Source organism: Calypte anna, chromosome W (assembly GCF_003957555.1).
Source record: "Calypte anna isolate BGI_N300 chromosome W, bCalAnn1_v1.p, whole genome shotgun sequence".
Lineage (NCBI taxonomy): Eukaryota > Metazoa > Chordata > Aves > Apodiformes > Trochilidae > Calypte > Calypte anna.
In genome coordinates, this window is record NC_044276.1 from 20,463,635 (window position 1) to 20,607,813 (window position 144,179).

Consider the following 144,179-nt stretch of genomic DNA (forward strand, 5'->3'; position numbering starts at 1 on the left):
TCCCCTGAAGAAGTCAACATGAATGTAAATCCGAAAGATGACTTGGGAAAATAGCAAATTAAATATGTCCTACATGTATGGCATTCCTTGACAATCATTTCAAGGTAAAAGGACTGGCAAATTACATTGCTTCTCATCGTGTACAGTACTTTATCAAGGAAACAAAATTCTATTTGGCATTTGTGTTAAGTGCTGGGGGAACAGAGTAATAACAATTAAAAATATTGATATTTGTGATAGTAATACTGCAGTAGTTACGCATCCAAAATAACCTGTATGCTGTAAACCCAGGGGAAGACTAGGTTCCTCTGCATGTTTAATAAAGGCAATTTATGACTATCTATTTTTCCAAGGGGCAATAAGAAAATTAAAATGGGCAAGACTGGCAGTGTAAACAGTTTGTTTTATTTTAATAATTTAAATTTAAATTATATTTGACAGAAATTATTTATATCTGAAGCAACAAAATAAATACTTCCATTTTTACTTTTATGATTCAAATGAAAGTCTGGCTAAAAAGAATTAGTGTCACAAAAACCCCTGAAAAACTATGATTCAGAATTAATTCATTATATGCCATCACTTATACATATACGTGTTAATAAATGTGCAGCATAATTTCATCTGTTTTCCTTAAAAATAGTCTGATTATTGGAAAAAAACGCTTCATTTTAAGCGTGCCATTAATTACATGTGTGAAAACCAGAAGAGTGCTCGACTCAAGCAAAACACAAACTGAACAGGAAAATTTCACCTTTTATTAAAAAAATTACAATGCAACATCTATATTTAAACATCTTTATTAACATAGTTAAGCAGTGATTAACATTCACATCTGTCACATCATACAAATATAAATACAAAATTACTACAGTACATTATATATTCTTTGCATGATCCAAAATAGTGGCCCCCAAAACTCTTTAAAATTCATCAGCTTATAAAAAATTAAAACTATATTCTATTTAAAATGAAGTTCTGATAGCAAATAGGAAGACTTCAAGAAATATCACTCAATTTAGTACCATTTGAGAGGTTGCAGGATATTGTTTGAAAGAAACATTTCAACATTGTGGCAAATACAGAAACATCAGTTTTAAAGTTTTCAAGCAAAACTCATACAACGTAAGTTGTCACCAGAAAGATCAGTCATCTTTAATTTAAACTATTTTATATACTGCATCCAATTAAAAATTTTAGAAGAGCTTAGTAAGTCAAGCATACATAGCTACCTATTTCTTCCCATGAAAAAAATATTTCAACAGCCAAACAAACCTGCTTATACCCATCTTTTTTTTTTTTAATCACCATCCATGCAAAAGTCACCCAGGCCTTTTCAGTTTAGTTGGTCACCTTAAGTAAGGAGTTAGATACCTAAGGTAAAAGTAGCACAATAGAATCAGCTCATCGAAAATTGATACTATACTATAAGTGCTGAATTCTTTGAGATGTGTATTTGTCTTATTTAAAAAGTATACTGAAACATTCATCTTATATAGAGTAATTTCAACTTCCCTCAAATAAATACATTCAAGTAAGTATCCTTACTATTTTAGTTCAATATGCTCTACAAAGCAGGCAACAAGAGTACTCCTATTTAAAACAATTATCTAAAATTGGACTGTTCCAGCCATGAAGTTCAAAGAACACACATTAGTGGCAGAGAAAAAAAATGTTTATATTGGAGAAGAATACTTGGTACTCTGATGAATGCCAGTTATTCTGGCAAATGCATAGGTAAGTGAAATACACAGCTACTGATCAAGCTTTATTTACTCCAGATGAGGTTACTGGAAATATGCATAATATATCACAAATATGTATACAAACTACATCAGCATCTAACTGAAATAACTGCAGGATGTTTTGCAGTTTACAGCAGTAACTTCACTGTAGAGCTTAACCTATATCTAAGATAAAAAGTTACTCTTTAGACCCTATATAGAAGCTTTATGCGATTATCCTCAAGAAAGAGAGCAATTAATTTTGAGTTGCAACTTCTTTCCTTGACAAAATGTGAAACAAATGATTTCCAATGTTACACAAAACATTTTTTCAAGAAATATTTCAGTTGTTTGAATATGGATGCATTCTCCTCAAAGGAAGAACGTTTTTACACCTTTATCTGTTAATACATTCAATATGAATAAAATAGGTGAGGCAAAAGTTATTATTGTCCAACAGTAGAAGATTAATTTAGTGTAAGTTTAAGACAGAGGAGCTGCCTAACATGAAATACATAAACTGATATAATTATAAGCATGTGTTCTGAAAAAAAGGGTACAAGAGTATTCACCTGAGAAAAAGCTAGTATTAATATTTCTAAGTAGCAATGAGTTTTGCTTGAGGAAAGCCACTTGAATCTTTAAAATATACATTTTACTATTATACAATATATGTGGTTTAAGTAATTAAAACTGACGCTAACATAAAAGTCCTAAAAAAATGTGTATAGATATTGTTAGTTACAAAATTGATGCTACTTCATAACTTTAAAAAATTATAATGATTATAAATGTTAAATCCATTCTTCTACAACTGATCTTTTGATTACAAGGTTTAAGAAGCAATAAACTAAAGCATAGGAATTAGTTTATTACAATTTAAATATATACATATTAACCAATTCAGAAAATTATCAAGTTTTGGAAAAAAATTATAAAATTTATTATTTTTGCTTGCATTGCTTAAAAGAAAATGAACTATTCTAATCCTTTTTACTAAATAAAAAGACACATTTTCTTAATATGCAATGAAAAAAATTTAGTACTGAACTTATAATTTAACAGCAATTGAGGACTTCCAAAAAGATGCATGTTATAAGAATTTAAACACCCTTTCTGTTACTAACTTAGGTTGATCATCAGCTATTCTTCACTCCCTGAAATCTTCAAAAAGAGAAACTCAAAACAGGAAAAAGGCATATATAAAACCAGTAAACATTGATCTCCTGAGGTTCCTACAACAAAAATATTCAAGTAAAAAATCCACATCATTACTTAGCAGCAGCAATTTCTGTAGTTTAGCAGACTAATAGTACTTTATTCCGTGTGTAAGGAGCAAACAAAGTCGTGCTTTTACCATGTCTAGAGGCAGAAACACTGGAATGCGATGAACTCACAATTCTACCATTACAAACATTCAGCCAACAGCCAAGAACTGTCAAGACTACACCACAAGAATTAAAATATTTTTATATATCCCTTGATGCAATAATTGAATTACCACTGTTAATGCCAATTCAGATCTTGTCTTACCTCAGATTAAACCCTAAATTGCTTCTGCGAATCTTTGCACTATATTATGCATTAGGAATATGGTATATTAGATTTAAAATATACCTCGAGAGAACTTACTAATACAAAAGACTATTTTATCAGTACTATTTATTTATGCCTTAATTATTTTCCTTGCTGCTATACCAGATCAGTTCACATCTGTACAAATACCTATTAAAATACTATGTACAAAAGTGGCATCCTAAGATAACCTGAGGTGGAGTGGTTTTATTTGGTTAGAGGGGCTTTCTGAAATTTAAAAATTTCAGTTAAACTCAGATTCTACCTGTAATGCTACAGTATTATTGGTGCAGGTTTGCTATTCTAGAATTTTTTTTCAATGTAATTTTTCTGATACTCTTCCCTAACATTCAAATACACTCAAAATTACAGCAAGTTTGCATCTAACATAATATCCTACCTTGATATATTTTCAAGTTTTTTTTCCTTCTTCTTCCAGAATTTGGTTTTAAAGTGGTTTTAGTGAAAAAACCTATTACTAATTTACTTCAGCGAATTTTATATTTGCTACCAAAGTAATGTAATTTGAAAGCAATTTATCAATGCAATTTTGACCAATTTGAATAATTACTACATACTAGTGTTACTGAACGTACTTCATAGAGTATATGTCCAAACTCTTCTTCAGGCATCATTCATTCAAATTTGCAAAGCAAAAAAAAAAAAAAAAAAAAAAAAAAAAAGGGGGTGGGTGGGGTGGGGGGAGGAGGGAAAGAAGGAAAGAATAAAGAATGGGACACATTTAAAATGTGCATGCTATCATGCATAAAAAACCCCCAGAACTCTTGAAACAGAATTTATAAGTCTACACACATACAGCTCAAACTTCAGTGCAATGGCTAAATCATTTAACACTCAAAGAACAGAAACATGCAAAGAGTAGCAACTTCTTAAAAAAAAAGAAAAAAAGAAATTCCCCCCAAACTTATCCAGTATCCAATTCTGTAATGCAAAGGTGAGAAACTAAATCTATAAAAAGGCTTTTATTTCTTAGTTTTATTTTGTAGGTTAATTATGCAGTGTTGAAAAATGGAAAGGTGTGGCTTCAACTCTGACTAGCAGAGTTAAAAATCTCTCCATTTTCCTTTATCATCATGGGATACTCTTTAGGCAATCTAAATTAATTAAGACTTGCCACTTTCAGATGTATATAAGATCAAGCGTACCAGTTAGGATTTCACATTCACAGTACATAAGAAAATACACATGGAAAGAAAAGTAAAGAGTTAAATTAACAAGGATTTATTCACAGAAATACATGAAAGTAGAAAAAAAACCCCACAAAACCAAAAAAACCAAACAAAATCCAAAACATCAACAGAAAAGCTAAATAAGTGAAATGGAGAGGATTCAAACCAACTTTCACTCCCTAGCTTTCAACTAGCACCCTTGTGCATTTAACATTACAAAGGGCCACTTACATGCACTGATACATTGTAGATACACTGCATTACATCCATTACCTTAAACATCTCTAAGATCATGCTGTGAACACAAAGAAAGCATAAAAGGTAATACGTTGAGTGGGAATAAACACAAAAATAGCAACTGTCATTAACTTCTACAATTGTTTTTACATGTCAGCTAACAGTTATGCAGCCTTTAATGGGTCTTACCATGTAACAAATTTTTAGAGATTCTGCTAAAAATCAATAGTATATTACCATGCAGAAAGCACATCACACTTATAACACAGGAGCAAATATTTTGCACAGTTATATCATCTTTCCACATTGTGCAGATTACACAAAATACAATATCAATCTTAATCTTAACAGAACCTAAAAAGGTATTTCAAGGCCCAATTGTTAACTACAGTTCTCTATATTGATATCCTTAATAAAAATAAGATCCACAGAATCTTAGAAAATGAATTTTAAATGCAGGGCTATATTGCATTGGTAAACTGCAACACAAGATTGATGCAACATTAGTAAATGTATGCCAATTTCACTTTATGTAGTGCAAGCATGCTACTTTCCCACTAGCTAGAATGCACGCCTGAATCTTAAACTGCACATTAAGAATAATGCCTTACTCTAGAAATTAAATCTAATGATGTACAATAACCAAATCATAGCTGCTACTTTAATTTTTTTAAAATATAAAAATTAAGACGTTGGTCTTTGAAGTATCCCTCCCTTTACCCCAAAAATGAAAGGAGTGACTCATTTGTCAGCTTGCAGGTTTGTTTAATTTTGTCCAAGTTAACCTTTATTAATTTACAATGGGACTCTGTATCGTACACCGCAAGTGCCTACTCCTAATAAAGACAAGCTGCATTTTAGTTGTACTAACTTAATGTCTTTAGTTATTTACTAACATGAAAATTAACAAGGAATCCAATCAGGCAGGATGAAATAATGTAGAAAACCCTTACTTAAAAAAAAAACCCAAAACATAAAAGAAAGCCTTTTACTGTTTGTGACTCCCATTCTCAGGTTTTCTTTATTGTACACAAAATAGTTTTTCTCTTTACGAATCCCTACAGTTCAATTATATGGTTCTTATTTTTGTACAGTTCTCCAGAACAGTCCAGAATGTGTTGTTTCGTTAATAATTTTTTTTTCTTCTTTACATTCATTGCAGAGTTGTAATAAGAGACTGATTTCCATCCACAAAGGATCCAGATGTTAAAACATTTCCCAACATTGACTTAATGCAGTAATGGCAACACCTCCCTCCCACCCTTCCCAATAGGGTTGGGTTTGTACTGTATTCCCTATTGGTTTACCCTTCCCCACAGTAAAGGGTAACATTTTCCCTGGGTGCAGAGGCTTCCTCATAATTTCCCAGACTGAAGGACCTGTAAAATGAAAGACAGAGGTATAGTTAAATCTTACCTTGAACTTTGTTTATGCACTGATATGTCAATTAAAGAGCTGTATTGCCTTTTTTAAGAGGTAGGTGACAATCTTTAATTTGAAAACAAATTTATGCCTAGATTTCCCTTTTAAGTTTGTTTAAGAAAAGAACTCATTTATATCAGATATATTATTATTCATGAAACAACACTGTATACTTTAAAGCTACACTGACAGTTCCACTATTGTAGCTAAGCTTAGATTGTATATAAAAGCATTTCTATATATTCTAACAAGTCTTTGACTTTTTAGTACAAGATTATGAGGTAGTTATGACACTGAGAAAGAATATTAAACATGTCTTCTACAGACCTAACAATTTCACTTAAACAAGATAGTCACAGTGTTTCCTCAGTACAAACTGAGAATAATTGACAGTGTTACCACTTTGGATTCCTCTTCATTAGTATGAAAAACTCTACTTATTTCAGAACTATAATGCCCTCATTGATAAATATGTAAATACTTGAAATGCATTTAATCCATATAGTTCAAAAAATTTCTTATGTCACTGACTGAAAAATCTTAGGTTGGCTTTTAAATAGCTGTCCATTCAACAATTAAAAAAGTATTACAAGATTCACTCCCATAATTTCGGTACAAAAAAAATCTAGAGCATGTATCAAATTTATATAAAGATTGAATGAATAAATGTAATTTGTACTGGTTTTTATGTAGTATAATAATCTCTTCACAGTATCACATTACACGTGGGAACTTTGCTTTATCCAGTGTGCACAAACAGCATACAAAGCAAGGTGGTATAATACAATTATTCTAGAATGCACAATAACTGTTCTTTGCTGAAATGGAGTAATTCCTCAGACAGAACTGTATCAACTCTGAATTGTGGAATTGTGGAACATGGCAATAATAAACACATAGGCATCTCCAAAACATCAAGTTCTACAATCAGCAGAGTTACAGATTAGCTTAACATCCTTTATTCAATGCAAAGATCATCTAGTATGTGGTTAAGAATATTTTGGACTTCTCATACCAAAAGTGTCTTAAACTTGCTTTCCTATCCTAGGGAAATATTCCTGATTAGACCACATCTGCTACCTACTACTTCATAAGACATAAAGGAGCCTGTGACTTTAGTAGGATAGATTGAAGATTTTAATCATTGTTTTGTTTATTAAACCTGAACAGACACTTTGATACATCTACACTTCCAACCTTAGCTTGATACACTACTGTGCATCTAGTACAGTCACTCTCTTTCTGTAAAAATAAGTCAGACAACTGCTTTTGCTACAGCTACCACCACTAGGTACACTATCATATTTTTTGTCTTCTTATACAAAGGAAGGATATCTGTTCCAGTATAACTGAAAATTTTAGTCTAGTGAATTACTTATGTTGCATATAATGTAAACAGGGAGGAAGTCTTTTATACAGCTGTTTATCAAGGAAGATTTATGTGCTTACCTCTAATTATGGGACTGCAGCTACAGTGCATTAGGTTAAACTCCGTAGTAAGCTGCAAGGCGCTCTTTTAAGGGAAGAGGAAACTGGTCAGAGAAACGCCTCCAATTCTCATCACCAACTTGATTTTTAAATCCATGAAGAATCTACAAATTGGGAATTCAAGGTAATAATTAAACAGCTGATATTTACTAGCAACATATGCAGTAAGCCACAAACTACTGGATTCTGCATCTGTCCATTTGAATTCCCCAGTTGGATATTTAAATGTTACTAAAAAACAAAGGAAGTCTAGTAATGTCTTTCTTAAAAGAAAAAAACACTTTTCAGTCAAAGGTAGAATATAGAATATAGCTACCCACACAAATATATAAATATTTATATACTATATAAATATACATATGTGTGTAAGCATTTTTAATTATTATGGAGACTTACAACCTTGAGTTAGACCATTTCAGAATGCTAAACGTTTTGTCAATTGACACAGTTTATATGGTAAGATTACTGTATTCACATTTATTTTTTTAAATGTGCAATATGTTCTGGGAGGAAACCTGAGCCAGAACCACTGCCAGTATTTGACAGAATCATAGAATGGGTTGGGTTGGAAAGGACCTTAAAGATCATCTAGTTCCAAGCCCCTTGACATGGGCACGGACAGCTCCCACTGGGCCAGGTTGGTCAAAGCCCAATAAAACTTTGCCCTAAACACTTCCAAGGAGAGATCACCCACAACTTCTCTGGGCAAACTGTTGCACAATTAAGAATTTCTTCCTAACATCCCAATATAAATCTACTTGTAAACCCTTTCCAGATACTAGAAGGCTGCTCTAAGGTCTCCCTGGAGAGACCTCTCTCCTCTTCTCCAGGCTGAATATCCCAAACTCTCTCAGTCTGCTGTCAAAGGGCTTCAGCCATCTGATCATCTTCATGGCCCTCCTCTGGACTTGCTCCAACAGCTCCATGTCCTTCCTGTGTTGGGGGCTCCAGAACTGTACACAGTACTCCAGATGGGATCTCATGAGAACAGAGTAAAGGGGGAGAATTACCTCCCTCGACCTGATGGACATGCTTCTTTTGATGCAGCCCAAATATGGTTGGCTTTCTGGGCTGCAAGTGCATATTGACAACTCATGTTGAGCTTCTCCTCACCCAACAGCCCCAAAGTCCTTCTCCTCAGGGCTGCTCTCAATCCATTCTCCAGCCAGCCTGTATCTGTGCTTGGAATTGCCCTGACCCATGCGAAGGACCTTGCACTTGGCCTTGTTGAACTTCATGAAGGTGGCACATGCCCACATCTCAAACCTGTCAAGGTCCCTCTGGATAGCATTCCTTCCCTCCAGTGAGTCAACCGAACCACACAGCTTGGTGTCACTGACAACTTGCTGAGAGTACACTCAATTCCACTGTCCATGCTGCCACAAAGATGTTAAACAGCGTCAGTCCCAATACTGACATCTGAGCAACACCACTCATCACTGATCTCCAACTGGACATCAATACATGTGGAGATGGCAACTTTGAGTGCCACCACCCAGACAATTCCTTATTCACCAAATAGTCTATTCGTCATGCCCATGTCTAATTTAGGGATGTTCTGCAGAACAGTATCAAATGCTTTGCACAAGTCCAGGTAGATGACATGAGTTGCTCTTCCCTTAGCCACTAACACTGTAACCCCATTATAGAAGTGTAGAATCGTGAAAAGAATAATTGTCTCAAAACAGCTGCTCTGACAATGTGGACATTGCGCTCAACTGGAGACCTCATTCGATAGCCATCTGAACTCTCTTCTCTCAAGGAGAGGCCCTCATTTGGGTAACCACCCTGATAAATGGGGCCTTATTCTCGCAGGAGCAGCCCCTCCTTTAGTGGCTATCCCGATAAGCTGAACACTGTCTTTGCAAGGGGAGCTCTGTTTGATGGACAGCCTGACAGGTAGGACAGTGTCCTTACTTGATAAGGGACAGGGGCAGGCAAGCTGTACCCTGCGGAGGCAGAGTGACATCTTGTGTGTGCCTGTGTAAAGCCATTGAAGAATGGGCATGCTCAGAAATAAGGGTTATTGTTGTGTCATCCCATCTGGAGGGGTCCAAGTGACCACCTGGCTTTGCAAGATATGCCAAAGCCCCCCCCCCCACCAAAGGTTTAGGTTAGATATTAGGAAAAAATTCTTTACAGAGAGGGTGATCAGGCATTGGAATGGGCTGCCAAGGGAGGTGGTGGATTCTCTGTCCCTGGATGTTTTTAAAAAGAGACTGGATGGTGGCACTCAGTGCCATGGTATGGTAAGCACAGTGGTAGCGGATCAAGAGTTGGACTTGATGATCTCAGAGGTCCTTTCCAACCCGGCTGATTCTGTGAAGTAAACACCTGGCTTCACAAGATATGCTAAAGGCCCCCCACAAAAAAAAAAGGGGGGGTCAGGTGGCATAAAGGAGGCACACTCAAAATGCTGGATGTGCACCCACCATCCAAGGACCCAAGCTTCCTACCGAGATCACTGCTGGATCCAAGGGTACTTATATCTTTCCTATCTCTATCTTTATCTTTGTCTCTATTTCTAATCTTATCTCAGCACATGAGGGTAACATAGTTTCTAACTTTGTTAAGTTTTACTTCCCATTGCTTTGTTTTGTTAGTTGTAACCTGCTGTTTTAACAACTTCCTTTAAGTTTTCCTAAATTGTAATCCATTGCTTTGAAAGTACCATAATTTATATTTCTGCTTCCTGTAATCTGACATGCTTTATAATCTTACTTTTAAGTAAAGTTGTGTTTTTATACAAACCTCCTAGGTAATAACCTTGCTCCTGAGTACCATGCAGAGAATTCCTGAACTTAATCTCACTGAATGGGTCGTTAAAAGAGATTAATTAGAGGAGGAGAAGGATTGGGCCCAGCTGCACCTAGGCTCCTCTCTGAGGGAGTTTAGAAAGCAAGGGGGTCCAGTCCGAATCCCCCTGGACTGACCCCAACTCTGGGGAACCCTACCCGTGCCCACTCTGTGGGATGTGATATTTTTTTTGGCCCCCACACCTGGGGAGCTGTGCTTTGTGAGACGTGACACTTTGTCAGATGTGATAGTGCCACACCCACCTTGTAGGTGGACAAGAAGGCCACCAAATTTGTCAGGCATGATTTGCCCACAGAGAAGCCATGATGACTGTCACCAATCACCTCCTTATTATCCATGTGCCTTCGCATAGTTTCTAGGAGGATCAGCTGCATGATTGTGCCAGGTACAGAGGTGAGACTGACTGGCCTGTAGTTCCCTGGGTGTTCCTTTTCTCTCTTTTTGAAAATGGGGGTTATGTTTCTCCTTTTCCACTCAGTGGGAACGTACCCTTATCATGGGTGGTTCTTCCTTCTTCCAGTCTCTACCTTTGCTTTCTGCAACTTGGGTGGTGTAGCTTGAGCACTTGATGGTGAAGACTGAGGCAAAAAGAATCATTGAGTACCTCAATCTTCTCCATATCCTGGGTAACTAGGTCTCCCATTTCCTTTCAGAGAGGGCCCACGTTTTTGTCTAATTTTCCTTTTATCACTGGCATACCTATGGAAGCTCTTCTTGTTGCCTTTAATGTCCCTGCCCAGATTTTATTCTATCGAGGCTAGCTTTCCTAAACTAATCCCTGGTTGCTTGGACAGTATCTCTGCATTCCTCCCACTACCTATCTTTGCTTCCAAACTCCGCAGGCTTCCTTTTTGTCCGAGTTCGTCCAGGAGAACCTTGTTCATCTGTGCAGGCCTTCTGGTGGTTTTGCCTGACTTCCTCTTGGTTGGGATGCAGTGCTCCTGAGCTTGGAGGAGGTGATCCTTGATTATTCACCAGCTTTCTTGGACCCCTCTTCCCTCCAGGGCTTTACCTCATGGTATTCTACCAAGCAGGCCTCTGAAGAGGCTGAAGCCTACCCTCTTAAAATTCTGACCCATAAGTTCTTGGTTCACTCCTCATCCATCCCCAGACAGAGGTCAGTGAACCCCAGCTGTTCATTGATACAGAGGGCAACACCCCCTCTTCATCTCCCCTGCCTGTCCTTCTTAAAGAGCCTGTAATCTTCCATTCCAACACTGCCTGTCAGAGGAGTCACCCAACCACATCTGGGTGATGCCAATAAGATCATAGCCCTTCAGGCATGTGCACGTCTACAATGTGTTTTTTCCCCGTACTGTGTGTGTTTGCATAGAGGCATTTAAGTTTGGCCCCCTATGAAGCTGACTTACTGGCTGGAGTTACTGGCTGTAGCTACTTTGAGGTATTCCACTGGTCCTTTCCTGTTGGCTCCTATTACCTCAAGAGGCTTATCTTCATAAGACTTCAAGTGTGCTGCATTGTTTCCAGCATATGTCTGAGCAACAAGCTGAGAGCCCTTGCTAGCACCCTGCCTCTCAAACCTTGGTGTGCCATTCCACATTCCTACATGACCAAAATGAATTCTTCTGTTTGTTACAAACTGACAGACAGAATGAATGCCTGTCAATTTGTAGCACAAATACAAAAGCATCCTGTGAGACCTGTGTTTTTTCCATGGAACCTGTAGACAACTATTACTAAAAAGGAAGTTCTTAAAGTCTTTTGTGTTTTGAAAGAACAGGGATCCACATCAGTTAAAATCCAGCATAAGAGGGGAAGATGAAAAAAAATAATCTACAGTTTTCAGTCTGGACCCTCAAATGTAATAAATTAACTGAAAACTATGCAAATTGAATGATACTCTTAAAAAAGGTCAGTATTTTAGTTTGAAAACAGATGGTTAAAAGGCAAACCTATGAAAAAATAAAAGCAGATGAAATAGCTCCTCTGAATAGAAAATTATGAAGAATCTGTAAAGTTTTGTTTTGTTTTTCTTTTTAAACGCAAGGACACTTAACTTTGGAACTGTCAGTCATGAAAACATCCTTACAAAAAAGGCAATGTCAAAGTTAAACTTGATGGTACTGAGTTCACCCTTAACACAACTTTCTCAAACAGAGCTTTTCTTAAACAGCATGTGGCGATAATAACATTATAGTGTCACCAGTTAATTTACTGATTTTCTTCCTGAAAGAGACCTTCCATAAGCAGATCCACCTCTCTTTCCTAAAAGAGCCTGATTAGCCAGATGTCAAGAAACTACTGAAAAAACTAAGAATGTTCAGGTACAATAAAAGGAACACTTTTTAAAAAAACATCTTCCAGTACAGCAAGTGAGCTTCAGATACAGTATTCAGATATCTTGCTTTTATAAAATGTGATACAATTCTTAGGATATGCATGACATTTCAACACTGTCAGCTCATCTATATGTGTTCTTGAAAGGGATATTTTCTCTCTTGGCTCTAGTGCTCCAAAAGCACAAACTAAACAACCAAGCCACCCCAAAAAACAAACAATCCACTACCAAGAGAAAGATCTATTTGGACTTTGAAACTGCTTTGGAAAATAATCACAGACAACATCCCCGACTTTCTTTTAAGCTTATATTTTCTGTTTCCTTCTGCTGATGCTAGAATACTCACATCCATGTTTTTCCTGTCTCTTATGTTGCTTCGAAGCCTCTCCTAACTGGTCTCCTAATTAGGACAGCGAAATTTTTGTCTTTGCTCTTCAAGATGAGATTCAGAAGTTCTAGATTCCATTCTGATGTTCACATTTGGCATTACGTGAAGAGAAAGTGCCAATACTTATCCATGATCCAAGTATATATTTAGAAATATGCTCTATTTTAGCTTTAAGAGGATCGTTAACTTTCATAAACCTTTGTAAAACCAGAGATTTCACTTTACAACATACAAGGGGAGCCATGGTACTGAAAAGTAATAGCTTCTGTTCATGAAACTGAAACAATTTTGTTTTGTCCTGTTTTTTAACCTAAGACACTAGTGCTAGCACTGTACGTTAGTTGCTTGATGACTTGTTTATCCAAAAGGAATTCTGAGGAGGATTAAGGAATCCCAATTGCAATTTTCTATATAGTTCTCAAAAAAAAAAAAAAAAAAAAAAAAAAAAAGCAAGCATCTTGGGGTGTGGGGGAGGAAGTCTTGAACCACATAGATCTCATTTTCTAGAAAAGACAAAAAAGAACCAAAACAAAACCCAAACAGAAAAAAGTCTTATATGTGTTATAAAAAAACCCTGTTCTTCCAAATGCCATAAAAACGTAGTGGGCTAGACATTATGAAAAGTTCTTTGAGGATAATTTTCCTTCCAAATAAGATCTCAAGTGAGGTTTTCAATACTGTTACAAAGACTTTTGGAACAACTTGAGAGCACGTAAGAAAATATAGGTAAAAAGACTTCGATTTTTATGATAGCTTCTCCAAAAGTTTATGACTTTGCAAGAAAGCCTTCATGACTTCAAATACAGTAAGTGATTTTGCAAGAAAGAAACAGAGGATCCAAAACAACCACAGTTCAGATATACTGTAATACTAGAAACATTACCTTACAGAACATGTCTCGGAGATCATCTTTTGGGCTAATCCACGATGCAACAGCATCACAAAAAAAAATAAAGTCCTATAAGATTAAACAATCACATAGGTTAGAAGTTTCAATTTACAAGACTGAAAACAATGCTTGATGTTTGTTCTATAAATTATGCAGGGTATTGAATCCTAATTCCCCACTGCTTTTGGTTTTACACATTTATTTTCCAGGTAATTCTGATAATAATAGTAAGTTTTGGTATGCTTAAGTGTATGGAAATAGAAATAGCTGAATGTAAGAATAGCTCTGTTTAATCAGGTTTTTGATTAAATAAAACCACACTTAAAAAAACCCCAAAATCATCAAACACATCCTTCCCTCCCACACCACACTTTTCTAACTAATTCTTTCAGTACACATACTTTGAGAACCAATCATCTTTATAACAATCAACAAACTCAAGACCACACTCACAACTTACTGTCATGTATTTCCAGTTGGGAAAAAAAGCTGTTGAATTTCTTTAAGCAGAGCCAGAAGTTGTCACTGGGATACACAGAATTTTTATCATACAGATTGAAAACTAAAGCTAGCCCAAAATACCTATGTTTAGTTTACCTGTTATCATCACTACCTTCTACTGTATGATTAAAACATCAGTCTTAATGATTAAGTTGATAATACTTAAGTTTTGATAGGAACTGAGGATAAAAACTACATAGGAAGAGAGCTGGGATAATGAAGAGAGTCCTTCATTTGTCCCTCCATTTAATCTGTGTGAAAGAACAAATGGACAGCAGAAGAGGAAAATGCTAAGTACAGAATAAGGGATAAATGGCATGAACTGAAAAATTCAAAACAAGAGGCTCAATTCTTATGTTTCAGAAAGAATGATTCCAGGCAGAGGAGAGGGAAATTCACCTTCATTTTCCTCTTAGAAATTATTACATCAGTACAGCTTTACTTTGGAGCTGCGGAGACGAATGAGCAAGTCATATTCTGTTATTGAGATGTACCATTTACTTTATGTACACATCTTCCTTGTCATATTGACTATTTAAGCAATATATTCAAAGTTGAAACAGAATCTTCCCTACACAAGTTTTAAGAATGAAGGGGTGGTTATTGTTTTTGTTCTGCTTCTTTTTTTAAAAAAGACTAGATTTCATCTGAAACATAGATTTTAGTATGTCAACTTTTGCCTTGTATTTTTATAAATATCCTCAACATAAAAGACTGACAGAAGTATCAAAATAAAGTTGATCAAAGTTCATTATTTGCATAGTCTTTGTAAGCAAAACACAAAAAATGAATTTAACAACATTGTCCTTTCCTTTCCGTAAGTGATAATTACTGAGGCAGAAATCTTGAAGTACTAAAACATAAACCTTTTGGACTCCTTGACATCAAAAAAGTAGCTACAACACGTACTACAGGGAATCAACAAGCTAAACTTTTTCATATTCTATATATAGCTCTCACTAAATTTCATGATTAAAGAAAAGAAGTTAATATTTATTTATGTATATTACTTGGACTACTCCACTGGGGTTGACTGAGATCATGGTACATATCCCACGAAATGCTGAATCCTTTTCCTCATTGTCTCTTATGTTTCGCAGAGAGGTGCACCTAGTAAGTTGGAGAGCAAAACTTAGCAAATTCTATTACTTTTTCATTCAGTCAAGTCAGAACTAGATGACAGTATTTGATGGAATAAGTCACATCAATAAGATAATCTGAAACACTAGAACACTTAGAAAGATACTTGTTGAACAGCCTACTAGTATATTCCCATTAGGCATCATGTCCAGAATCTTGCTTTCCAGATGCACTATGTACAGTTAGAAAGTGTCACCTGTATTCCATTAAATACAAAAGAAACATGTATATGAAATATTTATAAAAACTATCATTATTAGAAGTGGAACATATAATACTATTGCAGTATGAATTATGTCAGATACCACTTCGAGAACAGTTATTTAACTTTTACAGCATAAACCAAGAGTTATTTTATACATAACAAGTCTAGACACATATTCCTTACAGCAATTCAAGCCTCAGACTGAATTTTAAGTAATGCACAGTTTAAATTTTACAGTATTTGCATGCATTGTATTATCATTTTGGTGGATTTTAAATTGCTCTTTAGTAATCAAGCTTTCACACACAAGCATGTGACAATCTTATCCCATGCATAAATTATTTGTTAGCCACAGCATGACAGTGCTATAAAGCTCACAAACCTGATAGGACAAGATTAGTCACATGGTTGGCAATGATTAAGACTGAGATTTTATAACCAACTGAAAATATATCTAAAAGTGAGATAGAAGGATGAAAGAAAGAGTGAAGAAAAAATGAATAAAATAAAAAAAAAGATTGAATAATACACACCAGGGTCTTATAAACTGCTGTAGCATGGGGGCCACCTCTTGAGGACAAACGTAACCAAGACGACCAATTGTTATTGCTAAGGTAATGCAATCACGGTTATACACCACCAAACGCCAACCAAGACATGAGTAAATGAGAGGGGGAAGAGAAAAAATAAAAAAAACAACAAATAACTCAGAAACAGAAGCCAACAGAATCTGTGCATGATAGTAAACATAAGATTTCACCAGTGCTGTTTATTACTACTCCCTAAATAAGAGGCAGCAACATATACGGTATACTCTCCAGGATAAAAGAAAAATTAAAGGAGAAAATGAGAGAACACCATAAAACACAATTTAAAATCCAAAGGCTTTCTGATGTAAGCAGTCATTCTGCCCTTTGCAGAATCAAGTCTTACAGTAAATTTACCTACCATACACTTTGAAGTTTTTAATAAAAAGTACTACTATGGATACTGTAGACAGAACGGAATTAACCATTTTCAGTTTTAATATCAAGTAGTATTAAAGATTTTATTTTTTCACTATTCTGTATTCGAGATTTTAATAGCTCTACTATCTGTCAGTAAAAATACATTCATAGATAATTTCACATTGAATATATTATGGTCTATCTAATAAACACTAAATAGATTAAACACTTCTCAAAGAGTACCAAATATTTGTTTTCTTCATAATCTTATAGAGAATTTAAAGTGGTTGCTAACTCACAGCAACTGACTGCAGAAAATTAATTATTTAATCCCAGTATTTCTCCAGTTCAGAAAAGGCTTCCTTATAAAAGTTGTATAAGAACTTGACTTCTGATACAAAAGCATAAGGACACATGAAAAGCAAAACTGATTCTTTGGATGATTAGGAAGTATGGTCCTTTGTTCTTTGGGACAGACCAAAGAAAATATCATAATGCAGATGTGTTTTAATGGTGTTTGCTCAACTCGTTAAAGATTAATCTTTAGAAAAAGTAGAAGGTGCGGAACAATGTATCAGGATTACTTGAAGCAGAATGCGTGAATAATACTAAACCCCATGAAATTTATATGAAGGAGAGAAAGGAAACCTAAAGTGACATACTATGTATTACTTATTAACAGGCATTTGTAAACAGTTTCATTAAACATGCAATAAAGCAGATGATACTTTTTCCCTCTAAATTTTTATTAGTTTAGTATAGGATATACAAGCAGTTTGAAACATACTAATTCCATAAAAACTGTGGCTCACTGTTAATGTACTATTTTGCCTAGACATTACTCAATTTAATATGCAGTGTCTCAAATTTTCAGATCTAACTTATAAAACTGGATTTGAAGTGCTACTTCGAAATTAAAATACACTTTATGTATCTTGGGTTTATCTGTAAATTCTCATAGCTGCAGTCTGTAGAAGGAATAGTAATTTCTGTCAAAGCTTAACTTTTTGTCATTAACTCATTATTTTCTATGCAACTACTTAAGGTATTTTTGTATGTTTCCACAGAAGTGCTTTCATAGCTCATTAGATAACCTAAAGTAGGAAACAGTAATATTCTTGCATGTACCAAACTCAACATTTATTTTAAATTATGTATCCACATTTAAAATAGCTATTTAGGTACTAAAAAAAAAAAAAAAAAAAAGAAAAAAAATAAAGTCTCCCTACCACTGAGAAATACTGGGTGCTTCTCGGTTACAGGTATTATACTTCCATCAGTGCAGACAAAGGGGGGTGGGGCAGGGGGAAAGAAAATTTATATTGCTATATATCGGGAAAAGCGCAGTGGACAACACACAGATTAATATAATCAAAGTATTGTTGTTTATTGAGAGTAGCCGTAGCCCTTTTATACACAGTCAGCCTGATAACATAATATAAGCATATTGCTGATTGGTACAACACATTCTTCATATGCCACAGGGTGCTATCTAACTAGTTAAATAGAACTGTTTATGTGTTGTCTATGTGATGCTTTCCCATCCTGTTATTCTTCTTTTCTGCTGCCAACTCCCTTATCTTTTGCCCATAGCTGATCTTTTAATAACCTCGCAGCTGGACCTCAAGGCCCTTAGCTCACTCCAGCTAAAGCTAAATAGGATTGCTCACATGTCCATTTTCTTCCAAAGATTTTCCAACATCTATACTATTCCATGATGTATTTCATAATAAGTAGTTATTTGATCCAAAATTATCTTTTGAAAAAGCAACATCTATAATATTTTAGACAACTAAGCAATTTTTGCTTCAAGTTCACCTTCCATATTAAATGAGGGGATGGGATGTAGAGAACAATGTAGGAAAAATATGCACTGACAAAAATCTCTCTGTGATTTATCTCACACTTATCTCAAGAAAAATTTAACTATAGCACCGAATTTGCATAATTTTCAATTATGTCAAGTATAATGACTAAGCTATCATTTTTCTTACAAGACAGTTTTCAAACAAAGAAGTCAAAAGATTATCAATTATTTAAAACAGTAAACCAGAACCCTGTTAATTTATTAAAGTTTTGCTGAAGTATGGAAGGTTCTCTTCATACTCAAACATGCCCTCTATAAATGCAAAAGAAACAAGCCTCAGAAATTTAAATTCAATGAGTCATTTTGGGACTGCTCACAATTTGGAAGGCAGAGCTGCTAGCCTGAACATAGATATGTGCATGCCATTGTTAGACTTCTTTTCAGAAATTTGTTATTAAGTGAACAGGTAAAAGAAGTTATATGCAATTTCAGTTATATTGTGGCAAAACTGCAATCACAGATCTAGATTTTTGAACATATTACTACAAATTAATCTTAAAAAGGTGCATTTTTTATTCAAAGGGCTCTTTATTTGTTTTATATATGCCAATTGCATTTGTTTCAAACACTCTACATATATATATATCACACATATGTAAGGACATGCATATATTAAAACCAGACATTAAATCTTTAAGTGTTACTGCCCACATTTGTCATAAATAAAATTGGAAGAATACTCAAATAGATGATAGATAAATATAAAATGCTGAAAACGTGAGAAAAAAATGTTAGTAATCTAGATAGGTGATAGATGTTTTGCTGCAACACCAATATTTTTAAGAGCTTTGACAAAACAGAGTTGGTTTTGCTTGCAAAAGCCAAATACGTAGCAATAAAATAAGTTCTATACAATTTTTAAAATAATTATTAAAAAATAATCTCTAATTCCCTTTACTATGAATGGTTCAGTTTTTGGGTACCTGTGTTCTCTAACAATGTCTTCGGTGTGTTGGGCCTGTTAATTATATCTACAAGCTGGTGCAACACCATTGGAATATAAGGCTGCATCTCTATACCTGAAAAAGCCAAAAAGAAACACTCAGAAGAAAAAGACCATTACTATATGTAATATATTTCAATCCAGTACATTGAAAGTATGAGGCCCTGAACCCAGAGAATTAGATAGAGGACAGTCAAGAGGAAGATCTTTCTGGAGGGTCTCCTGGTTTCACCCCATCTACCAGATGGATTATGACCACAGCTATAAACAAAAAGAAGGGTAATTGTAGTTGGTGACTCCTTTCTGAGGGGAACAGAAAGCCCTATATGCCAACCTGACCCATCCCACAGGGAGGTCTGCTGCCTTCCTGGGACACTTCCTGGTCTGCTGACTTCCTGGTAAGGGATATTAGTAGGAGACTCCCTGAGCTAATTCAGCCCTCAGATTATCATCCACTGTTGGTAGAACAGCCTGGCAGTGATGACATTAATGGAAAAAGTACTAGGGCGATGCAATTAAAAGGATTTCAAGGTGCTGGATCATTAACAGGATAGGAGCACAGGGGTGTTTGCCTCAGTTCCTGCAGTAGAAGGGATGAAAGAGGAAAGGACTGGGAAAACCCATCTTATCAATAGGTAGCTAAAGGATTGGTGCCACCTGCAGAATTTTGGGGTTTTATGACCATAGCAAATTCATGGTACCTAGTGTCCTCAAATCAGATGGGCTTCGTCTGTCTAGCAGGGGCAAAAGGACTCTAGCCTATAAGTTGGCGGGGCTGATAAGGAGGGCTTTAAACTAGGTTTGTAGGGGGAGGGGATTGAAACCAGGCTCTCCAAAGATGAGCCCAAGGATGGAAAGCCTGAGTTAAGAGTCAAATCAACAGCCCAGCTGAAGTGCGTGTACACCAATGCACGCAGTACGGGAAACAAACAAGAGGAGATGGAAACCATTGTGCATCAGGAAAGCTGTGATGTAGTCGCCATCACAGAAACGTGGTGGGATGACTCGTATGACTGGAGTGCTACCATGGATGGCTACAAGCTCTTCAGAAGGGACAGACAAGGTAGGAGAGGTGGAGGAGTGACTCTATATGTTAGAGAGTCTCTTGACTCTCTAGAACTTGAGGTCAGTAACAATAAGGTTGAGTGCCTGTGAGTCAATCAGGGGGAAGGCCAATAAGGCTGATATCCTCGTGGGAGTCTGTTACAGCCCACCCAACCAGGATGATGAGAGCGATGAACTATTCTACAAGCAGTTGGCAGATGTCTCAAAATCACCAGCCCTTGTTCTCATGGGTGACTTTAACCTGCCGGATGTCTGCTGGGAATTCCACACAGCAGAGAAGAGGCAGTCTAGGAGATTCTTAGAATGTATAGAGGATAATTTCCTACTCCAGCTGGTAAATGAGCCCACCAGGGATGGGTCCCCGCTAGACATTCTGTTTGCAAACAGAGAGGAGCTGGTGGGAGATGTAGTGGTCGGAGGCTGTCTGGGGCACAGTGACCATGAAATAATAGAGTTTTCAATACTCAGGGATGCAAGGAGGGACAACAATAAAACCTCTACACTGGACTCCCGGAGGGCAGATTTTGGCCTTTTCAAAAGACTGGTACAGAGTGTACCCTGTGAAACAGCCCTTGAAAACAAAGGGGTCCAGGAGGGATGGGCATACTTCAAGGAGCAAGTCCTGAATGCACAGGAGCAGGCTGTCCCTGTGTGATAAAAGGCAAGCCGGCGGGGAAGACGACCGGTCTGGTGAACAGGGAGATACTGAAGGAAATTTGGGTTAAAAAGAGAGCTTGCAGTCTATGGAAAAAAGGGCCGGCTACTCAGGAAGAGTTTAAGAATACAGTTAGGTCACGTAGAAAGAAAATTAGAGAGACGAAGGCATGATTTGAACTCAATCTTGCCACTGCCATTAAGGATAACAAAAAGTCTTTCTACAGATACATCAACGGCAAAAGGAGGGGCAGGGAAAACCTCCATTCTTTGTTGGACACGGGGGGAAACATAGTTACCAAAGATGAGGAAAAGGCTGAGGTATTTAACACTTTCTTTACCTCAGTTTTCAACAGTAAGACAGGTTGTCCTGAAGACAGCTGGCTTCTGGGGCTTGTAGAGAGAAATGGGAAGCTGAGTAGCTCCCTTGTAATCCTGGAGGGAACAGTTTGTGACCTGCTGAGCCACTTGGATACTCACAAGTCTATGGGACCAGACGGGATCCACCCCAGGGTGATGACAGAGCTGGAAGAAGAGCTCACCAAGCTGCTCTCCATCATTTACCAACGGTCCTGGCTCATTGGGGAGGTCCCAGATGATTGGAAGTTGGCAAATGTCACACAAATGTACACAAAAAGGGATGGAAGGAGGACACAGGAAACTACAGGCCTGTCAGGCTGACCTCAGTGCCTGGCAAGGTTATGGAGCAGATCATCCTGGGGACAATCATACAGCACATACAGGATGAACAAGGGATCAGACCCAGCCAGCACGGGTTTAGGAAGGGCAGGTCCTGTCTGACCAACCTGGTCTCCTTTCATGATTGGGTGACCCGCTTGGTGGACGAGGGGAAGGCTGTGGATGTGGTCTACCTGGACTTCAGCAAAGCCTTTGACACCATCTCCCATAGCATTCTCCTGAAAAAGCTGTCAGCCCACGGCTTAGACAGGAGCACTCTGTGCTGGGTTAGGAACTGGCTGGAGGGCCGGGCCCAGAGAGTGGTGGTTTCAATGGTGCTGCATCCAATTGGCGGCCGGTCACTAGCGGTGTCCCCCAGGGATCAGTGTTGGGCCCAGTTCTGTTTAATATCTTAATCGATGATTTAGATGAGGGGATTGAGTCCACCATTAGTAAATTCGCAGATGACACTAAATTGGGGGGGAGTGTCGATCAGCTGGAAGGCAGGAGGGCTCTGCAGAGGCACCTGGACAGACTGGAGAGTTGGACCGATTCCAATGGGATGAGGTTCAACACGGCCAAGTGCCGGGTCCTGCACTTTGGCCACAACAACCCCATGGGGAACTCCAGGCTGGGCACAGAGTGGCTGGAGATCAGCCAGGCAGAAAGGGACCCGGGAGTCTCGATTGACAGGAAGCTGAAAATGAGCCAGCAGTGTGCTCAGGTGGCCAAGAAGGCCAATGGCATCCTGGTCTGGATCATGAACAGTGTGGCCAACAGGTCCATGAAAGTGATTCTTCCCCTGTACTCAGCGCTGGTGAGGCCACACCTTGAGTAGTGTGTCCAGTTCTGGGCCCCTCAGTTCAGGAAGGAGATTGAGGTGCTGGAGCAGGTCCAGAGAAGAGTAACAAGGCTGGTGAAGGGACTCAAGTGCAAGTCTTATGAGGAACGGCTGAGGGAGCTGGAGTTGTTTAGTCTGGAGAAGAGGTGGCTCAGGGGAGACCTTCTTGCTCTCTACAACTGCCTGAAAGGAGGTTTTAGCCAGGTGGGAGTTGGTCTCTTCTCCCAAGTAGCTACCAGTAAGACTAGAGAACATGGTCTTAAGCTCTGCCAGGGGAGGTTTAGGTTAGATATTAGGAAGAAATTATTTACAGAGAGGGTGATCAGACATTGGAATGGGCTGTCCAGGGAGGTGGTGGATTCTCCGTCCCTGGAGGTTTTTAAGAAGAGACTGGATGTGGCACTTGGTGCCATGATCTAGTAACCACACGTTTTGGATCAAGGGTTGGACTTGATGATCTCAGAGGTCCTTTCCAACCCAGATGATTCTGTGGTTCTGTGAGTCCAGGAAGGCCGGAAACTCTTCAAGAAGGAAACCTTAAAAGCACAGGAGTGGGCCGTCCTCATGCGCCATAGGACAAAATGGCAGGGAAGACGACAGGCCTGGCTGAACAGGGAGCTTTTGCTGGGACTTAGGAAGAAAAGGAGAGTTTACCTCCTTTGGAAGAAGGGGCAGGCATCTTGGGACGAGTACAGGGATCTGGCTAGATCATGTAGAGGAAAAAATTAGAAAGCAAAAGCCCAGCTGGAGCTCAATCTGGCCACTGTCATAAGGGACAACAAAAAAAGTTTTTACAAATACATTAACAATAAAAAGAGAGCCAGGGAGAATCTCCATCCTTTACTGGATGTGGGAGGAAACATTGCAACCAAGAATGAGGAAAAGGCTGAGATACTTAATGCCTTCTTTGCCTCCATCTACATTTGTCAGACCAGCCACCCCAAGGTTATTCAGCCCCCTGATCTGAAAGATAAGGATGGAGACCAGCACAACCCTCCCCATAATCCAGGAAGAAGCAGTTAACGACCTGCTATGGCACCTGGACACTCCCAAGTCTATGGGGCTGGATGGGATCCACCCAAGAGTATTGAGGGAGCTGGCAGAAGAGCTCACCAAGCCTCTCTCCATCATTTACCAACAGTCTTGGTTAACAAGGGAGGTCTCAGATGACCGGAGGCTTGCCAACATGACACCCATCTACAAGAAGGGTCGGAAGGAGGATCCAGGGAACTACAGGCCTGTCAGCCTGACCTTGGTTCCCAAAGAAATTACGGAGAGGTTCATCTTGAGTGCACTCACATGGCAGGTGCAGGACACCAGCAGATCAGGCCCAGCCAGCATGGGTTCAGGAAAGGCAGGTCCTGCCTGACCAACCTGGTCTTGTTCTATGACCAGGTGACCCGTCTAGTGGACAAGGGGAAGGCTGTGGGCGTTGTCTACCAGGACTTTAGTGTAGTGTAACAAGGCAACCAGGTGCCCCTAATTGCCAGGGAGTGAGCATGAGCTTGTGTCAAGCCCACCTGTGCCCAATTAGGGTGGGCCCCCACTGCACATGAGCAGGACCAGGGGGCCAATAAAAGGTGAGGCCTGAGACACAGGTGGGGCTCACTCCTGAGCTAGCTAGCAGAGAGATCAGTTGCTCTCAGAGCAACAGCACTGATCCAGGCTAGTCAACCCTGTGGGCTATAGGCTCGGAGCACTGTTTGTGAGTCTCTGTGGGAACACCTGGTTGGACCTTGAAGTGCCGTACCCTAAAAGAGGTTCGTCTTGCTACATCTGGTGGAGAATGCGGGCAAAGACCTTGGTCTAGCTCGTGCTCAGACGAATCAGAAAAAAGGGATCCAGTCTGGCACCAACTAGCATTAACAGAAAACCCAAAGAGTCGGGTAAGAAGATCCACTACCGCTCCTTCCCTACCACTGATTGACCAAGAAAAAGGAAAAGATGGGATTGTCAGCAAGTACCCCTGTCAATGAGAAACTGGTGACACTGGCGAAGGAGCAAGAGCTCTCCTCCTCCCCATCCTCTGCGGCTGCGTGGGAGCTCTGGCAGGAGGTCAGTAACCTATTGGGAGACCTCCATACTCAAGAAATTAACAAAAATATAACTGGAATAGATGATACCTGGGGACTTTAGCAAAGCCTTTAACACTGTCTACAACAGTGTTCTCCTAGAGAAGCTGTTGGCTCATGGTATAGATATGAGTGTATTCTTTGTTGGATTAAAAAATGGCTACATGGCTGGGCCCAGAGAGTTGTAGTCAACAGAGTCAAATCCATTTGGCAGCCAGTCACCATTGGTGTTCCCCAGGGCTCAGTTTTGGGGCTGGTATTGTTCAATATCTTCATCAGTGGTCTAGATGAGGGGATTAACTGCTTCCTCAGGAAGTTTGCAGATGACACCAAGTTGGGTGGGATTATTGATCTGCTCAGGGGTAGGAAGGCTCTGCAGAGGGACCCGGACATATTGGATCAGTGGGCCAAGGCCAGCAATATGAGGTATAACAAGGTTAAGGGCCGGGTCCTGCACTTTGGTCAAAACCACTCCATGGAACACTACAGGCTTGGGGAGGAGTGGCGGTAAAGCTGCCAGGCAGAGAAGGACCTGGGGGTGTTGGTTGACAGCCATCTGAATATGAGCCAGCAGTGTGCCCAGGAGGCCGAGAAGGCCAACAGCATCCTGGAGTGTATTGGGAATAGTGTGGCCAGCAGGAGAAGGGAAGTGATCGTCCAGGGAGGTGGTGGATTCTCCGTCCCTGGAGGTTTTTAAGAAAAGACTGGATGTGGCACACAGTGCCATGGTCTAGTAACCATGGTAATTGTGGATGAAGGGTTGGACTTGATAGACTTGAAAGGACAGTGGTCCTTTCCAAGGCGGATGATTTTATGATTCTATGATTAAATTTCTGTCAAAGACAAGAATATCAAATTTGATTTCAATTTTAACATGTAAGTATCACTAGAAATAAATACCCTCCCTCCTGAAAAAACATTCAAAATGTGCTAAGATTCAAATTAATAAAAAAAAAATCTTACCCATCTGGATGGAGATTTCTCCAATTGCCCAGGTGGCATTGTTACACACAGAAATGAATTCAGGGTTTAGGTTGGTTCCCAAAATGGGCATGAAATCAGCTAGAAAGAACATTTTAAAATCTCATCACATAATACAACCATGTTGTCCCATTACTGCAAGATCACAGGGTGTAAAAAAAAAGTTTTTAAAAAATTGTGTAACCATATTTGAATTATTTTAAAACATTATACCTGAATTAACAAGTGCTTTATTTCTGCTATATATCAGATCAACCTGGATTTTACAACCTACGCAGCTTAATAGAAATCCTTTCAAAGTGTAATTTAAAAATATTTCAAATGGGTATTATTGAACTTTTATGCAACTCTAGAAACCTTTTTTTTTCTCCCCTTTCCGGGGATGGGGAAAGAAAAAACACACCGATCGCCATGTATTCCCCTGAGCTAACATTAATATTAAAAATAACCAAAAATCTTTCCCCCTAAAAAACCAAACCCCATATATTATATTCCAAGATGTATTATAACATCTGTTAAACAAATTTTAAATTCTAAGCCTATCCATGCATTGATGTCAAGATAAGTGTATCTCAAGAGTATCTGAGGGAAGAAACAGTGAGTATTGTGGAAGTGTATAACTGATGTTAGCTCCCTACTGAAATTTAAAAAAAAAACAACCCCCCCCCCCCAAACCTAACCTTTTGCCAAGTTTTTGAATGTCAATATATATAAACTATATGTAACAAAAAAGCTACAAATTCAAGAATTTATCAAAGAAAGCAACTTTTCTAATTGGAGTCTAAGTACTGTTTTGCTGTATTACAGCACAACAGAAATCATGTTACATTATAAAAAATAAGCAGCACATGTCTCTGTGTACAAAAAGAACGTGTCAAACACACAGTTCAAAGGAGAAAAGACTACAGACCCTTGCTGATAAAGGAAAATGAATTTACAACACCACAACAGGGCAAACCACAGAAAAGGGAATTTAACCATGGCTAAAACAGTCTCCAATCCTTTTTTAAAACATGTTAATTATTTAATATGTAAAAGAAACATACCGATGCAAGGCTTAACATGCTGAAAACACGCCTTTGTCAGATCACCTAACAGTGCAAAAGAACTCTGCCGTACCTCAGGCATTTTATCCTAGAGAGAGGAAGAAAAAAACCTGACAATTTTAGAAGTGTTTTCCATTCTCTTGTGAAAGATGATCCTTGAATTTGTGGTGGGTTGACCTTGGCTGGCTGCCAGGTTCCCACCAAACTGCTCTAGCATCTCCCATCTCAGCAGGATTGGGGGAGAAAATAAGGTGAAAAAACTCATGGGTTGACATAGTTTACTAAATAAAAGCAAAGGCCATGCGCCATGCATGGAAGCAAAGGAAACAAAAAAGGTTTATTCTCTACTTCACATCAGCAGGTGATGTCCAGCCACTTCCTGAGAAGTAGGACCTTGGTACATGTAGTGGTTGCTCCAGAAAACAAACACCTTAATAACTAATGTCCCCCCCTCCTCCCTTGTCTTAGCTTTTATTGCTGAGCACAATGTCATATGGTGTGGAATATCTCTTTGGTCAGTTTGAAAACTGGCCTGTCTCTGTCCCTTCCCAACCTCTTGCTCACCTCCAGTCACTCCAGGCCTTTGGAGTGGTGGTGTTGGAGAGACAGTCTTGGTGCAGTGGGAGCACTGCTCATCAGTAGCCAAAACACTGATGTGTTATCAACACCCTTCTAGCTACCAATACAAAGCACAGTACTATTTGGGCTGCTACAGGGAAGGTTAACTCCAGCCAAGTCAGACCCAATAGAGGATTAAACAAGTTACTCATCTCACCTGCATGCATTGGTACATTAGTGTCAGGATATTGCTGCGAGCCACTAGCTGTTCAATGTTTCCTCCAAGTCCTTCAGCTAAACCACTGAGTAAATCAAGAGCCACGATCATGAAGTCTTTATCTGGAGCCTCATATTGGTCTGGCTGAGCATTGTGCACCTGTGACAAATAAGCATGCCTTTTCAAAATGAGTATTAGATTTTCTCAGGAGTGTGAACAAAAGTAAAACCAAAACAAACAAGCAAACAAACAAACAGTTTCTGAAGTACAGCTTCATTTAAATATTTGTAGTTAATACTACACATCTCCCTAGAAACCCATAACTTTACATAGTTTATACATTGGTTTAAGGAGGTATTCTGAAAACATTGGACTAGCAATAGAAAAATACCATGGCTTGTGCAAGAGTCTTCTGCACCAGATTTACACAGCGCTGATACACAGGTTCACAGTATGGAAGAAAGCCAGATTGCAAGGCAGTAGCAACTGATGACAGGCACTGGAATGAAATTAAAAAAAAAATAAGAACAAGAGAGACACACTAACTTTCCTTATCACCCTGAAGTACCTTTTACTTGGGAGAGGTAAATTAAAAGCATTTTAATTATACACACAAGTAAATGATTGAGTAAAAACAACCTAGAAAGGCAATTAGCTAAACCAAGGCAACTGTCAGTTAATAGTTAATCTCTCCTATGCATGTCAGTTATGAAACATGTCTCAGAAGCAGCATCTTCTGAGAGGCCAAGAAAGTTCATATGAAGACAGTTACTATAATTCAGTTAGCACTTACACTAAACTTCAGTATCTTGACCATGTACAAGCCCTAACATTACCCAAGATTTAAGAAACTAATTTCTCTAGAAGTGCTATCCTGATTCACACTTGGATGGTACAGAGAATAGACTGCATGGTCTGATTCATACCTTCAGCCTGTCTGGTAAGTTTTAATGGAGGGATGAAGAGAGAGCAAGGAGAGAGAGGACAAGAACAACAGGGGTATAGAAGATTTTTTTTTTTTAAATAGAATCTCAAAGAAAACATTCAAGCATGGCAGAAAAAATACCTAGAAGATTTCTGCTAAACCTAATGACATTTCTTCAGTCACAAGATTTTCCCAGTACAGTCATAATATTTTCTCCATAATGGGAAATACCTAACACTGTCAGTTTTTATAGTCACACTTCCTATTTGGAGCATCTTTAGTAAAAGTGGTAATTCCTAAAATAAGTTCATAAAACATATTTAGTTGTTTTTTTTTTTCATTTACCTCTAATAAAGGGAAAAGATCTTTATCTTCATCCTTCAACATGTTCCACTTCTGGATTAATGGAGGCATTAGCATCTGAATGTACTCCTGTTTAGGATAAAAATACATCAGCTACTTAAACATTTCTTTGTGTAATAGTTTATTTCAAAGCTAGAAAATTGATATATTAAGAATAAATATATTCTACTTTTTCAGAAAAAGAAAATTGTTATACTGTAATTCAGTCATTGTTGCAATATGTAGAAGTAGTTTAATATTAGAATTTACAATTTATGTCTTAAAATATTTTGCTGAGGCACATAAATACTTTTTCAGAACCAGTCTTTTCCTCCAGGTTTGGCTTCAGTCTAGCAACGTTTAATAGCTGTCAAGGTTGTTACAAATCTATAGGATTGACTCAAGGCCTATAAAAATGTTTTTACCAGCAATGCAATCTGGCTGTGCATCTGCCATGTGTTTTTCTCAACCATCTCCCATTGCCCTGATGCTGCAACCCTATCTCCCCCCAAGTTCTTGAAACCTCTTCCTCTAGCAACTACCCATCCATGAAGAAAGTAATTTCCTGTTCCTCCAAAAGGGCACACTTACCAGTTCTATATAAAGATGTTGCATATTCCCTGCCACTGCTGTCACAGTCACAAGGACACTAAGCAAGGCATCCCTGTAGTACTGTTGCTCCCAGAAAGTATCCAAAGAGACAATAGATGCTGTCTGCTAATGCTATGTCCAAAGATAAAATATTCTAAGTGACTGAAGGAAGTCCCACCATCACCAGGAGTTCCCATTTATCTTCCTACTGGTGCTGTCAAATGTCAAGCTGGCCAGATTGAAAAATGTATCTTTTGATAGTGTGGAGTCTTGGACAGCAAGTAAAATGCCATGGAAACAACCCATTTTTGTTTTTTATTCTAGTGTGTCTATGTCATGTGAAGCACTAAAGAGAAATAAAGCAAATTTTAATAGCCATTATAAAATGCACGTGATGCATGCATATCCTATTAATGAACATATGTACGCTACAAAAAGCTCAGTATATTTTCCTGTGTGTTATCTGTGCTTTGTCCAAAGGATTCTGTATTTTTTATATATAAAATTCATGTCTGTCCCACTCTGCTAAAGCAATTTCTAATGATGATGTGCTCCAATATATTGGAAAGACACAAAGAACAGCTTAGCTGAAAGTGGTGAACAAAAAAAAGGTAATTAGAAATTAGCACACACATTCCACCGATTTCTTTAAAGTCACATTTCATATCTATATTAATATATGTATCTCCTCTGAGCTGAAGAATTCTGAGAATGTGAGAAAAAAAGATCTCGATAAAGAGAAGCACATTTCACAAGCCACTATACACACAATTGTTTATTCAAATGGGGAATATTTGGGTAGTGGGAAAATTACATGAGGTCTATGTATTTTACATGTAAATATTTATTATTATTGAAGCCTACACAGAAAGGTCAGCATTTTTGTTTTAGTACATGTCAAGCACACTACAAAAACCAGGGAACCGTTTTTTCAATATATGACAAGTACTTCTACAGAACATAAGGTATACTCACTGGTTTATTCAGATGATGTCCTACAGAATCTGCTAGCGTTCCTATAGCATCATAAAGAATGAGCAGGTTTTTATGCTGGTATTTGCTAAATGCGAAGACCAAAGTGTCAAGTATATATGCAAGATAAGGAACAAGCTCTGTACAAGCCTCCTCTTCTAGAGTAGCAAAGGCACTGAATGACAGAAAAACCCACCACAAACAGGTCAGTCAAAATCTTGGAAAAAGCAAAACAAGACCACCCCAAAATACCTCATACTACCCATTTCTGTTTAAACACAAAACTGCATTAGTCCCCAAATTCAAAATGGTACTACTGAGATAAACTTAATGTATTTTGATTAAACACAAAGACTCTCAGCTTTTACAATGTGATGAGTAAAACTGTAAAAAATTCCTGCAAAGCCTGTTATGTATACATGTTACAGAACTAATTCTGCTTTATGAAGAAACTTCCTTGGCAGTCTGATGTGTTTGTTCCTCTTCCACATAAACTGACACATAAAAGCTTTATTAGCTGAGCTTCCTGCACAACAGTTGTACCCATTCCATTAAGGGTGCATCCATTTTTTTAATTACTACTTTTATTTAATATCTGCAGAGAAAGGAGAGGCCTGAGTCACAGGCTCAGCTCAGTCCTGAGCTAGCCAGCAGAGAGGTCAGTCACTTCTCTCAGCACTGCACTACCTTCATTGCGCCACTAGAGCTCATCGCCCTTAGGGTGAGGCTCTGAGGAGTCTCAAACCCACGGCCTCAGTATTGCTCAGGTTGTCTATACTGCATGCTAGCCAGCTGCACCACTCAAGCCTCACCCTAAGGACTGAGCTGAGTCTGTGACTCAGGCCTCACCTTTTATAGGCCCCCTAATCCTGCTCATGCGCAGTGGGGGCCCACCCTAATTAGGCACAGGTGGGCTTAACACAAACTCATGCCACTCCCTGGCAATTAGTGACACCTAGTTGCCTCATTTCACTACAGATAATTTCTTTTACTGCAATAGTTTGATGATTCATATACTCTGAAAACAAAGTAGACATGACAAATAGAAATACATTTTTTTTCATTTTATTACAACTCAGAATAATTTGTGACTACTTCTGAACCTAATTCAATTTAAAAGAAAAAAACCAAAATACAATAAAAGCTAGAAATGGAGTCATGCATTCATCAATAAAGGTAGTAAAATAGTTTCCCATGAAAATGCAGTGTCATGGACAGTGCTTTTTGTTTAAGCTTTGACTCACCTGCAGGCAGCTTCTTGTACTCTCTTGTTGCTATCCAGAATACGCTTTAGTAACTCAGTCATTAATGGCTTCAAGTATATGTCTGGAGGCTGACTAACTACCCAGTGTGCATAGCGACTAAGAGTCCAGCATGTAATGGAGCGAACGAGAGCCTTTTTGTTAGAGAGGCACTGAATAAGGTGAGGGATAAGCTCAGGAAGATACGGAATCATACCCTGCATACAGCCTAGAAGGAAAAATATAGCTATTACAGTTACAAGAATTACAAAATGTAATAAAATTTTTTGTTAATTCTTACAAGACACATATTTTCATCCTCTATCATGCAGTAATACATTTTAAAAACATTCAAAGCAAGTCTATATAATTTATGTTCTGAAAAGAAACCTCTCCATAAACAATAATGAAAATTCCCACTTCAAATTAATTCAGTTAATTTCAACTACATTTCTTCTTCAGTGCTTCCCCAATCCCCAGAAAATCTGTTTTATTAAATGAAGTAGAGCAAGTACATCCAAATAAAATTAGTTCATAAAGCTGAGAAGTTTTATGCCAGTCTACTCAGTGACCAAGACAATATGTGGAGAAAGATTAGGTCTTGATAGCAAATCATATCATGCAATTTTCTTCTTGTTTTTTCCTAATATCACATAAATACTGATCAGCAGTAAAAGCTACACACTTCAAGTCAGCAAGAGCAGTAATAAACTGAGATTTTCCAGAAGTATTAACTTTTACCTTGCTTGACTTGAAATCAAAGCCAACAAAAAATGTTTTCTAGCTACAAACAAAAAGTATGTTCACTAGGCACTGTAGGAAAAGATAGATAATCCAGGCATATTCAGACCCAAACATATTCTTTCAGTTTGCAAAATGGACAAAGATGCTAAAAATACAGGCAAAAAGCCAAGCCTATGAGTAAATACAAAGAAATGGAAGTTATTACATTTAAATCAGAGAACCCTCAACAAAAAGCAGATCAGGGAACTGAATTCACAGTACTGATCTTCTCCATTTCTGAAAACACCAAATGAAATGTAAGACTCAAATTTATTAAATAATTCCTCTTGTATCAAATCAAAGTAGTACTTCATGAGAGAGTACTTCATATATGCTGCAGAGTTAAGAAAAGGAGGAATAAAAGAAATTATCTAAGTTATTTAGTCTCTGGAATATGTATAGATCTGAAAAAGAAAAATTAAACAATTAACTGCAGTCACCAACTAGTAGATGTATAGATTAATCACTAAAACCAAATCAGCTAAGAACATATACTTGTTTGCACAAGTAAATTCACCTAGAAGGAATCACAGAGATGTTTTAGAACCAATTAAAAATTCAGCAATCAGATATGCATTGTTGCCTTACCTTCAGCAATTGCTCCAAGAACAAGGATACCAGATTCTTTAACTACCCATTTGGGATGGAAGAGCAATTCCTTCAAAAGTGGCAAGATATGTGGCAGAAATTCATCACGAAATACATTGGCCAGGACATCTAGAGCAGCAGCAGAACATTTCCCTGAGGAGATTTAACAGTGTTATTCTCTGCTTACTACACAAGCAGTTGTAATTAATATAGTATAATCCTCATTTTGAGTTGCCAGGGTATTATGAGGAAAGATACTTTCATTTGATTAAAATACACAGGGATCCACTGTGCTCTGGTACAAAGTCACAACTCTTAAAAAGCCAATTTTGTGGAATTTTTATAGCCACTAAAGGACTCATACAGTGGGGATATTAAAACACTCAGTGACACGAACCACACCATTCTATTCTATTCTATTATATATATTTTGTTACTATTATATTATATTGCTATGCTATATACACTACATAATTTCAGGACAGTGTTACACTACAGATGAGGGAAGGTCTGTGACATAAATGTAGCATACTGGAGAGAATCAGGAGAAACAGCCTAAAAATATTAGCAATTGATTACAAAGCAAATCTTCAAACATGATCCATGCCTCAAAGCAAAAAAAAAGGCAAAATGATCAATCTCTAGAGTCTGAAAGAAATTCACTGGCCTCTGTTCTGAGCTTTAATATCTTACTCCTAATTATGTGATGCACCAATACAAAGAAAACCACCTGGAAATTTGTTTGAAAGTTTTTTATCTCGTATTTTTAGCACACAAAAGTTCATAGAAGAACAACTTAAAAACATGAATCAGATACCGTTACTCTGGTTTTCTGCTGTGGTGTTATCATGTTACCATGGTTTAACATTTGTCTGGCAATTAAACAAATGAGAGTTGCTCTATATTAACCCCTCTCCTTTCCCAGAAAGGGAAAGACTTATGGGTTGGAAACTAAATTACAGACCTTTAATGAAACAATAGTGATGAAAAAGAAAATAATGAAATATATACAAAAATAATATCACACTCCCCCCCAATAACGCTCATGTCACCACTCAGGCTGCAGGGACAATTATCTATTCCAGTAGTTTCTACCACCCAGATGAAAATTTGGGCCCACTAGCAGTTTAGGTCAAGTTTAAGATATTTGTGTGTTTGCTACATATATTTTGTCTGATTACCTGTTCAAATTGCAAGTCAAACATAGAACACTGGACAAGAAATAGGGCACTCAGTTCTGATTTTCAGATAATTCAAATTCTCTCAAGTCTAAATAATATAAATCAAAATATATTTCTTAACAGTTGTGTTCTCTTTGCTAGTCAGCTTTAGCTTCCTTACCATCTTAACCAAAACTGTGGACCACAGGCTACCCTCTGTCATTTCAGCTGTTTTATGAAACTATGTATTCTGCAATCTCTACACTCAACCATAAGAACAGCATTATGATTTTAAAACTACATAAAAAATTATACTTTACAAAAACAAACATATTTTTGCTTATTTTGTTCCAAAGTAATAGTTTAAGTTTGGATTTACTGTTTGATCCATAAGCTCCAAGGTACATTCATCTGTATTACATCTGAACTACAGGTAATGGCTGGCATGTTCAAATGGAAGAAAAATAAATCCAATACACAAACCAGATTTAGAGGGAAGAGTGAAGTAAAAAAGCATTATTAAGCTTTCTCAAGCTAAGAACAATGTGTAAGACCTTTTTTTAAAAAAATTTTAAAGAGGTGATCAATGATTTGTATTATCTTGCAGAATTTAAATTCAGAATCCAAAGCTTCTGTTGAATGGCATCCAGTAGGTGTTTGGAGCTCTACCAGCAATATATGAAGTAAGAAATAAGCTTACACATGGGTAGCTTTTGTCAATATAGTTATATAGCCAAAATGTCAGCTGAAAGATTCCCCCTCTCTGCCCCAACCACCAATTATATCAGCAGATAATTCATTTTCTATTCAACAGCCAAGCCTCAGTATTTGTATATACAAACTCCTCTTTTTACTGTGGTTCTTATATTATGAAAGTAGTCATATTTTAAAACATTTTATGCATTACTTTGACATACTTAAATTCCAGTCAGAAATAGTATCGTCATCATCGACATCATCACCATCGTCATCTTCAATACCATCTTCTTCATGTTGCTGAGCTACCGTCCGTGAACGATGAAAACGAGGTCTTATGTCCTGTTCACTATCTGGAATAGCTTCATCTTCTTCAATATCACCCTGTCAAAATGTTTTATCAGATAAATTAGCGCAACTATATTGCTAAAGGAAGTTAAGAATGTAGTGTAAATTTTAGTTCAAGATTTCATAAGCATATTAAAGATTCACATCCCATTTTGTGCTGCCCGGCTAACTGAAAATGCTATTGTTCCTGCAATCTGATGCAGTGTTTACCAGAAAAAAGTGACAAGAAAACAGAAGCAAGAGAGGTAAGCTCACATAAAAGCACAAAGTATCCTTCTTGTTAAGACATTATTCTTGAAGGAATGAATTAGAAGGAAAAAGAGAGAAATTCTAGTACATATACACATTCTAAAATGTTGTGATGGAAAAATATGTGTAGTTCAAGCTAGAAGGGCATTAGAATTAATCTTCTTTTGTTTGTTTTTAGAATGCATTGCTGCAGTAATTCATGGGTAAAGCTATCCCAGATCTGCCAAAGTTGGGTGGCAGGGGACAGGAGCAAATCAGGAAAGCCCACAGATTATTTTCCAACAAATATGGCAGCACATTTAGTTTTTGGAACAGCACATCTTGCCCCAGAAAGCTAAATTTCTATTGAACAGATGGCAGACCAGATGTAGCCTACCAGTTTGAAGCATTCTGATTTACAAGTCAGAAACTAACCAGATATTCTGAGTATAAAAGAAAACAAAATCCATGCTTACCTTCAACAGAATAATATCAATCTCTGAATATTTCATACCATTTACGAGCACAGGTATCAATCTACAAAGAAATATTGATATATGTCAAGAAGGAAGACCCTAGTAATTACAGGCCTGTCAGTCTCACTTCAGTGCCTGGTAAAATTATGGAGAACATTATTCTTGGAAGTATTGAAAAACACTTGGGAGACAATGCAGTCATTGGTCATAGCCAGCACGGGTTCACGAGGGGAAAGTCCTGCTTAATCAAGTTCATTTCCTTTTATGACAAGGTCATCCATCTAGTTGACCAAGGGAAGTCAGCAGATGTTTTTGGATTTCAGCAAAGCTTTTGATACTGTCTCTCACAGTATCTTTATGGACAAAGCATCCAGCATACAGATAGACAAGTCCATAATACAATGGGTGAGCAACTGGCTGACAAGTCTGGCTCAGAGATTTATAGTAAATGGGGTTACATCAGGCTGGCAGCCAGTCACTAGCGGGGTTCCCCAGGGCTCAATTTTAGGGCCAGTGCTCTTCAATGCTTTTATAAATGTTCTCAACACAGGAATCCAATGTATATTAAGTAAGCTTGCCAATGATACTAAACTAGAAGGAGCTGTGTACTCCCTTGAGGGTAGAGAGAATTTATAGAGATCTGGATAGTCTAAAGAGCTGGACAATCACCAACCATGTGCAATTTAACCCACCTGAGATGGGGTGATCTTGTGTATAATGTACAAATTGGGGGATGAGAGGCTGGAGAGCAGCCCCACAGGAAAGAGCTCTGGGGGTTTGGGTTGAATATGAGCCAAGTGTGCCCTGGCAGCTAAAAGGGCCTGAGTTGCATCAAGCACTGTTGGAGGGCATGAAGCACAAACTCTGCTTATGCTTAATCAAAATACTTTTTTAATACTTTTTGAATTCGAATTTATTCAAATATTTTTGAATACTTTTGGAATTCAAATTTAAAAAAGACTAAGGTGACTAAGCCAACAAAGCGACTAAGCCCTGATTGTGTTTTGCTACACATTTATAGACACCCGATATCTACTGAATGATTTATAGATTTGTTTGTTACATACTTAAAAATACTTTGTTGCAACATTCTAATCTTAACTAAACCATTCCCACAGTTTGCAGCTGTCACAAGATTGTAACATTCTCAAGAAGCCAAACTCCTCCAACAATTCCCAGCCTCTGTATTGCTTGCACCACTTCATGACTTGCACCTTTATCTCATGTAGTTCTATTTGTTCTCATGATGGTTTTCCACAAAGCACAGTGTTGCTAGCTGGTCAAGGGAAGCGATTGTCCCACTTGGCACTGCACTGGTACAGCCCCACCTCAAGCACTGTGCAGTTTTGGACATGTCAATATAATAAGGACATCAAATATTAGTGTGCCCAGAGGAGGGCAACCAAGATGGTGAAAGGTGTGGAAGGCAAGACTTATGAGGAGCAGCTGAGGTCACTGAGGTTTTTTGTACAGCTTGGAGAAGAGAATATTGATGGATGACTTCATGGCAATCTACAACTTCCTCAAGGGGTGCAGCAGAGGGGGAGGTGCTGATCTCCTCTCTATAGTGACCAGCAATAGGACACAAGAAAATTAAATGAAACTACATCAGGGGAAGTTCAGATTGGACATTAGGAAAAGGTTCTTCACTGAGAGTGTGGTTGGCCACTGGAACAGGCTCTCTGGGGAAGTGGTTATGGCACTATCAGCCTATCAGAGTTCAAGAAGCATCTGGAGAATGCTCTTAGTCATATGGTTTAGTTTTAGGTAGTCCTGCAAGGAGCAGAGAGTTGGACTTGATGAACCTTATGGGTCCCTGCCAACTTGAGACATTCTATGATTCTATAACACATAAAAAAGCAAGCTGGTTTTCAGTTACCTGGGCCATAATTTTGGTTGTAAACACACCCACCCACCACCAAGAAACAAGAAACAAAACAAGAAAACCAGCACAAAAAAAAAAAACTGATAAGGCCTGATAAGCCTGATAACAAAATCTCATACCTTAACCATACTTCATTTAATGACATTTATCAAAACTTTTTAACCTGAAAAAAGTGTTAATTTCTAACTAGAGGTAGCCAGATGGCACAACCAAGATTTATACTTTAAAAACAGGCTATTCTTCTACGTGTTGAAATTTATTATGAAGCACCTTTCAGAAATTAAGTCTAGAGCTTTTCAGTATGATTTCCAGCTCCCAAAATATGCTTGTTAATTATTAAGTTTGCTCTCACAAATAGTATTTGTCACTTTATTTACCCTGAGGCTAAAGCTTCTACCTCACTACTCTTAAGGATGGAAGTCTAAGTACATTGAGCCCTCTTATCATTGAAGAGATCTTTAGTTAAGTCATTAGTCTACATTAGACTTTTACTTAGCTATTAAACTGGTTATGGCTATGGGACTCCAATAGTATTGATATATGGGGAAAAAAAGTAAAAAACTTTGCATAAAAGGACATTCAGTACAAAGGTAAATTCATTAAAATAAAAGTATGTATTACAAGCCAAATCAAGCTAATACTGAAATCACCATGGACTGATCCAGTCAGATCGCTGATCCAACAATAGAAAGAAAGAATAGAAAGAAAGAAAGCCTACAAGAACCAAATAGAACAAGATATTAAACAGTCTTTTAGAGGATCTTGTCCCACTTAATCCAATTTTTTTAAAAATTAAGATTATCATCAAGTATTGGCAAATTTATATAGCTCCCTAGTAAAAAAGGACTCACCAGCCAACATGTTGTTTTCAAAAAATATGACATTGAAAGTTGAGAGATATGTAATGTTATTATTCTGTTTTTCTAGCAATTTAAAAGCTTCTTAAAACAACACAACTGAGGATGAAACTGTTGCAATGTCAGTGTTCATGTAGGTCAGAAAAGGTTTAAGTTTATACTAAAAAGTTGAATAATATTAACATATGTTGGGAAGAGAGTAGGTAGATTCAATAACTGTTCTATCATTCTTTTTTGTCTTTTGAGCTATAAGAGTAGAAGTAAAAACATTTTAAAACTTAAAAATAATTTCTCATAACATTGTTTCTCCTGTTTTCAACTCCTATTCTTATACTACTATAGTAGGTGTTTTTATCTGAATTATCTGCTTTCTAATTGCTTATGGAAACTCGACACTTTTTAAATTTTAATTGCTTTACATCTAAAATGGTCATATTTGCTGACAAGAACACGTCTTCTCTCAACATATTGACTGGAAGAACAGAATCGCAGACAGAACTGCTCAAGTATTTTTCAAAAACCTTTCATGCATATGACAAAATTACAGTCTCTATTTACTGGGAACAATGAAGAATTAATTTTCTATTGCAAAAGTCTTTAGATCAGTCTAGAAAAAAGTTACAAACACTGTTGCAGGCATGCAAATGTTTAAATCTCAAACACAGATATTAAGTATCCATGTTTTAAAGTTTAGGATAACTTTTTGAAACTTAAAAAAAGTTTGAAAATTGAAAAAGTACAGTCATTCTGAAGAAGTATGAAGAAACACATTATACATGCTTTCTTCAAGTTTAAATTGCAGTGGCAATTGATATTGATTCCTAAATCTAAATGATCTTGTCATTTTGTGATGTTATTCATAAATACAAGGAACCATTGGCATGACTATGCACATAGAAGCATTGCACAGACATGCTCACAATAGCAAATGTCAAGACAAATGGTACCCCAAATAATGCAGGTAACATCACATGGAGATGTTTGTTTAAGCTTAAGTTCATGTTAGTATGCCTTTGCATCCATCTGATGCTGAACAGGTTGTTAAGATCAAGGTAAAGTACAAGCGACACAGCGTAGGTTGCTTCTGGAGCTGAATCTGGAATCCTCACTACAGCCCTTTTTAACATGCACAGGAACTAGCTACAGGAAAATCCTTCTAAGCATACAACAAGCTAGATAATATCTGTAAGATTAATCAGAAACATGGCAACTGAAGTTTAAAGATGACTATTTCAAAATAACTAGGAGTCGTAATTCTTAATACTTACTTAGTAAGATGCCGACATAATACATCTTTACAAATGGGCTGTTCAGCCAAAGTCAGCCAAAACTCACAAGCCTCCAAAGCCACATTTTCATCTTGGTCCTGGGTCCTTTGAAGCATATACTACATAATACAAAAAAAAACCCACAAAAAACAAAAACACAAAAAAACCCCCACAAAAACCCCAAAACAAAATAAAAAAACAAAACAAAATGAAAGAAAACTTGGATAAGACATAAGTTTTAAATGCCCAGAAAGAAGCAGCTATCAACATTGCAAAGCGTATTTGCATAAACAGGCTATGCTACAAAGATTTATTTTGTTAGCTTCACTTTCAGCTAAGTCTCTCGTAAGTAGCTGTACTTGATGAAATTAACAGCAAGTTTCTCAGTCAGTCTCTGCTTCTAGGACTGATAACACTCAATGTTCATAGTTACGGCTAGAGAGTGATAGGTAGAACCAAGGACACTGCTAGGTCCTGAGGAACATCTTGTGCTCCGGAAAGAGAAAAGGAGTAAAGAGGTCACACCTGCAACCCTCCTTTAGGGAGGAGCAAAGATAAATTACCAAAATTGACCAGAGTATTCCATTCCATACGTGTCATACTCAGTAGAAATTTGAGAGATCAGAATGGTCAAGTCTTTTCCTCTTCGTCTTCCTTTTCACCTTCTCCCTTCTTCACCTGTCCCTATTTGCTTCAGCATCCTGGGAGGATTCCGTCCATTTGTCTGCCTGCGGTCCTGATCCATGTCTGCCTATATCTGTGTGTTCCTGCCTCCAGCTCCCGACTGTTGCCAACTCCAGGAGTCCAGCCTGGACTTTCCCTGCAGCCTCGGTGGTGACATGAGAGTTATTTGGGGAAAGGGGGGAGGAACATGATATAATTTTCCTGTATATTTGTATATATTTAGTAATTTTTTATTTTTTATCATTACTGCTTCATTAAAGTTGTGTAGTTTAGTTTCCAATCCATAAGTCTCTCTCCCTTATTCTCTCTTCTTTCTTTATCCGGGAGGAGGATTAATAAAGAGCATCTGTTATTTGATTTAATTGCTGGCCCAGTGTTAAACCTTGACACTGTCCTTGTCTGCTTATCATAAAATGCAGGTGCCAAATGGCTACGTGGCCGCAGTGTGAATGACTTGTGAAGCAAAGGCTCAGTGGTCAGAGGTCATGCAATAAAGGCCTGGATCAAAGCCTGTATGACTTTATCCAGCAATTCACATATGAAGACCTGAGCACTAACAAAGCTTGAATTTATATGTGAAGCCAACACTGGGCCATCATCTCCCCTACCTTTCTCCTAATTAATAAACATTATTAGTCTGCTAAGAACCAATCAATACACTAGTTATGACCTAAGTTCCACCTTGTCAATAGGTGTCTTTGAATCCTTTGTTTGGTGTGAGAAGAGCACCTCCCCTGGAACCTGTCGATGGGCCTGATCCACTGTTCTTCCCTCCCCCTAAAGGCAGGGATGCATCCTTGGGTAAGATGTGACCTTTCACCTTTTGGGTAGGTGTGAAAGCATCCCTGGGTGCATTGTATACTTTGTATTATCATTGCTAGCAATATTAACATCTAATAGTAGCACTAATAGTAGTGCTATTGCAGTCGATGTATTTAGAACAGCTATCTTGAATTTCTTATATCTGTTGTCTTAAGAAACTACCTCACATTTCCAACTATGTATTTGCCACTTTGTGAATCTGTCTCACAGAAGGCCTCACTAGAGGATAGTGGGACAGTCAAATGTTAAGTGGTCATACACATTAACACAAATAAACCTTTAGTCATAAACTTTTAATCAATAACTAGGACATAAGACTGCAGTCCAGCTGCCCACAGCGCCCCTGTATAAGAGATTTGTTGGATAGCAAGGGGGCTGTAGTCTGAAATCCTGTGGCTTCAACAGGAGGGTTACCCTCAACCACACATCCATGTCACACCAGTCTGTTCAGCTACATATCCCTTTCATGCACACTCATACCCCCCACCTTTCTGCTTTCACGTGACAGATATGAGGCTACTTAAAGCTATGGTGAGAATAAGCCAATAGACTTATTTCTTAATGCTAGATGATTCAGACTCTAAGTTTCTTCACTGCTTAAATGAGAACATTACTACCAAGAAACTACAAATACTCTAGATAATCAACAGCAGTTTCCTGATAACAGATTTTTAAATTATTTTACCACATGCCCCCCTTTACCCTTTTGAATCACTATACAACTATATACTTTGTAAGATGGAAGTACTTTTTAGATCCAATACCATAAAAAAAAAAAGCTTCCCTTTCAAATCTTGATTACCTGACTGAATGTAATTAAGTAGAACTCATAACAGGGAAAACAAGTCTTACTTTTTTTCTATCATGAATGGCAATTCAGATATTCAGTATCAAATATTTAGGACACAGAAAAATGTCCTACCCATTGCAAGCAAGGCTTCATTAATGCACCTGAAGTGACAGGGCATTTTTCCCCAGAGGGCTTGAAAATCCACTATTTTGCTGTATCAAATTATTTGTCACAAAGTCAAAAAGAGAATGACAAAAAGTATTATTTGAAGGTGCTCCTTACACTGTCATTTCCTCTTCAAGTATGTATAACAGAATATGCTCCATGAAGCTGCAAAAACGGGGGAAAAAAAGCCTAAACTTTGTAACAGAACAAAAATTTGCTACTACTGTCTTTTGTAGAGAAGTAGTCTAGTAATAGTTTTCCTAAGAACAAAATACCAAATACAAAAATACCATCTTGGATTTTCTGGTTGGTGACATTATTTCTACCCACAAAGTCCAGAAGTTCCTTATTGATCTTAGGAAGTTGAAGAGCAAGAGAAGTTATAGCTTGTTGACAATATAATCTCCAAAGCTTTATTCTCTTTCTCAAAAAAAACCCCAACCCAAGCCCAAACAAAAGAGAAAAACCAACTCAAGTACCAACCATCCCTGTGTTAAATGAAAACGTTTGCCAGGGTTGGTGTAATGGAATTCCAAACACCACATAGGTAGACTAGACAGCAGGCCAAGGCTGTCACAGTTCAACTCCATTTTATGTTGTTTAATGCCTTTGTCTAATGCCTTATAATCTTTGTGTTGCCCGGACCTAGCCCTTATAGAATTTGACACTGGGTTATGACTCACTTGTTTACATAAAATTTGCATAAGAAACATACTGATCTTAGCTATATTTCCAGTCTAGCAAGTAGAGTATGTAAAAGCTACCAAGAAACTGCCAGTATTTCCCAGGAACATGCCACATATGTTGTGTGTCAAATAGTGTCAAGCTGGCAATTAGCTGAAAAGAAACTTTTGCAACCTCAATCTTGACAGAAAATGAAGAGTAGGCAAGCACAAGTGTAACATACCTGTTCTGATGAATGCTTTTAATTTGTTATTATTTCTGCAACCCCAAACATGCTTCACCTTGCAATCTGGGAAATGAGACTCACCTCAACTATACTAATCATGTGAGGAAGCAGGCGATCCATTTGAACTTCCAGTAACATTACTAGAGCACGGCAAACATTTTTGCGTACTTCAGGCTCCTCATCACCAGCCAGTGCAAAGAGATTCTGTTGGAATGTAATAACAGTTGAAAAGCCTCAATTCATCTAGTTCAACTTGTATTTGAATTGACATTACTGGCAAACTACAGTATGCAAACTTCTATACCCTTCTGCCCCAGCCCAGAATACCATATTATTTTAAAGGACATACAGTTTAGCAAATGAACTCTTCAGACTCTCACTGTGTATTGATACCCAGTATTTTGGTCATGTGTACATTAGATCCAAGAACATTATTTCTTGAATTATTATTTTTTCCCTTAATTAATGAATTTTTTAGCTAAAAAACTCCTTCAATGTATAACAGCAGCAAATAAAATACTCTAGATAACAGAAAATATCACCCTTCTAATCCACATTCAGTAGTAATATTCTGAGATCCATCATCCAGACTCAGTGACCTGATGATTCCTGTACTGAACTCTCTCCATCACAGGTAAGTGACAGGCTGCTTCCAGTACCTTTATGCAACAAATGTTTCCTCTATTTATGAAAAGTAAGCATCTTTCATAAGACTATTTTTGGGTTGGGAGAGAGCTTATTCTAATCTGATCATAAGTATACAGAATGAAATTCAATCCATAGGGACTGAAGCTAAGAATGGGAAGCCAGAAAAGTAGCGTTTTGGGGTACTGGTGGTTGTAAAACATTATTTAAAGTTCTTGATAAATCAGATATGTAATTTGACTTAACCTCAACCAAGAATGCACACTCACCTCAATGAAAGAATCTATGTGCAACATAAGAGCTTGAGTTCTGCTGATGATAAATTGATTGACACATGCAACAGCATGAGACCTACAAATGGAACAGTTAAAATATACATTTTTCATGACTTAAACATTTTCTAAACTGTACGTAGGCATCAAAAACAAACATTAGGGAAAAAAATACATTGTCCATGCATCTTCTAGAGGCAAGAAGGAACAAATCTGCATATCTATATTGTTACCAAGAAAAATTACTATACCAAAAATTTTAAGTACCACCTTATACTCAGATATATCTAAACTAGATGTGAAGGGGAAGGGGATAATATCAGTAGACTTTCACATAACAAGCCATGGGACAGCACAGCTATCTCAAAGTGGGGAAAAGATCCTGGCTCAGGAACTAGGAAAACTCATAGGAAGGCTTTTAAACTCAACTCCAAGGGGGGTGAGGATAAAGCTGAGCTTACTGGATGCGGTCCTGGGAGCAGTACATCAGTACCAACTGGCCAGCTTGTTGAGGCGTACTTTAAACTGAAGGACCCGGAGGGAGGGATCCAAAATGGCAATAATCACACCACCATCACCACTACAACTGATTTGGGACTATATCAGGCCAACCAGAGTAGAGTAAAATGTGCCTCAGATGTCTCGTTAAATGAGAAGCAACAGGTCAGCCTCCTGAAGAGTATGTATACAAACGTTTGCAGTCTGGGAAATAAACAGGAGAAACTGGAGCTCTGTGCCCAGTCAGTTAGTTTTGATATCATAGGAATAACTGAAACATGGTGGGATGAGTCACACAACTGGAGAATCATGATAGACCACTGTAGGCTGTTCCATAAAGACAGGCAGGGGAGAAGAGGTGGAGGAGTTGCACTCTATGTTAAGGAAAAACTTGAATGTATAGAAGCCAACTATGGTAATTGTGGTAGCCCTATTGAATGCCTCTGGGTCAAAATCAGAGGGGCTGTCTCCAAGGCAGACCTTACAGTAGGCTTCTGTTACTGACCCCCAAACCAAGATAATGTGACCAATGAAGTGATACTTGGGTCAATCAGGCAAGCTTCAGGTCAACAAAGCCTGGTCCTTATGGGAGACTTCAACTACCCAGACATTTGTTGGAAGAACAACACTGCAGCTCACCTGACATCAATCAAGTTCCTGGAATGTGTAGAAGACTGCTTCCTCACACAAATGTTGGATTTGCCAACCAGGAATGGGGCACAGCTGGACTTACTACTCACTAACCAAGAAAACCTGCTCTATGATGTCTTGGTTAGTGACAGACTTGGCTGCAGTGATAACAATATTGTACAATTTGGAATACTGATGAGCACAATGAAGGTTAATTCAAGAACAAAGGGTTTAGATTTTAGAAGAGCAAACTTAGCTCACTCAGGGCTCAGTTGGAAGGGATCCCATGGGAAGCTACCATGGAGGGTAAAGGAGATAGTGAGTGCTGGGAGCTTTTCAAGAATACTCTCCTAGTTAACCAAAACCAGTTCATCTCCTCTAAAGGCAAGGGAAGTAGGCAGAGCAAGAGATCCCCCATGGCTTAACTGCAGTCTTCTGGGTCTGCTCAAAACCCAAAGGGAAATGTACCAGAGGTTGAAAGGTGGAACATTACTGGTTGAAAATTTAAAGAGCATTACCAGGGTATGCAGAGAAGCAGTTAGGAAAGCAAAAGCTCAGCTTGAGCTAAATTTGGCCAGAAATACCAAAAACGTCAAGAAAGGGTTCTTCAAATATATTAACAGTAAACAAAATCAGAGGAATAATATTGGCCATTAAAAATATTGGCTATTAAACAGAAGTCAACTAGTCACCAACAATGCTGAAAAGGCAGAGGTTCTCAATATTATCAGTAAATGATTTGTTACTCTCCCATTGCTGCATTACAAAATGAATGCAAGATAGTACTTTTTAATCAGAATATGAAATTCTAACCGCAGCATCAACAATTTCATAATATGCAAAATCTTACAAGAAACAGTTTGATTTTCAAAGTCAGACGTATTCTAGATTTGGAAGATGCATAAAGAGATGAGGCTGATCTATTAAATAAGCAGATAAGCATGGAAATTACTCATACATGAAATCTCTGTAGCTTCTTTTCTCACATTTGCATATGTAGGATAATTTTAAAAAGAGTGTTTTAAACTGATCTATGAAATATAAACCTCACTACTCATGTAAATAAATTTAACAGCTAACTTTAGTACAAAACCTAAAACTACCTTATTTTTGGACTGCTGTGCTTGAAGAACTGCAAGAATTTAGGTATCATGATATTCAGCGGTCGGTCCAATACATCACTATCTAAAATTTCAGCAGAATCTTCACATATCTTCTGAAGAGCACCAAATGCACCCTATTAAAAAAAAATTTAAAATATGGTTTACATTTTGAAGAAAGCAACATTTCAGGTTTTGTAGAGAACAGGTAATTTTAACATAACACCACAGTAAATGAGTAAATGCAGCTAATTAACAAAGTAAATGTAGCTAAGGAAATATGGATTTAAAACATCATTAAAGGCTTTTTATTTAAGCACTTTATACTGTCATCTGTAAGCTCTCAAGCTGGATGAGTTTATTATAGATAAGTGGTAATTTTAATTTTAGCATTCAATGCTTGCTTATTCAATCATATTTTAAAATCACTTAAAAGTAAGATGTTATTTGAAAAATAAATTACAAGTTGCAAAAGCATCCAATTTAATTTCATATGTGATTTTATTTCCTTTTTTTTTTTATAGGGAAAAACAGAACTCTGGACATAATGGTCAATTTGAGTTGCATTTTCAAGTGTTTCTTAAGAAAGCAGCACTAAAGCACTACATAACAGCACGGTATCTTGGACCTCTGTCATATCTCTAAGGACTATTTTATAGAAAATGCTTCACAAACTTATGGAATCAGCATGAAGTAATTAAAATTGTGTGATCATAAATTTTTATTTTTTAAAAATCAGACAAGACATTTTTCTTCTCATAGCTTAACACAGTTGAGCTGGTATTTATTTATTTTCCTTCATAAACACTGAACAAAAGAGTTCATTTCACACTAGCCTGATATAGCAGTCACAGATCACATTTTCAGATTATAAGAAAAATTAACAACACTACTTTTAAGCAAGAGAAAATTGAAGGTCAACTTGATGAGACTTAAAAGATTTAGCATCACAAAGTCATAACTTTAGGACACTTCTCAGCTGAGTTGCAATAAGTATCTATATCCAGTCTTATTCTGCTTTTATGCAAAGAAAAATTAATTTGAATGAACACTAAGAACATGGAATACAGGTAGAAGAAAAAGTATCAAATTTGAGCCACTGTTCTCTGAAGAGATTACATATGTATACACACACAGAGAGTATGATATATATAGTCTTTATGAAGAAAAGCAAAAAATTCATAGAATCATAGAATGGTTTGGAATGGAAGAGACCTTAAAGGTCATCTAGTTCCAAACCCCCTGCATGGACAGGTGCTTTCATTAGGTCTGGGATTCAGCGAGAAATAAAAAAATAAAAGGTCTTTATAAACATATCAGAGACAGTTTATTATACCATTCCACTACAGACATACAAACAGCTTACCTAATTAAACTTGTCAGCAGGACCCACAAAGCAAGCTTCCCCTGAAGTTGTATTCAGAACAGTTGACAGGCCTGAGCTTAACAGGAGTCCTCCCATGGAGACCACTGATCCCCCGAAAGTCATTCTCCCTACCTCCTTCTGGTTTTCTCCCCCTTTTATGCCTGGGACATACTGTCACACAGGACCAGTATGCCCAGGAGGCCAGCCAGGGGGTGAGTAAATCCTGCCTTATCTATTAACCTTTGGTGTCTGCTTACACAAACACCGGGGGGTGGGGGTGTGTGTGTCTCAAGCCTGATATCAAGTTCTTAATTTCACATAAAGACATCTGTCCTCTACAGATCAGAATTATTTACTCCATCACAACAGGGACACCTCCCACCAGACCAGGTTGCTCCAAGTCCCATCAAACCTGTCCTTGAACACTTCCAGGAATGGGGGCATCCACAACTCTACTAGACAACTTGTTCCAGTGTCTCAAATTTAGATGATAATGCAGTGAAAAATAAGCCTCCTTACCTCACAGGTATTATAATCTTCAGAATCCAACAGGCTGCAAAGCTTTGGTAAGAGTTCAGGCCAATTTTGTAATTCCCCTTTCGAAGCAATGGTTGTTACTAGAATGCCTAAGTGAATCAGACGAATAAAAGATCTCATACATCTTCACAAGTTTCACACCAATATTTATCATTTTAATCTCAAAGATCTAAAGAGTTCAGAAATTTCTTGGTTTATTAAGATTTGGCAAGCATAAAAAGTAGTACTTTTCATTACAAATGGTATTTGAAGGGCTTTGAAATGCAAGGGCAGGTCGTTCCTTCCTGCTACCATGAAGGGCTCGGATGTGAGAAGTCAAGCAGGAAGTATTTCTAGTTAAAAGAATAATCATGCACAAACACTGCAGGACAGGTTTTGCTCTAGGTTTACTAAAAATTCTACAAATCTTGACCGCTGGTAAACATAAAGTATCTACCTCACATCACCTCCACTTTATTATGATACAAAAGCTTAAACATAGGAAGCTGTCATTCAATTAACTTATCACCCAATTGTAACATATGTGTTCACAAATTTACTATGTTTACAGAAAACATTAAGGAAACATTCTAAGACTGAAATACCTACTAAAATCTTACACAATGTGACAGTTGTCTTCGTTTAGCCCACATCCAGGGCTAAAATGAAGCCATTTGCTCTCCCATTCAATGATGCCTTGTCTGGTTTTAGCCAGGATAGAACTAAAGTTCCTCCTTGTAATTTTACTTTCATTTAGTAAGTTTTACTTGCAGTTACTTAAGTAGCTGCACTTGATGAAATTAACAGCAGGTTTCTCAGTCAGTGTCTGCTTCTAAAACTGATAAGGTTCGATATTACTGTCACAACTAGAGAGCAGTATGTAAAACCAAGGCCACGCCTTGCTTCTGACAAACATCTTATGCTCAAGAAAGAGAAAGGAAATAAATGGGGCACACATGCAACCCTCCTTTAGGGAGGAGAGGAGCACACACGTGACCAAAATTAACCAAATGGAGTATTCCATGCCATATGAGAGATACTCTATATAAAGCTAAGGGATGAGGAAGATCAAATTTTTCTTCATACATGGGCAGCTTACTGAGAGGATTCAATCTGCCTTTGATCGTGATCCATGCACTCCTAAAGCCATGTGTTCCTGCTTCCAAGGAGCAGAGCCTGGGACTTTTCACAAGCTGCCCTGCAGGCTCAGTGGTGACATGAGTTTTATTGGGGAAAAGGGGGGAGGAATGACATATTGCTTTTGTAAATACTTGTGTATATTGAATCATTTTTATTTTTCATCATTATTGTTTCTATAAAGCTGTGCATTTTAGTTTCCAACCCACAAGTATCACTTATTCTCTCCTTCCTCTATCAGGGAGGGGGATCTGCCATTCATTTAATTGCTGGCATATCATTAAACCATGACACCTCTCCCCAGCAAAGGAGAATCAGGGAGAGGAGAGATGCCCTGTAGGTTGAAATATAAACACATTTCATGAAATCACACAACTAATGCAACCACCACCATAGAGTATGCTATTAAACTCAGCCTGATCTTCACAAGCAGAGGGAGCAGCAGGCCAAAAAGAAAGAGCCCCAGGAAACAAAACTCTCCACCCTCAGCATACCTCCCCCTTTTATAATGCATATGACATAAGTGGATATGACAGGATACACCTGTCAGTCAGTTTGGGTCAGTTGCCCTGAATTATGCTCCCAGCTGACTTGGGGCTTCTAATGGCCTGCCCTCGATGGCTGGCCTATGATTCTGTCCCAGTGAAACCAGGACAGCAGGACATCCAGTGATCAGCTGTGGGGTTGGCTGATGCAGATCCAGCAGATAGGATGGCCCAAAGAGCCACCAGTTCAATTTCCAGCACATACAGAAATCCCAGGAAAAAAAATTAGGTGACAGGAATGCGGAAGGTTGCTTATAAACTAGGACTGACTACAAGTCCATTTTGCCTCAACAAGTATTCTCCCAAGTGACAAGTGATGAAAAAAAAAGCTTTTCTAAGCTTCTTCATTGAGCTTATCACTAAATACCCTTTTTCTTTAGAATAAAATGTTAAAATTCTTATTAAATATACAAGAATACAGAACAACAGAGCAAAGGACATTCTGGGAAAGACACAAAGATATTTTGCATTGTGTTTCCTTTGATGCAATAAGGCTGGAGAACCCAAGAAGTCTAAGGGCAAAAGTAAAGACCAAGGTAAAACACAATTTTACAGCTCCAGAAGTAGTTTCTATCCAGTTGTCTCTGTAACTGCAACTGAACAGAATCCCAAAAGTCTATAGAGATTTTTAAAGTCTTAAAGATTATTTCTCCTGAATATTATGGTCCTGCAAAGAATATCAGATGCATTAATAGAAAATACATATTTTATTGTTGCTGTATCTTAATGATCTGCATTTAAAAAACAAAAACTGAACTTCAAAAATAGAACAAAATAAATTAATGTTCTTGTCTCCAAGACAAAGCACTAAAATTGCAAAATTGTCTCCCTGACTTAGATCTGTCACGGGTCTGTAGAATTAACACAAGTTGAGAAACAAACTTAAGAATGAAATTCCTGGAACTCCTTGTCCTGGTTTGGGCCAGGATAAAGGTGGTTTTCTGTTTCTGTACTTTTGCTTTTAGCTAAGTCCCTTGTAAGTAGTCTCTCTGAAATTAACAGCAAGTTTCTCAGACAGTGTGTGCTTCTATGATTGATAACACTTGATGTTTATAGTTCCAGCCAGAGACTGGTATGCAGAGCCAAGGACACTGCTTTCCTCAGCTCTGAGGAAAACGTTTTACTGTCCAGGAGGATAAAGAGGTCCCACCTGAACCCTCCTTTAGGGAGGAACGGACAAGATAGATGCCAGAATTGACCAAACAGAGTATTCCATCCCATATACGTCACACTCAGTATAAATTTGAGGCATCACGTGGGCCGAGCCAGATCTTTTCCTGCTTCCCTTCCTCCCCGGCATCCTGGAAGGATCCTGTCTGTTCATCTGCCTGTGGTCCTAATCCGTGCCAGCCCATATCTGTGTGTTCCTGCCTCCAGTTCCCGACTGCTGCCGACTCCAGGAGTCCAGCCTGGACTTTCCCAGGGCTGCCCTACAGCCTCGGTGGTGACGTGAGAGTTATTGGGGGAAAGGAGGGAGGAATGTGGTTTCCATTTTCCTGTATATTTGTATATATTTAGTAATTTTTCCCTATTTACCATTACTGTTTCATTAAAGTTGTGTAGTTTAGTTTCCAACTCATAAGTCTCTCTCCCTTATTCTCTCTCCTTTCTTCATCGAGGGGAGAGAGAGATTAATAGAGAGCGTCTGTTATTCGGTTTAATCGCCGGGCCAGTGTTAAACCGTGACACTCCTCTAGACCACCACGTGAGATAATCATAAATCTTAAAGGCAGTGGTAGTTTTGGAAAAGAGTTGGCTTAAAATCTTTTCAAGATCCTGAAGTTTTCAGAAGATGACAAAGGGTCTCTCTGTACTTGTAATATGAGCAAGCTTCCACAGCTAAAAGAAAGACTATTTGAAAACTATGTGTTCTTAAAAAAGGCTTATCCTAGACAGCAACAGGATAACCTAGGACCTTGCAACAGACACACGTGCAGTTAAGACGCATATCATTTCAAGCTTTCTGTAAAGGTTGGCAAAGCAGCCATTTAATGTTGTGCTAATTTGGGTGGGGTTTTTTAATTATGAAGAGACACTTAAGTAGGGGGGAAAAAAACCAAACTAATTTCAGGTTATCAAAAGCATTTGAAGCTTTGCAAAAGGTTTTAAGAACAATGAGGAAGCAATCACATAAAATAAAGATACTTATTTTCACATTAAAAGAAATCTATGTGGGCTTCTAATGAGCTTCATCTCCTTTCACAGAATTGTCACAGTTGGAACAGACCTCCAACATCACCGAATCCAACCGTCAACAACCCCCGCAAATAAAATAAAATAAAATACATTTATCAATATAGGTATCACCATGCCCACTAGAGCATGTCCTGAAGTGCCTCATCTACATGGCTTTTAAATACCTCCAGGGACGGTGATTCCACCACCTCCCTGGTCAGCCCATTCCAGAGCCTGACTACTCTCTCAGTAAAGACACTCTTCCTAATATCTAGTCTAAACCTCCCTTGGTGAAGCTTCAGGCCACTTCCTCCCATCCTATCATTATTCACTTGAGAGAAGCCAGCACCCGCCTCCCTACAACTTTCTTTCAGGTAGTTGTAGAGAGCAAGGAGGTCTCTTCTCCTTAGCCTCCTCTTCTCCAAACTAAACAATCCCAATTCCCTCAGCCTCTCCTCATAGGACTTGTCCTCCAGACCCTTCACCAGCTTGGTTGCCCTTCTCTGAACTCTCTCCAGCAACTCCCATGTCTTTCTTGTAGTGAGGGGCCCAGAACTGAACACAGTACACGAGGTGCAGCCTCACCAATGCCAAGTACAGGGGCACGATCACTTCGCTTCTCCTGATGGCCACACTATTCCCAATACACTCCAGGATGCTATTGGCCTTCTCGGCCTCCTGGGCACACTGCTGGCTCATATTCAGATGGCTGTCAACCAACACCCCCAGGTCCTTCTCTCCCTGGCAGCTTTACCGCCACTCCTCCCCAAGCCTGTAGTGTTCCATGGGGTGGTTTTGACCAAAGTGCAGGACCCGGCCCTTAACCTTGTTATACCTTATATTGCTGGCCTTGGCCCACTGATCCAACATGTCCAGGTCCCTCTGCAGAGCCTTCCCACCCCTGAGCAGATCAATAATCCCACCCAACTTGGTGTCATCTGCAAACTTCCTGAGGAAGCAGTTAATCCCCTCATCTAGACCAATGATGAAGATATTGAACAATACCAGCCCCAAAACTGAGCCCCGGGGAATACCAATGGTGACTAGCTGCCAAATGGATTTGACTCTGTTGACTACAACTCTCTGCGCCCAGCCATGTAGCCATTTTTTAATCCAACGAAGAGTACACTCATATCTATACCATTAGCCGACAGCTTCTCTAGAACACTGTTGTAGACAGTGTTAAAGGCTTTGCTAAAGTGTAACAAGACGAACCTCTTTTAGGGTACGGCGCTTCAAGGTCCAACCAGGTGTTCCAGCAGAGACTCACGAACAGTGCTCCGAGCCTATAGCCCACAGGGTTGACTAGCCTGGATCAGTGCTGTTGCTCTGAGAGCAACTGATCTCTCTGCTAGCTAGCTCAGGAGTGAGCCCCACCTGTGTCTCAGGACTCACTTGTTATTGGCCCCCGGTCCTGCTCATGTGCAGTGGGGGCTCACCCTAATTGGGCACAGGTGGGCTTGACACAAGCTCATGCTCACTCCCTGGCAATTAGGGGCACCTGGTTGCCTTGTTACACTACATTTCCCCGCCTTTTTTTTTTTTTTTTTTGTGAAGAACTACCGCGACAACTGTAATAAGTACATAATAAACACAAATACAACAGAAATGACAATTCCTCTCTCTTTTTTTTTTTTGTTTTTTTTAAACTTGTTGTTTGTTTGTTTTTGGGTTTTTTGGGGTTTTTTTGGTTTTTTGTTTTTTTTAAAGTTGTTGTTTATTTGTTTTTGGGTTTTTTGGTTTTTTTTTTTGTTTGTTTGTTTTGTTTGGTTTTTTGGTTTGTTTTTTTTTGTTAGAAAAACACAAGCAACAAGTAAGAAAAATTATACGATGTCCAAATGTGCAAGTTTGGCAAGGTCCTTCAATTTGACGTGCTGGATGACGCATCCTTGTCCCTTAGAGATCTGGTGGCGGCAGGGCGTGTCCATTTACTGGGTACCCAAAGAGGTCCGGAGTCTGTGGAGACACAGCTATAACCTCTTCTGGTAAACAGTAGCAGCATGGGCCCTACCCACTGACCTGTAGATGGATCCTTGTAGTTGATTTGGGCTTCTGGCATGCGGTTGATTTTCTGGGACGAGTAGTGGAGTAACACAGGGGGTCGTCGGGAATCGCGGCTTAGACTGAGAAAATTTAGTGTAAAAAGCACTTTGCTAAGCCGCATCTGTGGGTCCATGTCTTTGCTGTCCTTTTGTTTTTGTAGATATGTCTTCAGGGTGCAATTAGCTCTTTCCACTATCGCCTGGCCTGTAGACGAATGAGGGATTCCTGTAATGTGTTTTACTCCCCAAGTAGCAAGAAACTGCTTGACTTTTCCGCCTGTATAAGCAGGCGCATTGTCGGTTTTTACTACTTGAGGGACCTCCATAACAGCAAAGCAATTGGTCAGGTGATGGACCACATATAAAGCCTTCTCCCCTGTCTGAGCTGTCGCCCAAACCATGCCTGAAAAGGCGTCTATCGTTACGTGGACGTATTTGAGTCGTCCAAATTCTGGAATGTGGGTGACATCCATCTACCAGATCTCTCCTGCTTGTAGCCTGCGTGGATTGACTCCCACTCCTAGGGCAGGGCCAAATTGTGCGCACTGAGGGCATGCTTTAACAATCCCTTTTGCATCTTCCCATGGAATTGCAAACATCTGCTTCAATGCCCTGGCATTTTGGTGGAATAAGGAATGGCTGTTTTGAGCCTTCACGAACTGACTTACCGGACCCTGTAATCCTAGGCTGACCAGAGAGTCAGCCCTTGCATTTCCTTCTCCTAGGCCTAAAGACGTTTTACGGCTGCGGATGTGCAAGATGCAGCACGGTTGTGTGCGAATTTTCAGCACACGCTGTAATGTAAGAAAGAGCTCCAATAGCCGCTGGTTTTGTACTGGCTTGACAAGAACATCCTCGATACGGTTCGCCACTCCTACCGCATATTGCGAGTCGGAGACGATGTTAAGGGGGACGTGTCACCATTGTGTTAAGGCCCAAATGATAGCCAGTAGTTCCAGAGTCTGCAGGTTGTCCTTGTCGGTGCCCGGAATCAAATGTTGCTTCCACTGTCCCTTATCCTGCCATACGCAGGCAGCCGTTTTCGACCTTTTTCCGGCATCAGTGAACACTGTGATACCAGGCACTGGGCGCTCTGAAACAATCGGTCGCTCTATCCAATGGAACTGGCTAATGGCCTGTAGGCGCCTGTGTTTTGGGCCTCCATGACGGATTTCCCCAGAGTATTCGAACAAGGCAAGTTGTAGAGGTGTAGAGCGTTGCAGCAACCAATCAAAATCAATTATTTTGATAGGGATGCTGATCCATCCTGGCTCTTGACCATCTACTTCAAGGCAACGCTGTCGTCCCTTTCATATCAGGAATGCCGTTACCTCAGTTTGTTGCCAGATACCTTTCTGGGCCGTGTGTGGTGGAAATAGCCATTCCAAGATGGCTATCGAATCTGATTTCTGAGAGCTCTGATTGTTGTCAGGGTGGTGTTCCCCATTTTCCTTTTGCCAATTAAAATCCTGTAGCAGCAGTGCGAATGGGAATGAAGGGTGATTACATACCCAGACTCCGATGGCTTGGGTGGCATCTCGACGATCTGCAAAGCCGGTTGCCAGTTTATGGATGACCCGTTTTAACGCATTGGTATGGTTTTCGGTCCAGTCCACTAACGCATCTGGTTGCGTGCCCCGCAATAGAGACAAAAAGGGGTGGATGCCCGCATTGGTGAGACCTATAATGGGTCGAACCCATTGAAGCTTGCCCACTAGCTTTTGGGCATCGTTCAATGTTTTAATCGAGCTTATCACTTCTAGTTTTTGTGGTCTCACCATGGCATGAGTGACTTGCCACCCGAAGTAGCTCCAGGGCGATTGTGTTTGCACTTTCTCAGGAGCTACTATTAGTCCTTTTGTCTTCAGTTGGTCGGTCGGTATTTGACTAAAGTTGTCGGGGAACGGGGCTTCCTGGCAAAGCAGTATGTCATTCATATAGTGGTATATTAGCGTTTCCGGCATTTCTTTTCGGAGCGGCAAGAGTGCCCATGCCACATACATTTGGCATATCATTGGGGAATTTCTCATCCCTTGGGGCAACATAACCCATTCGTATCGCTTCGCAGGTTCACTTCTGTTGATCAATGGGATGGTGAATGCAAAGCAAGCTGTGTCTTCAGGATGTAGGGGAACGGTGAAAAAACAATCCTTGAGATCGATTACCAGAAGGTGCCAGCCTCTCGGTAACATTGTGAGGAGGGGCAGCCCGGGTTGGAGGGCGCCCATTGGCCACATCTGGTTGTTAACCTTGCACAAATTGTGTAGTAGTCGCCATTTTCCTGTCTTTTTTGGAACTACGAAGATGGGCGTGTTCCAAGGACTGACAGACGGCTGGATATGTCCTGCATCCAGCTGCTCCTTTACCAGACAGCTGGCGATTTCTAGCCGCTCTTTGGGTAGGGGCCACTGCTCCACCCAGACAGGGGTGTCTGTCTTCCACTGCAGTCTGGGAGTTGGCGGCACTTCTGCAGTGGCCCTTATTGAAAACGTTGAGGGGGTTGGACGGGTTCGGGGATGGAGAGAACGGCCCCTAGTTGGCTCATCACTTCCCTGCCAACCAACCCTCCAAGTTGGCCTGGTAGCGGCAACACATAGGGACATACGGTTACCGCTTGTCCTTCGGGAAACTGTAATTGCACGGGTTTAAGGGCCTGAAGGGGCGTGGAACCACCACCTATTCCCTGGACGGCATCATGGGCAGTGATAAGTTTCCAATGATGAGGCCACACATTAAGGTTGATTATTGTAACATCAGCCCCAGTGTCCATCATCATGGAAAGGGTCTTGACCTCTTTTCCAGCGGTCAGCTTTACAATAACGATGGGCCTTGTCTTCATCTGTTGCACTAAGGTTACCAGAGTGCTTCCAGAAGATCCAAAGCCCTGACTGCCCCATGCCACAGGGGCGCTCTTTCCCAGATTCATTTTTGGGAGGAGGACCAGTTGTGCTAGCCGGGTTCCTGCTTTGATTATCGGGGGGGTGTTAATGTAAAGCAAGTAATCATTATCTCCCCTGTATAATCCGCATCTATAACTCCTGGGAGCACAGTAAGTCCTGCAACTCCAATGGAAGAACGGCCCATTAGTAAGGCTCCAACCGTGCTATTTTCTTGGTAGATCGGTCCATGAATTCCCGTCGGTATCCAGTAAACCTGTGTTGGCGTCAGCGTGACATCTATTGCTGAGGGCACATCGATGCCCAGGCTTCCCCTTGTGGCTGGGGCAGGGAGCTGGTGTAGAGCGCTGGCCCGGCTACTTGTGTCATGGCGCGGGGGCCTGGCGCGCTGCGCCTTCTGTTTTTTGTAGACCTGCATGCCAGGTTGTTGTGGTTGTCTCTCTGGCATCGGTCGCACCACACTGGGGCTGAGCAGGCTCTTGCTGAGTGGCCTGTGGCTCCACAGCGGAAACAGACAGGGGTGGATTTTCTTGATCGATTTCTCCTTCTGTATCGATTTTCCCTTCTGTCTAGTTTTTGCGCCACTGCCGCGAAGAGCTTCTGGGTGGGTTCCAGGGCGGCGGCAAAGGCACTGGCCATGCCTTGGTTTTGCTGTGTTTGAGTGGCCCTGGAAGCCACCTCTAGCATCTCCGAGACATCAGCCATTTTTGGTAAAGTAGAGAACAGCGACTTCATTGTCGGATTTGCATTTTCAAATGCCAGCAGCTTAAACATGGACTCCTTCTGCTCTGCTCCCAGCTCGGATTGAGCCATGATAGACTGCCAGAGTCTATCAACAAAATGTTGAAAAGGCTCATTCATTCCTTGCTTAACATCAGTAAATGAAGGGACTGGAGTAGGCTCTGGAACCAGGTAAAAGGCTCGGCAGGCTAGGTGCGCAGCAATGTGGTGGAGCACAGTCGGGAACTGCAGCTGGACTTGGACATCTGCGTAGCGCCCCGAGCCCGTGAGCATCTCGGCGGTTATCCCTGATAGTGGATCCCCAGGTGCTCGAGGGTGGTTTGCCTCTGCTTGGGCCAGGGGTTCCCGTTCTTTGGCCCAGACAATCTGCTGGGAGGGGGTAAGCAGGTACCTGGCCAGATTGCGGCAGTCGTGGGGGCAATTGGTGTCAGCAGCGAAGAGCCAATCCAGGACGGCCTGACCACTCTCTGATTTTAATCCTCCCTCTCTCAGGGTCTTCTTGGCTTGCTGTAAGGTTTTCCAACTGTGCTGTTCAAATTGAGGTGGCCCATTGCTATCGTGCAGAACAGGGCAAGCAACAGTGCTGGCCTCCCAATCCCCTTCGAGAATGGCATCACGGATGAAGCCAGACCATCTTCCAGGTCGGGGTTTGTCAGCACCTCTGATGCCTTGGTTGTTCTGTCTTGATAACAGCGGGGTTGGAATATCCTCATCATCATCAGGGAGGGTGGGTGGGTGGGTCTCAATATTTATGGAAAGACGAGCGTTGTTCTATGTCTGTCATCCTCTTTTCTAAGGATTTCACGGCCTGTTTTGTTTGTTCCAGGAGGGCTTTTATTTTGTCCTCTAGGCCGATGGGTGCAGCTGGTGGGGTGGCTGCTTCTTTTCCATGCTCTTTTTCTGAGCTGGGAGGGGGCAGTAGGGATGGTTTCAAGCATCAGCTGGGGCCACCCATCTCGGGGGCATGGACTGTTGGCATCTTCACGTTATTTTGTTTGTTTCTTTCGGTGCTGGGAACAGGTGCTTCTTTTTCTTCCTCCGGCCTGATATCCGATAGAAACTCGGCTATGGAATGGTACAGCTTCCCTCTCATGCCCTTGATGGCAAGGCTGTTGTCCCTTAGTCCTAGGAACGCCTTCCAGGTTTTTCCATCCTCAGGAGGAGGGGTGGGTAGCGGAGGTGCTGTGGGGACAACACCGGATCCTGCTTCTGGTGGTGGTGCTCTACTGTCAACGCTAGCTATCAGCAGGAATGCTGCAATGGCGGTGATGGCAGCTTCCGCCTCGGCTTTTATTTCTTTCAGGGCATTAATCACCACTCCCCAGGTATCATCTATTCCAGTTATATTTTTGTTAATTTCTTGAGTATGGAGGTCTCCCAATAGGTTACTGACCTCCTGCCAGAGCTCCCACACAGCCGCAGAGGATGGGGAGGAGGAGAGCTCTTGCTCCTTCGCCAGTGTCACCAGTTTCTCATTGACAGGGGTACTTGCTGACAATCCCATCTTTTCCTTTTTCTTGGTCAATCAGTGGTAGGGAAGGAGCGGTAGTGGATCTTCTTACCCGACTCTTTGGGTTTTCTGTTAATGCTAGTTGGTGCCAGACTGGATCCCTTTTTTCTGATTCGTCTGAGCACGAGCTAGACCAAGGTCTTTGCCCGCATTCTCCACCAGATGTAGCAAGACGAACCTCTTTTAGGGTACGGCACTTCAAGGTCCAACCAGGTGTTCCCACAGAGACTCACAAACAGTGCTCCGAGCCTATAGCCCACAGGGTTGACTAGCCTGGATCAGTGCTGTTGCTCTGAGAGCAACTGATCTCTCTGCTAGCTAGCTCAGGAGTGAGCCCCACCTGTGTCTCAGGCCTCACCTTTTATTGGCCCCCTGGTCCTGCTCATGTGCAGTGGGGGCCCACCCTAATTGGGCACAGGTGGGCTTGACACAAGCTCATGCTCACTCCCTGGCAATTAGGGGCACCTGGTTGCCTTGTTACACTACACTAAAGTCCTGGTAGACAACGCCCACAGCCTTCCCCTTGTCCACTAGACGGGTCACCTGGTCATAGAACAAGACCAGGTTGGTCAGGCAGGACCTGCCTTTCCTGAACCCATGCTGGCTGGGCCTGATCTGCTGGCTGTCCTGCACTTGCCATGTGAGTGCACTCAAGATGAACCTCTCCGTAATTTCTTTGGGAACCAAGGTCAGGCTGACAGGCCTGTAGTTCCCTGGATCCTCCTTCCGACCCTTCTTGTAGATGGGTGTCATGTTGGCAAGCCTCCGGTCATCTGAGACCTCCCTTGTTAACCAAGACTGTTGGTAAATGATGGAGAGAGGCTTGGTGAGCTCTTCTGCCAGCTCCCTCAATACTCTTGGGTGGATCCCATCCAGCCCCATAGACTTGGGAGTGTCCAGGTGCCATAGCAGGTCGTTAACTGCTTCTTCCTGGATTATGGGGAGGGTTGTGCTGGTCTCCATCCTTATCTTTCAGATCAGGGGGCTGAATAACCTTGGGGTGGCTGGTCTGACAAATGTAGATGGAGGCAAAGAAGGCATTAAGTATCTCAGCCTTTTCCTCATTCTTGGTTGCAATGTTTCCTCCCACATCCAGTAAAGGATGGAGATTCTCCCTGGCTCTCTTTTTATTGTTAATGTATTTGTAAAAACTTTTTTTGTTGTCCCTTATGACAGTGGCCAGATTGAGCTCCAGCTGGGCTTTTGCTTTCTAATTTTTTCCTCTACATGATCTAGCCAGATCCCTGTACTCGTCCCAAGATGCCTGCCCCTTCTTCCAAAGGAGGTAAGCTCTTCTTCCAGCTCCGTCATCACCCTGGGGTGGATCCCGTCTGGTCCCATAGACTTGTGAGTATCCAAGTGGCTCAGCAGGTCACAAACTGTTCCCTCCAGGATTACAAGGGAGCTACTCAGCTTCCCATTTCTCTCTACAAGCCCCAGAAGCCAGCTGTCTTCAGGACAACCTGTCTTACTGTTGAAAACTGAGGTAAAGAAAGTGTTAAATACCTCAGCCTTTTCCTCATCTTTGGTAACTATGTTTCCCCCCATGTCCAACAAAGAATGGAGGTTTTCCCTGCCCCTCCTTTTGCCGTTGATGTATCTGTAGAAAGACTTTTTGTTATCCTTAATGGCAGTGGCAAGATTGAGTTCAAATCATGCCTTCGTCTCTCTAATTTTCTTTCTACGTGACCTAACTGTATTCTTAAACTCTTCCTGAGTAGCCGGCCCTTTTTTCCATAGACTGCAAGCTCTCTTTTTAACCCAAATTTCCTTCAGTATCTCCCTGTTCACCAGACCGGTCGTCTTCCCCGCCAGCTTGCCTTTTATCACACAGGGACAGCCTGCTCCTGTGCTTTCAGGACTTGCTCCTTGAAGTATGCCCATCCCTCCTGGACCCCTTTGTTTTCAAGGGCTGTTTCACAGGGTACACTCTGTACCAGTCTTTTGAAAAGGCCAAAATCTGCCCTCCGGGAGTCCAGCGTAGAGGTTTTATTGTTGTCCCTCCTTGCATCCCTGAGTATTGAAAACTCTATTATTTCATGGTCACTGTGCCCCAGACAGCCTCCGACCACTACATCTCCCACCAGCTCCTCTCTGTTTGCAAACAGAATGTCTAGCGGGGACCCATCCCTGGTGGGCTCATTTACCAGCTGGAGTAGGAAATTATCCTCTATACATTCTAAGAATCTCCTAGACTGCCTCTTCTCTGCTGTGTGGAATTCCCAGCAGACATCCGGCAGGTTAAAGTCACCCATGAGAACAAGGGCTGGTGATTTTGAGACATCTGCCAACTGCTTGTAGAATAGTTCATCGCTCTCATCATCCTGGTTGGGTGGGCTGTAACAGACTCCCACGAGGATATCAGCCTTATTGGCCTTCCCCCTGATTGACTCACAGGCACTCAACCTTATTGTTACTGACCTCAAGTTCTAGAGAGTCAAGAGACTCTCTAACATATAGAGTCACTCCTCCACCTCTCCTACCTTGTCTGTCCCTTCTGAAGAGCTTGTAGCCATCCATGGTAGCACTCCAGTCATACGAGTCATCCCACCACGTTTCTGTGATGGCGACTACATCACAGCTTTCCTGATGCACAATGGTTTCCATCTCCTCTTGTTTGTTTCCCATACTGCGTGCATTGGTGTACACGCACTTCAGCTGGGCTGTTGATTTGACTCTTAACTCAGGCTTTCCATCCTTGGGCTCATCTTTGGAGAGCCTGGTTTCAATCCCCTCCCCCTACAAACCTAGTTTAAAGCCCTCCTTATCAGCCCCGCCAACTTATAGGCTAGAGTCCTTTTGCCCCTGCTAGACAGACGAAGCCCATCTGATTTGAGGACACTAGGTACCATGGAATTTGCCCCATGGTCAAAGAACCCGAAACCCTGCCATTGACACCAGTCCCTAAGCCATGAGTTAACTTGCTGGATCTTCCTGCTAGTTCCCTCATCCATTGCTGTCGTTAAAGGGATGTAGGAGAACAAAACTTGGGCTCCTGATCCCTTCACCAGTTGCCCCAAGCCCTTGAAGTCTCTCTTGATCGAATGCGTGCTTCTTGTTATTACATCATTACTACCCAGCTGAAAGACCAGAGGCGGGTAATAATCTGAAGTACCCACAAGGTTGGAAAGCTTACTTGCAACATCCTTAACCCAGGCACCAGGAAGGCAGCAGACCTCCCTGTGAAGCGGGTTTGGTCTGCATATGGGGCCCTCCGCTCCCCTCAGCAGGGAGTTGCCTACAACAATGACCTGTCAAGTTTTCATTTCGGGATCAGTTTTGATGCCCATCCTGAGGTGAGTCAGCCTTTGTGAACCCTTGACTTTGCTTGTAACCAAATCCTCCTGCAGAGCCTCGCACCTGTTCTGCAAGGGCACTACAGGTAGTGTACTTCTTAGGGGAACACGCTTGCTCCGTTTTCTTTTCTGTCAAGCACTGACCTGTTCCCATTGACCCTCCTCCTGTGGGTTACTGTGGGAGGGCTGGGGGGCTTGCATATGAGAGGATATGGGATCCTTGTAGTGAAATGAGGCAACCAGGTGCCACTAATTGCCAGGGAGTGAGCATGAGCTTGTGTCAAGCCCACCTGTGCCTGATTAGGGTGGGCCCCAACTGTGCATGAGCAGGACCAGGGGGCCAATAAAAGGTGAGGCCTAAGAGAGAGGTGGGGTTCAGTCTTGGGCTAGCCAGCAGAGAGGCCAGTTCTTCTTGGAGTAACAGCACCTATCTGAGCTAGTCAACTCTGAGAGCCATAGGCTTAGAGCATTGCTCGTGAGTCTCTGCTGGAACACCTGGTTGGACCTTGAAGTGCCTTTCCCTAAGAGAGGTTCATCTTGCTACAGATCCTCCGCTTCTCCTGAGAGTTATTTCCTGGTCTAATTTAGGGGAGATCATTTGAAGAAGGTAATTGATTTCCTTCTCGCTCTCCCTGATGTTTCTTAGCCTGCTCACCTCTTCCCTGAGCTCCATCACCTCATCTTGGAGCTGTGCTACCATGCTGAGCAGGTCATTAACCTGTTCACACCACACACAGCCATAGCCGGAGATGCCTCCTGCTGCCAGTGCAAGGCTGTGGCATTCCTCACAGCCTATGGCCTGGATACCGATATCCATTTTTGTGGGTGTAGGGAGTAAAGTCTTCTTTCTCCAAGTACTAACCATCACTCTAGGAGTAAGTTTCAGCTCCCCACTGCTCTCACTGTCTGTGCGAACTGCCCCATGCAAACTTCCTTGAAGACTTCCCTCGTGTTTTTCTCTCTCCCACCTCCTCCAAACCAACTGCCAATGTAATGGTTTTCTCCGTGTTTAAATCCCCCTGCAGCTTGCTTGGGGGCACCCCCTGACGCGCCTGGTTGGCTGAGCAAGCGAGCTTTCGGGTTTCTTCCTGCAATTCTGGGCAGCTGTACAGTGTCCTGATCTCAGGAACCCCCCTGTACCACTTGATCTCAGTTAGCCCCTGGGCTTACCTTGTGTTTTTCTCTCTTCCACCACCTCTGATGGTCACCGAACCACTCCTTTGTCCTTTAGGACTGTCTCCCAAGGCACTCTCTCAACCAGTGTCCTGAACAGGCCAAAGTCTGCCTTCCGGAAGTCCGTGGTGGAGGTTTTGCTAACCCCCCTCCTTACTTGATCAAGGATTGAGAACTTCACCATTTTGTGGTCACTAAGTCCAGGATGGCCCCTGAGCATTACATCCTCCACCAGCCCTTCCCTGTTTGTGAACAGGAGATCTAGCAAGGCACCTCCTCTGGTAAGCTCACTCACCAGCTGTGTCAGGAAGTTTTCTTCCAAACACTTGAGGAGCCTCCTAGCCTGTCTCCTCTCTGCTACCTTATACTTCCAGAAGATGTCTGGTAGGTTGAAGTCCTCCACAAGAACAAGGGCTAGCTTTTGTCTGGTTAGCATTAGATGCCAGAGACCACCACAAAGTCTGCATTGCTTCTTCCCTCATGCTATTTTGATGTACATGCTCATCTCCCTCTCAGAATTCCAGATATCTTATTTGCAGTTGGATCATTAAATTGTTAGTGCTTGAACAGCAAAAACACACACACATGTCAAAGAGCAGCTATGACAAGCACATGCCAACTCATATGCTATCAAAGCAGCCTAGGCAGGTAGCAATATCTTTATACCTAGCTAGTATCAAGAGACCGGCGAGTACTAGACCAACCTCACTATTAAGACAGAAGCCTACAAGGATCCAATGTGCAATTACTTCACACAGAAGGGTGCAAAACACAGTATAAGGAAAAAGCAAAGAGATGGACATTTTTGTCTAGTCCAAAGTCCTTAACCCAGATGTCTGGAGAAGGAATCCTATACAAAAAGCAAAGGATTCTAAATGACCAATAACTGGCATATTATTTTATAACAGAAATCAGCTGATACAAGTTGAATTCCTTTCCGAACTTGCCCCCGCCCCTGGTTTTTTCTACTGCACTTAAATATACATTTATTTTACTTTTTTTGTTATTGGACTGTAGGAGGAAAATTAATATGATTGTAGTAACTGGGGGAAATCATATTCTCAAAGACCAGACAAAAAAGCAACATTACCTAGAAATAAGTAAAAATGACACAAATATGCATGCTATGGAAGAGGTGAACAAGACCACAGTATTTAGGAAATCAGAAATCCACGCAACAAAAATACTTATAGCTGATGCTTTGATCACCACATTTTTTTTCCTAATGTTTTTCTGACAGAAGGTATTTAAAAAACAGAAACTCGTTATGTTAATGTGTGTCATGCAAGTACAGTGCTGAAATAGTTCTAAAGTCAGACCATTACCTTGTTCCTGGTTTTAGGTGCAAAAATTGGCAGCAAGCTGAATTTCAGTAGATTCGAGTAAACTTACGTTCAGTCACATTTCAAGAGATACAAACTGAATTGCCAAGTTAGTTTTAAGAGAACAGGAAGCAAAACCAAGTGTGACTTTCATCTATTCACACTGAAGATGAATATCAGCATCAAAACATGGTGTAGTTGTGACAGTTATAAAAAGCAAACAGTTTTAGGAGTTCAATAACTCTCTCTAGTGCAGGACTTGCTTATATCAGTAACGTTTTTAGTGTGCAGAAGACAGCAATAAGAGTAAACTTACCTACAGTAGCTCTAATTAAGGGAGAGGAATCACCAATGTTGTTCAGACATTCACTTTTAATGAATTCAGTTACCCCATTTGGAAAGCTGTGAAAATGTGCTTTTACATTATTCTTCAAGATGAGACCACTCAAGGAACGTGTTGGTTCATCTGCAACAGAAAATAATTACATTCAAAATTCGATCAGCTCATAGGATAAAGCAGATTTCCAGAACAATGCAACAAGATCAAAGCTTATAGTGAGAGATATTAATCTTTCCTTATCTCTCCTCCCAAATACACCCATCAATTCACATAGCAATTTTTTTTTCTAGTTTCAGAGTTCACTGTTTCTATTTATTCAAAATTAGATTATCAGTAAGTATTGCAAAGTCTACATTTTAATAAAGTTTTGCATAGATATAAGCAAGGAATAGATCTGAACTCATGGAATATAGGAGACTCACGAAAGAGAATAGTCGGCCAAAGACATTCAGACATTGTTATTATACGGACAGGCTTGCTGTAGAGTTATTAATGCATAAAATAGATGTTAACCCATCTTTCAGTATTGCAAGGACTAGAAATGAGATAGGAACTAGGCAATAAGTCCATTGCCCCCTACTACCACAAAAAATACAGTGTTCAATTTTTCTACAAAATATTGCACTTCCTTTCAGATATTAGCTATTCTATTAATCTATTAAATTAATAATGAGGGAGAAGAAAAAAGACTTTAAAAATGTTAACAGGTAAGTGTTATATAGTGTGAACCATAAGAAAAAAGCTACCAGAATTCACCTAAACAGAGTAATGGTTATAATTTAGGCAATAGTTTAAGTTCTCTTCACTGAGCTATTTTTGCCTACAAATTCCTCTAAATTACTGGGATCAGGGAAGGAGCGGAAGAAGAAAAGTGTAGATTTTTCAGTTATAGCGGAGCCAACTCATGTTTAGTTCTCCAGCCAAGGGCACAAGTAACATAGCATTACTTATGAAACATGCTGAAAGTGAGATCTGGATGTTCTACATAGATAAGATTAGTCTATACAGTAGGAAAATTCAAATTTACAATTTACAGCAATCCTTATCAGCACATGGAGCTAATTATAATAAGCATTTTAAGCTACTTGTTTGAAGGTATTTAACAGATGCATGGGTGTGGCACTTAGGAGCATAGTTTAGTGGTGGACATGGCAGGGCTGAGCAAAAGTTAAAACGTTGTTATGGGCATTGTCTAAATGCCGATGTCCTGGTTTGGGCCAGGATAAAGGTAATTTTCTGTCTTGTACTTTTGCTTTCAGCTAAGTCTCTTGTAAGTAGATGCACTTGATGAAATTAACAGCAAGTTTCTCAGACAGTGTCTGCTTCTGGGACTGATAATGCTCGATGTTTATAGTTACTGCTAGAGACTGATATGCAGAACCAAGGACACTGCTCAGTTCTGAGGAACATTTTGCCCTCCAGAAGGAAGAAAGAGGTCCCACCTGCAGCCCTCCTTTGGGGAGGAATGGACAAGATAGATGGCCAAAATTGACCAGAGTATTCCATCCCATACACATCATACTATAAATTTGAGGGATCATGAGGGTCAAACCCCTTCCTGCTTCTCCTTCTTCACCTGTCCCTGTTTGCTTCGGCATCCTGGGAGAATTCCGTCTGCTCATCTGCCTGTGGTCCTGATCTGTGCCAGCCTAAATCTGTGTGTTCCTGCCTCCAGCTCCCGACTGCTGCCGACTCCAGGAGTCCAGCCTGGACTTTCCCAGGGCTGCCCTGCAGCCTTGGTGGTGACGTGAGAGTTATTAGGGGAAAGGGGGGAGGAACGTGGGATCAATGTTCCTGTATATTTGTATATATTTATTAATTTTTTTTCCTTTTTTATCATGATTGTTTCATTAAAGCTGTGTAGTTTAGTTTCCAACCCATAAGTCTCTCTCCTTTATTCTCTCTCCTTTCTTTATCAGGGAGGAGAGGTGGATTAATAGAGAGCATCTGTCATTCAGTTTAATTGCCGGGCCAGTGTTAAACTGTGACAGCCTCTTAAACACTGACAGGTTTTGGGTATCGACCACCTCTCTAGGAAGCTGTTTCCAGTGTTTGACCACCCTCTCAGTAAAGAAATGCTTCCTAATGTCCAGTCTAAACCTTGTCCCTGGATCCCAGGGAGGAGAGATAAGCACCTCCCTCTCTGCTTCCCCTCCTTCAGGAAGCTGTAGAGAGCAATGAGGTCGCCCCTCATCCTCCTTTTCTCCAAACTAGACAAACCTAGAGCCCTCAGCCGTTCCTCATAGGTTATGCCTTCCAGCCCCTTCACCAGCTTTGTTGCCCTCCTCTGGACTCATTCAAGGGCCTTCACATCCTTCTTAAATTGTGGGTCCCAGAACTGCACACAACACTCAAGGTGAGGCTGCACCAATGCTGAATAGAGCAGAATCATCACCTCTTTTGATCGACTGGTTATGCTGTGTTTCATAGCCCACAGGATGTGGTTGCCCTCTTGGCTGTCACGGCACACTGCTGGCTCTTATTGAGCCTGCTGTGGACCAGCACCCCCAGGTCCCTTTTTGCAAGGCTGCTCTCCAGCCACTCCTCTCCCAACCTATATTTGTGCCCAGCATTACACCATACCAGGTACAGGATCTGGAATTCATTCTTGTTACATTTCATGCCATTAATTATTACCAAGTGCTCTTATATATATAAATATATATGCATTATATACATATTATATATATATTTCTATTTTATATATATTATACACGTTATTTTCAAATCCTTTTTAGTACCTGTTTCCCTCAAGCAAGAATCTAATCTGCTTGTGTAAAAAGGAATTAGGTAGGAATCAATGTTAAACTTAATACCAGGCAGAAGCAGGAAAGCTGCTCATCGAAATACATGATGGCCTAATTCATCCCACTCAATCAGCACAATATACCAGAAATAAATTTGAAATACTGCACCTACATATGCTAAGAAGACAAATGTTCATTGAAGACAGGAGTCTTGCACAAATTCTGAGGCTAATCTTTGATTTCTCTATTATCCAAGCTTCATATGTCACACACTACCCAAAATCCACTGGTATCACAACACTGTGCAATATTGAAAGATTATTTTAAAAAACAAAACAAAACCAGCAAACAAAGTAATCTTTATCTTTATTTCTCTCTCCATAAACCTTTCCTTGTTCCACCCAAGTATCCACAAAGAGCCCACAAGTAAACTTTGAATCTTTGTTTTCATTGCTAATACTCTCTTCCCTTTCTCTCTCAGAAAGTCCCATTAGATCAGGCTGAAATTATGCATTTCTGGCATTTTTCATACAAGGAAACAAAAGGAATGACTAAAATATATAGCATTGCTATCTCATTCAAAACCCAGCAGTTAAAATAGTAGCTCTGAATGCGCAAGGCAGGCTTCAGTTCTTCCTAGGGTGATGAATCCAATTTTTTTCTGGAAAGTATCCTTATCATCACATTACAGTGTAGTTGTTGCTAGATCTTTTAATATCTCCTGTTAAGTTTTCCATTATATTAGAAACAAATATTAGCAGGAACTTGGATTAGAAACTGTTTCCTAATCAGCATCCCGTATAATAATTTACAGTTAATACTTAAAATACAAGTGTAGACAGCACAAATAGTTGGGAGACTTATAATAGAATATCCTTCCCACCCCTCCAGTAGTCTCAGGGCACTGAAAAGAGTGCCAACACTCAGCCAGAAAAGAGATTTGAACTAGTAGGAAGATGTCCCATTCCTCAAATACCATAGCCTCCAAGCTGTACCTTTGGGAAGTACAACTTCTTGCTGCTAGCAGTTTTGAAACTAGTTTAAAATAATTATTCTCTAATCAAATTTTTGTTTGTTTAAGAAAGAATTCTAATCAGCTACCTTCCCTCTTGTCAGAAAGTTTAGGCATTGCTGTCGGTAATGTTGGTATTTTATAATGGGAATCAATCATCCAATCCATTGCAATGATCCAGGCTTCCAAGTTTCCATGCAGACTGCTTATATTGTCTCTCTGTATCTCTATGTATAGAGGGTTTGCACGCACAGAATAAATAACTGATATTCCATAATAGCTCCCTGTGTAAACCCTCTTATTTCACACAGGACACAAAAAACATTTTTAAGAGTTCTTCGATGTCAGAGGATAACAGAAGGCTGAGACAGTACCAACAGGAAATACACCTAATGGAATGTAAGACAAATCCAACATGATCCAATGTACAATGGTAAGCCTTGGGCTCAAATAAAACGTTTTGTGGAATGTACCAAACTAAGAATCTGCTTCATTGGCGTGGTTAAGATTATCTTTAAAAATAACTTTGCTTTATAGAAGAATTTCTTCTATCTGTAAGGAGCAATTTGTTAGCAATGTTCAAAGCAGTAAACATATGGACTTTCAGATAATATAATTTCAGATTTGGGTAGTTAATTGACCCTCATTTCCCCTTCTCATTCATTCCCTACAGCTGGTAGATATACAAATAGAATAAGAAGCTGAAGGAACTAAGAGAAGTTATGTTAACTTTCTCGATAATTGGTTTTGACTTATGTTGATGTCCTGGTTTTGCTGGGACAGAATTCTAAAATTATTTTTCTGTTCAGAGAAACTGAACAGTTTTGAGAGGCTGCAGAGTCCAATTCTATGAGAACAAAAGTGATAAGATGTCTTGTTTTCATTTATACCCAGCTCTGGTATGCAGGTTTCTGTAGTGACCAAGGTCAAGGGTAGTTTTGAACCATGCAGGTCCACTGGGCTAGGAGGGACAAAGCCCAGGGCAGCTGACCTAAGATGGCCAACCAAAGTATTCCATACCATAAACATCACCCTCACTATAAATTGGGAAGTTTGCAAGGATGTTTGGGGGCTTCTACCACGGTTCCGTTCCCGAGAGGGTCCCATCTGTCTTAATGGCCATTCCATGCCTGAGGACTGCTCCTCCGCTTGCTGGACCATTGCATTCTTGCTGGAACTGTCATGCTCACAGTGTTTGGCATTCAGCCTTCACTGCTCAAAGCACACAGATTGCAACTACTATCTAGAGCAGAGTATAACTTTTAATCTTATGTTAGTATTGGGGTTAATTCTACTGTTTTAACTTCAACCCGTGGGTGTCCTTTCCTTTTCCCAATTCTCCCTCCCAGGTGAGGTCGAGTGATAGAGCAACTGTCCAAAACGTGACAGTTGAGTATCATACTAGAAATTGTGTCCCATAGTACAACTTCTTGTAATGAAACTGAACTCAAATTTCCTGAAACACTGGACATTTCAATATTAGAGGCAAATAAATCTGTAATATGATTTGCTCTTCATGGAATATCAACTTGATGATAGACATTTTCTGAGAGTACCTACAGTTATGATAACGTATGTGCTCAGGACATCTGCTAGACTATTGCTTGTGAAAAACAGAGAGCTGTTCTGGCCCATCATCGTTGTGGCATCACTGTCCACAATTTCATGGTTTCTCTTCTCAAAGGTGAAGACCGGTATTTATTTTTGCAGATAATGTCCATAAAAGCCTGCCCTGTGAAATCCCACTGAGCAGATGGATAACACATGATAACCTGACAGCTTCTAATTCCACTCTTCAGACAGACGTATGTTCTTTCTTTATTTAATGAATAGCTCTGCTCCTCATGTATCCAACAAGCATAGAGGGAAGAAGCATCACAGAATCATTATAGAATAATCATAGAACAGTTTGGGTTGGAAAGGACCTCCAAAGGTCATCTAGTTCAACCCTCCTGTCTTGGGTAGGGACATCTTCAACTAGACCAGGTTGCTCAGAGCCACATCCAACCTGAACTTGAATGTTTCCAGGGATGGGGCAACTGTATCACCAGTTCCCTCAAGACTCTGGAATGCATCTCCTCAGGTCACATAGACTTATGTATGTTCAGGTTCCTCAGGTGGTCTCAAATGTGATCTTCTCTCACAGTGGGAGGGAATTTTCTCCCCCAGTCCCCACCTTGATGTTCATCCAGTTGAGAGGTACGGGAAGAGAGATTGCCAGAGAAGACTGAGGCAATAATTTTTGAGAACCTCAGCCTTCTCCTTGTCCATCATTACCAGTTTGACATTATTGCTCATCGGAGGAAGGACACTTTCTTTAACCTTCCTTTTCTGGCTGACATACCTATAGAAGCCCTTATTATTATTCTTTGTATCCTTTGCGAAGTTTAGCTCCATTTGTGCCTTGGCCTTCCTGACCCCATCCCTCCACAAACAGACAGCGTCCCTATACTCTTCCCAGGATACCTGTCCCTGCTTCCACTGCCTGTGCATTTCCTTCTTGCCCTTTAGTTTCACCAGTAGCTCTCAACTCATCCATGCCAGTCTCTTGCCTTCCTTGCCTGATTTCTTACATCTGGTGATCGAGAGCTCTTGTGCTCTGTGGAAAGCCTCCCTAAAGATCAGCCAGCTCTGTTCTACTGAGGGTAGATTCCCAGGGGGTCCTATTGACTAACTCCTTGAACAGCTGAAAGTTTGTTTTCTTAAAATTCAGTCCTGATTTTACACTTGGCTTGTCCCATATCCCTCAGGGCTGCCAACTCCACCAGTGCATGGTCAATGAACTCCTCCAGGCTGCCTCCAATCCTGACATAGAGCAATACAGTTTCCATACGTACACTAAGGTGAGAAACCACCACACTATTGCAGATAAAATGGATGATGGGCCACAGCATGCACAAACATTTGGTGTTCTGTAGGATAATTAATTAAGACTTAATGCAAATTAGGTTTATAAACATCAGCACATAGCACAGGCTTACATACAAGTCAGAACTGAAAACCAAGTCTATTGCAGTTGTTGGGTTCAATTACATAGATGATATTGTCAGATGCAGAGACAGAAACCTGTTAAACTTTCACCAATTTGGAAACTATCAGGAATGCTTTTAATTCTATTTTGATAGGATAAAACACTATTCTTATAATTCATTTAAAAGTTCAGATGACTGAACAAGTGGTAGGCATAATGCAAACATGCAAAGATCACAGAATCACAAAACCATCATGGTTGGAAAAGACCTCCAAGATCACTGCATCATAACATCACCCCTTCCCCCCCTGCATAAAATAAATGCCTCCAGGGATGGTGATTCCACCACCTCCCTGGTCAGCCCATTCCAGAGCTTGACTACTCTCTCAGTAAAGATGTTCTTCCTAATATCTGGTCTAAATCTCCCCTGGTGCAGCTTCAGGCCACTTCCTCCCATCCTATCATTATTCACTTGAGAGGAGAAGCCAGCACCCGCCTCCCTACAACCTCCTTTCAGGTGGTTGTAGAGAGCAAGAAAGTCTCCTCTCCTTAGCCTCCTCTTCTCCAAACTAAATATTCCCAATTCCCTCAGCCTCTCCTCATAGGACTTGTCCTCCAGACCCTTCACCAGCTTGGTTGCCCTTCTCTGAACTCGCTCCAGCAACTCCCATGTCTTTCTTGTGGTGAGGGGCCCAGAACTGAACACAGTACACGAGATGCAGCCTCACCAGTGCAGAGTACAAAGGCACGATCACTTCCCTTCTCCTGCTGGCCACACTGAGATATCTTGATTTAAAATGCCTTTGATCAACTAATCTTCTGGACAAGGATACATTTGAATGCATTATCTCTTCAAATGTGTTGTTATTACATTTCTGCATATGGATAACAAATGGAAAGTTCTTGTGCTTTGTCTTCTAGTGCTTTGCCCCACTGTAATCATACATGCTAGCTATTAAAATGTTAGCATGTATTCTTAATGCTGACGGTCATAAAACGCTCTGAAAATGAGTGGAGGGCTGTTTGAGAAAATCACCTCCTGGATTTTTGACAGAAGATACCTGATCTAGCAGCTGAAGTCCAAAACAGCAAAATCTTCCCTTCACTCCCCCCCAGGACACAAGCTTCTTTCTCCAAATTCTAGAGTATTTTACTTAGATCTCCTACAGGAAGCATATGAACCTCTATAAATCCCTAACACAAGAGGGATTTTGGAAGACATGGAAAACAAAGGATAACTATGGATTGGGAGGTAAAAGTGGAATGCACTGCCTTGGCTAACAAGCCCCGCTCATTGTAACAGGCCAAATCTATTCCACAGGGGTATATGGGTATTTAAAGGCAGGAGTCATTCTTGAGTCACTGTAGTTCAGTGTATCCTTTTTGCCAGCTTAAAAGTTTTTCAAGCATAAAAAGACTTGTGTCAGGTGCACATGAACTGTATTTAACTCCCTATTTGCTCCCTAGGGGTCAATACTGGTGCCAGTTCTGTTTAATATCCTTATCAATGATCTCGACGAGGGGATCAAGTACACCCTCAGGAAGTTTGCAGATGACACCAACTTGGGCAGGAGTGTTGATCTCCTTGAGGGTAGGAAGGCTCTATGGAGGGATCTGGACAGGCTGGATCAGTGGGCCAAGGCCAATTGTATGAGGTTCAACCAGACCAAGTGCCGGGTCCTGCACTTCGGTCACGACAACCCCATGAAATGCTACAGACTTGGGGAGGAGTGGCTGGAAAGCTGCCAGGCAGAGAAGGACCTGGGGGTGTTGGTTGACACTCTGCTGAATCTGAGCCAGCAGTGTGACTCAGTGTCCAATAAGGCCAACAGCATCCTGGCTTGCATCAGAAATAGTGTGGCCAGCGGGACTAGGGAACTGATTGTCCCCTGGTACTCAGCACTGGTGAGGCTGCACCTTGAATACTGTGGTCAGTTTTGGGCCCCTCACTACAAGACATTGAGGTGCTGGAGCATGTCCAAAGAAGGGCAAGGAAGCTGGTGAAGGGTCTAGAGAAAAAGTTTTATGAGGAGCAGCTGAGGGAACTGGGGTTGTTTAGTTTGGAGAAGAGGAGGCTGAGTGGAGACCTTATAGCTCTCTACAACTACCTGAAAGGAGGTTGTAGTGAGGTGGATATTGGTCTCTTCTTCCAAGTAACAAGTGATAGGACAAGAGGAAACAGCCTCAAGTTGTACAAGGGCAGGTTTACTTTGCATATTAGGAAGAATTTCTTCATCAAAAGAGTTGTCAGGGACTGGAACAGGCTGCCCAAGGAAGTGACTGAGTCACTGCCCCTGAAGGTATTTAAAAGATGTGTAGATATGGCACTTGGGGACATGGTTTGGTGGTGGACTTGGCAGTTTTAGGTTGGACTCAAGGATATTAAAGGTCTTTTCCAACCTAAATGAGTCCATGATAATTTCTTTTAGCTGTAGGAGGAAAAGCAGCTGTTGTCTACAAGATTTTGGTTGAACTTAAGATTCTGTAACTGATTATTCAGGCTGTCCCAAGACAGAAATAAAACAAAAAATCTTTTGAACCTCTCCCTCATTAATAAATTAGAACTGAGGCTTTTGAAAACACTTCTGAAAAATAGCAGAAATAATTTTAAAATTAAATTATGACTGAAAAAAAGACACATCCATGGATGAGAATGATAGAAGACTGAGATGTGGCCCATGAAATTACTTTTGTTCAGTTATGTGTCTGTTAACTATAAGGGATTATTAAAAAAAAAATTGTTTATTTAAAATTAAGTTATTCAGAATTATTAAAAAACCTCAATGATCTGTTTTTAAGCTAACTTTGAAAGATTTGCACTATGAACCAAAATGCCTAATCAGTTCTCTAACTTTAAGTAATACTTCAATAAACCAATCAATTTTAATGCAAAATATGTATAAATCACATATCCACCATAAGACAGTTTAAACAAAATATTTGAAATGTTTGGGGTTTTTTGTTTGGTTGTTTTTTTTCTAAAACATCACCTTAACAATCATAAATAAATATTATCCAGTAGAAACATCTTTGGTATTTTTCATTTTAAAAATGTAAAAAATAAGAATATAATAAAATACTGAACAGAAAAAAACAAAAATGCAGAGGTCCTTTCACCAGTAGAAAGAAGTAATAAATACAAGACAAATGGTGTGCTTATTATATGCAAGTATGTTCTGATGCATAAATAAGAATGATTTACTAAGAAAAGGCTACAAATATAAAGCAAGATTAACCCCAAATATACAAAATTAAGCTTTTTTTAGCTTTCTGATTTAAATTACTAAAATTACTTATTTTACACTGTTTAAATCAGACTACTCTCTTCTAACAGTATACACTGAGGTAAAGGAATGAATACAAAGACGGTCTCCAGAAACAGAGGAGTCTCTTCAGGTCAAAATTCATCCAGCATTATTAGGAATTCAGTATAGAGGTCAAGGCAAAAACAGTACTGGGGACACAAAGACGTGATTAGTCAGGATTTAATTTTATTTTTACTTCTTGACAAAATATCATGCGTTCAAGATGTAGAGAATCCATAATTCTACACTCACCTACCCCCCCCTCCTTGGGTTTATTCTGGAATGGAATATTCAAGATGTATTAAAACAGTCACACACAGAACATGCATTAAGACACACAACTGTAAGCAGTACTACCACCATTGTCTGTCAGATCTGTCATGAATTGCAACACTGGTGTTTTGGTGATACATGCAATACTGTAGGCTAAAGCAATATCAGTGGTCAGGCTAGTGTATTAGGTTTCTGTGGCAAGGTTTTGGTAGCAGGGGGGGCTGCAGGGGGGGCTTCTGTGAGAAGCGGCTAGAAGCTTCCCTTATATCAAACAGAGCCAGTGCCAGCTGGCTCCAAGATGAACCCACCACTAGCCAAAGCTGAGCTGATCAGTGACAGTGGTAGCACCTCTGTGATGATATCGAATTGGCTGGATGGTTGCACTCAAAGAGTTGCAGTCAATGGCTCAATGTCCAAGTGGATAACAGTGACGAGTGGCATTCCTCACGGGTCAATATTGAGACTGCTGCAGTTTAACATCTTTGTCAGTGGCACGGACCATGGGATTGAGTGCATCCTCAGCAAATTTTCCAATCACACCAAGCTGTGTGGTGCAGTCGACACGCTGGAGGGAAGGGATATCATCCAGAGGGACCTTGACACGCTTGAGATGTGGGCCCTGTGCAAACTTCATGAAGTTCAACAAGCCCAAGTGCAAGGTCCTGCACCTGGGTCAGAGCAATCTGAAGCACAAATACAGGCTGGGCAGAGAATGGATTGAGAGCAGCCCTGTGGAAAAGGACTTGGGGACTTCCAACCTGTCCAGGTCTTCCTGGTGAGTGGCTTTCCCTTCCAAAATGTCTACTTCCCCCCTCAACTCGGCGTCATCTGCAAACTTCTTCAGGGTGCACTTGATTCCAACATCCAGATCACTTATGAAGATATTAAACGGCATTAGGCCCGATATCAATCCCTGGGGCACCCCGCTTGTGACCGGTTGCCAGTTTGAAAAAGAACTATTTACCATCACCCTCTGAGCGCAGCCTGTCAGCCAGCTTCCCACCCACCATACAGACCACTTGTCTAAACCGTAACGTATCCGTTTCTGTAGGAGGAGGCTGTGGAGAACCATATTGAAAGCCTTGTAGAAGTCCAGGTAGACAATGTCCACCGCTTGCCCTGCATCAACCAAGAAGGTTACTTTGTTGTAGAAGGTGATCAGGTTTGTCAAGCACAATTTGCACCTGGTGGATCCGTGTTGGCTTTTCCCAATCACGTGCTTCATTTGACTTGTGACAGTCCCCAGGAGGATTCGTTCCATAACTTTCCCAGGGACTGAAGTAAGGCTGATGGGCCTGTAATTACCTGGGTCCTCCTTTGAACCCTTCTTGTAGATGGGGGTTAGCCTTCTTCCAGTCTTCTGGGATGTCCACTGATCTCCACGACTTCTGGAAAATTACAGAGAGCAGTCTCTCAACGACATCAGCCAGCTCTCTTAACACCCTCAGTTGGATGACGGGTCAAGCTCCTGTGATAATTCACAAACCAGCTCTTCCTTCAGTGATGACGGGTCAGTGTTTGCAAACAACCTGGATTTTTGTTCCTACGTCCTGAGGTCCAACAGTGCTGGTAAAGACAGAGGTGAAGAAAGCATTGGGAACCTCTGCCTATCAGCATTGTTGGCGACTAGTTCACCTCTTCTGTTCAACAGTGGGCCAATAGTCTTCTGTTTCTGCTTATTGAAGAACCCTTTCTTGTGGTTTTTGACAATCCTAGCCAACTTCAACTCAAGCTGAGCTTTTGCTTTTCTAGCTGCATCTCTGCACGTCCTGGTGATGACCTTGTAATTCTCAACAGGCAATATTCCACTTTTCTATCTCTGGTACACTTCTCTTTCAGCTTTGAGCAGACCCGGAAGCTCACGGTTAAGCCAAGGGGGTCTTTTGTGCTGCCTGCTTTCTTTGCCTTTAAAGGGGATGAACTGTTTTTGTGTTTCTAGGAGAAACACGAGGAGTTTTCCTTGAAAAACTCATCTAGCACTCACTAGCTCCTTTGTCCTCCATGGAAGCTTCCCACAGAATCCCTCCCAATTGAGCTCTGAGCAAGCTGAAGTTTGCTCTTCTAAAATCTAAAACCTTTGTTTCAGTACTAACCTTCAGCATGCTCAGCAGTATCCCAAACTCCACAATATTGTGATCACTGCAGCCAAGGCTATCACTGAGATACTACAAAACAGGTTTTCTTGGTTTGCGAGTAGCAAGCCCAGCAGTGCCTCATTCCTGGTTGGCACATCTAACATTTGTATGAGGAAGCAGTCCTCTACGCATTCCAGGAACTTGGTGGATGACATGTGAATTGCTGTACTGTTCTTCCAGGAAATGTCTGGGTAGCTGAAGTCACCCATAAGAACCTGGTTTTGAAGACCTGAAGCTTGCTTAAGTGACCCAAGTATTGCTTTGTTAGTCTTTTTGTCTTGGTTTGGGTGTCAGCAGCATATGCTTACTGTAAGATCCCCCTTGGCGATGACCCCTCTGATTTTGACCCAGAGGTATTTGATAGGGCTTCTACAATCACCATAGTTGACTTCTATGCATTCAAGGTTCTCCTTATTATAGAGCATGACTCCCCCCACCTCTTCTTCTCTGCCTATCTTTACAAAACATTCCATTACAACACAAATGGAAAAAGACCTCAAAGGCATCAGACAGAAACTGGAATTCAGTCTTTTGTCCTATGAGCCTGAGTACAGTTGTTTGGACTTCTCTAATCTCAGATCATTATTCTGAGCCTCCACCACTGTGGAAGAGTAAGCAAATAATTACTGATCTGTAACGGAGTTCTCTCTAAAAGAGACAAAGCTGTGCATGTAATCATCAGTGAAAGGAAGTACTCCAGTCATACACATAAACAAAAGGGATGATGCCTTAACCAGCTTAATGAAAAAAGCAAAACTCTTAAGGTAAGTAAGCAAATAGAACTTCCTTGATCTTACCAAGAGAGCTAAAGAATGACTACAGACATTCCTTGTCTTGTAAGCATCAGATGAAGAAGAGGGAAAAAAGAGCGCAAGGTAAAAGTGTAAGTATAGATACCCATAGATAGATACCCATATAGACTCCCTCCACAACTGTTCAAAAAAATGTTTTTGCCTCCTCTAACTACTAGTATTTTAAGATGAGAAAAGTATGAGTTGAATTTATTACTGTTTAAAATAAAAAACAGTATTAGTCAAGTGCTTCGATATTAACTCAGCAGGAATAAAGAAATAGCTTTTGAAATTAAAATAATGGATTTGGTTTATGTGGCAAGGTTGGGGGAGGGGCAGGGCTGGAGGGGTGACTTCTGTGAGAAGATGCCAGAACCTGTCCCTGCATCCAAGAGAGCCAGTAGCAGCCAGCTCAAAGATGGACTCACCGCTGGCCAAAGCTGAGCCAATCATCAACACTGGTGTTGCAGGTTGTCCCTCTGAAGACCATGGAGGTCAATGGTGGAGCAGATATCCACCCTGCAGCCTGTGGAGGACACCACTCCAGAGCAGGTGGATGTGCCCTGAAGGAAACTGAAAGCAGGCTGGAGCAGGCTCCTGGCAGGACCTGTGACCCTGTGGAGAGCAGCCCATGCATGAGCAGGTTTTCTGGCAGGACCTGTGGCACCGTGGGGGATCCACATTGGATCAAGTCCATTACTGAAGGACTGCACCCCATGGAAAGGATCCATGTTGGAACCTGTGGGAAGGACTCACAGAGAAGTTTGTGAAGGACTGTCTCCCATTAATGGGACCCCATGCCGGAGCAGGGGAAGAGCATAAGGAGGAAGGAGGGACAAAGTGCTAGGAACTGAACACTCAACTTAAGTCATGACTTCTCTAGCTCGTCTTCACCACAGGTTGCAGGGGAATCTCTGCTCCAGTGCCTGAAGCACCTCCTTCCTCTCCTTCTTCACTGACCTTGCTTTCTACAGAAAGCACTTCTCTCTCTTCCAGCTGCTTTTGCGCAACAATTTTTATTCATTCTTAAACATGTTATCACAAAGGTTCTTGCCACCGTCACTGATGGACTCGGCTTTAGCCAGCAGTGCGTCTGTCTTGGAGATGGCTTGGCGTTGGCTCTATTGGACGCGGGAGAAGCTTCTGGCATCTTTTCACATCTGCAGCCCAGTGTTAAAAACTCCTTTAGAAAATGCACAGTTTTCATCTAACCAGAACAATAGAACTCACTGGATAATGACTGATAAGGACAACAGAATAATCTTAGTTGTGAAAACTATTTCAATTAATAGATGCACACTGAATAACTAATACAAATGGAGATTACAACAGAAAAATGCTTCAGCTTTTTCCATTCAAGCATATTCAGTTGTATTCTAAATGTGTGTCCTGCATTGAGCCAGGACAGAAGCAATTTTCTTTCTAGTGATTTTACTCTTCAGTTAAGTCTCTTCTAAGTAGCTGCACTTGCTGAAATTAAAGGCATGTTTTTCAGTCAGTGTCTGCTTCTAAGACTGACAATGGTCCATGTTTATAGTTACTGCCACAGAATGGTATGCAGAACCAAGGCCACTGCTTGGTTCTTGAAAAACATCTTATGCTCTGGAAAGAAAAAGGGAGTAAAGGGGTCACACCTGCAACCCTCCTGTGGGGAGGAGCAAACCAGGCAGGTGACCCAAATTGACCAAAGGAAGTATTCCATCCCGTACACATCATACTCGGTATAAATTTGAGGGAACATGAGGGTCACAAGCTCTCTTCATCCATGGCCGGTGTCCTGAGACGATTCCGTCCATTTGTCTGCTTTGATCCCAATCCATGCTAGCCTGATTCTTTGTGTTCCTGCATCCAGCTCCTGTCTTCTGCTGACTCCAGGAATCTAGTCCAGGACTTTCCCAGGGCCTGCCCTGCAGCCTCACTGGTGACTTGAGCATTATGGGGGAGGGAGGAAATGTGATATTTGTGTGTATTTCATAATTTTCAGTTTCATCACTACTGTTCCATTAAAGCTGTGTAGTTTAGTTTCCAACCTGCTAGTCTCTCTCCCTTATTATCTCTCCTTTCCCTATAGGGAATGGGAGAGGGGTTAACAGAAAGACTCTGTCATTCGTTTAATTGCTGTCCCAGGGTTAAACCATGACAGTGCACTTGGATGGGACACGTGACGATGAGTTTCAAGAGAAGCCTTAGATTTTAAATTAAATAACACATTCAAGCTGTTATAGCTTGAAGCCAACAGACCTCAGAGGATAGCTTGTATAGTTCTTCTGCATGGATCTTCATGGCCCTTTCAAGCAACGGGTGTTAAAGAGATCACTGAATAATTCCAGGTAAATAGATGCTCTCAGTGTGTCTGATTTTTTTAAAAAAAAGCAACAACCAAACCACAAACTTAGGAATTAATAAAAAAAGTAATGCATGACAATATAATTCTTACTGTATTCTTAGTTTTTACCCTATTTGCTCATTTCTACCCTTGTTTTTTGATAAAGCAGTCTTACAACTATATCTGAAGGGAGGCTACAGGAAAGCTGGAGAGGGACTTTTTACAAGGACATGTAGTCATAGGATGAGGGGTAATGGTTTTAAGCTGAAAGAGGGTAGGTTTAGATTAGATATTAGGAAGAAATTCTTTACTGTGGGGGTGGTGAGACAGTGGAACAGGTTGCCCAGAGGAGTTGTGGATGCTCCCTCCCTGCAAGTGTTCAGTGGAGCTTTGAGGAACCTGGTCTAGTGGAAGGTATACCTGCCCATGCAGGGGGGTTGGTGCTAGATGACCTTTAAAGTCCCAATGCAAAACATTCTATGAACCTGTAAGACCAGCTTTGAAGCAATATTAAACCAGCATAAAGGAAATGACAAACAAGTCTGAATGCAAGCAATGCACCCAAGGTAAAGCTTGTGCACTGAAGTGGCTATGATACTGTTTCTACAGAGAGAGACTGTTATTGTGTAGATGAATGATCAGGTAAAATACCTTGGGAGTTGCCCTGGTTTCACTGGGACAGAATCATAGGCCAGCCATGGAGGGCAGACCACTAGTAGTCCCAAGTCAGCTGGGAGCATAAGTCAGGGCAGCTGACCCAAGATGACCAACAGGTATATCTGTTATGATTTATTGGGGGCAGAGACTGATTTTATGGTATTAATATGAGGACCTAGAGAGAGGGCATTAGTTGGGACCCTGATGGATCCAGAGAGCAGAATAGACAGAGGCCAGTATATTCTCCCATTTCCTGCCATACCACCTAAGGGCCAGGAGGGAGGGAAGTCTACCTCTTCCTGCCCCCCTCTTCCTTCCTGAGCTCGGATGTCTTGAAGAGAGATTTGTGCTCTTTGTCTTCAGTTGACCACATCCTCTGCAGGATCTGACTGTCAGTTGCTGGGAAGAGCCCTGGCCCCTTCTCCCAAGTCAGCTCTGCCACAAGGGACTTTCAGACACTTACATCAGCAACCATTGAAATCAGGTTTTGTATATGTTTGTGGTCTTGTTTTTTCTTTTTCATTATCATCATCCCTCAGGTTACTATTGCTTCCCTGTTCTATTAAACCTGTTTTAGTTTTACCTTCCAACCTTGAAGTGTCTCTTCCATATTCCCCTCTTATCTTCCCCTTGGAGGGTGGAGGGGAGTAACAGAGAGCAATTCTGTTCTCCGAGTTTTGATTCACCCTGACCACTGAACAGAGACAGAATCAATTTGTGCCCAACGTGGGGCACTTGAATTACAATTTTACTTTTCATTTGAAACCATCCGAAGGTTGGAAATTAAAACCAAATCATTTTCATCATGCCACTTCTGCGTTACATGTTATATCATGCCTTTCTGGACTATTCTTTAAAGTTTCTGGTTGAGATGCTGTCTTATCTCCCATCTATGTTACCTTACTATTTCTCTCAGACACTGGTTTATGCTGGGAGGAGTTAGGTTAAGGATTTACCTGGGCACTTTGGGGGCTCTCTCATGAATCTTGTTTTTATGAAAACTTACTCTGCTCCTTTATCTGGCAAGTTCACTCTACCAGCATTTGGAGACCCTAGAAATGGATGTTATTTGACTGTATTATCACTTTGCATTAATATGTTCCAGGGGTGGTTCATCATCAAAAACTTGTCCAGGAACAAGGAGCGCTGCCGTTTTAAGAGACCCCACGGCCCCTCCCACTGCTGCGAGCCGCAGCTGTCCTGTGTCAGCAGGACTGCGAATCGAATTTCCCTTCTCTTTGGCCTCCTCAGGAGCTTTAGCGACAAGCAGAGCCACGCCCCCTCAATTCAAACCAGCCCTTGTCACTCCGGTAACGACCCACATAAAGCGTGTAAGGAAGTCAGAAGTCCACTACAAAATGGTGACTCGGAGACAGATAGGGGAAAACTCCACTCAAAGGGACAGTCAGCCTGAGGCAGGAACAACGCAGGATAGTGACTCAGATCCGAGATAATTGTTCAAACCGTGTCTCTGAAAGAGCTACAAAGTTTAAGAGAATTATGCTTTTAATGAGAGTGAGCCATTGACTTCATATCTACTATGTTGGAGGGACAATGGATCTGATACAATACACCTGGAGGGCAGAGAGGCTTGGCAATAGGGATTGTTAGCAAGAGACAGGCATGGAGGCATTGACAAAATCATTGGGAGAAAGACTGGCACTCAGTCCCTGGAGATGTCTTTTAACAGCTTTAAAAAGGAGGATATTGAATGTCACCCTATTAAATGAAACACCATGGAGAAAGATATCAATTATCAGAGAGCAGGTGTCAAGGTATAATGCTGGGCTAGCGATTAAGCAAATGGCAGATGCTCTCTATTAACCCCTCTCCCTTCCCAGAAAGGGAAAGGAGAGAGAATAAGGAAGGGAGAGACTTATGGGTTGGAAACTAAACTACATAGCTTTAATGAAAAAACCAAAACAAAAAACCCCCACAAAAACAAAAAAGCTGCAGGGCAGGCCCTGGAAAAATCCCAGACTGGACTCCTGGAGTCAGCAGCACACGAGAGCTAGAGGCAGGGACACACAGATCAGGATTGAAGGCAGAAGAAGAGAGTCCTCACAGGACACCAGCCATGGACAAAGATTTATACCAAGTATAATGTGTATGGGATGGAATACTTTATTTGGTCAATTTGGGTCACCTGTCTGGTCCACTCCTCCCCACAGGAGGGTCACAGGTGTGACCCCCTTTTCTTCCCTTTTGTTTTTGGAAGGCAAAAAGTTTAGCAGAACCAGTGACCTTGGTTTCTATAGGAATAAATATAAGCAAGAGCCTTTCAGAATACCATTCTCCAGCAGTAACATCAAGCATTATCAGTCCTAGAAGCAGACACTGAGAAACATGCTGTTAATTTCAGCAAGTGCAGCTACTTAGAAGAGACTTAAAATTACTAAAATGAAAATTGGTTCTGTCCTGGCTCAAACCAGGACAGCTGGCAATCTGGGAGGTAATCTATGGTGATGGACAAGCACCTGCAGATTGTGATGAACTGCCATGCAGGAGGCCTTTGTTAAAAAAGTTCACACAAAGTGCCCCTCCTATGTATTCCCACACTTTAGGAGGAAGGATCTTTGGGGGAGAGGATGCAACACCGCTGACTGTCAATGAATTTGCTAACCAACATGAAGACAGCATCTCTAATCCCCTACAGGCTTGCATCTCGGCCATGGAAAAGATAGCTGAGGAGCACAGAACCTCCTATGGGAGGCTATGTGATAGAAGAAGAAGAACACCTATTCTTTTTCCTGAATGGATCCATGTTTCAGCCATCAGGAATGCCATGTTTCACCCTCCCCTAGGAGACCAGTTCAAGGTAGGCAGAACTCAACACAAGGTTCTCTGTGGTTTACCCTGCACAACTATGGCAAAACCACGTAGATAGAACAGCAAACTCACTGCTGCTGCTGTATGTGCAAAAATATAGGAGCTGCAGGGTAACACCACTAGAGAGAACTTTTCCAGGAGAATGGCTGCTCTGGTCACCCAAGAAATAAGAGAGGTAACCATGCAAGTCCTGCATGCCACACAAACCCCTCCGCTGATCATGGGCACTATGCTCAAACTTAGAGGGGCCCTGCTTCTAGTCAGGTGGAGGAGAGGGATAAGTGAGTTTACTGGTGTCCTGGTTTGGGCCAGGATAAAGGTAATTTCTGTCTTGAACTTTTGCTTTCAGCTAAGTCTCCAATGCTACAGGGAGTAAATGGATTGCATTAGTCACACAGTGGGCTCGAACAGGAAACCTCAATTATCCAGGAATATTCAAAGTGATCACAGATTGGCCAGAAGGCACACACTTTGGAATGCCACCAGAAAAAGTGGCAAAACAGGCTGAAGAAGCCCCACCATGTGTCCAACTACCAGAGAATGAGAAAAAATATGCTCTTTTCACTGATGGGTCCTGTCATTTGGTAGGAAGCCATTGGAGGTGGAAAGCTGCTGTATGGAATCCTACACGACTAGTTGCAAAAACAGATGAAGGAGATGGTGAATCAAGTCAATTTGCAGAGGTAAAAGCCATCCAGCTGGCTTTGGACATTGCTGAACAAGAAAAGTGGCCGAGACTTTATCTCTATACTGACTCATGGATGGTAGTAAATGCCTTATGGGGTTGGTTAAAGCAGTGGAAGCAAAACAACTGGCAACGTAGAGATAAACCTATCTGGGCTGCTGAACTGTGGAAAGACACTGCTGCTAGGTTAGAAAAACTTGATGTAATAGTGCGTCATGTAGATGCCCATGTACCTTCATATCGAGCTACTGAGGAACATCGAAACAACCAACGAGCAGATGAGGCTGCTCAAGTGTTCCAAATAGATCTGGACTGGGACCATAAAGGTGAACTGTTTTTAGTTAGACGGGCCCATGACACTTCAGGTCATCAAGGCAGGGATGGAACATATCGATGGGCTCATGACCGAGGGGTGGATTTAACTTTGGACGCTATTGCGCAGGTTATCCACGATTGTGACATATGTGCCGCAAGTAAGCAAGCTCAAAGGTTGAAACTTCTATGGAATGAAGGGAGATGGTCAAAATATAGGTATGGGGAGGCCTGGCAGATCAACTATATCACACTGCCTCAAACCCGCCAGGGTAAGCGCTATGTGCTTACAACGGTGGAAGCAAGTACAGGATGGCTGGAAACATATCCTGTGCCTCATGCCACAGCCCGGAACACCATTCTGGGCCTAGAGAAACAAGTCTTGTGGAGACATGGTACACCAGAAAGAATTGAGTCAGATAATGGAACTCATTTCAAAAATAGTCTTATAAATAACTGGGCCAAAGAACATGGTATTGAGTGGATATACCATATCCCCTATCATGCACCAGCCTCAGGGAAAATTGAAAGGTACAATGGACTGTTAAAAACTGCCTTAAAGGCAATGGATGGTGGAACTTTTAAAAACTGGGACAAGCACTTGGCAAGAGCCACCTGGTTAGTTAACACCAGGGGTTCCATCAGTCGAGCTGGTCCTGCTCAGTCAGACCTTCTGCACAGAGTAGATGGGAACAAAGTGTCTGTGGAAAAGAACCTGCTAGGGAAAACAGTTTGGGTTTTTCCTGCCTCAGGCAAAGGCAAACCCATTCGTGGGGTTGTTTTCGCTCAAGGGCCTGGACACACTTGGTGGGTGATGATGGAAGGTGGAGAAGTAAAATGTGTACCACAAGGGGATCTAACCCTGGGTGAGAATACCCAATTTTTGTTTGTCTAGCTTAATCAGTAGAGCATGGAATTTTGGGGGGTCATGAATTTGTATTCCACATAAACTACTGCTATTGGAATTACTACATAAACTAAGAGTGTTCTGTGACTGTTTTTCAGGATGATGTCGTGGTGATGAAACCAGAACTAGGTTCATTGACTGGCATCCAGTAACTTCCTCAAAGTTAACATCTGCAACCTGCAACTTGCGGACCAGGAACATGAACTGTGACAATTGCTCCTTGTTTTAAGAGTCTGCTACAATAGATGAACATCTGCAATCATAGACTGAATTAGTAAGTGGGTTTCAGTGTAGAGAAATAGTAATAATTTGTGTATAGGTGTATTTAGAGATAAGAGCAATGACTGGAGCATGATGCAAATGGTATGGAATAAGGGGTGGAATGTCCTGGTTTGGGCCAGGATAAAGGTAATTTTCTGTCTTGTACTTTTGCTTTCGGCTAAGCCTCTTGTAAGTAGATGCACTTGATGAAATTAACAGCAAGTTTCTCAGACAGTGTCTGCTTCTGGGACTGATAACACTTGATGTTTATAGTTACTGCTGGAGACTGGTATGCAGAACCAAGGACACTGCTCAGCTCTGAGGAACATTTTGCCCTCCAGAAGGAGAAAAGGAGTAAAAAGGTCACACCTGCAAACCCTCCCTTAGGGAGGAACAGACAAGATAAATGACCAAAATTGACCAGAGTATTCCATCCCATACACATCATACTCGGTATAAATTTGAGGGATCACGAGGGTCAAACCCCTTCCTGCTTCTCCTTCTTCACCTGTCCCTGTTTGCTTCAGCATCCTGGGAGAATTCCGTCTGCTCATCTGCCTGTGGTCCTGATCTGTGCCAGCCTAAATCTGTGTGTTCCTGCCTCCAGCTCCCGACTGCTGCCGACTCCAGGAGTCCAGCCTGGACTTTCCCAGAGCTGCTCTGCAGCCTTGGTGGTGACGTGAGAGTTATTGGGGGAAAGGGAGGAGGAACGTGGGATCAATGTTCCTGTATATTTGTATATATTTATTAATTTTTTTTCCTTTTTTATCATGATTGTTTCATTAAAGCTGTGTAGTTTAGTTTCCAACCCATAAGTCTCTCTCCCTTATTCTCTCTCCTTTCTTTATCAGGGAGGGGAGGGGGATTAATAGAGAGCATCTTTTATTCGGTTTAATTGCTGGGCCAGTGTTAAACCGTGACAACTGGACAGCGTGGATTCCAGGGCCTGCCACAGTAGAACCACAAAGCTTCCACAGAGCCCTGGTGTACATTGGTGCACCTTAATATCAAATCATAGAGGGGCAGACTCCATTACTGTCTCTGGAGTCACAGGAGGGCCTCAAGAACTGATAGTACTGGATGCTGAAATGAACCTAATGGGGAATGACTGGGAGACATACCCAATAGTGACTGGCCCAGATGCTTTCATGCGTCCTTCGTATAGACCTTCTCCAGTAAGGGTACTTGAAGAACCCAAAAGGGTATAAGTGGGCCTTTGGTGTAGCAGCTGTGGAGACTGAGGGCATTAACCAGCTGTCTACCTTGCCTGGCCTTTCAGATGACCCTTCTGTGGTGGGCCTGATGAGGGTAGAGTAACAGCAAGTACCTACCAACTACTTCTATTACAGCAGATTGTCAGCAATACAGTACCAACAGAGACTCCCTGCTCCCCATACATAACCTGATTCACCAACTAGAGAGCCAAGGAGTTATCAGCTAGACTCGCTCACCCTTCAACAGTCCTATATGTCCAGTGCAGGAGCCTGGACTATCGTGGCCATCAATGGTCTAGGGGAAAGTGTCTCTGCCCATGCAGGCCTTTTAAGGTCCCTTCCAACCCAAACCATTCTGATTTCATGGCCTTCAGGGATAGGGAAAGTGATAATGGAGACCCCATACTCCACTCATTCTGGATGCTCAGACTAAAGAGTTTCAAGTAAGTGTTCCTGAAGGATAAAAACTACATAACACAATCCACTGGTTAATTTAAAGTTTTTTTTTCAAGACTCTTCTCACATGTTATATGTAATGCCATAGAACTACTTAGGAGAAGCATTTTCCTTAAATCTGCATTACGGTATCTCTATAAGAAGCATGGAAGGGCATAATTAGCCATCATAAGGGGGGGGGGGAAAGGGGAATTCTTAGTTGCCTGATCTGACAAAATTCATTATCATCTCATAATTTGGCTTCCCTTAAAATATTTGTGCACCTCAATTACTTTATGCATTAATAACTAAAACTCATTCAGGCTTAATTTCTTTTTGCAACTCTTAACATATCCAAATGTAAGGAGAAAAAAAAAGTTTCACTGTTTAAGTAGGACACTATATATGTTATGCAGCATTTTAAACAGTAAGAGCACATTAATCTAACATGACTTCTGAATTGTAATTTGATCAGTCTCACTCCTTGACAGTTATTTTAGGCTATTTAATAATGGCATCATGTGTGATGATGGTAGTAGTAGGGGGGGGTGTATTTGTTTTAGGTAAACAGTTAAAGATGCTGAACCACTTTCCAGGATTAATTCTTCTTATCAAAAATGCCTTCCTGAAACTGGAAGCTAGTTAATCAACACCTGACCTCACACAATAGCCTTTTTCTTGCTCAGCTTCAAAGATCTTTCAACACCAGCACACCAAGAGAGTTCATAATAGAATGAACTCATGGAAACTGCTGTCCAGATAAAATTTAAATTCCAACACATCAGGAAACATTCACATGAAACCCACAAGATCACTTTGGATCCCAGTAATAATTGTTTGTAACAAGCCATTTTAAATTCTGATTGTAGAGCTAGATGAACTGAAAGTGTCATTATTACCAGAAAATAAAATTACCATCTGTGGTGACTTCTATTGAAAAAAAATTTGGAGGAGGATGGGGACAGGGTCTTCCTGCATAGTAACATTTTATGTCGAAGTAAGGTACTCTGAATGACTAAGTCATCATATGAATAAGATTGAGTGTTGCAGAGACACTGCTCCATCTTCAACTGGTTTTAAAAATACACTCTACTCTGCAGGTATTTTTAAATATATATTTTTGCAGTTTCATTTTCCCTTTCTAAATATGGTACTCGCAGAGGTTTATCCAGCTTCCTATATCTGCTCAGCCTTGCAAAGTGGCAGGGCAGGGATTGGAAAATGGGGGAGCTTCCAGCAGCTTCTCACAGGAACTACCCTCTGTGGCCCGCCCCCACTTCCAGAACACCACTGCACTAATGCAGGATAAACACTTAAAGGGTGGGTGTCAGGAGGATGGGACCAGTCTTTTTTCAGTGGTGCTCAGTGACAGGATGAGAGGTAATGGGCACAAACTTGACTATAGGAAGTTCCATCTAAACATGAAGAGGAACTTCTTTGTGGGTGGCAGAGCAATGGAACAGACTGCCCAGAGAAGTGTGTCAGAGACTCTCTTTCTCTGGAGACATTCAAAAGCTGCCTGAATAACAGACATCCTGTGCAACCTGCTCTAGGTGAACCCGCTCTGACGAGTGGATTGGACTACATCATCTCCAGAGGTCCCTTCCAACCCCTAGCATTCTTTGATTCTGTAACTGATACTGCAGCACAGCTCCTCCTGGCACCCCAACTGCCAGTCCTGGGCTGGATGTTTAAAGGGAAGGTTGCATGTACACGCCACAACACCAATGCTATGTGGAGTAAGTGAACTGCCCTGATAATGCAGAAGCTTCTCCTAAGACTTGCTCTCTACATCCTTCACCAGTTTTGTTGTCCTTCTTTGAACACACTCCAGCACCTCAATATGTTTCTTGTGGTGAGGGGCCCAAAACTGACCACAGTATTCAAGGTGCAGCCTCACCAGTGCTGAGTACCAGGGGACAATCAGTTCCCTAGTCCCGCTGGCCATACTATTTCTGATGCAAGCCAGGATGCTGTGTGCCTGACACTACTGGCTCATATTCAGCGGTATGTTGACCAACACCCCCAGGTCCTTCTCTGCCTGGCAGCTTTCCAGCCACTCCTCCCCAAGCCTGTAACATTTCATGGGGTTGTTGTGACCAAAGTGCAGGACCTGGCCCTTGGTCTGGTTGAACCTCATACAATTGGCCTCAGCCCACTGATCCAGCCTGTCCAGATCCCTCCATACAGCCTTCCTACCCTCAAGGAGATCAACACTCCTGCCCACCTTGGTGTTGACTACAAACTCAATGAGGGTGTATTTGATCCCCTTGTCCAGATCATTGATAAGGATATTAAACAATACTGGCCCAAATACTGAGCCCTGGGGAACATCAGTCCTGACTGGCCACCAGCTGGATTTAACTCCATTCACCACAGCTCTTAGGGCCTGGACACTCAGCTGCCTACTGGGTCCTGTAAAGTGTCTGTAAACACACTTAGGAATTACTGCAGCCACCACCTGCATCCAGCAATAACAAACAACTCTGCTGTCCCCAGGCAGCCCTGCACTTCTGGTTCATGATATAGAAAGGGGACCAGCACATGATGAAGTAGGAAGACCAGGATTAGGGTGATGACATACATCCAGGAGAAGCTGAGGTTACACTTTATACTTGCTGGAAGTCTACAAAAGGAAATCTCTATCAACGAAGCATTTCAAAAATAAATTCTCAGTATTGATTTCAGACCTGATCTTTAAACTGTACAGATTCTGAATATCAGCTTTGATGAAGGAGGATTATACTTGGCCTTCTGCCACGCTCCTTTGTATCTATAGCATCTTGGTGTGTCCAAAGCAGGAATAAGAATCTAGACAGAATTAAAATCTACTCCAGCTCTGCCAATTTGCTGGACAGTTCTGTGTGTACCTATCATCTGATTATAATGTAACTCGGTCCCTGGGCTTGCTCTGATGTACACCATGAACCTAAGCACATAGCATATATATCTGTTCTCTTGAATATCTGCATAGAAGCACTCCTAAACTGGAATTTAAGTAAATATACTAGAAAAATGTATGTCATAATCCAATAAAAGTCTACATTCACAAACCCACAATTAACGTTATTTTCACCTTCCTGCCAAAAGGCATGCTTAGCTCAATTTAGCAGCTGTGCTTACATCTATATCAATTTTGGAAGTCATGGAATTCTGTGCCATTGCCTATATCCCATGGCAACTATGGTCCTTAGTCAATATTAATTATTACCAGCAACTTCCTCCTTTAAGACTGGGGGTAAGCTGCTTTTTAACCCTGTTTTTGCAGGATCATAGTCATCCATTTGTATTATACACCAGGAGAGTACATAATGAATGAACTCATGGAAACTGCTGTCCAGATAAAATTTAAATTCCAACACTCATCAGAAAACATTCACATGAAACCCACAAGATCGCTTTGGATCCCAATAATAATTTTTTGTAAAAAGCCATTTCAAATTCTGCTTGCAGAGCTAGATGAACTGTTAGTGTCATTATTACCAGAAAATAAATTACCATCTGTGGCAACTTTGATTGAAACAAAAAATTGGGGGATGAACACCATGCATTTGTCTCAATATACATTTCCCTTAGCCTAGGTCCTGCCAAGAGTCCAGCAACATTCCTAAAGGGCAGGGGAAAAGAAGCCAAACTCAAAACTTTACAGAAAGTATGCAAACTAAACACTCCCTCTCTTGTCTAAGAAGGATAAGAGGTAGATCTGAGAAAGGACATATGTTTTGGCAATAAGGATCAATGGTCTGAACCTTAACTAGAACAGATCCACTCATCAGTAGCTCTGTTCTTTTTTCACCACATAGAGAGGCATTAGGTATGTCATATCTCACCTAAGTGAAAAGCTTTGACACCATTTTTGTTCTTGCAATTTTCATATAAAACATTCACCGACATTAAGGCCATATGAAGCTAAGTAGAATGCCACATTAACTTTGATACCATACAGAGAAAGCTTCCTTTTTTGGTCTCTCAGAGGTGTGAAGATCTCATTCAAGGAAAGAATAAAGGCATAAACATAGTAGGAATAGTCGGCAGAGATTACCAAGTCTCATTTTAGCTTATCCTGAAAGTTCAACAGAGAAATGTTACCAGGAGGCAAAAATCTTCTAATGCAAGTAGACATTATCATCATCATCATCTCAGTATATGCTGATATAACCTTGAATCAACAAAACATTATGGCAAGATTATTACAGAGTCATCACACCCAATACTGCCCAACTGACAAGTTGAAATTCTGAAGATTGGCGAATATTCTTGGTGAATGACGGTGGCAATCACATTTTGATAATTTAGTGTACACCAGATCCATCTCTCATTCACAAATTTCAGGATGCTGTGCGAGATAAAGTAAGGTGTAGTTCCAGGTTAAAAAAAAAATAGGAAGTCCCAGGGAATTAACAGAATTATCTTACTGTAGTGTTTTTTTGTGGCACGCTTTTGGTAATAGGTGGGCTGCAGGAGTGACTTCTGTGAGATGCCAGAAACTGCCCCCATGAGCAGAGCCAGTTCCAGACAGCTCTAAAACAGACCCACCACTGGCCAAAGCAGAGTTCATCAGCAATGGTGGTAGCACCTGTGTGGTAACATCTAAGAAGGGTGTGTGTGTGTGTGTGAAATCTGCTGTGCAACAGCAGCTGTGAGAGAGGAGTGAGAATATGTGAAACAAGTCTGCAGACACCAAGGTCAGGGAAGGAGGGGGAGGAGGTGCTCCAGGTGCTGGAGCAGATTCCTGTGCAGCCCATGGTGAAGACCACGCTGATGGCCACACTGATGCAGATTGTCCCTCTGCAGCCCATTGAGGTCCACAGTAGAGCAGGTATTTACTCTGCAGACTGTGGGGGACCTCATGTTGGAGAAGTTGGATGTGCCCTGAAGGAAGTTGTGACACCACGCAGAGCCTATGTGAAGCAGGCTCCCAGCAGGAATTGCAACCCCACAAGGGACCCATGCTGGAGCTGTCTGTTCCTGAAGGACTGCACCCTGTGGAAAGGACCTGTTGGGAAACTGTCTGGAAGAAAACAGACGTGAGCAATCCTGACTATTTAGCTTTAGCTAGAGTAAGCTAAGGGCCTTGAGGTCCAGTTGCAAGGTTACTGAAAGATGAGCTATGAGAAAAAGATAAGGGAGCTGGCAGCAGCAAAGAAGAATAACAGGATAATGATGTAGCCAGCAGAAGTTCTGTGAGAACAGGATTTGTGGCCAAGATATAGACACCTGCAAGATATCCTTATATAAACAAGGGCTCTATATAAAGCGAGAGTGAATTGTTAATAGACGACTTCACTTTAACCATATTGGTGACTACGTGTTGTCCTTAAGCCTCTGCGGATTTTCTACAAGGACCCATGCTGAAACAGTTCTTGAAGAACTGCAGCCTGTGGGAAGAACTGTCAATGGTTTTAGACAGTAACTAGGCAGTGACAGATGCTCTGTTATTCCCCAGTTGCTGGCGGTTGCTGTTGGTGTCCCGGGAAGGCTTTTTCTATCCTGGTCCTCTCAAACCAGGACAAGGACCCACATTGGAATAATTTGTGAAGAACTATGTCCCATGGGTGGGACCCCATGTTGGAGCAGAAATTGTGTGAGGAGAAAGGAGTGGCAGACAACATGTGATGAACTGACTGCAACCCCCATTCCCTGTCTCACTTCGGGGAAGGAGAAGTGAAGTTGAGCTGGGGAAGAAGGAAGGGGTTGAGGAGAAGGTGTTTTAAGATTTGGGTTTTATTTTTCATTATCCCGCTCTGGTTTTAATTGGCAATAAATTAAAATGGATTTCCCCAAGTGTTGGGGAAACAGTTCAGAAATATACAGGTTGTGAGCAATCCTGACTTACTTCAACTTAGGCTACATTGGGTTAATACTTATTGAGGCCTAGTTAGAGGCCTGAGAATAAGCTAATGGGAAAGAGATAACTAATTGGCAACAGGAGAGGAAAATAATTATGTGAGAAGATGGTTCCGTGAGAATGGTATGTTGATTGGAATACAAAGCCACCTGCCTGATAACATAATATAAATAAGACTTCTCTATATATAGTGGATGTGAGTTCTTAATAAACGATTTTCCTGCAATCATATTGATGCGTACATGGAATCCTTAAGCCTCCGCAGATTGTTTTCCCACACCCAAGTAGAGTCTGTTTTCCCCATGACAGTAATTGCAGTGTGATCTCCCTGTCCTTATCTTGACCCAGGAGCCTTCCATCATATTTCCTCTCCCCTGTCTAGTTGAGGAGGGGAGTGAGAGAATGGCTTGGTGGGCATCTGGTGACCAGCCAGGGTCAACCCACAGAAAATAAAGGAAGTGATCTGAGAAGCAGCAGCAGCAGCACCAACACACACACTCTCCAGAAAACTCATTAGCAGAAGAGAGGCCTATAGAATTGAGCTCAGGTCCAAGGACATGCACACACAAAATAAATAAAAAGTGCACCAAAATAAAAACCCCAAACAACTATGGCAGAGTAGTGCCCCTACATTAGCTGCCAGTATGATAGCATACTCATTAACAAGTATTGAATACTTTATATCTACACTAGTATCTTGCTCAAAAAATTAATATCTTCACCACTTCAGCTCTTCAAAGTGGTCTCTCTCTCTCTCAAACTTGAGGCATTCCCCCAAGGCCTTAAAGATTATCAGATTTCCTACATATAATACACAAACTTTTGGATATACTTCAGCCTTCAAATATGAAAATCTAATTTCCTCCTTCTCTCTCTTTCCTCAAATAAGCTGACAGCACAACCAAAGCACTAGTTCAAACACAATAGACATTTTCTTGCTAATGCTTTGAATGTTAAAGGGCCTCATGCAAGTAAAATCTAATTACAAGTGAAAAAAAGCAAGCATTCAAAAACTCAGAGGTTGCTCATTCCTCTTTCATCTCCATTTCAGTCCCCACACCAACAAAATTGACCTGACTAGCTTTCCAAATCAGTTATGCCAAGATAGCATAATTAGTTGCACAGGAGTCAGCACTAGGCAAAGCACTAAAGAGAGCAGATGTGCCAAAACAGATAATTAAATAAGTCTTTTTCACTGGCAAATTTAGACCTCACAAATCAATAACTGTAGTACCCTAGAAAGTCTTTCACATATTGATCACTGATAAAGAGCTACCTGAATTTACCAACTGGAAGAGGCTACACAGTGTGTACTACATACACTGTCTACTAATACATGGCTCCATGGCTGGTGTGACCACTACAAGCTTGGGGTTTTTTGATAATGGGATGGCCTACACAGCACCAGGCTCGCTAGCATCAAATGGGATTCACCTTTCTCAAAGGAGGAAGTGGGTCTTTGCTCCAGAGCTTGTGGAGCTCATTACAGTGCTTTAAATTAGACTTGAAGGGGGAGGAGGATAATATCAGGTTTCTTTGTGACAAGCTGTGGGATAACTTGACAAGGTTCAAGGGGCAGGGTGCTAGCAAGGGCTCTCAGCTTGTTGCTCAGACATATGCTGGACACAATGCAGCACACTTGAAGTCTTATGAAGATAAGCCTCTTGAGGTAATAGGAGCCAACAGGGAAGGACCAGTGAAATACCTCAAAGTAGCTACAGCCAGTAACTCCAGCCAGTAAGTCAGCTTCATAGGGGGCCAAACTTAAATGCCTCTATGCAAACACACACAGTACGGGGAAAAACCACATTGTAGACATGCACATGCCTGAAGGGCTATGATCTTATTGGCATCACCCAGATGTGGTTGGGTGACTCCTCTGACAGGCAGTGTTGGAATGGAAGATTACAGGCTCTTTAAGAAGGACAGGCAGGGGAGATGAAGAGGGGGTGTTGCCCTCTGTATCAATGAACAGCTGGGGTTCACTGACCTCTGTCTAGGGATGGATGAAGAGCCAACCAAGAGCTTATGGGTCAGGAGTAAAGGGAGGACAGGGGACATTATAGTAGGGGTATGCTAAAGGCCACCTGACCAGGAAGACCAAGCAAATGAGGCACTTTGTAAGCATATAGGAGTAGCCTCATGTTGACTAGCCCTGGCCCTCATGGGGTACTTCAACCATCCCAATATCTGCTGGAGGGACAACACAGCATAACATAAGCAATCCAGGAGGTTACTGAAATACATTGATGATAACTTTCCCCTCCAAGGGATAGATGGGCCAACGAGGAGAGGCGCTATGCTGGACCTTGTTCTCACTAACATGGAGGGGTTGGTGGGCAATGTGAAGCTCAAGGGAAGCCTTGGCTGCAGTGACCATGAGATGGTGGAGTTCAAGATCCTTAGGTCACTGAGGAGGTCACACAGCAAGCTCACTACCCTGGATTTCAAGAGGGCAGGCTTTGGCCTCTTCAGAGGTCTGCTCAGTAGAATACCATGGGATAAAGCCCTGGAGGGAAGAGGGGTCCAAGAAAGCTGATGAATAATCAAGGATCACCTCCTCCAAGCTCAGGAGCACTGCATCCCAACCAAGAGGAAGTCAGGCAAAACCACCAGAAGGCCTGCACAGATGAACAAGGTTCTCCTGGACGAACTCAGACAAAAAGGAAGCCTGCGGAGTTTGGAAGCAAAGATAGGTAGTGGGAGGAATGCAGAGATACTGTCCAAGCAACCAGGGATTAGTTTAGGAAAGCTAGCCTCGATAGAATAAAATCTGGGCAGGGACATTAAAGGCAACAAGAAGAGCTTCCATAGGTATGTCAGTGATAAAAGGAAAATTACACAAAAATGCGGGCCCTCTCTGAAAGGAAATGGGAGACCTAGTTACCCAGGATATGGAGAAGATTGAGGTACTCAATGATTCTTTTTGCCTCAGTCTTCACCATCAAGTGCTCAAGCTACACCACCCAAGTTGCAGAAAGCAAAGGTAGAGACTGGAAGAAGGAAGAACCACCCATGATAAGGGTACGTTCCCACTGAGTGGAAAAGGAGAAACATAACCCCCATTTTCAAAAAGAGAGAAAAGGAACACCTAGGGAACTACAGGCCAGTCAGTCTCACCTCTGTACCTGGCACGATCATGCAGCTGATCCTCCTAGAAACTATGCTAAGGCACATGGATAATAAGGAGGTGATTGGTGACAGTCAACATGGATTCACTGTGGGCAAATCATGCCTGACAAATTTGGTGGCCTTCTTGTCATGCCTCACAAGGTGGATATGGAGAAGATTGAGGTACTTAATGACTTTTTTTTGCCTCAGTTTCGAGACCATCTAAAGAACCTGAAGGTGAACAAGTATATGAGACACAATAAGATGCATTCACAGGTCCTGAGGGAACTGGCAGATGAAGTTGCTAAACCCCTATCCGTCATATTTGAGAAATCGTGGCAGTCTGGAGAAGTTCCCACTGAATGAAAAAGAGGAAAAAAAATCCCCATTTTTAAAAAATGGAAAAACAGAAGACACAGGGAATGACAGGCCAGTCAGTATTGCCTCTGTGCCCAGCAAGATCTTGGAGCAGATCCTCCTGGAAACTACGCTAAGACACATGTAAAATAAGGAGGCGATTTGTGACAGCCAATAGGGTTTCACTAAAGGCAAATCATGTATGACAAACTTGGCGGCCTTCTACGATGGGGCTACAGCATTGGTGGGTAAGGGGAGAGCAACTGATGTCATCTACCCAGACTTGTGCGAAGCACTCAACATTGCTTCACACAACATCTTTGTTTCTAAATTGGAGAGACATGGACTTCATGGATGGACTACTTGGTGGATAAGGAACTGGCTGGATGATGGAATTCAAAGAGTTGCAGTGAACGGCTCGATGTCCCAGTGGAGGTCTGCGACGAGTGATGTTACGTGTCGGTATCAGGACTGGTGCTGTTTAATATTTCTGTCGGCAACACGGACAACAGAATTGAGTGCGCGCTCAAAGTTTGCCAGTCAACAGGCTGAATGGAAGGGATGCCATCCAGAGGGAGCTTGACAGGCTTGAGAGGTGGGCCCATGCAAACTTCATGAAGCTTACAAGGCCAAGTGCAAAGTCCTGCACATGGGTTGGGGCAATCCCAAGCACAAATACAGGCTGGGGGATGAAGGGATTGAGCAGCCCTGACAAATGCAGGATTTCATTCTTATCAAATATTTCTCAGGGGGTGAGTGGGGAATAAAAATAAAAGAAATCCCACCTAGCTAGATCTGGACAGCAGGGACTCCCTACAGGCCTCAGAAAAAAAAAAATAAAAAAAAAAAATCAAAACAAACAGGAGATACGGCCATTTAAATCCTGAGATGACTTTCACTTTCTGGCTCGCTGCAATGGCAGAGTTTGTGGCCTAGCTGAGAGGACTGCACTAGCAGTAGCTATGAGAAAGCTGGGAAGGGACTTTTTACATGGGCATGTATTCATAGGATGAGGGTTAATGGTTTTAAACTAGAAGAGAGTAAATTTAGACTAGACATTACAAAGAAATTCTTTACAGTGAAGGTGGCGAGACACTAGAACAGGTTGCCCAGAGAAGTTGTGGATGCTCCCTCCCTGGAACTGTTCAAGGCCAGGTTGGATATGGCTTTGAGCAACCTGGTCTAGTGGAAGGTGTTCCTGCCCATGGCAGGGGGGTTGGAATGCAATTATCTTTATGGTCCCTCCCAACCCAAACCATTCTATGATTCTGCAATTACTAGGGAGATCACAATCTCAATGGGATTTAGCAACACATTTTATGTGTATAGCCATGATTGATCACCACCAAGTGCAAAGGTATTCCAGTTTCACTATAGCCTGATAGAAGTACTATGTTCCCATATTTCTCAGAAGACTTCATAGAACATTTAGAATGGTATCTATTCCAAGACTGAAACTTCAAGCACCAACATGTTAAAAAAATTTTTCCAGAAAGACTCCTGAGAGGATAGAGTTCTACATGAATATGGAGATCACCCTATCAGCAAACTGACTAGAAATCAGCTTGCTTCCTATTTCTTTCAAAGGAAATAAAAGAATAAAATATTGACTATCTCAAGAACTTACCTTCAGACTTCAACTTTGTAAGAACAAAAATCAGGTAGTTGTTGAAGTCTGGATACTGATTGAGTTGTTCTAATTTCTGAAGTGACAAACTATTAAGGAAATTTGAATCTTTACACACATTTTTACACATTTATAGTTTTCTGGATACTATGATTACCAAGTTTTGTATTACTGTGCAATTTCAAACAGCTGTTTCTACAAGCTCACAACATACAGAGTAAGAACAATCTGAAAACAGTTTCTGTAATTTTCATACAGAAGCAGTAGTTTTTAGTTATGTTGAAATTTGAAAAGAGAATCCAGGGACACAGAAATTAATAGATCCTTAATATTTTAAAGCCAAACCCAAAACAAACAGAAAACCCCACAAAAAACTCACCCCAAAAAAACCCAACCCCCCACCTTCCTCTGTACAGTTTTAGATTTCAATATTTACACTTAAAAGCCATCCAAACCTAAGAAATCCACCGAGACACAATCCTGCAACGTAATTTTTTTCTCCACCATAAATAAAAGCACTTCAGCATTATAATACAACAGCTATTGTGATTTTGATAAGCTACTCACTTTTAATATTAGTCATATACTTTTTTACGATGCTAACTAGCCACAGCCTGAGCTTTCAACAGTGACAGTCTGTTCAATTATAAACACCTAGATATCTGTACCAAGACAGTCATGCTTATCCATGGTCTCTAAATCAAATTTATCAAATCCTTCTGTACGCACTAATTTTCTAGAGTGAAACCTCTCTGAATAATTATCTTACCAGCAATATCAGCCTCTTCACTATGTCCTTGGGGAAACTGCAGGAAGAATTATATTACTGAACAGCTAGAAGGTACCTAGTTGTTTTTCTAAAATTTGTCATTACTTCTGCCTCAAATTTCTAAGTATTCTGCCACTGCTTGGCTAGAACAGTGATCCTTGTATCCTATTCTCAAGACCTGGTACTAATTAGCATTTTGCCCAAAAATATTTAAAGTCATGAGCATACAGTGTCATTGTTACTAAACCTACTAGATATCAGTATGGGAAGTAATCAAGCCGTTTAACAAAAAATTATTTTTAGAAGATTATTTGCTTCCTAGCCATTTACTTTACTTGCTGAATAGCTATATTTGTAAATATTCAAAACCTTAAATATTCAAAATTAATATTAAATAAATTATAATATTCATAATATAATATATATAAATATCATATTTATATCATAATATAAATAACATTCAAAAACCTTAGCCAAATGTATTTATCTTAGAACACTGATGGCCCTTCCAACGACCAACAGCCAGTATCGCAATCACAAACATAGGCATCTTCATTTTTAGATATTTAGTCTGCTTTCATCTAGTAACAACCTTGCTTAAGAAATCTGCCCTCTTGGCACTTAGTAAGAGAGTAAAGTATACTTATCACAGCCACAAGCTCCTTTGCTGCAAAACATACAGGAGATGAAATGTAAACAGAAGGATGGTCACATCACGTGAAAATAAAACAGAACATTCTACATGGCCCCTAGAAATGAAGAAACACGCATCCAAAGACTGTTGTCAAAGGTGACATGCCAAAGAGCTCTTTCAGGAACAGCCAAGAAGTAGGATATCACATTTCTAAATTTTTTTCTTCTTCAAGTTTCAGAAACATAATCACCAAAACAGTCAGTCAAACATTACTAACAACTGTGAATTCCAGTGGCTCGAATAAGCACATGCAACCAGAAAGAAAGAACAGCATTAAATAGAAAATTAATTAAAAAACACCCAGTTGGTCTAGGAATTAAAGAATAACTTACAGATCATTTTTTTTAAATAGTTTCTTCACCCACTTTTTCTTTTTTACTCCAAGAAACATCTATGTCCTCATTTGAAAAATGTTTGAAAGCTTTACCAATTCATAAATTTGTTAACAAAGTACTTTGGCTAGCCTATGCTGCTCCCTTCATTACATTTGAGTTCTAAACACATCAAAAGTCCGTCAAAGAATATAAGAGAGTCAACACACTGATAACCTTATTTTAAAACGATTATGGATTGAAAGTACTTGAAATTTGAAACTATTAATCACCATCCTACTTGGAAATACTGCTAAGTAACGTTCCACAATACAACAGCCATCACAAATTTTTGTGGAACCAATCTCAAAGGATACCTTTTTAAAACTATAGGACATGGCCTGTCAAGTTGCATTAGAACATTTTCCCAAACTGATAATACAGGTTAAAACACATCACTTATCTAACCTTTACAGGTCACCATGAGGACCTCCTCGATTAAAAGCACAGGTATTTTAGCACAGCAAGGAGTTACCACCGCCATTTAAGAAGGATTTCAAATAGCAGCTAACAGCACTTTAAATTTCTACTCATCTTCAAGACAGACAGCACTGCTTATATTGCCCATCCTGCACATACACTACTATTTAAAAAACAAACAATCAAAAAAAACCCAAACCCCACCCAACACACTGTTGCTATAAACACTTTTGAAATGCTACTATTTGAAATACTAAAGAGCACCTGTTTGTTTGGGGATTATCATAACACTTAGCCAGCTCTGTATAGTATTTTTCAAAGGAAGCAATACCATCTCAAGAATCTAAAATATAGTTGCAAGAAGATGAAAACTACCTTCATCTTTCCAATAAGAAGTCTTCTGAAATTTGACCATACCCATTAGGAAAGGGTAGAAGTCAAGCAAATTTGGCTTCAAGCTAAACTCCCCAAATAATAACTTTGTGTATATATATATTCTTATCTATGTAAATGTAGCTTTATGTGAAGACTTGCGAGCAAATGCCTTAAAAAGGGATCAAGATGCTACACTTGTATCCTCAAAAATTTCCTCTCTCAATCTTATTCCTTAAAACATTGCTATTTCATCACTTCTACGATCAAGACAGATTTGGGGGGCACGACTAAAACACCACCCAAACCTCAAGCCAACAATCTACAACAATAACAAACTGCACTGCAAAACTGGACAAAAAGCCTCATACAGTAGATTTTCCCCTTCTTGTAAAATGTAAAGAGCGTAACGAGCAGTACGCTCAGGACTCTAGGGAAGCAGAAATCTCACAACATAACAAAACACAGTGTGAGAGACAGCAGGCCAATGAGAGCAAGCAGGCAGCAGCTCCACTAGAAGCACTCCTCCCACGACCTACGTCTTTCGCCTTAAATGCCAGCGCCAGATTAGGAAGCCCCTGCTTTGGCACAGGGGCGACGAGTACCCCGCGCCCCACCACCAACTCATCCCGGGGGACAGCAGCGTCCCCCACCCCCAGCCATCTCAGCAGGATCCGCCATAGAGGTCTGCACTCTCGCCACGGCTAAGGACTGGGCGCTGGCAAAACGGCCCGACGTGGGGAAACCGAGGAAAGCAGCAGATACCGAAGCAGCCACACCAGAACCACGGCTTTAAAAAGAAAAAAACCCGAACCTTGGCTCCGAGCTCGCAACAGGTGTCCAGGCTACCAGCGGGGAAAGATGGCTCTGCAGCCCACAGGCCGCCTCTGCGGTTCAAACGCCGCGCCGCGGCCCCTAGTTCTGGCAGAGACTCGGCCCACAGCGGTCGCTGTGGCGGATCCCCGGGCAGGCCCGGCCGCCACTGTCTGCCACAGTGTCAACCTGTACCCGCGCTGCCCCAACCCAACGACCCCAGCTTCCTCAGCATTCGCCCGGGACGCTGTGACCCCGTTCTTCCTGCCCGCCCCACCCGCCCTCACGGCGTAGGCCTCGACCAAGGATACGTGTTGCACGGCTCTCTGCGTGGTGGTGTCTGGGGACTGGGACTCCTTGAGCAACTGCAGAATCTGTTGAAGCCCCTGTTCGTCGGGCTTCCACTCATACTCCATCTTGGCTTGCTGAAAAACAAAGCGGCCTCGGTTAGCGGCACAGCAGGCCTCGGGAGGGAGGGGAGAGGAGAGAGAGGGAGGGAGGGAGCGAGCGAGCAAGCAAGCAAGCAAGCTAGATAGATAGATACGCGGCGCCCGGCCCGCTCTCACCCGCGCACACCCCCGAAACCGTCCCAAGAGACGGGCAGCACTAACCCGCTCCTGCTGCCGCAGCCCGCTGTACACGGCACTAAACGAACTGAGTCACGGCAAATTAGCAATCTGGCCCTAAGAGCAGCGTCGCGTCCTCCTAGGTCCTAGCGCTGGGCACGCCTCCGCCCGCCCGAGCCGCCTTCGGCCCGCCAGCACCGCTTTCAGCCTTCCCCCAACGCGTCTCAAACTGTAAAGACGCTGGCGGCGACAAAATACGAGCGAAATTTCATGAAATCACACAACTAATGCAACCACCACCATAGAGTATGCTATTAAACTCAGCCTGATCTTCACAAGCAGAGGGAGCAGCAGGCCAAAAAGAAAGAGCCCCAGGAAACAAAACTCTCCACCCTCAGCATACCTCCCCCTTTTATAATGCATATGACATAAGTGGATATGACAGGATACACCTGTCAGTCAGTTTGGGTCAGTTGCCCTGAATTATGCTCCCAGCTGACTTGGGGCTTCTAATGGCCTGCCCTCGATGGCTGGCCTATGATTCTGTCCCAGTGAAACCAGGACAGCAGGACATCCAGTGATCAGCTGTGGGGTTGGCTGATGCAGATCCAGCAGATAGGATGGCCCAAAGAGCCACCAGTTCAATTTCCAGCACATACAGAAATCCCAGGAAAAAAAATTAGGTGACAGGAATGCGGAAGGTTGCTTATAAACTAGGACTGACTACAAGTCCATTTTGCCTCAACAAGTATTCTCCCAAGTGACAAGTGATGAAAAAAAAAGCTTTTCTAAGCTTCTTCATTGAGCTTATCACTAAATACCCTTTTTCTTTGGAATAAAATGTTAAAATTCTTATTAAATATACAAGAATACAGAACAACAGAGCAAAGGACATTCTGGGAAAGACACAAAGATATTTTGCATTGTGTTTCCTTTGATGCAATAAGGCTGGAGAACCCAAGAAGTCTAAGGGCAAAAGTAAAGACCAAGGTAAAACACAATTTTACAGCTCCAGAAGTAGTTTCTATCCAGTTGTCTCTGTAACTGCAACTGAACAGAATCCCAAAAGTCTATAGAGATTTTTAAAGTCTTAAAGATTATTTCTCCTGAATATTATGGTCCTGCAAAGAATATCAGATGCATTAATAGAAAATACATATTTTATTGTTGCTGTATCTTAATGATCTGCATTTAAAAAACAAAAACTGAACTTCAAAAATAGAACAAAATAAATTAATGTTCTTGTCTCCAAGACAAAGCACTTAAATTGCAAAATTGTCTCCCTGACTTAGATCTGTCACGGGTCTGTAGAATTAACACAAGTTGAGAAACAAACTTTAGAATGAAATTCCTGGAACTCCTCTAGACCACCACGTGAGATAATCATAAATCTTAAAGGCAGTGGTAGTTTTGGAAAAGAGTTGGCTTAAAATCTTTTCAAGATCCTGAAGTTTTCAGAAGATGACAAAGGGTCTCTCTGTACTTGTAATATGAGCAAGCTTCCACAGCTAAAAGAAAGACTATTTGAAAACTATGTGTTCTTAAAAAAGGCTTATCCTAGACAGCAACAGGATAACCTAGGACCTTGCAACAGACACACGTGCAGTTAAGACGCATATCATTTCAAGCTTTCTGTAAAGGTTGGCAAAGCAGCCATTTAATGTTGTGCTAATTTGGGTGGGGTTTTTTAATTATGAAGAGACACTTAAGTAGGGGGGAAAAAAACCAAACTAATTTCAGGTTATCAAAAGCATTTGAAGCTTTGCAAAAGGTTTTAAGAACAATGAGGAAGCAATCACATAAAATAAAGATACTTATTTTCACATTAAAAGAAATCTATGTGGGCTTCTAATGAGCTTCATCTCCTTTCACAGAATTGTCACAGTTGGAACAGACCTCCAACATCACCGAATCCAACCGTCAACAACCCCCGCAAATAAAATAAAATAAAATACATTTATCAATATAGGTATCACCATGCCCACTAGAGCATGTCCTGAAGTGCCTCATCTACATGGCTTTTAAATACCTCCAGGGACGGTGATTCCACCACCTCCCTGGTCAGCCCATTCCAGAGCCTGACTACTCTCTCAGTAAAGACACTCTTCCTAATATCTAGTCTAAACCTCCCTTGGTGAAGCTTCAGGCCACTTCCTCCCATCCTATCATTATTCACTTGAGAGAAGCCAGCACCCGCCTCCCTACAACTTTCTTTCAGGTAGTTGTAGAGAGCAAGGAGGTCTCTTCTCCTTAGCCTCCTCTTCTCCAAACTAAACAATCCCAATTCCCTCAGCCTCTCCTCATAGGACTTGTCCTCCAGACCCTTCACCAGCTTGGTTGCCCTTCTCTGAACTCTCTCCAGCAACTCCCATGTCTTTCTTGTAGTGAGGGGCCCAGAACTGAACACAGTACACGAGGTGCAGCCTCACCAGTGCCAAATACAGGGGCACGAGTGATGTAAACACTTTGAAAATACAAAATATGTCTCTCGAATCAGTATTTTTTCTGCTCTTTTTAACATATATCAAACAATCCCAATTAACAGATTTCTTCCCCAAACTTAACTACCTTCTGTTTTATATCATGCTTGACAGGCATCTAAAAGATAAGACTGCTTATCAGGTCGCTTCCTGGTACATGGCCCAGACAAAGATAATAAATTTAGCAAGGTAACAAGGACTGAAAAATAGTAATAAATAAAAAAGAAGTTCTTGGGATGGCAAAATCTGTGTTATCTTTAGCAAGTCTGTGTGCCAGTGATTTATGAAAAGACAGAACCCCTTCTACTGTATAAAACTCCAAGAGAAAAAGGAGAAGCTGCGGGTCTTCTTCCCCCCCCTTCTCTCTCGACACTTCGGCTACGGGACAACAGCAGCGGAGGAAAGGACAAGCGGAGAGCATCAACCCCCCCCACTCCAGCCAGAGACCAGGATCGGGGACTGTGATAAAATCTTAATTGCTCCCTCGTTTTCTTTACTTTTCTTAACAACTCTTCTCTCCAAAGTAACGAGTCGTGTTTACCCTTTATTAACAGTGATATTTTGTTTCCCCTTTCCTAAAATAAATCCTTGTAACTTGCTTAAGTTTCAAAACGTGTTACTGTGCAATTTCCATGGTTTTCTCTGAGTAGTGGCTGCATTTTCCTCATAATCAAAATATTAAAATAATAACTCGGATCACGACATTAATTGGCGTCACGGACAGGATAATATTGAGGAAAAATCAGAGCCTACTCTTAGACGCCTGAATTGCAAACTAACCCATAAGGATATTTAAAACAATTTAAATGGAATCTGTCGGTTGTTCTGCTGGGTCTAGTGGGCTGACTTTCTATAAAGAAGATGAAGTTAGTGAAGCCGCTTTGGTTCGCCCATTCTGGGAATTTCTCAAAACCCATAACTATACCCCGAAGAAAACTCTCTATGATATGATTTATAAAAGTTATAAGAGTGGAGATTTTGTTGACCTTGCTAAATCTATAACAATATTAGAAAACAAATCTGCTCTGGATAAAGAAACCAAGAAACATGTGAAAAAAAAGGGTTTAGACTTTTTTTATGCTCGTGCATTTTTCACCTTGGCTACTATAATTTGGCAGGAGAATGAAGAATTGCGCCAAAAATTAGAAAATATTGAAAGTGGCGTAAACTCTTTAAAATCTGAGGAAATGCCAGGGAAATCAAATTCTGAAATCAGTACTGATCTTGGTCCGATGCTGGAAGGTAATACAGCTGCGTCTGAATATACAACAGACGACGGGGAGCATATCTCTCCTGAACGACCCCGTAAAAAAATGGTGCGTTTTGCACCCAAAAAGGGGAAAAGCAGACCCTCCATTTTAAAAACAAAACCCCAGCCAAAACCTACTAATACCCAGGAAAGTATCTCTTCCGACTCCTCGGAGGGAGAAGTAGCTCAACTGCGCCACTTGGTCAACAGTTTTATAAAAACTGGAACCAAGAAATTTAAAAAATTAGAGGAAAAAGTAAATCAGATTGCCATTATGAGCGAGAGTGCCTCAACAGCTTCATCCTCTTTTCATGAGTCTTCTGATAGCTCGGAAGATGAGAGCATGCCTATACCTCACAAACGCCTACGTCCTGTGATAAAAGTAGAACACACACGTGACGTAGAAACAGGATTTGAACAAGTTACTCACAAAGAGTTCCCATACTCTCCTCTGGAGCTGACCCAACTAAAAAGACAATTTAGAAAATTGCCCTTGGAAACTGATATAGATTATGTCGTGAGAGTTTCAGCTTCGGGTGGAGATAATATCTTGATAATATTCTTTTTCGGATACGAAAAAGAAGCTTCAGGCGTTTGGGGTCCGGGAATAATTCTAATTACCGGTAATAACCGAGCCCCCTGGTCCCTGACGCAAAGAGCGGCTTATAATGTGGGTTTCACTGACCCCATAGCCAGGGGAGAACCCCATGTACTGCATGGAGGTCTCTCCCAGTTATGGGATAATATTCACAAAGCCTGCATAATTCAACTGATATATGAACATGCTTTGGTGATGAAACAAGAGGACCCACTTACGCTGAAAATAAAACCTGAAAGAATGGATATCTTAATCTGAGGCTTACCTGCACAATTGCAGAATCAAGCCCTACAGATTAAGACTAGAATTGAAACATCACAAAGCACAGACTATACCTGGTCTGATCTGCTCACAGAATTGATAGAATTTGGACGTAAATATGTGGCCCCCGAAGCTGACACTGCTTCTGTAAAAGTTTTCCAAACTTCTGCAAATTATAATAATAACCAAAAAATGACTTATGCTGCTGCCACTGCCATGCCTCCCCAAATTCCCCCTTACCAGCAGGAGGAATCAAGGGGTGAATGGACAGTTGTAAACAGAGGAGGCCGATGGAGAAATAATAACAACAGAAATAACAACAACAATAATTATAATAACAATACTAACAATAATACTAACCCCCGTCAAAATAGGACCCCCCGAGACAGAAATAATTCACCACCAGGTGAACTGGGACCTTTTGCAAAGCTTAAAGAGGATGCTAAGCGAAAAGGCATCCCTCCTTCACTTTTGAGTCACAATTTTACCTATGGCCATCTAAAAGCCTTGGTAGAAGAGTGGCCCTCCAGGTCAAAATCAGGGGAAAGGCCTGGAACTTCCCAAAATTCGGGAAACTAAAAAGCCCTCTCTCTGCTACTAAAAGGAAAGGCAAAACACAGCAGAGAGAGGAGACAAACTCTGATCCCAGTTCAGTAAATTATACTGACCTCCTGAATAAGCCCCGGGAAACCATCCCTACAAAGCAAAATGATCAATCAAATTCCAAAATGTCCAGCCCTCTGAAAGACTGGCAAAATGTGCTAAGATTAACCTTAAATAAAAAAGGTGATTTAGAACTTACTTGTGCAGTAGGACCAAAATGTTATCCTGTAACATTTGTGATTGACACAGGAGCTCAAATTTCCACCCTAAAATCTGATGTGGCCAAAAAATGTGGCATTAATTCTTCTCTGAAACCAATATTTGTGAGTGGCGCTTTGGGAAAGCCTGTGTTACAAAAGACTGCTAAAGTTTCCTTGAAGCTACCGGGAGATGAGGAGTTAATCCGAACCCAGATGATTGTGGATAACATTCCTTACAATTTGTTAGGAATGGATGTATTGATTGGCAGGTCATGGAGAGATGAAAATGGATGCTATTGGAATTTTGGTACTCCCACACTTAATGTTAGACTGCTAAAAAATGTTCCTCGCCTCCCCCAAAGCAAAATTACAAATGTTAAACAGTATTCTATTCCCTTAGCAGCAAAAGAAGGTATCAAAGAAGTAATTTCTGACCTGAAAGAGAGAGGTATAATTGTGCCTTGCCATTCACCTTACAATTCTCCAATTTGGCCCATAAGAAAACCAAATGGCAAATGGAGAATGACTGTAGATTATAGAAAATTGAATGCTAATACTGAAAAATTAACTGCAGCTGTCCCAAACATTGCAGATCTGGTGCTAGAAATCCAGGAAGCAGCTCACCCAGTGCTTGCATCTCTGGATGTAAAAGATATGTTTTTCCAGATTCCAACTGACCCTGAAGATCAACAATACTTTGCTTTTACCTGGGATGGCTTACAGTATACCTTCACCAGGTTACCTCAGGGCTATAAACATTCTCCCACGCTGGCCCACCATGCTCTATCACAGGAGCTGGAAAATATCACAGAAATAAAAAATAACCCAGATGTGAAAATTTACCAATACATTGATGATGTACTGATTGGTGGTAAAACTGAGCAAGCTGTGAGAACAGTTTATGATGCCATAATTGGGCACTTAACAAGCTTACAAATTGAAATACCTGAGGAAAAAAGACAGCCTCTGTCCCAAGAAACCAAATTTCTAGGGATCAGCTGGAAAGCTGGAACATGGACCATTCCTACTGATACACTTTCTCACTTAGGGGAAATAAAAGCACCCACAAATAAAAAGGAATTGCAGGAAATTATGGGGACTTTGCAATATTGGCGAAAGCACATACAAGACTTGTCAATTATTGCCAGGCCTCTATATGACCTGCTGAAAAAGCATCGCCTATGGGAGTGGAATCACAACCATGAGGAAGCTTTAAAGCTTTTACTCCTAGAGGCACAAACCTTTCAGACCCTGGGACCCCTCCACCCTGATGATCCGATAATAATTGAATGGGGTTTTTCCAGCACGGCAGTATCTTATCATTTCTGGCAACAAGGTCCGTCCGGAACTACCAGGCCCATCTCTTTTTATTCAGTCATTAAAAGATTCAGAAAAGAGATATACCATTTTGGAAAAAGGCCTTCTCACAGTGAGTACTGCCCTTAAGGAGATAAGTAAAATAATTAAAAAACAAAATGTTATACTGCAAGGACCCTTTAAAGTGCTTAACCAGGTATTATCTGGTAAACCGCCCCCCTGATGGGATTTCTCAGAAAGGAACGATCAGGAAATGGTACAGCCAGATTGAATATTTTGCTGAGCTGTTTCAAATTGTGGAAGGGCCAGAAAAGCAGTTGAAAATTCAGGAACCCCTTGAGTCCACAAATGAAAAGGATTTACTGATGAAAACTCCTAGCCCCATTAAGGAAGCCCCAGAATTTGAAAGCAGTATGCATAATGCTTGGTTCACTGATGCTTCTTTCAAGACAGGGAAAAACATGGTTTTTTAAATCTGCTGCAATTAAACCCTCCACAGGAGAACAAATAATAAATCAAGATGAAGGCAGTGCACAAGTAGGCAAACTGGATGCTGTTTTGAATGTATTTGTAAAAGAAAAAGCCACTACAGAACCTGTATATATCTATACAGATTCTTTTGCTGTATTTAAAGGCTGTGTTGAATGGGTAACTTTTTGGGAAATTAATAACTGGGAAATTAATCATGTACCGGTATGGCATACAGAGAAATGGAAGGAAATTCTGCAAATTGCTAAACAAAATCCCAATTTTCATGTAGGCTGGGTACCTTCTCACCAATCTGATTTGAAAGATGAAGCAAGCAAATATAATAACCAAGTTGATGAATTGGCAAGAATTAATGTAATTGAAATCAGAGATGCTCTTAACCAAGGTGAAGTCCAAGAATGGGGAAATTGTTGGAATGGCTTCATTGCAAAAGGGGTCATTCTGGTATCTTTGATTTGTATAAAGAAGCACAATCACGTGGATGGTCTGTGTCGCGGGAGCAATGTAAAACAATTATTTCTGCTTGTGATTTGTGTAAAATTCGGTTGGGAGAACACCCCCTAACAGCTGATAACTTACACATCAGAGATGGTAAAACATTATGGTCTACTTGGCAAGTAGACTATATAGGACCCTTCCGGAGGTCAGGAAACAAACAGTATGTCATTGTAATGGTAGAAGTTATATCTGGGTTAGCTTGTGCTGAAGCTTATGCAAAAGCAAATGGGGAAAATACTGTTTCTTTCCTGAAAAAAGTCTTTGGAATTTTGCTTAAACCTAACAGTATAAAATCTGATAATGGGACTCACTTCACTTCTCACTTGGTCCAGCAATGGGCAAAAAGTGAAAATATTAACTGGACATTTCATATTCCATATCACCCACAGGCGAATGGGATTGTAGAACGAACAAATGGGTTGATAAAAAAGCTCCTTAGGCCTCAGGAAAGCAAATGGGATGAGAGGCTTAATTACGCTATTACCACAATCAACAACCGGTGGGGTGTTAATGGTTGTCCCAGGCTTACAGCATTCTTTCCCGAATCGCCTAATCAACATAGCAACACAGAGACAACGCCTCCCAGAAACTTCAAACAACGCCTGCAACCTGGACAAACTGCTTATGTAAACTTACTGAATACAGGTAAAATTAAATTGGTTTTGCAGAATCCACTGAATTCAAACACATGGGTGGCGACTGACATGAATGATAGACAACACAAAATTAGTACAAACTGGATAATCTGTGTGGAATAAGGGTAAATTATCTTTTTACCCAGTGTACTATAATCCAAAATTTTCTTCTTTGGTCCTTTTGTGTAATTAGGTTTTTGTGTATTGGGACACAATGAGGTTGAATTAATGTGACTACAGATATCAGTAATCCTAGGACATCAAAACAAAATGACCCTGGTGTACGTTTTCAGAATTGGGTACTCTGAAACTGACACTGGAAGAAATTACTTACTGCTGGCGGGGAGGCTGGCCACCTCTTTAGCCTAGGTAAAGTAATTTATAACATCATAATTTTCTCCATGCTTGCTCTGGGATTGCCGTTATCTGTAATACATTTTATGTGTATGAAATGTACCTATGTTTTTGTATGTGTATGAAATGTGCCTATGTTATGTACTTATGATTATTGCATTGTATTTATTTTATAATTATTGTAATCCCTATATTTATTATTACTATTGCTATTGTTATTATCAACTCGCATATATAATCGACATCTTCTCTTTCTCAATTATTTGCTGAGATTGTGTAACACTCAGTATTCTCCCTTGATTTCTATACATGTTGTAAATGAAAACAGTTGCCATGTACAGGCACGTACTTTATTCATGTGAAATTGATCCTTTGTAAGTTTTCATGTATGTTCACTGCTACCTTTCAGGCTTTACATGTCAGTAATATATCTAGATGATTGGTTGCAAAACTTCCCAATGCTGGAGCAAGACAAAATACAATTTCTTTTTCCTTTTGTATATTTATATATATGTATCATCCCAACAACACGCTCCCATGGCCTCAAAACCCACGGGGTGAGGTGACATGGTGAGGTATATACGATGTGGCAAATGTGTGGTACAACAGGCTGTAGCCAGAAAAGGAGTCTCTTGTCCGGGATCGACGCGTTGATACGGTGATATAGACTCGTAGGATGTGATCTGAGTCTATTGCCCACAGTGCGGAACTAGCAAAGATGGTCTGCTGCTATGGAAGCAACCAGCCGCTCTCTCAGCTAGCTCTAGAATGAGCTGCCTCAGTGGGTGTGAGCCTCACTATTTATTGGCCCCATGGTCTTGCACATGCTCCATAGGGGCCCTGCCCTGACTGGGCACAGGTGGAGTTGATAGCGGCTCACACCCACTTCTTGATGATCAGAGGCACCTGGTCTCTCTGTTCCACTACATTTCCCCCCCCTTTTTTTTTTTTTTTTCTTTTTTTCAATTTACACAATTTACAATGACAATTTTAAGGGGAAAATTTTTTGTTTGTTTGTTTTGTTTTTTTTTTTTGTTTTGTTTTTTTGTTTTTTTGTTAAAAAGGGGGGGGGGCATAATCAAAAGTCATAAATCAGGTATGTTGGTCGTTCCTTGGAGGTCTATTTGTGGCAGGGCGCGTCCACTTACTGGGCACCCAGAGGGGTCCGTGGTCCGTGGATACGCAACTATAACCCCTCCCGGTGAACAACAGCGGTTTTGGCCCTAGCCACTGGCCTGTCGAAGGATCTTTATAGTAGATCTGTACGTCCGGCATGCGATTGATCTTTTGTGAGGAGTAGTGCAACAGCACGGGGGGTTGCTCTGAGTCGCGGCTTGGGCTAAGAAAATTTAATGTGAAAAGTATCTTGCCCAGCCGCATCTGTGGGTCCGTCTCCTTGCTGTCCTTCTGTTTCTGTAGGTATGTCTTCAGGGTGCGATGAGCTCTTTCTACTATCGCTTGACCTGAAGACGAATGGGGGATTCCCGTGATGTGCTTTACCCCCCAAGTAGCAAAGAATTGTTGGACTTTCCCGCCTGTATAGGCGGGTGCGTTGTCGGTTTTTACTACTTGGGGGACCCCCATGACAGCAAAACAGTTTGTTAAATGACGGACCACATGTAGAGCTTTCTCCCCCGTTTGAGCTGTTGCCCAAATCATTCCAGAGAAAGTATCCACCGTTACGTGGACATACTTTAATCGTCCAAATTCTGGGACATGGGTGACGTCCATTTGCCACGTCTCGCCAGCTTGCAATCCACGCGGGTTTACTCCCATACCCAGGGCCGGACCAAATTGCGTGCATTGGGGGCATGCTCTAACAATTCCTTTAGCATCCTCCCATGGTATAGAGAACATGCGCTTTAATGCCCTGGCGTTTTGATGAAATAGGGAGTGGCTGTTCTGAGCCTTTGCAAACTGGCTCACCGGGCTCTGAATCCCTAGGCTGACCAGGGAGTCAGCCTTTGCATTTCCCTCACCCAGTCCCAGGGATGTTTTATGACTTCGAATATGAAGGATACAGCAGGGCTCTGTTCGGACTTTCAGTGCACGTTGTAGCATGTAAAAGAGTTCTAGCAGACGCTTATTCCGTACTGGTTTAATAATAGCATCTTCAATACAGTTTGCCACTCCGACTGCATATTGTGAATCGGAGACTATGTTGAGGGGAGCCCGTTGCCACTGTGTGAGAGCCCAAATAATGGCCAGTAGTTCCAGCATTTGTAGATTGTCTTCCGCAGTACCCGGAATCAGATGATGTTTCCACCGACCTTTGTCTTGCCATACACAGGCGGCCGTTTTTGATCTTTTTTCGGCATCGGTGAATACCGTAATGCCGGACACTGGGCGCTCTGAAACCGATGGACGTTCGATCCACTGGAACTGGCTGATCGCTTGCAGTCGTTTATGTCTTGGGCCTCCGTGGCGGACCTCCCCAGAATAACCGAATAGTGCCAGTTGTAGAGCCTTTTAAAGACTTGAGCAAGTATTTCTGGCTAGTATTCAAAGGGTTAAGGCAATGACCAGATAGCAGCCTTTTGGCACCAAGCTCCTCCTTGTGGGAAAACACCATGAGAACAGATGGAGCTACATGAGATAAAGGTGGTAGGAATGGAGTGGTGTCAGCCTGTGAATTGTTGGAGGAGTCTGGTTTCTTGAGAGTGTTATGATGTGGTGCCAGGTACAGGCTGTGGGAATGGTTTTGTTAAGATTATTGTGTTAGAACAAAGTATTTTTAAGTATGTAACAAACAAATCTATAAATCATTCAGTAGATAACGGGTGTCTATAAATCTGTAGCAAAACACAATTCTGTCTCTGGCTTGGTCTCTCTGGGCTGAGTTGATTTGGTGGCTTAGTTGTCTTAGTCTTTTTTTAATAAGAATTCTGCACAATAAGGTATTTTGATTAAGCATAAGCAGAGTTTGTGCCTTTGTACCCCCTGACACCTCCGCAGAAGGAAGGATATAGCTGTATGAACAACCTGCTTAACAATGGCTCACATGTCCCCCAGGAACTGCCTGCAAATAGATTTCATCTTGCTTTCTCTTGTACTTTTCAGTTTCCTGTTTTCTCACAGTTGTTTTGCACAGTTGACAGTTTTTCTCCCTCTCCTTCTCTCTTTGAGGAAATACCCTTTTTACAAATAAATAAATAAATAAGAAAAGAAGAAGAATGCAAGGGAAAGAGAGCACAGCAGTAGCCTTTCTACTTCACCACATGCAATAGTTTTCTTTACCTGTTTCTCACAGCAAAAAAAATCATGAGGTGTCCCTTCTGTTTCCTCATCTAGCTGCAGCCTGGATCTGTTTGGTTTTTCTCTGATGAGTGAATTTCTCTATAGCTTTTAAAGGTCCATGATTCCTTGTTTATTTCTGTTTTAAACAAAAACACTGGAGTTCTGAAGGAGTTGCACTAACTGGTACAATAGTGCTACTTCTGATTTGCAGAGGAAGCTCCTATGAAATTTACAGTCGTTTTTAGTGCTGAAGTCAATAATTTTCAAACCTGTAATAAAGAGTGCAATGAAGTTTTCTCCAGCATTCTGCAGCATATGTTTTGAACTCCACTTTTTCTCATCTAAAAATACATGTTTAGATTAATAGTCAAAAATGAAGAAAATGTGAGAGTTAGGCACCTTGGGAAGACACAAAACAGACTGACAAATCTAGAAGGGTGATACTTTATGCTGTGGTTTAGGAAGACAAAATATAGTGTTGAACTAATTCAGCTTTTCTACCAAACTGTACTGAAGTCCATTTCATCCACCAGTGCATTGAAGTGTGTTCAGCAGACTTGCAGCTGAGATCTTTCTCTTTAGGGCTTGAATTTTATTTTGTGTAAACTAGAGAGCCTAACAAAAGGTCCATGAGTAAACCATGTAGTACCTTCTATCCCGAGATCTCTTTCACGAGCTTTTTATCTCCGTGAGTGCTAAGGTGCTCTGTGGCTAGTTCTTCTGCAGTTCCCTCCCATGCAACTGGCTCTGGGTCATCTTTTATATTCTGCTCATCAGTGCTCACATCCCTGTCTTGTCACAGAGGAAGAAAATCTTGTACAACTTCCTAGTTTGTTCTGCAGACTCAGACTGTAGTTTCAGCACTGTGAACCCCAGCTATCTCTGAGTTGTTGTCTTTCAGCATGTGCGCCTGAAACGTGCTCCCTTTGACCTATGAATCATGGAAATTCATCTGAAACTTGTCTTGTGCCTTTTGAAAGGGACATCTTACCCAGATACCATGTCACACGGAACTATGGTTCTGAAAACCAATTTTTGTATCTGAATTTCTTTCATTTTTCTGCCACGCCTCTCCACTCTAGTACCTTTTCCTCATGTCCACAGAGGAGAATTCAGGACAGGAACACATTACACATCCCTAAGACTGTGCAGTACTGGGAAATGGAAAAACTATTACCTTTATTCAGAGACACAAAGGAACTATCCTTTAGGAAGTCTCTCTTCATTATGAAGAAAGAGAAATAAATGTTGCCTTGACAGAAAAAAAAAATGTTCCTACCAGACCCATTTTACTACTCAATAACTTATAAAGATACAGATTTGCATCAAATACTCTAGCCATTCATTTGTTCAACCTGATTTTCCTTGATTAACAGTTTATACAAAGAAACAACAACCTAGCAAAAGCTGGTGAGAACTCAAGGCAGCCAAGCAGATAACCAGAAGCCTTCTGCTAAGAGGTATTAGAGAGGTATTATCATTTGTATTCTTGCATCCAGAGAAATACTGACACATCACAGATCATTGCAGCAGCTGTCAAGATACTCAGCTGGTGTTCTTGAGAATTTTCTGTGCTCAGTTATGCTTCTCCTCTTTGTTACCTCCCAGCACTTTCAGAATGCTTTGGGGGAGTTACTTTCACTGAATATTGGCATATTAGCTTGCTTTAAATGCAAAAGAGAGACAGTCCTCTTTCCTAAGTGGATGGATGACCCTTGTAATCTGATATCTTACTTTTAAAAACTAATAACTCATTTTGAGTAGTTATTCTTTTTTTATGCTGATAAATTTATCAGCACTAAATTTATTTCTAGAATGTTCCTTTTACCAAAATCAGAGAGCAAATTACAGAAGAGAACTGAAGTAAATATTTTTATAAAAGCAAGTGAATATTTCTAGACTTTTCCTTTTTGTAACATTGATTCAGCAATAGTTTTTATTTAAAAACAATAACACTACAAAATTTTATTAGTGAACTGCTTCCATTTTCACTCAAGAGATGGTTTAAAAAGCAAGGGATACAGGACTACTACTACAAGCATCATACCACTACCTACATTTTATCCAGATATTCCAGGTGATGGCTTTGTGAATTTGAATCAATAAGTAATGTAGCAGACTTCCTGTACTAACAAAATAAATTAAATCAAAAGTCAGATTGGACAAAAAATTTGGTGGAATATCAATAATTGCTTTTTAATAATTTTCTTCCAAATTAGTACACTGAGATAAGATTAATTTACTCAGTAATGGTGATTCTGGCTCATATAGTAATAAAGAACATAAAATAAAATTCTGATGGTAAAAGTATTTACCTAAAAACATTAGAAAAAAAGAGCTTAAGTAGAAAGCAAAGTTTGCAGAGGATAGAAATAGCTACTTGAATGTGAATAAAATTATAAATCCTGATACTGAAAGACCAGAAGATAAGTAAGGCTAGAAGCTTGTAATAGTGATGTTAAACTCGTATATCTTGATTCATTTAGATTGAAAAAAAATCCTTTAAGATCATCAAGTTCAACCATTAATTTAACTCTGTCAAGTCCACCACTAAACCATGTCCCCAAATGCCCAGCCTATATGACTTTTAAATACCTCCAGGGATGGAAACTCAACCACTTCCCTGGGCAACCTGTGCTTGGCAACCCTTTAAGTGAATAATTTATTCCCAATATCCAAACTAAACCTCCCTGGTGCAACTTGAGGCCATTTCCTCTCATCCTATCACTTGTTACCTGCTCTCTATTAATCTCTCTTTCCTCCCTGATAAAGAAAGAAGAGAGAATAAGGGAGAGAGACTTATGGGTTGGAAACTAAACTACACAGCTTTAATGAAACAGTAATGATAAATAGGAAAAATTACTAAACATATACAAATATACAGGAAAATTGATACCATGCTCCTTCCCCCCTTTTCCCCCAATAACTCTCACGTCACCACCAAGGCTGCAGGGCAGCCCTGGGGAAGTCCAGGCTGGACTCCTGGAGTCAGCAGCAGTCGGGAACTGGAGGCAGGAACACACAGATATGGGCTGGCATGGATCAGGACCACAGGCAGACAAACGGACGAAATCCTCCCAGGATGCCGAAGCAAACAGGGAACGGGTGAAGGAAGGGAAGCAGGAAAGGCAGGAAGGGCAGGAAGCCTGAAGCTGGAACCCTGGAAGCTGGCTTGACCCTCGTGATCCCTCAAATTTATACTGAGTATGACATATATGGGATGGAATACTCTGTTTGGTCAAGTCTGGCATCTATCTTGTCTGTTTCTCCCCAAAGGAGGGCTGCAGGTGGGACCTCTTTCTTCCTTCTGGAGGGTAAAATGTTCCTCAGAGCTGAGCAGTGTCCTTGGCTCTGCATACCAGTCTCTAGCAGTAACTATAAACATCAAGTTTTATCAGTCCTAGAAGCAGACACTGTCTGAGAAACTTGCTGTTAATTTCATCAAGTGCAACTGCTTACAAGAGAGTTAGCTAAAAGCAAAAGTACAAGACAGAAAATCACCTTCATCCTGGCTCAAACCAGGACAGTTGGTTACTCCGATGCTGGAATGTCAGGGCTGCTACCATAACATGAACTCAGAGAGAAGCCAGGCAGTTGCAATCCCTGGCCAAAGATGCAGGTATTGATCGGCATTTGGGGAAAAGGCTGGAACCACCAGCCTATGGAGACGAATCTTGTCAGCTGTAAGGGAGAGATATCCCTTTAAAGAGGAAATAAACTGCCCACAGGTAAAAGCAGCCACACTTGAAAAAGCTATCAGGTATCTGGAAGAATTGGCTGTACGAGATCTGATCTATAATGATGATAACATTGAAGATCCATATCACATGCCATGCCCTAGACCTATGTTGCAAAGGTTTGTGCATGCTGCATCACTACCTTTTAACCATACACTATCCGTAATGTTATGGGTTCCTGAAGAATTGGATGGAATTGTGGGTGATGTGATTAAAACAGCACGAGAATATGAAGATGCTGTCATGGCTCCTTGTGGGAAAAAACAGTCTGCGGAGGCTTAAGGATTCCATGTGCACATCAATATGATTATATGAAATCGTTTATTAACAACTTGCACTCACTTTATATAGAGAAGCCTTGTTTACACCATCTTATCATGCAGGTGGCTGTGTATTCCAATTACACATACCATTCTCATGGAACCTTCTTCTCACATAATTATTTTCCTCTTCTGTTGCCAATTAAGTTATCTCTTTCCCATTAGCTCATTCTCAGAAAGCCTCTAACTAGGCCTCAATAACCATTAACCCAATGTGGCCTAAATTGAAGTAAGTCAGGATTGCTCACAACCTGTATATTTCTGAACTGTTTCCCCAATATATTCCCATTTTTGTTTTTTGAGCAATTCTGACTTATTTCTTACGTAAGATAACATGCTAATGATATATTGTCATAAGCAGCATACTAATAATGCAAAAGCAATAACTTACCAATAATGCAAAAGAAATAATAACATACATACTGATGCAAAAGCAATAATAACATACTAGTAATATAAAAGCAATAATAAAATATATAACTGATAAGCCTTGCCTAATTAAATCTGTAAGCCAACAAGCTAACTGGTATATTTTATGATTTTTATCAATTCTTACCAAAGGCTTTTCCTCTTGCTATGTGTGATGCAAATGAAACAGCAAGAAACCCAAATTTCAAATTTTCCCTTATATTCTAGGCCTAATCGTTGCATTGACCAGTTTGATCACAAATGTTATTGATAAATCATTAGTACTCTCATGAGGTCACACTGTTTTTTCTTCTCATGAGGGTATACGCTCTTCCCTTTTCTTTCCTCTCTCTCTCTTTTTTTTTTATGATTGTATGAAAATAGTTTTATTATCGAATCCTCCTCCTCCTGAAAAAACTGTCAGCCCGCAGCTTGGACAGGAGCACCCTGTGCTGGGTTAGGAACTGGCTGGAGGGCCGGGCCCAGAGAGTGGTGCTGAACGGGGCTGCATCCAGTTGGCGGCCGGTCACTAGTGGTGTCCCCCAGGGATCAGTGTTGGGCCCAGTTCTGTTCAACATCTTCATTGATGATTTAGATGAGGGGATTGAGTCCATCATCAGCAAATTCGCAGACGACACTAAGCTGGGGGGGAGTGTTGATCAACTAGAAGGCAGGAGGGCTCTGCAGAGGGACCTGGACAGACTGGAGAGTTGGGCTGATTCCAACGGGATGAGGTTTAACACGGCCAAGTGCCGGGTCCTGCACTTTGGCCACAACAACCCCATGCAGCGCTACAGGCTGGGGACAGAGTGGCTGGAGAGCAGCCAGGCAGAAAAGGACCTGGGAGTCTGGATCGACAAGAAGCTGAACATGAGCCAGCAGTGTGCCCAGGTGGCCAAGAAAGCCAATGGCATCCTGGCCTGTATCCGGAACAGCATTGCCAGCAGGTCCAAGGAAGTGATTCTGCCCCTGTACTCAGCCCTCGTGAGGCCACACCTTGAGTACTGTGTCCAGTTCTGGGCCCCCCAGTTCAGGAAGGATATCGAGGTCCTGGAGCAGGTCCAAAGGAGGGCAACCAGGCTGGTGAAGGGACTCGAGCATAGACCCTACGAGGAGAGGCTGAGAGAACTGGGGTTGTTCAGCCTAAAGAAGAGGCGGCTCAGGGGAGACCTCATCGCTCTCTACAACTACCTGAAAGGAGGGTGTAGCCAGGTGGGGGTTGGGCTCTTTTACCAAACAACTTTCAACAAGACAAGAGGGCATGGACTTAAGTTGTGCCAGGGGAAGTTTAGGTTAGATATTAGAAAGAATTTCTTTACGGAAAGAGTGATCCGTCATTGGAATGGGCTGCCCAGGGAAGTGGTGGATTCTCCGTCCCTGGAGATATTTAAAAAAAGACTGGATGTGGTACTCAGTGCCATGGTCTAGCAACCGCAACGGTGGTTCAAGGGTTGGACTCGATGATCTCTGAGGTCCCTTCCAACCCAGCCAATTCTATGATTCTATGATTCTATGATTCTATGAATCATGTATTCTAATGGTTTCAAACTAAACTTGAAGAAATTTCTTTCTATTACACCACTCCCTTGCACAGTATTTTGCAGTGCAGCTTTGAGCATCTTTTAAACTCTTCTCTTAAATAATAGATCAAATTATAATCAATGTGCCCATCAAAGTAAGTTGTTTTAAAATATCTGGAGTTTGAATAAAAGCAGAGTAGTGACGCAACCTAATTGAAGCCAAATTATTTCTCTTTCATGGATAGCAAAAATCTCCCTTCAAAGAAAAGAAAATATCACTATCCTTCATGAGTAGCAGGTAACCCTCAAGTTACTGCCTACCAAAATTCAGGCCTGGACATTTGATGCCCAGAACAATGTAAAAATATTTCCCACTTCTGCTTCATACCTTTGAGAAGCCATTAGAGAAACTTTTCTTTTTTTTTGTCTTTTTAATGAGGCTATGTGGTGTCCTTTCCTCCCCCTCCCAGCAAGGCTCACAGCTACAGTATCTGCGGAGGCAGAGGCAGCACTTGCAGCTGTAGCAAGCTTGCTGGCAGCAATCGCCAGGCACACGAAGGGGGGTTGAAAAGCAGCCGCGGGAGAAAGAGGCGGGGCGGGGGGTTTCTTTCTCTCCGCAGCATTTCTCGGCCTCTGAAAAACATTCTCATGACTTTATCGTACTCCTTACCAATACATGATAAAAATTTAACAACACCTACGAAAAACTTTAAAAACCAAAACACTATTACTACTAAAATCTGGTGGAATCAGCCTGAAATAAAATAAATCAGTACAATCTCCCAAACCAAATACTTGTATCAGAAACATCATCACTGTAAATCCACATTTAAAGGCTTTTGTTTCCATGGTCGAACCCATCTGCTCGGTACCCAATGCACTCCAGTACCTGTAAGTAAGCACATATAACCCCGACCAGTCAGTTTCACCTCTGCCGGCCCTTCCCATTGTCCAGTGATGGAATTCTTGAATTCCACCAAAATTTTGTGGGAAGGTTCCAAAGCAAAGTCTGCTAAAGCTTTTTGGTGAATCAGTATCGGAGGTTCTGTATGTTCTCCTGTAAGGCGGAAATAGTTCATGACATATACAGTCTTACTTAACCGGTCCTGAGGAGGACTCCCTTCCTCCCCCCGTTTTTGTCTTTCAAGGAGTGTCTTTAGTACCGAATGGCAACGTTCCACTATTGCTTGACCCGTAGGGTTATGAGGAATACCAGTAACATGTTTAATACCCCATTGTCCACAAAACTGTCGAAAACGAACAGAAGTATAAGCGGGGCCATTGTCCGTCTTAATAGACTGAGGTACTCCAAGAACAGCAAAGGATACATATAGATGTCTGATAACATGTTTCGTTGCCTCAGCAGTCTGAGCAGAGGCCCAAACGGCCATAGAAAAAGTATCTATACCAACATGCACATATTTTAAGCATCCAAACTGTTGTACATGAGTGACATCCATTTGCCACAGTTCCAAAGACTTTAAACCTTTAGGATTAACTCCCATTCCAATACCAAGATCAACCTTTTGGCAATCAGGACAAGATTTCACAATTCCCTGGGCATCCCCCAGAGGTAAATGAAATTGCTTCGCTAGCACTTTAGCAGATTGATGAAAAAATGCATGAGATTGTCGAGCTTGTGAAAAAACATCAACAGAAGGACCAGTTCACGCTGGTGCAACTAAATGGTCAGCTCGGTTATTACCGATAGCCAGACCTCGGTCACTAAGATGACTCCGGATATGAGTGATAAAATAAGGATATTCTCTTTCTGCTAAGAGTCTCAATAACTTATGCAATAAGAAATACAAATGCTTATTCAAAATTTCCTTCAAAATGGCATGATACATTCTCAAAACAATACCTACTACATAAAGTGAATCAGCAGTATTATTCCACGTTTCAAAAACCCAAATAACTGCGGTAAGTTCAAGGGTTTGCAGAGTCAAATGACTTCCCTGGAATTAAATGTTCTTTCCATTGCCCAGGTGTCTCCTCCCAGGTAACAACAGCTTTACAGGATTTTCTTCCAGCATCCGTAAAGACCGTTAAGCCGTCCACTGGACTGTCAGACAAAAAACTACATGACTCCCACTGCATGTTAGATAAAAGTGGTAACAAGCAATATGAGGGGTAAGAATTCGTGATTTCCCCACCAAACTGTGCTAAGGCTATTTGCAGGTCTGTGGAAGTTCGAAGCAACCAAACCAAATAGTCCTGCATAAGGGGCAAAATGATCTGTTCTGGGTCCACTCCAGCGATGTCTTGACATCGTGCTCTGCCCTTTATAACAATTTGAGATAAAACTGCAACTCTTATTGTAATTGTTTTGCAAAAACGGATTGACAAAAAGATCCATTCTAAAATTCTTAAAGCTTGTGTTTTCTTAGCATCCCGTTGAGCTAATAACCCAAAAGGATGAACTCGATCTTGACCTGAATTTATTACCATTAACGTTATCGGCAACTCGGCTACAAAGCGAGATGCATGACACGTTAAAATTTTCTCCTGAATAACAGTCAAGGCCTTTTGATGTATGGGCTGTAACTCTCTTTTATCAGTCACATTAGACGTGGTACCCAAAAGATCAATCAAAGGCTGTAAATTATCATTAGTAATCCCACAAAGTGATCTTACCCATTGGATATCACCCACAAGTTTCTGTACATCACTTAAAGTATTAATTTCTGTTTTATAAGCAACCTTCTGTGGCTGTACTGCACTCCCTGTGATTGTCCACCCCAGATATTTCCAAGGCTCATGCTTTTGTACCTGTTCTGGGGCAATTTTTAAACCACGTTGTTCTACAATCTGTGTTACATGAGCTAAAACATCATCGTGGTTGAGTGTTCTCCCTGCAATTTAAATGTCATCCATATAATGATAGATAATCAACTCAGGAAATTGCAATCGTAAAGGCTGTAGGGCCCAGGCAACATAATTTTGACACATTGTTGGGGAGTTCTTCATTCCCTGCAGTAAGACAACCCAGTGATATCTTTGTGCTGGCTCAGCCTTATTAACAGAAGGAACTGAAAAAGCAAAACGTTCAGCATCATCTGGATGTAAAGGAATTGTAAAGAAACAATCTTTTAAATCTATTACCAACAGATCCCAATTTTCTGGTAACATTACCGGGGATGGTAGTCCAGGCTGTAACGCTCCCATATCCCCCATGACCGCATTGATAGCACGCAAGTCATGCAGTAAATGCCACTTTCCAGATTTTTTAGGAATTGTAAATATAGGCGTATTCCATGGTGAGGTAGATGGTACAATATGTCCAGCCAGGAGTTGTTCTTGTACCAATTCCTTTACATGCTGCAGCCGTTCATTAGTTAGTGGCCACTGATCTATCCAGACAGGATTGTCGGTAGACCACTTGATTTTTAGGATAGGCTGCTCCTCAGTGACCGCTACTAAAAAGGCTGTGTTACGAGCCTAGCATTCAGCTGACTGAGTACATCTCTCCCTATTAACATAATAGGTGCACGCATAACATACGGTCTAACTGACACTTGAGAGCCGTCAGTAAATTGCAAAGCAACTGGATCTTTACTGATCCTAGTCTCCTGCATTCCTCCCACCCCCATAATACTTGCGGGGGACGGTACCGTGGGCCATGTTGAGGGCCAATGCTGCTGAGAAATTATTGTGACATCTGCTCCTGTATCAATCATCATTGTCAATGTAATAGTCTCATTCCATTTAGATCTGAGCAATACTTCTACCTCAGGTTTCCCTTTCATTATATCCATTGCAAAATAAACCTCTGGCACTCCAGTGGAGCCAAAACCTCCACTTCCTCTATCCCTGTCACCTTTACACAGCACCTGTGACACAAATGGTACTAATTGTGCTATCCTACTGCCTTTTGGAATGGATACCGGTGGAGTAATAGTATAAACCATAATTTTTACCAACCCAGTAGAATCAGCATCAATCACCCCAGGAACTACAAAAATACCTTGCCTAGAAGTAGATGACTGTCCTAAAAGTAAAGCACACAAATTATGTCCTAAGGGTCCCTGAATATTCGATTCCACTAAATGCACGTCAGTGTTTAACAATGTTACATCTACTGCGGTTTCCACGTCAACTCCGGCACTCCCGTGCGTGGCGGAGCTGATAGTGTCCAGGGCCCCTGAGGTCTCTGAAGTCCCTGAGGTCCCTGAGCAGTGGACCAAGCTCCCCGAATTTGTGTCTTGGCGCGCGGGTAATTCACGCTCCGCGGACGGTTTCCCGATTGTCGGCACTCAGATGTATTGTGATTATCTCTATTGCAATTCGAGCACCATTTCCGTCTGGGTCCTGCACTTCTGCATTGCGATTTAAAATGACCTGCTTTACCACAATTAAAACATTTTTTATCGTTCGGCAACCTGCCTTTGGAAGCTATTGAAACCACATCTTGTAGCGCCGCAGCCATAAAGGCGGCCTTTTCCGATTGCCGAGTGCATTCTACGAGCTCAATCATATCTGCAACCTCAGCTGTTCGAGGCAATGGTCCTAAAATTTGCCTTGTTTTATCATTTGCATTATCAAAAGCTAAAACCCTAAACATACGCTGTCTGGAATCTTCATCCAAATCAGGGTGGTTTTGGATCGCCCTGAACAGTTTATCAACAAAATCAGAAAGAGACTCATTTAAACCCTGTCTGATATGAGCGAAAGCATGCGGTCGGCCAGGTTCCTGGATCGATGTCAGCGCCTGTAAAGCAAGCTTTTGAGTTAATTGCAACACCTGTGGCGCAAATTGAATTTGCACATTGTTATCGGCGAAAGGACCTTGACCCATTAGCATTTGCACCTGAATACCATACAATGGGTTGTCTTGTCGTGGCTGAGATGCTTCAGCGCTGCATAATTTCTGCCATTCCCTAGAAAACAATAGTAATTGAGAGGGAGAAAGCAAAATGTCAATTAACTGAGATATATCTTGCGGTGTTAACAAATCACTCGTAAAAATATATTTCAACATTTGTTGGACCATAGAAGACTTAATGCCATTTTGACTTATTGCTGCTCTAGCCTTTTCTAGTATTTTCCAATCAAAAGGCTCCCATCTTCGTGTCCCATCCGCTTGTATCGTCACGGGGAACGCCACCAAGTTAGGTACAAACTGTCCCTCCATTATGGCATCGCGTACGACCCCTCTCCACCTTTGTCCAGATCCGGATTCTCCTGGAAGCTCAGGAACCGGATTCCGCAAATTAGGTGGAATAATTGCTCCCGCACACGGAGGAGTCTGTGAAGAGTTAAGCGGTACCAGGGCCGAAGACTCTAAACCCAAGCGCTCTCCTGCCGGTTTAGCTGTAAGATCTCCCAGTTTTTGGATAAGGCTGTTTAGCAACTTTTCAACAGATCCTTCTCGTTCTGAGCTGATAAGAAGATTATCTGACAATGGTGGACACTCTGTGCTCTGTAAGGCTTCCGATCGGTTAGCACGCTGGGCTTCAGATAAAGTACCAGACTCATTATTTAAAAAAAATTGTCTTAACTCATCCTCACTCGGAGGAGGCGGCAAATCGGGTTCGTTAGATGTACTTTCTCCTGCACCCGCACATTCCAGCTGTCCGTGCGATGTTATGGTGCCGAAAAATCCCCGTAAGGGCGGCGGCGGGCTACTGGCAAAAGGATTCAGTGGAAGCGCCTGCGGCATTTCGCTAGCAGGAGCCGCAGCGGCTGAGCAACCAGTCCTAATGCTTCCACTGGTATCCTCGGGAATCGGTGCAGCGAAAACAGAGGCGGCTGCCGCTCTTTCACTTTCCATCTCTTCTAAAGTTACTTTAATCAATTTCCAAAGTAACGCTAAGCGTCCCGCCTCCTTATCTCCTTCACTAATTTTTTTCCACAGCGCAGTACCTATGGCTTCCCAAGTAGGTAACTCAAAAACAGTACCCATCGAGGAGATCAAGTCTCTATCCCGTGCCCATTTCAGCAATTCTCGTAAGGATTTGCCATCATATGATACACCTCTCTTAGAGAGAATATATTGGAGGAGCTTAACTACTGCCTTTTCATCTTTAGAGAGTGTAGACCCCATCTCCTTCCCAGCCGCTCACCTGATCAGGGCAAGATTCTTCAATTCCGAGGTACCTCTTTTATTCCGTAGCCGGGCACTAGCTACATAGACTGCCGGGGCAGCAATCTCCTTTCAACTGGCTTCTCCGCTACACTCTCATTCCAGCTGTCTTCGTCTCTTCTGGAAGCAACAGCATGAGAGTCCCGGGTCCGGGCCACCCTTAGTCTCTGGTCTGGGCCGTCCTTAGTCCCTGTTTGGGTGCCATTTGTGGGAAAACAGTCAGCGGAGGCTTAAGGATTCCATGTGCACATCAATATGATTGTATGAAAGCGTTTATTAACAACTTGCACTCACTTTATATAGAGAAGCCTTGTTTACACCATCATATCATGCAGGTGGCTTTGTATTCCAATTACACATACCATTCTCATGGAACCTTCTTCTCACATAATTATTTTCCTCTTCTGTTGCCAATTAAGTTATCTCTTTCCCATTAGCTCATTCTCAGAAAGCCTCTAACTAGACCTCAATAACCATTAACCCAGTGTGGCCTAAACTGAAGTAAGTCAGGATTGCTCACAACCTGTATATTTCTGAACTGTTTCCCCAACAGCTCCTCATCGGGCCTGGGTCTCATCTGTAAAGGGAACAGCTGAGAAACTGCGTTTACCCTTTTTTCCTCAGATAGGAGGAGGATGCCACTTTGCAGGCATTAAGAGGAAATGCCCTCCTATGAGACAGAATCGAGAGAAACAGAACTTAATAAGAGGAATCCTCTGGACACTCCTGAGTGAGTGCAGAGACTGGGATCAGAAACCTATTGCTGTTCTACAGGACCGAGTATGTAAGTTGCTGAGTAACGTAAATGGAAAAGGAGGTCCTTCTAAAAAGAAGGCTGCTCAAGTCTCCAGTGTGGAGTTACCCAATCCGAATGTGCTGGTGACTCAAGATCCCTGTACATCAGGTGTGAGTAATGGGGATGCAAGCCCCAGTAATTCACGTACTGACAATGTTGTATGTGCTCAAGCTTAGAGGTGCCCTGCCTCCAGCCAGGTGGAGGAGAAGGACAACTGAACTTATTGGACTGTGTGGATTTGATGGCCTGGCACATTAGAGCCACAAAAGTATAAAGCCTTGGTAGACACTCATGCACAGTGCACCCTAATGCCATCAAATCAGAAAGGGACAGACTCCGTCACTATTTCTGGAGTGACATGGTGTTTTATACACGTGGAATTGAAAATATAAAATATGTCTCTTGAATAAGTTTTTTTTTCTCTTTCCTTCTTCCTGCTTGCAATTAACATATGTTTACCTCAGTGTATGCCTGACAGACACCTAAAAGATAAGATTACTTATCAGGTCACCTCCTGGTGCAGGGTGGAGACCAAAAACAATGAACATAGCAGGGCACCAGAAGACAGAAAGATAAGGATGACTCATCTCCGGGAAGTCTGGAAATCTGTATGTATCAGGGACTTATGCAATAAAGGGACGCCTCTTTCTTTTGGGGTATAAAAAACCCTAGGAAAAAAGGAAAAAGCAGCAGCTTCTTCCAGACGCCCCCTCCTCTCGGCACCTCAGTTTCCAGCTACGGAAAAGACACAGCGGAGGATCGAACGGCGGAGAACCCAGAAGCAATTCCAGCCCGAGGCCAGGTCCCACTCGGATGACGATAAATCCTCTTTTGTTCTTTCCTTTTTTTACTTTAATGACTCTTGCGTCAAGGTGATTAATTTATGCAAAGGCTTTTGCTAGTAAAACCGGCTTTCCCTGTTTTAAAATAAACCCTTGTAACTCGTTTTAAATCCGACAGCCTTGTTATTTTCGTAAAATTCATGCGTCGTCTATAAGTAGTGGCTGATTTATCCTCATAATCAATATATAAAATAATAAGCGGGTCAAGACACATGGGGATCTAAAGAACTGAGTATTGTGAAGGCTGATGTGAGCCTCACTGGAATAAAGTGGCATAAACACCCAATAGTGACTGGCCCAGATGCTCTGTGCATTGTTGGCATAGACTGCCTCAACGGAGGTGACTTCTAGGACCCAAAAGGGTACCGGTGGTCCTTTAGTATTGCAGCTATAAAGACTGAGAATACAGAATGGCTGCATGCTTTTTTTGGCCTTTTAGATAAATCCTTTGTAGTGGGATTGCTGAAAACTAAAAACAAGCAGGTACCAGTTGCTACTTCAGTAGCGCATCGACAACAATATCGCACCAACGGAGATGCTGTGATCTCCATTCACAAGCTGATCTGGCAGCTAGAGAGCCAAGGAGTGATCAGCAGGACTCACCCTTCAATAGTCCTCTATGCCTAGTTCGAAAGCCTAATGGAGAATGGAGGCTGACAGTGGACTATCATGCCCTAAATGAGGTTACACCACCACTAAGTGCTGCTGTGCCAGACATGCTAGAACTTCAGTATGAGCTGGAGTCAACCCCAGCCAGGTGGTATGGTACTATTGACATTGCTAATGCATTTTTTGCTATTCCTATAGCACCAGAATGCACGCCACAGTTTGCCTTCACCTGGAGAGGTGTCCAGTACACTTGGAATCGACTGCCCTAGGGGTGGAAACACAGCCCTACCATCTGCCATGGACTGATCCATGATACCTTGGAAAAGGGTGGAGCTCCAGAACATCTACAGTGAATCGATGACATCATTGTGTGGGGTGACACAGCAAGGGAAGTGTATGAGAAAGGTGAGAAGATAATTGAAATCCTTGCACAGGTCCCTTGACCTTGCTTCTTTTAATAGCAAAACCAGCCTTTAGAAGGATTTCAGTTATCTTCTTACCTTTGTCACGAAATGATAGCATCTGTCATTTGGTTTAATTTTCAGGCCAGTGTTAAACTGTGACAACATTTCTAACCATAGGTCTCAAGAAAATCTGAAAATGTTAAGAATTTCACAATATTTGACACTGTCCTGCACAACGTCCTGGTCTCTAAATTGAAAAAATATGGATACAATGGATGGACCACTTGGTGGATAAGGAATTGGCAGGATGGTCACACTTAAAGAGCTGTAGTCAACAGCTCAATGTCCAATGGAGACCAGTGACAAGTGGCATTCATCAAGGGTAGGTACTGGGACCAGTGCTGTTTAACATCTTTGTTGGCGACATGGACAGTGGGATACAGTGCACCCTCAGCAATTTTGCTGATGACATCAAGCTGTGTGGTACAGTTTACTCTCTGGAAGGGAGGGCCTCCCAGAGGGACCTTGACATTCTTGAGAGGTGGGCTAATAGCAACCTCATGAAGTTTAAAAAGGCCAGGTGCAAGGCCTTGCACATGAGTTGAGGCAATCCCAAGAACAATTGCAAGCTAGGTGGAGAATGGATTGAGAACAAGCCTGAGAAAAAGGACTTGAGGGTGCTGATTGATGAGATGCTCAACATGAGCCAAGAATGTGTGCTTGCAGCCTAGAAAGTAAACTTTATCCCGGGCTGCATCAAAAGAAGCATGGCCAGCAGGTCATGAGAGGTGATTTTCCCCTCTACTCTGATCTTGTGAGATTACACCTGGAGTATTGTATCCAGTTCTGGAACTCCCATCACAGGAAGGACATGGAGCTGTTGGAGAGAGTCCAGAGGAGGGCCATGAAGATGATCAGAGGGTTGGAGCACCTCTCCTATGAAGACAGGCTGATAGAGTTGGGTTTGTTCATCCCGGAGAAGAGAAGGTTCCAGGGAGACCTTTTAGCAGCTTTCCAGTATCTGAAGGGGGCCTACAGGAAAACTAGGGAGGGACTTTTTACAAGGGCATGCAGTGAGAGAAAAAGGAGTAATGGTTTTAAATTGGAAGAGGGTAGATTTAGATTGGACATAAGAAAGAAGCTTTTTACTGCAAGGGTGGTGAGACAATGGAACAAGTTGCCCGGGGAAGTTGTAAATGCCCCCTCCCTGGAAGTGTTCAAGACCAGGTAAGATGGGGCTTTGAGCAACCTTATCGAGTGCTTGGTGTCCCTGCCCATGCAGGGGTGCTGGAACTAGATGATCTTTAAGGTCTCTCCCAACTCAAATCATTCTATGATTCTATATTAAGCAAGAGTACTGTTAAATATGGTGTGCATAGAAGTGCTGTCACGCTCAGTGAACACAATCCAAATACTTAGATACTTATATACTGAATTTACTGTTTTAATTCAACCACTTACAATGAGAAATGAGAAACAAATTAAGAAGAAATGTAATTAACTCTACAGCTCATGTACATACTTTTTTTAAATAAAAAGGGTATACCAAGTTGATGTGAAATGTAGGTCATTTTAGGACTGGAATGAATGATGTAATCACCAAGGCCAAGTCCTGCCTGACCAGTCTAGTGGCCTCCTGTGATGGAGTGACTACATCAGTGGACAAGAGAACAGCTATGGAATCTATCTAGTATTCTGTAAGGCCTTTGACACAGTCCACCACATCCTTCTCTCTGAATTGGAGAGATATGGATTTGATGGGTGAACTGCTCAGTGGATAAGTAATTGGCTGGATGGTCACATCCAGAGGGTAGTGCTTAAGGGCTCAATGTCCAGATGGAGATCAGTGACAAGTGGCATCCCTCAGTCATCAGTATGTGGACCAGTACTGTTTAATATCTTCATAAGTGACATAAACAGTGGGGTTGAATGCACCCTCAGCAGATTTGCTGATAATACCAAGCTCACTGGTGTAGTCAACATGCCAGAGGAATGGAATGTTATTCAAAGGAACCTGGACAAGATTGAGAAGTGGGACTATTTGAACCTCATGAGGTTCAATAAGGCCAAGTGCAAGGTCCTGCACATGGATCAGAGTAACCTCTAGTAATCAATAAAGGCTGCGGGATGAAGGGAATGTGAGCAGCCCTGTGGAGAAGGACCTGAAAGTTCTGGTGGATGAAAAGCTGGACATGAGCCAGCAATGTGCAGTCCAGAGAACCTACCATATCCTGGGCTGCATCAAAAGAATCATGGTCATCAGGTTGAGGAAGGTGATTCCTCTTTATTCTGCTCTGGTGAGAGTACCTAGAGTACTGTGTGAAGCTCTGGAGTCCTCAGCACTGGAAAGACATGAACTTGTTTGAGTGGGTCCAGAGGAGGATGATCACAAAAATGATCAGAGGGATGGAACACCTGCCCTATGAAGAAAGGCTGAGAGAGTTGGGGTTGTTCAGCCTAGAGAAGGTAAGGATCCAGGGAGATGTCATAAAATGCTCTCAAATGTTCCCGAAAGGTAGGGGGTGTGACCCCTTTGCCGTGCCCAACCCCATGTTTGAGGGGCCCATGAGATCGGCCCACGATCCTGTGCTACCTGCACCAGGGATTCACTGTGCTACAGGTAAACACACCGGGTGTCCAATAAAACGTTATGTTGATGTTTGGTGGCAGGGGTGTGGTCACAGAAACACTACATAAGAAAAAGTTACTGTGCAATAAAGAAGCTTGTTTATCAACCATATTGGTTGCACGAGTTTTCCTCGCCGTTTCACAACAGGGAGACCTTATTGCAGCCTTTCAATATTTAAAAGGAGCTTATAAAAAAGATGGAGGGAAACTTTTTAGCAGGGCCCCATCCCTGGAAATATTCAAGGTGAGGTTGGATGGGGCTCTGAGCAACCTGATCTAGTTGCAGATGTCCCTGCTCATTGAAGGAGGAGTTGGACTAGATGATCTTTAAAGGTCCCTTCCAACCCAAACTATTCTATGATTCTATGTGTTTCAAAATGAGGTGTATTTCAGAGGTACACAGCCATATATTTTCAGTGATGAACTGTTTTATCATATACATTCAACTTCCTTGCTTCCACTGCAAGAGAACACCTTTTGAAAAATGAGCCATCTTTTAAGGAAAACATTGTGGTCAAGCATAAGAATCAGAAAACTATCAAGAATAATGTGTACAATGTCATTCTTTCTCAGTCTAGAAGGAAAACGCTCAGGTAGAAATTCATCATGGATTCAGTCTAGGAGACAGTCTTTTAGAAATGGAAACAAGTCCTTCAGTTACTTTCCTGGCAATATATTGCCTCTGCCTGATAAAAGTTCCTATTTTAGAACTTATACAGCCAAAAGCTGGTGTCCACTGACTCTCAGAAATGTCTCTCTCAAGGTGATACTGTTCCAAGCTGTGGACCATTCAAGATAAGTCCCCTCCACCTTTGCAGCCATATAAATTCCTATAATAAAAGTCGAACCTGTTTGCAATTTCTATAATGGTGGTCATACAGATGAGTTGAACTTAGCAATTTGGTTCACTTATGCCGTGGGTATAACAGAAAAGAATGAAGCCCTTGTATAGACCTTTTGTCTACAAATTGGAAGGTGTTACAGGACAGCCAGAAAATCCTTATCAAGAAAGAGACAAATGGTTACCTATCAAGAGTATTCCAGGCAAATGGAACAAATGAGACATTTTCAGCAGAGCTCAACTCCCAGCAGATAACATCATAACCACAAAAATTACATCTACTGGAAGTATGCAGTCCAGAATTCCCTTACAGACCTCATAAGGGAAAGTATCAGATATTTCCTCAGGAAAGGAACTCACTGTTAACAATTCTGGGTTATCTGAATGGTTAACCCGAACACTTTCGACTACACCTTAACTGCAGGCAATTTATCCGCTTCTACAATCCCACTTCTCACTGGAGCAAAAGAAACTGTCAACAACAACATGCAGACAGATAGAAAGGAGTAGAGGTCCCCAGAATGGCAATGCTATTTGGGAATAATTTGCAATGTAAATCCCTTTTCATGTGTTCTTCCTAGAAAGTAGAATATTTCATTAGAATGAGGCCTTGAGACTGGCCAGTCACAGAGTCAAACTAAACTAATTCATAAGCACCCACAGCTGACTCATGTTAAACTAGTAAAGAACTAATCTAAAATTGTAAACAGTCAGAGGAATTGCAAACAAAACTCTTACTGAGATAATGAGGAAGTGACAAGTGACCCAAGCAAAAGGATCACATTATAATCTTCCCTACTGTAGACCATAATGCATCTGGGTCTAAGACACTTATAAACAGTCCACAAGGGACAAATTAAAAGTGAAATAACAGCCTTCATTGTGAAGCATCTTGCTTTTCAAAAAGAAGCTATTTTCACACTATTTACATTGGCACCATTTTGGTAACAGACAGTAACAGCCTTTGTTTTTTGATAGCTTTGAAAATGCTTTATTGAAATTTGCTCTCATAACCAAGTTATTTCCCATTTTTTAAGGATTAGCTTCCTTATTTTGCTTTGAATGCAGTCCCAGAAGTCCTTTAGAGACATTGCCTGTGTCCTGGACCTTGGGACACTCATTTTCTTTTTTTCCTCCTTCCTAATCTATCTACCATTTCCTTGCAATGTTGTGGGGGAAAAAAATGTATGTGACTCTTCTCTGCTACTTGGATTTTCAGCTTGCAATAACACATTAAAGACCAGTCCCCACTACATCTATATTAAACCACATTCATATGATTTCCTTTCCTTGCATTATTCTATGAAGCCTAACTTCATCCTTTTGGAGAGCATCAGAGCAAATAAGAGTGACCACAAACTCATACAACTGAGATGCTTTTCAAACAAGATGATCAAGAAGCCTTGCTGAGGTAAATTGGCAACACGTTAATGACTCTGGGCAAGTGAAGGCATGTGGTTTGTTGAATTATAGGCTTTTCTGCCGTAAAGGACAGGAAGGAGAATTCTGGAAGACACTGTGCAGAACAGAGTAGGTGGATGTCAAAAGCTGATTTAATAAAATTTGAGGGTAAAGAAATAAAATGTATTTACTGAGTGAAATTCTAGGTAATCTTGGACTGAGCTGTTTTGAGTCTGACCACCAGGACTCAGCCATCTCCTTGTGAACCTGAGTTTCCTGGCTGCTGGACAACCTCCAGTCTGTGAAGGTAAAGAGGTGCTATGTGTTCAGCAGCTTAAAGGATAATAATACACTTTATGATAATATTAGAATAGAAGATTATCCTGTCCTGTATCCTATAAAACATGTTCTTGGAAATTACCAGAAAGCTACCACACTCACATTTTTACAACTCTGTATTGGTGTAGTGTCTATTCTCTGATTTTTCTCTTCATATGGTGCTGCTGTACTCTGCTTTTATGAGTGTACAGTTAATAAATAATATAAGTACTATAGACAGCCTCCAACCATCACATGACCCACAAGTTCTTTTGTTTGCAAGCAGTAGGTACAGATGGGTGCTTTCCCTAGTTGGCTCCCTCACCAGCTTTGTCAGGAAGTCATCTTCCACACACTCCAGGAACCTCCTAGGCTGTTTCCTCTCTGCTATATTTTATTTCCATCAGACATAGTGTAGTGTAATGAGGAAACCAGGTGCCACTAATTGCCAGGGAGTGAGCATGAGCTTGTGTCAAGCCCACCTGTGCCCAATTAGGGTGGGCCCCCACTGCACATGAGCAGGACCAGGGGGCCAATAAAAGGTGAGGCCTGAGACACAGGTGGGGCTCACTCCTGAGCTAGCCAGCAGAGAGGTCAGTTGCTCTCAGAGCAACAGCACTGATCCAGGCTAGTCAACCCTGTGGCTATAGGCTTGGAGCACTGTTTGTGAGTCTCTGCTGGAACTCCTGGTTGGACCTTGAAGCGCCGTACCCTAAAAGAGGTTCGTCTTGCTACACATAGGATAAGTTCAAGTTTCCCATGAGAATGAGGGCTAGCAATCGTGAAACTTCTCCCAGCTGCTTATAGATTATTTTGTATGCCTCTTCATCCTGGCTGGGTGGTCTATAACAGACTCCCAGTGTGGTATCTGAGTCATTAGCAGATTCCTACCCATAAACACTCAACCCTGTCATCACCATCATTAAACTCTAGAAATCAAAACACTCCGTAACATATAGGGTCACTCCACTGCTTGTCTTGCCTTACCTGTCCCTTCTGAAGCGTTTGTTGCCATCTATTGCAGCACTCCAGTTTTGTGAGTCATCCCACTATGTTTCTGTGATGGCAACTGTATTGTATTTTTACAGCTTCATAACGGCTTCCAGGTCCTCCTGTTTGTTGCCCATGCTGCATACATTAATGTAGATGCAGTTCAGTTGGGCTATTATTCTCACCACATTTTGAGAGAAGCCCTAATTCAAACATGACCATTCTCAGGCAGTTATGTGGTTTCTAACCCATCAATAACGCTTGTGTCTTTGCTGTTGCATGGATTTCTATCCCCTACCTCTACTGAGATGGCAGACCAAAGGACCTCACTAGTACGCCATTCCTCAAACATTGGTGTATTGCCCCCAGGCTTATCTCTAGTGAGCCTGGTTTTATCCCTTTCCTCTTTCAAACTTAGTTTAAATCTCTTTCAATGAGCTCTGCTAACTCTTGAACAATATCCTTTTCCCGCTTTGAGACAGGTGTGCCCCATATGTTGCCAGCAGGCCTGGTGTCCTATAGACTGACCCATGATCAAAAAAACCCAAAATCCTGCCAGTGACACCAGGCTCAGAGCAAGATATTGATCAGCTGGCTCTTTCTGTTTCTTCCCTCATCATTCTCTGCAACTGGAGGAGAACACTTTGTGCTTCTGATCCATTAACCAGGTGTCCCAAGGCCCTAAAGTCTCTCTTGATTGCGCTCAGACTTCTTGTTGCAACTTCATTGATGCCTGCCTGAAAAATCAGTAATGGCTAATAATCTGAGGGCCGTACCCGGCCAGGAAGTTTTCTTGCCACATCTTTAACCAGGGTCCCAGGGAGGCAGCAGGCTTCCCTAAGTGGGTCTGGTCTGCATATTGGGCCTTCGGTTCCCTTTCAAAGAGATTCTCTTATGACAATGGCCCATCTTTTTTTCTTTGTGGAGGCAATTTTGATTCAGGACATAGGCCAACTTAACCTCAGTGACACATCCAGGCTAGATGAACCCTCATATTGAGACTGCTGTCAACCAGCACCCCCATATCCTTTTCTGCAGGGCTGCTTTCCAGCCAGGGTCTAGGACAACTGTCTACCACAATCAACTTTCCATTAGACAACTCTCCTTGAGACACTTTTACACTGCCAACTTTTTGCTGGGACAACTGTATGTGTGTTGGCAGATAGTGCTTGCTCAGCACCGTGAAGAGAACCTCAGGAATCTGTCAGGTTTGCTTACAGTGCTCTTATTTTTGCAAGGAAACTGTGTATATATAAGGGAGTTCAGGTGTATGAGACACACAATTTGTAACACATGCTAGCCAGTTAATCTCACACCTTCATTGCGCTCAGACATCAGAAGTGTCCACCTTGCTCTGCAACTGGTTTCGGTTATCTCACAATTAGGTAGAGGCAACTCAATCAATTCATGGTGCTGAATGAGCGCCATCTGCTGATCCACATACAGTTGTTCTGGTCGAAAGTCGGCAGCATAGAAGCGTCCAGAAGACAGTTGGTGGCATACAATTGTCCCTTTATGTCCAGCCACTCATCTCCCAATCTATACTTGTGCTTGGCATTACTCCATCCTAGGTGCAGAATCTGGCATTTGGACTATGATTCTATATTGAATAGAACTGGCCCTAGAATTCAACCCTGAGGAATAACACTGGTGACCAGTCTCCAGCTAGATCTAGCCCCATTCACTGAGATTTGCCCTTCAGACAGTTCTTCACCCAGTGCAGCTCATCCCACAATTTGACATCATGTCCAGAAGGATGCTGTGAGGGACAGCATCAAAAACCCAACTAAAATCTAGAAAAATATCATCCACCACTTTCCTTTACTCTACCAAGGAAGCAGCAAACTTCTTTGAAGGGAGTCCAGTCTGCAGATGGGTGCCTCTGTTCTGCTCAGGGGGGAGTGAGCTATGATCATAAATCACCATTGTCTCTTCTCAGCACTAGTCTTAATGCAGTTCTTGATGCAATAGGTTGGTTCTCTGACCTTGCTGAGAGTACTTGCATAGGTTCCTCCTCCTCTCTCTCTCATTATGTCCTTCATCTACCATACCAAGCCTCATATCTATTCTGTAAAGGTAGCTGAGAGGTTAAGGACTCCATGCAGTTACCTTCTTCCACCCCTCCTTATCCCTTGTAATGCTGCCTTCCTCCTGGAATAAAACAGATACTGGACCTACCTGAGTAGTCACCATGGTGAGTTGTTTTGTGTATACCAGAGATGGCAGAACACAGCTCAGTTGGACTATCTCCTTCTCAGACTCTTGGATACTCCTCAGTCTGCCCACCTCCCCCTGAAGCTCAGCAATCAGGCAGAACAGTTAATCTACCTAGGCACACCTCCCACAGGTGTTCTTTCTACTGCACTCCATCTCTGTGAGTAGCCCTCGCATATCCTGCAACCTGAAATCTGGGGGTTGCATGCTCTTACAGGAGCTCTGTCTGTGTGGCTGCATTGGTTCTATCACAGAATCATAGAATCATCATGGTTGGAGAAGACCTCTAAAATCACCAAGTCCAGAAAAAAAACCAAAACAAAACACCATGCCCACTAGAGCATGCCCCTAAGTACAATGTCCACACATCTTTTAAATACCTCCAGGGATGGTGACTCAACCTCCCTGTGAAGCCTGTTCCAGTACCTGACTACTCTCTCAGTAAAGAAATTCTTCCTAATATCTAGTCTAAACCTCCTCTAGCACAACTTGAGGCCATTGCCTCTATTCCTATTGTTATTTACTTGAGATAAGAGGCTCCTTTCAAGTAGTTGCAGAGAGCAATGAAGTCTCTCCTCAGCCTCCTTTTCTGTAGACTAAACAATATCAGTTCCCTCAGTCTCTCCTCATAGGACTTTTTCTCTAGACCGTTCACCAGCTTCATTGCTCTTCTCTGAACACACTGCAGCATCTCAATGTCTTTCTTGTAGTGAGGGGCCCAGAACTGAACGCAGCACTCGAGCTGCAGCCTCACTAGTGCTGAGTACAGAGGGACAATTACTTCCCTAGTCCTTCTGGCCACAATGTTTCTGATGCAGGCCAGGATGCTGATGCCAGGTTTCTGATGCTAGCACCCCCAGGACCTTTTCTGCTGAGCAGATTTCCAGCTACTCTTCTGCAAGGCTGCAGCATTGCCTGGGGTTGTTGTGACCTAAATGCAAGACCTGGCACTTGGCCTTGTTGAACCTCATACAACTGACCTTGGCCCATCAATTCAATCTGTCCAGATTCCTCTGCATATCCTTTCTACCCCTCGAGCAGATCAACACTCCCAATCAATTTAGTATCATCTGCAAACATAGTGAGAAAACACAATTCCATCATCTAGATCATTGATAAAGGTATTGAACAAGACCCGCACCAAAACTGATCCCTGGGTAACAGCACTGGTGACTGGCCGTCAACTGGATTTAACTCTGTTCACCACAACTCTCTGGGCTCAGTCATCCAGCCATTTTTTTACCCAGTGAAGAGTATAATCATAGAATTATAGAATTTTAGGGGTTGGAAGGGACCTCTAGACATCATCTAGTCCAATCCCCCTTCCACAGCAGGATAACCTAGAGTAGGCCACACAGGAACGCATCCAGGCAGGTTTTGAAAGTCTCCAGAGAAGGGGACTCCACAACCTCTCTGCATAGCGTGTTCCGGTGCTCTGTCACCCTCACCATAAAGAAGTTTCTCCTCATGTTGAGTGGAACCTTCCTATGTTCTAGCTTAAACCTATTATTCCTTGTCCTATTACTGGGCACCACTGAAAAGAGCTTGGCCTCATCCTCGTGACACCCACTCCTCAGATATTTAGACATTATTAAGATACCCTCTTAGCCTTTTTTTTTTCAAGGCTAAACAGCCCAAATTCTCTCAGTCTTTCTCCATAGGAGAGATGCTCAAGTCCCTTAATCATCCTCGTAGCTCTCCTTTGGACTATCTCCAGTAGATCCATGTCTGTCTTGAAATGGGGAGCCCAAAACTGGATACAGTACTCCAGGTGTGGTATCACCAGGGCAGAGTAGAGGGGGAGAAGAACATCCCTAGATCTTCTGGACACACTTTTCCTGATGTACTATAGGATACCAATGGACCTCTTGGCACATTGTTGACTCATGGAGAATTTACTATCCACTAGGTCTTCAAGGTCTTCCTCCAGGGAGCTGCTTTCCAGCAGGACGTCCCCTAATCTGTACTGGTGGTTGATGTTATTCCTTCCCAGATGCAGAACTCTACACTTGTCATTGAACTTCATGAGGTTCACCTTTGCCGAGCTCTTCAGCCTGTCCAGATCTCATTGGATAGCAGCCACCCCTCCCAGCTTTGTGTCATCAGTGAACTTACAGAGGGTACACTCCATGCCCTCATCCAGGTCATTGATGAAGATATTAAACAAAACTGGACACTGTACTGATCCCTGGAGAACACCACTGGCCACAGGCCTCCAACTTGACTCTGTGCTGCTGATCACAACTCTCTGAACTCTGTTGTTGATCCAGTAATCAATCCACCTCACACTCCAATTGTCTGTCCCACATTTCTTGAGTTTTGTTATGAATATGTTACCACATCCAAAGCTTTACTAAAGTCACAGAATCACAGAAAGTTAGGGGTTGGAAGGGACCTCGAAAGATCATCTGGTCCAGCCACCCTGCCAGAGCAGGCTCACCTACAGCAGGTCACATAGGAATGCATCCAGGTGGGTTTTGAATGTCACCAGAGAAGGAAACTCCACAATCTTCCTGCGCATCCTGTTCCAGTGCTCTGTCACCCTCACAGTGAAACAGGTTTTCCTTATATTTATGTGGAATGTCCCATGCTCCAGCTTGTACCTGTTGCCCCTTGTCCTATCCTTGGACATAACTGAGAAGAGCTTGGCCCCATCCTCCTGGTGCTCGCCCTTTACATATTTATAAACATTTATGAGGTCATGCCTCAGTCTCCTCCAAGCTGAAGAGACCTATCTCCCTCAGCCTTTCCTCATAAGAGAGATGTTCCACTCCCTTAATCATCTTGTTTGCTCTGTGCTGGACTCTTTAAAGCAGTTTGCGGTCCTTGAACTTAGGGGCCCAGAACTGGACAAAACATTCCAGATGCAGCCTCACCAAGGCAGAGTAGAGGGGGAGGAGATCCTCTCTCAACCTACTAACCACCCCCCTTCTAATGCACCCCAGGATGCCATTGGCCTTCTTGCCTGCAAGGGCACATTGCTGGCTCATGGTCATCCTTCCATCCACCAGCACCCCCAGGTCCCTTTCACCTATGCTGCCCTCCAACAGTTCAGTCCCAACCTATACTGGTTCTTGAAGTTGTTCTTTCGCAGATGCAAGATGCTACTGTCCTGGTTTGGGCCAGAATAAAGGTAATTTTCTGTCTTGTACTTTTGCTTTCAGCTAAGTCTCTTGTAAGTAGTTGCACTTGCTGAAATTAACAGCAAGTTTCTCAGACAGTGTCTGCTTCTAGGACTGATAACAACTGATGTTTATAGTTACTGCTAGAGACTGGTATGCAGAGCCAAGGACACTGCTCGGCTCTGAGGAAAACTTTTACCCTCCAGAAGGAAGAAAGAGGTCCCACCTGCAGCCCTCCTTTGAGGAGAAACAGACAAGATAGATGCCAGACTTGACCAAACAGAGTATTCCATCCCATATATGTCATACTCAGTATAAATTTGAGGGATCACGAGGGTCAAGCCAGCTTCCAGGGTTTCAGCTTCAGGCTTCCTGCCCTTCCTGCCTTTGCTGCTTCCCTTCCTTCACCCATTCCCTGTTTCCTTCGGCATCCTGGGAGGATTCCGTCCGTTCGTCTGCCTGTTGTCCTGATCTGTGCCAGCCCATATCTGTGTGTTCCTGCCTCCAGTTCCCTACTGCTGCTGACTCCAGGAGTCCAGCCTGGACTTTCCCAGGGCTGCCCTGCAGCCTTGGTGGTGACGTGAGAGTTATTGGGGGAAAAGGGGGGAAGGAACATGGTATCAATTTTCCTGTATATTTGTATATGTTTAGTAATTTTTCCTATTTATCATTACTGTTTCATTAAAGCTGTGTAGTTTAGTTTCCAACCCATAAGTCTCTCTCCCTTATTCTCCCTTATTCTCTCTCCTTTCTTTATCAGGGAGGAGAGAGAGATTAATAGAGAGCACTTGGTTTAATTGCTGGGCCAGTGTTAAACCGTGACAGCTACACTTGGCCTTTTTTTAATTCATTAAATTCCTCCCTACCCAACTCTCCAGTCTGTCTAGGTCCCTCTGAATGGCAGCACAGCCTTCTGGGGTGTCAGCCACTCCATCCAGTTTTGTGTCATCAGCAAACTTGCTGATAGTATGTATGCTCTACTACCTCATTCAGGTCATCAATGAATATATTGAATAGTACTGGTCCCAGTACTGACCCTTGAGGGACTCCACTAGATACAGGCTTATGACTAGACTACATCCCATTTACTTCAACTCTCTGGCTTCTGTCCTTCAACCGGTTCCCAATCCACCTCACTACCCAATCATCCAGGCCACACTTCTTCAGTTTAGATCCAAGGATGCTGTGGGAGATGGTGTCAAATGCCTTCCTGAAATCAAGATAAACTATGTCTATTGCTCTGCCATCATCCATCCACCTGGTTATGTCCTCATAACTATCAGGTTGGTTAAACATGACTTCCCCTTAGTAAAATCATGTTGACTGCTCCTGATAAGCCTCTTGGTTTTGATGTGCATATAGACAGCATCAAGAATAAGTTGTTCCATCACCTTTCCAGGGATAGAGGTGAGGCTGACGAGTCTTTAGTTACCCAGGTCTTCCTTCTTGCCTTTTTTGAAGATTGGAGTGACATTTGCTTTCCTCCAGTCCTCAGGCACCTCTCCCGTTCCCCACGACTTAAGAAAGATGATGCAAAGTGGCCGAGCAATGACTGCTGCCAGCTCCCTCAGCACCTGCAGGTGCATCCCATCAGGACCCATGGATTTATGGATGTACAGATTGCTTAACTGATCCTTAACTCAGTCCTCATCAATCAAGGCAACCTCATCCTTTATCCTGACTTCCTTGACAGCCTTGGGAGTAGAATGCTTTATCTGCCTCTTCTTCTTGGTTGGATGGTCTGTAATAGACTCCCAACAGGATATCTGCCTTGTTGTCCTTCCCCCTCATTCTTACCCATAAGCACTCAACCTTATCAACAGTTATTGAGATCTGTACAGTTGAAACACCCTCTAACATACAGGCCCACCCCACTGCCTCTCCTTCCTTGTCTAACCTTCATGATCTTGTAGCCATCCAGTGCAGTACCCCAGTCATGAGAGTCCTCCTGCCATGTTTCTGTGATGGTGACTACAGCATAACTGTTCTGCCACACAATGGCTTCCATATCATCCTGTTTGTTGCCCACACTGCATGTACTCATGTAGATGCACTTCAGCAAGGATATTGATTTCACCCCCAACTTTGACATGCCACCCCTAGGCTCATCTCTAGTAGGCCTGGTTTTATCACCTTCCCTCTTAAAACCTAGTTTAAAGGCCTATTGATGAGCCCTGCCAACTCACGATCTAGAATCTGTTTCCCAGCAGGCCCGGTGCCATGTAAACCTCCCCATGATCAAGAAAACCAAAATTCCAACGATGGCACCAGCCTCTGACCCATGTGTTAATCAAATGTGTTTTCCTGTTCCTTTCAGTATTCTTCCCTACCACTGAAGGGATTGAGGAGAACACTGCCTGTGCTCCTGAACCTTCAACCAATTGTCCCAGTGCCCCAAAGTCCCTTTTGATCACTTTTGGACTTCTTTTTGCAACCCTATCACTGCCAACCTGCATAACCAATAGCAAGTAATAATCAGAGGACTGTACCACACCAGGGGGTTTCTCAGTAATGCCTCTAACCTGGGCCCCAGGG

At 41.6% G+C, this 144,179-nt stretch overlaps 1 protein-coding gene across 1 annotated transcript; it reads right to left on the bottom strand.

Annotated features, from left to right (window-relative positions):
• Window positions 1-4,518: 4,518 nt before the first annotated feature.
• Window positions 4,519-103,581, bottom strand: LOC103531805 (transportin-1). Its single transcript, XM_030468391.1, has 25 exons — window positions 103,534-103,581; window positions 103,234-103,347; window positions 99,484-99,559; window positions 65,657-65,806; window positions 48,506-48,612; window positions 46,624-46,757; window positions 44,390-44,471; window positions 43,557-43,679; window positions 40,105-40,223; window positions 36,095-36,155; window positions 35,264-35,426; window positions 33,187-33,339; window positions 31,819-32,044; window positions 30,578-30,749; window positions 29,015-29,101; window positions 28,136-28,243; window positions 27,745-27,903; window positions 26,970-27,057; window positions 25,906-26,004; window positions 19,613-19,708; window positions 16,409-16,484; window positions 15,541-15,640; window positions 14,024-14,098; window positions 7,598-7,740; window positions 4,519-6,105 (listed from the first exon to the last, which is right to left on the bottom strand). The coding sequence occupies exons 2-24, from the start codon at window positions 103,336-103,338 to the stop codon at window positions 7,633-7,635; spliced, it is 2,667 nt and encodes an 888-aa protein (XP_030324251.1). The 5' UTR covers window positions 103,339-103,347; window positions 103,534-103,581; the 3' UTR covers window positions 4,519-6,105; window positions 7,598-7,632.
• Between the last annotated feature and the right edge of the window lie 40,598 nt (window positions 103,582-144,179).

Excerpts from the sequence above, each read along its gene's own strand:
- LOC103531805 (XM_030468391.1), bottom strand. The coding sequence starts at position 103,338 with ATGGAGTATGAGTGGAAGCCCGACGAACAGGGGCTTCAACAGATTCTG. Across the intron at positions 48,613-65,656 it reads CTTAATTAGAGCTACTGTAG|GCATTCTAGTAACAACCATT; the intron begins GTAAGTTTACTC and ends TGATTCACTTAG. Across the intron at positions 35,427-36,094 it reads TTGATATTATTCTGTTGAAG|GGTGATATTGAAGAAGATGA; the intron begins GTAAGCATGGAT and ends ACATTTTGACAG.